Below are 118,662 nucleotides of genomic sequence, written 5' to 3' on the forward strand. Positions count from 1 at the left end.
CATGAATTAAACAAGGACTCCGTGACACATGCTAAGACAGACCGGGTTAAATACACAAGGAGAGACAAACGCTAATGGGAAATTGACAGAGTGTGATGATTGGTAACTAGTGACAGCTGGGTGCAATAATTAAGCAGAGAACGTGAGGAATGTGATTCATAAAGTGACAGACACCGTGGGGAAGGAGGACACCTAGTGGATTCCCAGTGAACACAACCCAGACACTGTGACAAACCGGCCCCCCAACTGAGCCTGGTTTCTCCCAAGGTTTTTTTCTCCATTCTGTCACCGATGGAGTTTTGGTTGCTCCATTTTGTCACCTCTGGCCTGCTTAGTTGAGGTAACTGAGCTGGATGATGACATCACTGAATTCAATGGTGATCTGCCTTTAACTGAACATTTAGTGTTTACTATTGTCATTTGCATTATTGACACACTAGTTTCCTATTTAATACTGTAAAGTTGCTTTGATACAATCTGTATTGTTAAAAGCACTATAAGATAAATAAAGTTGACGTGACTCGACTTGGCAGAGATTAACAAATCAAAATCTGGTCTGCAAATATTCCAGTGGAAGAATTTGAGCTATCTGGGGTGAACCTGGCAACGTGACATGACAGACGTGCTGTTTGTGTCCATCAGGGTTACGTTCAGCTTGTCTGATTCTGTCTGAATCATGTGATTCATAACAGGGTGAAGTGGATTGTGCAGGTCACTCCACAGGAGCACAAGATAGCTGCAGTGGAAAGGGTGCAGGGTCAGCCTTTGAGTGTTTGTGTATTTTTAGCCTGACCTGGCAACAGTCCAGCACATTCTCTCTGCTGGCTGGGGAGCAGATAGCAGGGATATACACACACTATTCTGAGGTGCAGTTGCTGAGCGCTTTCAGCCTGTTTTAATGAGAAGAATAATTTAATAGTTCATATTACATGCAAATGGACATATATACATCACAGTTACCACTTTTAATAAGGATGTTTTGATTAAAGGGTAAGATGGCATTTTTAAACTGTCATGCCCCACTTCAATATACTGTGGCAAACTCACTTTGGCCTTCTCTTCATCTGTGTGACCTCAGAACTATCAAAAGAAGCCAAAAGGCCAGGACAGCAGCAGTCACGACAGCCCAAAATTGTGTGCAGTGCAAACTCAGATGATACTTAACACCATAGAAAGGACAAGACTTTTCCAATGCAAAGAAAAAACTGGACAAAACTATATTTTTGTATATTTTAAAGGCATGGTTCACCCAAAAATGAAAATTCTGTCATCATTTACTCACCCTCAGGTTGTTTCTTTCTTCTGTTAAACATAAAAGAAGATATTTTGAAGAATATATGGCTCCCTCTAACTTACAAAGTATGGGTAACTATCAAGTCAATGAGTGCCAAAAACTGATTTTCTTTTTTATTATATTTTTTTGTTGCCCTCATTTTTCTAATTATCTTTGTGTTAAGCAGAAGAAAGTCAGTCATACAGGATTGGAACAGCATGAGGGTGAGAAAATGAAAACAGAATTTTAATTTTTTCTTCATCCATTTTTCACAATGGTTCATCATGATTCGATTTGCATACAGATTGCACATGCAAATACGTTTGCAATGGTTAGACATTATACATGTACAAAGACATAACATTTCTTAACGATGTGAGGGATTCTGGGATACAGGAATGGCAGGGTGAAAGGGAAGGGTCATGGTCTTTCCTGTAAATGTCATACACTCACGATGAGGGTGATTTGATCCCCTGCTTCATCTCGCTCTCGGTCTGGGACAGTTACTGTTAGAAGGTCAGAGTGGACAGATATGTTCAAATGAAATGTCTTTTATTTTTATTTTTTGCAGAGCAAGTACACCTGCAAAATGTGGAGTAATTGCATAGAGTTGTGAGCACAGTAAGTCTCTGATGTATGGTTTGCATTATTTAGGACTGAACCTGCAGACTTTGTGCTTGCACCAATATCATTAACAATGTGTACTATATGTGAAATTTCCTCCATGCCAACAGATGCATTTTAAAAGCCTATTGAAATTAATTAATACTTACTATTAATATTAATATTACTATTCATAGTAATAGTATTACAATAATACTATTAATAATTACTAAAGAGCTTACAGAACAAATGCCTAACCCTTTAATAAAAAAAAAAAATGAGTTTGATCGTATACACTGCTGCTTTCCAAAAGAAACAATAGAACAGTTTAAAATATGTTAAATGTAACATGCAAAAACTTTATTTTAGCTTGTTTCATTTGTTATTATTTAAGTGATGCAATTGTTTCATCCAAGTTTTCCCCAATATGACCTTGACATTATAAAGGGGCGTGGTAATTACAGCCTAAAGTCCAGGGGGCGTGGTCAACGCCGCCGCACCAGATATAAATTAACCTCGTGCTCGTATCAGCCCACTCACACCAAGTGTCAGGACGGACAGAGGCTTCTCACAAACGGTAAATTGCTATTCATAAATCTATCCTGTAGTGAGTTATTTTCTATGAGTAGTTTATAATTTACTTATAGATGGCCCTTATTGAAATTATAAATTAAGTGTTTAACTACATATGCATGGCAAATGTAAAGTGTTGGCGAGATAATTGTGTCAGTACTGCATGGGAGTCGTATGTTCAGGTCAATCACGACTTTACAAGAACTTTTAGGACTATGAAAGGGAAGTGCTTCATCATAAGGCGTAATAAACCTATAAAGTTACGTTTAACGGGACTCGATATTATATTAGTCACTCTGAGTCTCTAGATAACAGCCTTGCACGTTCACAACTTTAATTTTGTGCTTCGATCCGAAAAGGACTGACACAATAGTTAAATACTAATTGAAGGTTTTCTCTTCTTTTTCCCAGAGGACAAGACCAAATCAAGCATCATGGTTAAAGTTGGTATCAATGGGTAAGCAGCATTCACAAATACAAACGCGACAAAGTTAATCTCGAAAAATCAACCTTTATTGTAAGCAAACCTTTAATAAAAACTAGTCTATTTTTAGCTTATTTTATGGTTTAAGAATCTAAATCTGCTATTTGAAAGAATGATTAAAGTGTTTTTTTTTTTTTTTTTTAAATCTCTAAAAACCTTACTGACTGATGTTTTAGTGCACTTCATGCGAATATGGAACAATAAAGAGTCTCAATTAATTGTTCAGTTTCACATGATTAGTGCAAATTGTCACATGACCAGAGCAGTTTATTTCCTGTTTGCACCTTGAGAAGATGACCCATCGAAGCTCCAAAACTAAAGGATAGTAAAGTGTCTTTACAGAAATATGACAAGGTTTTTTTTTTGTTTTTTTTTGGTTCACCCATCTTTAGGGTGTCTAGTAGTATTATTCACATTTGGTTTTGTTGAATGTGGTCATAGAATCAGTAAACCTGTTGATAGTCACCATAGTGACTGGTGGGATAACCGTGAACTCAAGTATACATAAGTGCAATTGCTTGTGAAAGTGACAATAAAATGTTGCAATGACAAAATATTGCTATATATAGATAATGTTACAATGTTTTACTCAAAGCATTAATATAAATTTTTTTATAAAATGTTTTTACAAAAAAGTAACCATTTTGAAATGTGTGGGTGTTTTTTTTTTTTGTTTTTTTTTTTTTTTTGTTTAAACAAATGATTTGTCGTGTTTGCTTGGAGTCTGACATTCATGCCAATTTTATACAGTGGTCACAATGCCGTACCCAACAATCCGTTGAGGTCCCTCACTGTCGCGTCTGTCTCTTGCAATGGGAGATCCTCGGCACCAGCTGTGACCTTTCCAAAGCTTATAGACTTATGCAACTGGAAATGTGATCCTTAAGCGACATGTACAGGGCACATAGGCCTACAACATTCTTGCATGTGCACGTAGACCAATACGGCTATTATCAATGCTTGATCACTCTCTCTCACTAAATCCCCCCCCCCCCCCCCCGCTATCAATCAGTTGTAACCGTCGCTTACATCATACCATTGTCAGCATGGCATGTTTTTACCCTTTTACGGTTTATTGTAACAGTTTAGTAAACCCACAACAGTGGTCTGGTCTGGTGGTAATCTGCACTTTTATCATTCAAAGTGTTACACTACTAAGTGGCATACTTAATGTGGTGTACTGAAGTGTGTGTATATATGTATATGAAAACTATGCTTTTTACAGAATGTTATTTTAACAAATTAAAACCACTATCTTTAACTAGCTAAGAGGCAAAATATTAGAATAGAGCAAAGACCCCAAATGTAGTCTGAGGTAAGTGTTATCAGTACCAAGTTTATTAAATGCGCTTCTATAAATATAAAAAAAAATGAATGGAAGTTAAATTACACTCAGGAAAGTTGTTTACTGACAAACTTGGTCAAAAACTATTAAAGTAAAATATTGTAGGCTAATAGCCTATATTAAGATGTCAAGGATGTTTACAGAGGTTTAATGAAAAATTTTATTTCCTGAAACGAGTAGAAACCCTAGCTAGGTGACACTAACTACTCAGCACAGCCACCCCTCCCCATTCAATTTTAAAGCCCTTTCAATTAAAGTACTCACAAAAAGACCGGTTGTTAAATAAACATTGATTTCTTTAGAAAGTGGCTGGAATCGTTTGGTCATTTTATATTATATATAATTTTTTCATTCTCCATTGACTTTGCGCACACACAAAAAAAGCTGTCATTTCATGTACTCTCGGGGGGGCCCCCGGTGGCCCATGATGCTTAGTTGGCTCATGCCTTGTTCTAGTGTCCTGACATTTTGTCCTACCAGTAAGACTTTCCTACCAAGGTTTACTGGGTATGCGCACATCCGTATTGTGCCCTTTTTTCCCCTTTATTTTATTTAATTTTTTTTTTAAAAAAGATTGCACATTTACAAAATCTTTAAATGCATCTACACGTTAATAGCTAAAGTGTTTATGTATTTGTCAGTACATTTTCAACTGTATTCCAGACATGGTAATTATGAAGTTACAATTATTAGTATCGTGAAGAATTAAAAGGTAACCCCATTGGTCAACCAACCCCCCCTCCCTTTTTACCAGAATCATTATATCTACAGGACTTTCTACCTTTTGACCGGTTTCTCAATCTTGACAGACGTCATGCGAATGTTTTGAAATTCTTGTACCTTTACCTTATCAGTGCAAAGCAGTATGTACTGTGATCCCAGTTTCCTTTGGCCTGTTGATTTTAATAGGAAGCTGAAAAGAGTCCGGTCTCTTATGTCTTGTGAGCAGTGCTGGTGTTATAGACCCTAAAATAGCTCACAATGACAGCTAGAGGACTACAGAGTTTCTTTATCACAGTCTGGATGGCGGAGGTCAGACCTGATGGTGAAGCCCTGGCAAACGGTCTCTAATGCTTGGGTAGAATCACTGAACTGTGGGCTCCAGGGCTTTTATCTCTAGCAAATATTGAAAAGTTCAAAGTTTCAAAATGACGTTTCCTGTATTTGTTAAGACATAGTTGCTCACTGGTTATCTTTTGACCAGTAGGTCACAAGTAGGCCCAATCACAAGGCTCATGAGGACCCAAAGGTTTTGTGCTTATTCAGAAATGGGGCTTGTGCGCCATCTAGTGGACAGGAAGTGGAATTAAGAGCACTAGGCTCCTTTATACTGCAATATCAATACACTAACGTTTGGGTTGTTAATGAGCAACAATTACTCCAGCCCTTCAATGTCGCATGATCCTTCAGAAATCTGCTGAACCATTGTGCTGTGTAATAGTTTTTTTTTTTTTTTTTTTTTAATAAACAGATTTGGCCGCATTGGGCGTCTGGTGACCCGTGCTGCTTTCCAGTCCAAGAAAGTAGAGATCGTGGCCATCAATGACCCTTTCATTGACCTCAATTACATGGCAAGTTCCTAATTTTAGTTTCTTTCTGAGTGATGGAGTGCTCGGTTTCCTGAACTTAAGCAACTAAGATAAAGTTTAGGTTTTGTTTTCCTTCAAAATCTGATTTCCTGTTGTCTTTTCACAGGTTTACATGTTCAAGTATGACTCCACTCATGGAAAGTACAAAGGGGAGGTTAAGGCTGAAGGCGGCAAGTTGGTCATCGATGGTCATGCCATCACAGTCTTCAGCGAGTGAGTGCTGTCCCTACAAACACTGTTCACTGCTACACATGATGTGTTCTGATCTCCCCATCTGTATCCACACAGGAGGGATCCTGCCAACATTAAATGGGGTGATGCAGGTGCTGATTATGTTGTGGAGTCTACTGGTGTCTTCACCACCATTGAGAAGGCTTCTGTACGTAGTCAGTCATTACCTCAGACATGAACACTACGGTGTCTTTCCCGTGTTTGAACCTTTATCTCTCTCTCCTTCTAGGCTCACCTTAAGGGTGGTGCCAAGAGAGTCATCATCTCTGCACCCAGTGCAGATGCCCCTATGTTTGTCATGGGTGTCAACCATGAGAAGTACGAGAATTCCCTTAAAGTTGTCAGGTAAGGATGTGCATTTTTGTGAGACCAGAAGGAGCAGCCATTTAAAAGTAAAATAAATTTTAGGTTTAAATCGGAGCTAATTTTTTAGTGTAGTTAACTTGATTCCAATCAGAGTTAAGTTTTAAATACTTGTACAAAAGTTACATTTCTGTTACAAATACTTTAAACTTAAATGTAACTTAATTTTACACGTAAATGACTTGGCCACTTTCTTTTGTTTGTTGCTTTAATACACAGTTATTTTTTTTTTTTACTTTGTATGGTTATGCTGCACAGGTATGCAATCACGAATATTATCCTGTAGGGGGTGCACTAAAGCAAAGTTGAGCTCGAGCATGTTAAGCCCTGACATTTGTTACTTCTCCTCCTAAATAAAGTCTGAGCATTTCGTTAATGTTTCCTTTTTTGTGACCTGATTCCTCCTGTCTGTTTTCTAGCAATGCCTCCTGCACCACCAACTGCTTGGCTCCTTTGGCCAAGGTCATCAATGATAACTTTGTCATTGTTGAAGGTCTTATGGTAAGATTAAACTGCCTTTCTTATCTTGCTAAAGAGCCTTTTGACCCAACGTGATTGAAACCTAACATGTGTCCGTTTATTCTTTTCCACTTCTCCTTCTCAAGCTTTTTTTTTTATTTTTTTGAAATGCATCAGTTGATACAAATGGTTTTATAATCGTTCTCTGAATGTTAATGGTCTCCTCTTTCCCACTTCCAGAGCACGGTTCATGCCATCACAGCCACACAGAAGACCGTGGATGGGCCGTCTGGGAAACTGTGGAGGGATGGCCGCGGTGCCAGTCAGAACATCATCCCAGCCTCCACCGGGGCTGCCAAGGCTGTGGGCAAAGTCATTCCTGAGCTCAATGGGTCCGTAATGCACACTGAGCTGTTTTAAAAGAGCATCTTTGTTGGGTTCTTTTTAAAATCCACTTCCATGAAAGTGGTCCGCATGCTGTTTTAAAGGTCAGAGTTGATTGAACTCCAGTCTAAAGTGTTTTCAGGATGCACGGTGAAATTTACTCAAAAGTGGAATGTTCTGCTTGGGGGAACTTGAGTACTTGTTTTACTTTTGCTTCCCCTTTCTGCTATCTGAACACACTGATGCTTTTTGCTTCTCGTTTCAGCAAGCTTACTGGTATGGCCTTCCGTGTCCCCACACCCAATGTGTCCGTGGTGGATCTAACGGTCCGTCTTGAGAAACCTGTGAGTTTATTTCCAGGCCTGCATGAAGTGGATTCAGTTGAAAGAACGCTATTTTTTCCTATAGCAGGATTAATTTAATTGCGTCTACCAACACTGTGACTCAACTGTTGGCTTTTCATGTCCCTGTTGTGCTAACTGCAGGCCAGTTATGATGCAATCAAGAAAGTGGTCAAGGCTGCAGCTGATGGACCAATGAAAGGCATTCTGGGATATACAGAGGACCAGGTATGCACATCCAGTTGTCATTTGTGACCCATTGTCTTTCAGGAAATTGTTTTATAACTTCTTGCTGTGTGCAGGTGGTATCCAGTGACTTCAACGGGGATGTGCGTTCCTCCATCTTTGATGCTGGTGCTGGCATTGCCCTCAATGATCACTTTGTCAAGCTGGTCACATGGTAAGATCCTACCTAAAATTGTACATCAGAATCTGGTATAACTCCAGTAACTACATCTGAAATTAAAAGCAATGTAAGATTTGCAAAATGACTTGATAGTTCACTGCAGACTTTCCCCTCACTAATGTTTGTATAGATCAGGTGGACATCAGTCCTGGAGAGCTTCAGAGTTCAGCTGCAACCCTAATTAAATCCCACCTGCCTGTAGCTTTCTAAGAACTCTTCAGACCTGGATTGGCTTGTTCAGGTGTGTTTGATTTTAGGGTTGAAGTAAAACTCTGCAGAGCTGGGGCTCTCCAGGACTGATGCCGCCCCTGGTATAGATTGTAAGCCTGTATTATACGACTCTCTGAAATTTTGTGACCTGAACTCTCAAAACAATCCAAGGTCTTGTTTCCTGATAATGACCATCAGTAAATCACCACTCGTGACTTGAATCACACCGCGGACTCCTTTTATACAAGTGCTGCCACTTTGTTGATGTTATTGCAATGACCAGCTTGATCTATAGCTTCTTGATAAGTGGGGTTTATTTTATATATATTTTTTTTTATATAATATATATATCTTTTTTTTTTTTTTTATTAAATCTACATGCTCTTTCCAGTGTCACAACGGTGTCATCTAGACTCTGGAGCTTGCCATTTTTAAATGTGCAAAACCACAATATTTCCAACTTGACTTGAAGGGCACAAAGTTTGGTTTTGGATCCTCTTTGCTCGTGTAGTTTTAAGTGACTCGACTAATTTTCTTCTTTCCCGTAGGTATGACAATGAGTTTGGTTACAGCAACCGTGTATGTGACCTGATGGCACACATGGCCTCCAAGGAGTAAATGTGACCCCTTTTTTGTGGTTTTGATTACACAATCCACCGTTCTCCCATCTGGTTGGATTTTTGCACCACATGCTTGATTTGAAGACCAATGTTCTTTTTATATGAAAATGCTCTGTTCTGTTGTGTGAGGTTTAAAATGGATTTTGACTTCAAAGGCTTTTCTGTCTGCTAACAACCTGAGACTGAATAAAGTCCTCTGTTTGTGAGAAATGGAAAGTATGTGTTTGTCTTCTCTAGGTCTAGTGACTTATTTGGGTCAGTATATTCTTGTATTGTGATTCTAAAAAAAACTGGTTTCGGTCCTTCATTCTGATTGGTTGACAAACATACACCTTTGTTTACTTCAGTGTTGCTAGGCAACCACTGTTGGAACCACAACCGTTTCTGAGCGACTACATTGTTTAGAAGAATACGATCACTGCACTTTGTGCTCTTGTGATTCCTTATGTCTATAGAGTAACCGTTTAATAAGCCCTGTGAAGCTGTGGTTTACAGTCAACTTATAACTGCTAAAGGCGATCTAACCAAGACCCTTCGCTGTTATAAATTCACTGTAAACCATGGCTTCTTGAAGCTTATTTCTTTTAATAATCTTAAAGCAAACCATTTTTTTTCCCTATACAAAATGTAATCCCCTTATCAAAAGAAAGTGACTGTGAACAAAATGCAACTTTTGGCCATTAGCAATCCATATAAAGCACCTACTGCAATATTTCAGTCACTAATTTTTTAATTCTAAAATGTTTAGTTAACAAGGTGCCTTTTTTAAAATGGTGATTATTAAAAGATCAAATTCAGTACACCCCTTACGGAGCTGTAGCTCAACTGCTAGAGCATTGGATTCGAACCCCCAACCTTGAGCTTGCCACCACAAGGTAATAACTGTTAGGAGAAAATTGTTAGCTTGAATGCAATGGAAGTCACTTTGGCTAAAAGCGTTTGCTTAATGCATTAATTTTAGCCTGGAACATTAACACAATGCGCTAAATGATTGTTTTCTATGGGAAAATGTTTAAACTTATACAGGTGTGTCTCAAATTTAGAATGTTGTGGAAAAGTTAATTTCAGTAATTCAACTCAAATTGTGAAACTCGTGTATTAAATTCAATGCACACAGACTGAAGTAGTTTAAGTATTTTAGTTCTTTTAATTGATTTATTTTGGCTCCCATTTAACAAACCCACCAATTCACTATTTTATCAACTTAATGCAAACCTCATAAAAATAACTGGCAGTCAGGGGTCAGTCACTTGCCTGAATCAGTTTTTTTAACAGTCTAAGGAGAAAATAAGCTGCGAACGTTTGAAGCAAAAGTTTTTGAATTCCATTTAAGACATTCTACCAACGGTAAGAAATTTTTCTAGTACATAAACATTACTAACATAACTGTCTACTACAGTTTTTCTCATTTGTTAACACTATAATTGATTGATCTGACCCAATTTTCAAACCATTAATTCAGTTGTTGAAACAAAGACCAACTTAAAAGTTTAAACCTGGTTTCACACATGGACCATTTTGCTCCATTTTTTGACTTTTTTTTTTGTTTTGTTTTTTTTGCAGAACTACACAAAATGCCCTTATTTTGCACAGTTTTAACCATGTACTCATTCAGAAACACAATTACACAGCATAATTTGCATAACCGCATAAGTGAGAGATGACATGCGGTCGCAAAGTTACAGTTGGTAGAATTTCTAAAGCGGACTATCAAAAAGTGCAACCAAATATGATTAGGTTATCAGGGCAGTCTCTGTTAGACCTGGTCTGCTGGTAATGTTTATAAAAATTCCAAACCTCTTACTGTTGATTATACGATTGCTTAGCATGCCAGTGTACATAGTTATACAAGCTCTCTTAATGCCTGTATTTTAACTTGTGTATACAAAAGAAGAAATTGGTTCAGAAAAACCTTAGATCTGCAGAATTTCAGAATATGAAATCTGTATAGTTCTACTGGATATTTTTGGATTTGCTGTGCTCGGTATTTTGCTACTGCTCTAAACCTTATCCCCCATATTTTTCTCTCTTAATCTGTCGCATGCATTGATTTTTGGGGAAACAATGTATGTGGTATGGGTTTCAGGGCTTCGTTTCTGGCATTGGGTCTCTCATCACTACCTGCCTTATCTCCCTTGACCGCTGCTATAAGATCCATAGCTTTCGATACTGTAATTTTCCCTTTTTTTATCCACTGCATTTTTTTTATTTTTATTATATATTGCTAAAAAACGATTTTCAAGTACTTTAATGAAAAGAAAGGCTAGTACATTCCAGTCCTATGGAGCCATCAAGTAAGCTTTTAGATGTTTAGAAATGTATTTGTCTCAGGTCAGTGGATTGAGAGAAAGCATGCCTCTCTGTCTGTGGCTCTGGTGTGGATCTATAGATTATTCTGGGCCTCACTTCCTGTTATTGGCTTTGGTTGTTACCAGCTGCACCATAAACTGGTAATGAACCATAACCATTAGTAACACTTGTAAATGAGTCACTAACCTATTCCCCAAAGATTATTTGGTGTTTTGAGAGTGCATTCTCAAAGGGGGGCAAATATATAGCATTTACTTTCAAGCAGCTGTATGTTACTTTACCTACAAACCACTGGAACATCCACCCATCACAGAAATAAAAATGTGTTGATGTGTTCACTTAATGATAGAGTCTGTATTTACCTGATCACTTTGGTCACTTTGCTTTGGAGTTCCCACGTTCACTATCCTCATCAAGGTGAGAAACCGAGAGATTATCACTGATTCTGAAACACGTGAAGCTGAGACCTGATCATTTTGATTTATTCTGAGGATGATGGTAATGATAATTTCTTATTAATCCTAATGCTGACTGAAAAACTGTTTAAGGTGAATTGAAGTGTTGCTACACTGTTGTTTGATTTCATGTGCATTGTTCTGGACTGATATTAGCTTCAATCCCTTTATCCAATGTCACTCTGATGTTTCACCAAAGGAAGCACTTCACAATCACTTTTAACCAGGGATATCGTAAAGTCTCCAGAGTTATTACAACTTGATGTCATGGGAAAATGTAATCATTTTACGAGTTGATGATGAATTTGTACCATTTGATTAGTAGAAAAGCATATTTTGTAGAAAAAAGTAAGCATGAAGATCCACCTATAAACCTATCCCTCAATGCGGTATATATAGATTGTACAAAAATGGCATTCTACATTGAGATTCTACAAATCCATATGATTTTGCCACCGTTCGAAAAAATGTAAAATTGCCATGAGAGTGTATTGATTATTACTGGTCACAACTTTAAATAAAAATAAATGAATACACTCTAAAAACTGCTGGGTTGAAAACAACCCAATTTGGGTTATTTTGACAACCCAGCGCTGGGTCAAAAAGGGACGAACCCAGCGCTGGGTTATTTTAACCCAACCAGTTGGGTTGCCTTTTTTATAGTTTAAAATGACTATATTGCAGGGTTTAAAAAAACAGAGCGGGTGTTTTTTTATCAGTGTATTTCAGAAGGAAAACTACTGTATTTAGAAAATGTTCGATATCATTTCGAACGTGCTTGATAAGGCAGCGTTTGTGAGCTCAGTACCGCTCTGCAGCCGTTACCGGAGAAACCTACCTCTCCCACTCTTAGCGCCTCCTGCTGGCAGAAAATAAACTCGCAGAGTGCAGCCATGTGGGGAAACAATGCATTTCTACGTTAAAATTAACCCAAATTGAACTAGGCATTAAACCTACAAATGTTGTTCATTTTAAATATCACTTTTACACACAAATAATAATTACCAAAAGGAAAATATTTATTAAAAACAAGAGAAAAGTCAAAAAGTAACATGTTAGAAGAAATGCAGAAAAGGATGGCATTAACAGCTACAGAGTTCATAAACAAAGCATTGAACATTTGATGAATATAACTTAAGATCAAATTGGACTTTGTTCAATTGTATATATTGTATAAAAATATACGAAAACACATACAATAAATTTACAATTAGTTAGGTTTTTTTCCAACTATTCTGGCATGACAGTACACAAATAAATCACAACATTAACTTTGATATTATAACATTTAACAGACGCATGTGTGTGTGTGTGTGTGTGTGTGTGTGTGTGAAAGAATGTGAGCAGGTGTATGAATGACAGAGTGTAAACTCTTCTACTAAACAACATAGAAAAAGCATTTAACTTTTTTTTTTTAAACAAATTATACACTTACAGTTTGTTTCATAGTCCATGAATACAGATCATGCATCACAGTCAATTTTCATGATCTCTTTAGCATAACTGATGTAATCATGAAGAAACCCCATCAGCACAGCATGTGACATCTTCTACATCATCCAGGGCAGCGTCCTCCTTTAAAACCACTGCTGTTTAGGGGAAAGAAGATTCTCCTCTCTGACCAGGATTCATCCCAGTCACCGCCTGTTCTTCATCAGTGGCCTTAAGAGAAACACATTTGAAAAAATTAAACATTTAATTAAACTATCGATTTTCAGGTAGAGGTGTATTCACATCCGTAAGGATAGGTAAATAATCGGTTTTAAAGTTTCAACACTTTGTGTGGTTGTTTAATGTCTCTGTCTACCACAGCGCTCCAGGAGGCTATAATGGCAGCACTAGTGTGAGGACATGCGGTATTGTTTGAATAAATATTGCTTTCTGAAAGCTTCTTTACTGAAACATTAAAACAGTCATGACATTCACATACCTCACAATATTCACGTACATGGAGGGCTGCTCTTCAAACCGTTAGTTCACCAAATAATTAAAATGTTTATAATTTACTCTCCCCATGTTTTTCCAGACTCGTACAAACTCTGCTCATTTTTTGGAAAACATATGAATATATTTAATATTCTCTTTTTGTGTCCTTCATTGCTGGTCTGGGAGACCAGTATTTTATTTTGAACATACATGTTTGCTATCATATAATTTAAGATGTATTCATATATAAATATCAGAATTTACTTCTACAATAACTCTATATTTATGAAGCTTGAAAATACTGATTATCTAAACTATAAATGGATTAACAAATATTATGAGAAAACTAAAAATATATTAATTTATGTTGTAAAGACAGACAAAAGTCTTATAGGTTTGGAATGACTTGAGGGCAAGTAAATGATTTTTTGTGTGAACTTTACCTCTAAGAGTGAAGACCAAGAATAATGACTCTCCAAATCAGACAACTCCAAAGTTGGTTTGAGTTCTGCAATAAAAAACACAGACATCAATGGTTTTAATGAAATGAGCACGTAATCACACTGTTGTTGCATCAAAATGTGAAGTAAACTGGCAGGAGACAACAGAAAAATTTATTTTCTAAAAATAACTTGCATAAAATCTCAAAGGAATGATGCTCTCCCATGTCTCTTGCTTTTAACATCTACAAAAACAAAAAACAAACATTATTTTACTCTTAGTAAAACACAACAACAACTGATAACATGAAATTATGAAGTTTACTTGCCTTATACGATCTTTCCCTCTCCTCAGAAGAAGCTGAGAAAACCACCTCCTCACACAAGCAGACTTGTGTGTCCTTAACTCCAGTTAGTTTGAGTTCTGCAAAGAGGGGCATCAATGGTTTCAATAAAATATTAACATATACATACATACATACATAAATAAAATCACACTGTTTTTGCATCAAAATGTGAAGTTAACAAGCAGGACACAACAGAAACATTAATTTTCTAAAAACAAAAAAATAATAATAATTTAACTCACATCAGTCTCAAAAGAATGAAGTTATCTTGTCTCTGGATTTCAACATCTAAAAAAAACACACACATTATTTTAGTCTTAGTAAAAATAAAGATAACTTGATGTTATTCTGAAGTTTACTCTCCTTAAACCGTCTGTCCCTCTCTTCAGAAGAACACCTCCTCCTCATCCTCACACAGGTCTGTGACTCCTCACACAAACAGCTTCTGTGTCTTTAACTCTCAGCGCGAGGACAATGAAGACAGGAGCTGGACAAGTCTGAAATATTACATGTAAAACATACTTTTAACAGTTACCACTTCAACAGCCTCAAAATAATTATGCTAGTCTTTACTACACAATGCCGTTTCCTTTAGGAGACAAACATACATTCAGTTTAACCGCGAAAAAAAAAGACAAATTCACATGAGCGTAACCGTGACCATAACCGTCTGTTAACGCCTCAAAGAGAACAGATAATGTAAAATCTTATGTAAATATGACAAAATACATTCACAGACGTTATATTAAAAGTACATCATCCGTTCAGTAACGTTACATGAGGCAGTTAAGACCTCCGTGTCCGAGGCGAAAACCGCGTCCGTTTTTTTTATATATAACGTATATAACGTTAAGCTCCTTTGTTTCCGCCTTTCATAAAACCTTCCGCCTTTCATACAACCGGGTAAACAATAAAAGATAACTTTACATTTTGAATATTTAACGTTACTTACCATAGTCTTTCACTCGCTTCTCGCTTCTATCACGCTGAGAAAATGGCGGCTGCTCGCACTGGAGACGTACGATTTTGACGTGACGTGCGTGCTCTCCTTCACGTCCGCGTCCTCAACCCACCCCGCTGGGTTAAAAAAGAAAGTTATTTTCAACCCAAACTTGGGTTAAAACATCCCAAAGTCCTATCAAACGGCCTCAACCCAGCAGTTGGGTTGAAAAAACAACCCAGCGTTTTTTAGAGTGTACATAAATAATTTATACCAAAACAAATGTAACTAAAATCTAAATATTAAAATAATATAGAATTGATAAAAAAATGGACACATAAACAACTTTACAACTTGCCTGTTTTCAAGTTGAAATGGATCTATCTATCTATCTATCTATCTATCTATCTATCTATCTATCTATCTATCTATCTATCGTATCCATCTATCTATCTACTGTATCCATCTATCTATCTACTGTATATATCTATATTTGTGTTGAGGCAAATTGGAGCTAAACTCTGCAGGACTGAGTTTGGAGACCTCTGATCTATACTTGTATATTTTCGTTCATTTTATTTCGCTCTCTACATTTCTTCAACACTTTGGTCAACAAAGGTATTTTCCACACATTCAGGATATCGTGGAAGCGTCAGTCTCTCTTATATTCACAGCTGGAGAAGAAGAAGCACACCTACCAGTCAGTCGTCTGAGGAACGTGTGAAGAAAAGATTCGTCACGGAAGAGTAGAGGGAGGTCAGAGAGGGTCCTGTCAGGACAGTGCAGCAGTCCGGTGAGCAACCTTGGATACTGCAACCTTAGGACATCTTAGAACGAGAGGGAGGGAAGACGGTGGAAAGAGAGGTGAATTTAGAGAACCCACTTCTAACAGCTTGTTGACAGCATCAGCATAGTTCATAATGCAGTTAGTTAGCTCAAAATATCTGTTGTTTTAGTTAATAAACAGTGTTAACATTTTTTTATTCCATTAGTGTCATCCAGTGTGTGATTTTACACACTATTTTGCACCTATTAAGTCTCACACTTGTTAGGAATTTTTTTTTATATATTGAATATGTCCTTTGTATTTACATGACTTGATCCTGTGTATTTATTTATTTATTATTCTCTTGTGCATCTGAACAATTTATTGATTTACTTATTCCATTTATGAGGGCACCATCCAGTCCAAAGTATGTTAACATTATGTAGTGTTCGTGTGTCTGGTGGACCAGCTGCATTTTGGGGTTTTTAATTAAATACAATTAAAAAAATATGTTTAAATAATCCACAGATGTTTACTTCATCCCAATTACAAGCAATATAAATAGCATATATAGTTGATGTTTATTTCTTTACCTAGTTGCTGGGGCAGAAACACAAAACTCACACTTACACTCACACTCCCTCCCACACACACACACACACACACACACACACACACACACAAACCCATACTAATAGCAGACACAGACAGTAGGAGGACAGAGTACACCTCACCTAAAATAACCACACTTTTATTACCCGGTGGACCCAAACATCCTGTTTGTAGCCTAATATAAATGTGTAGGAGAGTGTAGACTGATTTGTTTTGTTTTGATATATGTTCTTCACACAAAATGAGCCAAGACCAATGAGAATGAGTTTGAAAAAATGAATTAATCGTATAATATTTCTATTGACAAAAAGTGAAAAGAGGTCCCACAGACCTAAACACCAGACAAGGGTTAAGTAACTATTTCTAAATGAATGTGAAATGTTAATAAAATTAAAAATGATGAAAATACAATGTTTATATAGTAGTTTCCAAGTAGAGCCAATACGTACAAGGACTAAGCTATTTGTTGCAGATGTATGACGTCAGCATTGCTTTGTTATTATGATCCATGAGGTAATGTATTTTTTTACCGTAAGAACCACTCTTAGACAAACACACAAGAGGAAAGGGCAAACGGAGAGCTGTTATTCGCCTTCGAACAGCGACTGATTATATATAAAGATAATTCTGCGCCAAGTCATCAACCAAACATTATTCTGCGGCTCTGGAATATTCCAGTAAACAGACACAAGCCGAGAGCTGCTGCTGATATTACGGTAGATTCGTGTCTGCACTGAAGCGCTGCAGAGAGACTCGCGTCTATTCAGGTTTTCAGGCGGGGGAGCCAGCCACAAGACATTCGTTTGGACCCATGTTAAACGTATTTCGCTGACGTTAGTTGTCATAATATTCTTTGCCTGTCTGAATAATGTTGCATGTTTTATAATTAGTCCATGTTTTGCTGCAGTGAGAGCCGCTTCATCTCCATCAGCGTCTAGCCCTCGTTACTTAGCATTTGTGGGCAAGCTGCGATACTCTTATCTCATTAGATAAGGCTTAAACGAGTTAAATGTGGACATCGCCGTGTCACTGGGTCGCTAAACACCACTGAGCTTTGAAATCAAGCAGTTAATTCTTTTAAGAGTCAGGCATAGCTGTGTTCATGCCCGATCTGCAGCGCTTCAGTTTTCCGTGCCGTAGCATGCATTCTCCTCTCCATCATCATTATCAGCAGCAGCACCAACAGCATCAGCATCCTGAAGGACCCGGTCATCCCGATTCTCCCTCCGGTTTGCTCCCTGAGGCTGCTGTCCTAGGAGCTCCTGACCCATCCTCGTTTTTCCTCGGGGAACAACCCAGCCCTTCTGGCGTCCCCCAAACCGCCCTTGACCTCACGGGATCCTCTTATCTGCACTTTAGTCCATCCCTCCACTGGTCCCAACCTCCTCCACCTACAGCAATGGCATTGAGGAACGACCTGGGATCCAATATAAGCGTCCTGAAGACCCTCAATCTGCGGTTCCGATGCTTTCTGGCTAAAGTGCATGAACTGGAGAGACGCAATAAGATACTGGAGTTACAGCTACAGCAGGCTTTAGACTGCAAAAACACAAGTGGAGGTGTGGAGGACGGAAAGACCAAAGAAGTTGGCGTGCAGACTGGGTTTATTGGGCATGTCGCTGTCCGGCCTGGGTCTTTGTCCTTTCAAAACACCAACAACTCTGCTAAACGACCCACTACATTGTTAATGCCTTCTCTGACAACTGTCCTCAAGCTTGAGCCCAATAAAGCTGACGATGAGACCACAACCGACCCAAACACCAATAAGAACCCAACCATTATGGTTAGTCTTTCAACACCCACCACCGAGCCCGCCTCGGCCAACACCAATAACTCCAACAATGCTCCGCATGTGAGCAGCGTTGGCACCGGGACGTCTCCCAACCTTCCCCCTCGCTTCCTCCCGGGGACCATCTGGTCCTACAATCACACCCGTAAACTGGGAAGCGGGTCAGAGACTCGGGTCACCAGTCCCGGAGTGTCGTGGGTCCACCCAGACGGCGTGGGGGTCCAGATAGACACCATCACCCCAGAGATCAGAGCACTTTACAACGTCCTGGCCAAAATCAAAAGGGAGCGGGATGAGTACAAGCGAAGGTGAATATGGAGAATATAGATGTGTTTTTGTGGCTAAATGTTTGTGAATGAGAAAGATGTTTCTGTGTTGGGTCCATATGACATTCTCTGCTTAAAAAAAAAAAACGTGCTGGCTTTAAATCATGATTGCTGCCAGTCTGAATGACCTCCTGAGATCTAGAAACTATTTTGTTTGTTCTTTCTTAATATATGATATAAATGTTCAAATTGTAGCTGACACTGATAAGCCGACAATTGTTATGGCTGAGCGCTGATAATTAAAACTAAATGAATAAATAATACACTAAAACTGCCCTTATGAATCAAAAATATTTTGCAGTATATTGGAAAATATCATGTAATATATTAGGCATATATTCTAATATATATATACATTTTTTCCAATATATTGCAATATATTGAAAGCGGCAATCATTTGTATATTTTGCAATATATTATATAATATATGTATCATCAATAATATTATTAAATGTATTCAAATATATAAAATATTAGAAAATAAAAAGGGAAAATAATATATTACAATATATCACAATATATTTTAAGAAATTTATTGGTAAATATATTTTCCTTTCGTAAGGGTGGTTTAACACTGAACACTGAAAATTCAGCGTTGCCATTACATTTTAAATATACATTTTAAATAATAAACAGTTATTGTGAATTGTAACAACATTTCACAATATTAATGTTTTTACTGTATTTTTGATCAAATAAATGCAGCCTTGGTGAACATAATAGACATTTTTCAAAAACAATGAAAAAAAAAATTGTCCGAACGTATTATACTAATTATTCCCAACGTTTGAGCAGTACTGTAAGTTCAAAAATAAGGAGTTGAACAACTAAACATTGAAAATCTGAGATGCATGTTTTAATTCAAACCTGGAAATGAAAAGATTGTGGGATAGATAGATAGATAGATAGATAGATAGATAGATAGATAGATAGATAGATAGATAGATAGATAGATAGATAGATAGATAGATAGATAGATTTTAATTTGTGATCAAAATGTATTAAATGAGAAAAATTCAAACGATTTTCACTATAGAGGAATCAGGCTGCATACTGTATATTGTCAAATCTCAATGGCAAAGCCTTATTTCTGGATCCCAGGAGGATAAGACACCTGCACGCTGGGTTATTTCAGTTCTGCTGCTGACTCGCTCTGACCTCTGATAACCCGTGCATCTGTCACGAACATCCCTGCTGTAATGCAGAGCAGACTGCAGACACAACCTCACATGAAGTGGTTACTTTTCAAACCTAAAAAGGCTCGACCCTGCAGGGGTTCAAGAAAACAACAAGTAATATTGGTCATGAAAGAGAGCGAGCTTTGGCTTTTGTGGGATAAAACCGACCATAAATCATATACTTCATCTGCTAGTAGTCATGTGCAGAGACATGAAGTATATATTTCAGTCCTTATTTCTCATGACTGCTTCAGTTATTTGAACAGACTATTGGATAAATGTGCAGGTGATATGAAGAGGTTTTTAGGATGGGTGGAGACTGGGCACTGTTACATATACCGAGGGATTTTAGTAGTTTCACAAAGCTAGAGGTGAACATGAGAAGCAAAAGCAAGGAAGATCATATGTACCGTAAATAGTCGATAGGAATCAGCTGGAGGGGAAATAACGGCCGTGTTTCTCATAAATGGTGGTGTTCAATCAATGTCACAGCTCTCTGTGTCCAGACCTGCAGCAGTGGGAGCTCCACAGTCCACCTGCTGTCAGACACGTACTGTATAGCAGCTTCATTTAGGGCTTGGACGGACTGTCGATTTGCAAACTCATTACAATCTGTTGACTCATCAGGACAGGTCAGAAACTGTTGAAAAGCAGAAAAGTCATTTTGGCTCTCTCTCTTAAACCCCTTTGCTCTCCAGAACAGATGTTATCTTGGGTTCAGCGTCTCGCCGTCTGACTGCTTCACCATTTGCTCTGGTTTCAGCTCTACTCAGACTTTCTTTTCTAGATGTATGTTTTGTTTTGGCTTTCTAATTTAGTAAGCGATCTTTTGCTGTCTGTGGCTTTTATCCTCGAAAGGGTTTTTCTATCTATGATATAGCAAAAAAAAACACAAAAAAAATCTTGTTAAAAATAATCAAAGCATGTTTCCCGAACTCTTTTTGAGCACAATGAAGAATGATATTGAATTAAAAAAAAAAAATTCTTCTTATGATCACCAATAATTCTGTGATTAAAAATACAGTAAATAATTTTATTGGAACATTGTGAAATAATATCATCATTTTAAATAACCGCCTATTTTTATATATTTTCAAATGTAATGTATTCCTCTGATGGCAAAGCTGAATATTCAGCAGCCAATACGTTTAATTAGTAAAATAAACTTCTTTAGCCTTTAGCCTGATTATTACGTAATATTTTTTTTGTAAAAACTGCGATACATTTTTCAGGATTCCATAGAAAATAGAAAAGTAAAAACAGTAATAAAAATGTCATAAGAACAATATTTATTTGACTTTTGTGACTTTATAAATGTCTTTAATTAGTTTTGCTGAATGATCGTATTCATTTTGAAATTTAGAATGCTAGTGTTTATGGCCAAAAGGATCTGGACACCCTTTTCTAAAAACCTAATGCTACACTGAAAATCAGCTTTGTTGTAACAGTTTTGTGAAATTATTTTCTGTCCCAAGAAAGCCTGGACACAAAGCAGTCCATAAAGAAATTGTTGTGACTGCAAACCAGGTCCCATCACTCAACGTCAGTGCCTGACCTCCCTGATGATATTTTCTTCTTAAATATTTAATTTCAAAAGGGTGTCAAGCACATTAATCCCCTTTGCTTCTAAAGATTTACACTAGATGTTAAAACAAGGATGCAGGGATTTGCTTCTAATCAGACCGGAGAGTAATGGGGCCTGGCTCACAGTCTGTGTCATATCCACAAATATGACAAAACAGTCAAAAACAGCAACATTTGCCAATGCATTATTTAATGAAACAGTTAATATAAAAAATGATGCAGAGGAACTTTTTATTTATTTATTTATTTCACTTAAAAAAGAAAAAACTATTATCAGAGCCGGTTTAAAACATTTGTCTCTTAAAGCTGGGATACTTGCAAGTCCTGACACATACTGTTCAGAAGTTTGGGGTGAGATTTATTTACTTATTTATTTATTGAGAAAGAAATTGATACTTTAATATACACATTAACTTGATCCAAATATGTTTGTAGCATTTACAAATGATTTCTATTTCAAATAAATGCTGTTCTCTTTCTATTTTTAAAAGTAATAGAACATTTTTTTTACAAAGGTTTACACCTATTTTTAACAGTAATATGAAAAACGGTTTCATCAAATCAGCATATCAGTACAATATAATACAATGATTTCTGAAGGATTGTGTGAAACTGAAGACTTTGCCATCACAGGAATAAATGACATAAAATATGTTAGAATCTAAAACAATCATTTTCATTCGGAATAATATTTCACAATATTACTGTTTTACTGAATTTTTGCTCAAATAAATATGGTTGAGCATAAAAGATTTCTTTCAAAAATATAATGCAAATCATACTGACCCTAAATAAAAAGCGCATTAGATTGGCATTAACATTTCTGAAATTAAACACACTTGCAATTTGTATAATTTGTCTCTATCTAAGATGCTCCATTACAGTCAGCCACAGCATCCAGCTGCAGTGATGGATGTTATATCTGCATTGCAGTACATGCATAAGGACTTAGAGAAGCAATCTCTCTCTCTCGCTCTTTCTCTCTCTCTGTTCTCTACTGGCTCCTGTTATCTGTCGCTCCCTCTGTAATTGTATGTTTGCACCTTGAATTGGCAGTAATGCATGGCCAAAAAACTAAACTAGCAGTCTTGTGAGGAAGTTTAATAAATGTAGAGGCTGCTGCAATGCTCTGAATGTTAAGTAGCTTTACATAAGGACAGGGCTTGTTTGGTTCCACGTCACTGCACTATACTACTCTACTAGACAATATTACTGTTGAACAGCCACACAGTAAATTACTGTAGGGCTGACTGGGCTGATGGAGCATTTAAAAGGACTGAATGGATGCAATCATTGCACTTAAGTTGAGCTAGCATACACACAAAAAACAACTACTCTCTAAGATTACACACACACACACACACACCGAATGTCAGTATTTTTTCCTGTAACAAGAGTAATACAGTAAATGTTTTGCATTTGTTTCTTCCCGCTTGACACAAGATCTTTCCTAGCAGCATTAAATTGTATTTATTTGATATGGATTTTGGTATTTAAAAGATTAGTTTGCACAAACAAGAAACTTTTGCCATCGTTTACTCACTTTCATGTCATTTATCATGTGGAACATGAAAGCAGACGTTTTGATGAATGTACTGGTTGCACTTTTGCAAACAATTACAGTGAATGGAGGCTGAAGCTTTTATGCTGAAAAAGAAAAATAAAAGGATGTAAAAAGAAGGAAGGCTTTAAATATTTTGAAGAAGTTGTGTTAGCCAGCTTTTTCTTTTCTTTTCTTTTTCTTTTTTTAGCATTGATATTATATGTTCCTGTTTTTGGGACACAAACAGGGATGGATTTTTACATTCCCTTACAAAAAATAAGTTAATCAAGCGTGTTTTTAGTATAGTTCTTTTAAACTAAAAATGGGAAAGTATGCTTTTAGTTTACTTTTTATGTACTTCTCAGAAATGAGCTTTATGTACTCCTCAGAGATTTACTTAACATGAAATTTAAGTATACTTGACTTATACTTACAAAAAGTATAAATATATTTGAGCTATACTCCTAGAATCCGTGTTTTAATTTTTTTTTTATTGTAGAGGGCACTAGTACACATCTTCTGCCTAGAATTTCCCGAAAAACACAAGTGAAAAAGAAAAAAGTAACAACAGATACTAACACATGTAATCTAACACGATCATCTGACATGAAACAGCATCAAAACTGTAAAGTTATGGAATAAAATATCGACTAAGAAGAGGTAATAATTTTTTGTTCAGAATTGTATTTCTTTCTTTATTTTTTTTTACTTTGCCACATTAAAAAAAAAAGAATGCATGACGCTAGAATAAACTGTTTTTGTTTTCAAGCAGATACCGTGTTCTTTCTTTGGATGTTTTGTATGTTGAGATATTCATACAACAAAATATATAACAATTCAAACCTAAATAGGGACATAGTAGTATACTTAAAGTATGATGTAGAGATCCCTTAAAGAAAACTTCTGAGTACACTTGCAGTATAAAACTACTAAACAGTTTACTGTTTACTGAGAGTATACTTCACAGTAGAGCTGTAGTCAAGTCCGGCTTTGTCGAGTCCAAGTCAAGTCCAAGTCCAGGACTAGTCGAGACCAAGTCAAGACCGAGTCCAAAGAGGTTCGAGTCCAAGTCAAGTCCAAGTCCAAAAGTTTCGAGTCCAAGTCCAAGACCGAGTCCAAATGAAAGAAAAAAGGGTCCTCTTCAAGACCACACACTAAACTACTGATAATGTTTGTGATGCGAGAGAAAGCATATCTCCTATTCTAAGAAAATCATTTTACATTATTATTTGTAATGATCAATAAGCATGTGCAAAGTAACAACTCTGTAGGACAGGGGTCTCCAAACTACATCCTGGATGGCCAATGTCCTGAAAAGTTTAGCTCCAAATGGCCTTAAAACACCTTGAAGATTAGTGTGTCTAGTAAGAGCTTGATTAGGTTCAAGTGTGTATAATTAGAGTTAAAGCTAACAGGGGCGTTAAACAAGATCCTGGGCCCTATGCATAGGCGATCCTGATGGGCCCCCATGCCCCCCACCCATGAAAATATCCAGGTAAAAAATATATATTTCAGATTCATACTTTTCAAGGGCCCTCTCTTCCTTTGGGGCCCTGGTAATGAGTACTGGTTTTAGCCCAGTCCGACCCTGGGAGCTAAACTTGGATAAACAAACAAAGTTTGGAACTGTAAGGTCAAATAATTTTTATGTACTTTATTTTTTGTTGACATTATATCTGTGGTCAAAAATGTATATGACTATGCCTAATTGGCACAGTGCACAGACACACGCAAAGCTCGGGATATGACAAATGCGCGCAGCAAGGCTAGAATGGATACGTTTGGCTCTACTGGACATGCGCACATAAATACAGCGAAATTTTTGTCCTACTGTGCTAGATCTTGCATAGACTAGTCGAGCTCTGTCGGAAACAATCGACTACTCCAGCATGCATTAACCATAATGAACACAAAGTGTTTGCAAGTACGACGTGAATTTTAGAATTACAATATTGCGTGGAGCTGTTACTATATGACCTTATCTATGTTGCATGTAAAAATAAAATATGTAATGTAATAATTAGGGTTGTGCCTGAAGCCGAATAGGCCTACCTTATTCGGAATGGCACGAATAATGGCTTAAAAAACGAATAACGCTCAAGGAATAATTCTGCCTGAATACTCGGCTGAAGCTGACACAGTCTGGTGTTTGCTAGATAACAGTTGAGCCAGGGCATCAGCGCCAGAAGTGAATGAATGTAAACTTTATGAATGAAAAGAGCGCAAATCAAACACCGCATTGTTGTCGCCTCTCTGTTTATCTCTCAGAAATCAGAGCGTTGCAAGAGGAATTTTACCTATAATAATACATCATAGATACACGTTATATTATTTGTATATATTTAAAAGGCGTATATTGAAAGCTTAGGCTACCATGATACGAATGAATGGAATAAGCACAGCGCGCTCACCAATCAAACAGCCGCGCTGCGCGTCTCAGTCTCTCAAAAACCAAATCAGTTCTCTCTCAAGAGTAGGCTAATAATCAGCTTCGATACGGATACATTGTCTACTTGTCCTACATGTTTGCATCTTTACCTTTTGCTGGTTTGCGCGGCACACACACATCTGTTTACCGAAGTTCATTAACATTAAGACTCGCTCAAAGTGTTCTGTAATGAAAATGTGCGCATTGAATGGATTCAGTCGTGTTCAAATGATCACTAAACGTTTGTCATGACATCTCTCTGCTTGCATGATAAATATTATTTTAGAAATTAATAATTATTTCAGTTTAACACGACATACTTGTTCAGTGATAAATACGAAAAAATATCTAAAAAGTCATAACAGTCTTATCAAGTAACTGTACGATGTTGTATCCGAATGCAGATAGGAAAAATTTTGTGATTGTTACAGATACAAATACTGGCTGTTACATGAAAATGTAAATATGTAATGTCATATATAAAGTTTTTAAAATTTACATATGTAATTGTTGCATAACGCTATACATTAATACGCGTTTATTGATAAAAAAAAAAGGCTATCTAGGTGTAGACGTGAATAAAACACAATCTAACAGGTAGAAAATTAAATTGGAAACATCTAAACTTTTCAGGTCGCAGTAAGTGCACCGCTGGTCATGCACATCCTTTCCCGGAACAATACTGAAAGCTAAGGCAAGATGGAGAAACAGATGATCATAGTTGTACAAGGATAGCCATTTTTTAAATGAATCTATTAGCAGAGCTACTGCAAGTGATTTTAAGTGAATTCCATTTATTCTTTGCTGAAACTTCTGCGTCATCATGGAGAGCGGGTCATGGTTTCCCAGCAACAGCAGACGCCACTGGAGCGCAAGCGCAGGCTACAGAGTGCTTTGGAAAAAAGGAGAGCGGCGCGCCTAGCGTTTTCAGTCGCGACATCATGCAAATGTGATTTTGTTTTGAAGGAGAAATTTTTTATTTTATTTTTTTGCTGGACTCGATCGAGACCAACTAGAAGACTTGGCGAGTCCAATGGCCAAGTCCGAGACAAGTCCGAGTGCAAATGCAACGAGTCCGAGACAAGTCCGAGACGACAGAAAAATGTCTCGAGTCCGGACTCGAGTCCAAGACCGGACTCGAGTACTACAGCCCTACTTCACAGTGTACAAAGTATTTAACTAGTAAACTATCAGTATACATATAAGTTCACTTTTAGTATAATTGCAGCACAAACTACAAACATCTACTAGTTAAACTACTTAAAAGTATACTTTTATATACTAGAAAGTGGGCCAAGGAGTACTGAAACAGTACACTTACAAGTACACTACTGGAACCCTGATATTTGTGTACTTGCTACATAAAGTATACTTAAAAATATACTTGAACTTTACTTAAATATACTTAGTAAAATAAACTTGAAGTATACTACTTTTTGGTAAGGGTAGACATTCTAGGAATGTGCTATTCTTACAAGTCCCAGGGGGCCCAAGTCCAATAAATGAATAGTTATTAATTCTATGGGATACCTACAATAGCAAAAGAACCAAAACTAAATAAGACATTACCAAGCAAATTAATCGAACAAACCATACGACCATTTTTCAGACAAAATTACGTTTTATTCTCTACGAACAGCACACTTTCTTCCTCCTGCTCTTTCTCATAAAAACACACACACATACAGTATGACTCACAGTCCATCGCACGCCCAGATCAAACACGTCCACAGAAATTAGTCATAAAGTTCATAAGATAAAGTAGATTTACAACTGAAAAGCTACATGACATTGATCAACATGGAGGTAAAAATGGCTATGTTCTTGAAGCAGTTACAGTTTCTCTCTAGTCACTAGTTTGCATATTAAAGGGATACTTCTCTCATAAAAAATTAAAGTTTTGTCATTAATCACTTAACCCCATGTCGTTCCAAACCAGTAAAAGCTTCCTTCGTCTTCAGAACACAATTTAATCTCTCCACATCACTCAAACTGCCTACGCTTGTGTCAGCCGCGCCACAAGGATGTGCTGTTTTCTTTCAAATCAATGCATAATACATATTGAAACAGCACATCCTTGTGGCGCGGCTGACACAGAAGTGCAAATGCAGTTTTGAGTGATGTGGAGAGACACAGAGGCTCAAGTCTTCATTAGTAGCTCTAAATCTAAAGTACGTTTTGTAATCAGTAACGGGATTCTGGCATAGAGAACACTGTAAAGATTTCCATGGATTAGAATAGGGAAGAGGGGCCCAAAAATGGATGTCATGTATGTATGTCATAACAAGAGGTAAATCTGGATACAAACAATAATGTTGGTTCTGATGTTCTGGTTTTCTGTTCTCAGATGGGAAGAAGAATACACCATGAGAATGGACATGGAACAGAGAATGAATGATCTACACGAGGTGAGGAACACCTTTTCAAGCCAAAAGATCACCTTCCTTTTTTTGCATTGGTTCAATCAAAATACATTAAAACAGTAACATTGTGAAATATTTTTATAGTTTAAAGCAACTTTTTCTATTTTAATACATTTTTAAATATAGTGTATTCCTATGGAAAAAGCAGAATTTTCAGCAGCCATTATTTCAGTTTTCCGTGTTACATGATCCTTCAGAAATTATTCTAATATGTTTTTTACTTTCAATTCTGATCAGTTGAAACATAAGAAACTCCAGGCGATTCATTTCAGCTTGAGACTTTTGGAATGTTTTACTTTTGGGATCAAAATTTAAATACGTTTTCAACAGATTTAAACTGTCAGTGTATAGACATTTAAAGGCAACAATTATAATAATCATATATACTAATATGTTTTATAAATATAATTTGTGTATGTGTGTAGGACCTACAGGAGAGTGAGGTGTGTCAGGATGAGTTGACTCTCCAGGTGAAACAGCTGAAAGCTGAACTCGTGCTCTTTAAAGGCCTCATGAGCAATGTGAGCAGCAAAACACTCTCAGTCCACTCAAACACAGTTAGGAAAATTATCATCTAAAATTATATCATTTACTCACCCCTCATGTCACCCCAACCATACTCCCTTTATAATAATACAATAAAACTATCATTTATTTAGTTAATTTTATGTGCTTAATTTATTTAATATGGACTTTACATCAAATATTGAATGTAAATTAAACAAAACTGTCCTTGCAGATAATTAATTAAATAAAAGGCCAATTAAGTGAAACTTGGGAGGACACTTTCATGTTTCTCAACAGACTTAACTACACTTCCAAAACAAATGCTCTTTGTAATAATGTCAAATTAAAAGATTTGAATTTATTATATTGTAATAATTTGTTTCATGTTATAAAGAACTAAACTTATACTGATGTGTACTTCTTGACTAAAATACTAAAGCACATTTAAAGTACTTGATTTTAACTTTACTTATAGTGTGTTATTTAGTATTATGTTTAAAATAGGATAGCTCACCCTATAATGACAATTCTGTCATCATTTACTCAGCCTCATGTTGTTTCAAACTGTGTGAGATTCTGTTGAAAACAAAAAAAGATATTCTGAACAATGTTGGTAACCAAAAAAAGGTTGATAACAGCCATTGACATCCATAGCATTTTTTCCCCCATACTGTAGAACCCCAACATAATTTTTGGCTGATCCATCTCTTTCATTTATTTTAAATGTACTAAATTACAACTTCATCATCTCAAATGTGTAATTGCAAATATATTTAAATAATTGACATACAAGTTTCGATAGAAATGACATTGAAATATATTTTAATATACCGTTAATACTTCTACAATCAAAATAATTTTGAAATTACATATAAAGATGTATTTAAAGTAGCTAAAAGCTAATTGCATTTAATATTAATTTTCCATTCATTTAGATGCATTTTTGATTTAATTGCTCTGAATGTAAATATAAACACAAGGTATTAGGTGTTAAAGCTGCGGTAGGGAACTTTTGACGCTCTAGTGGTTAATAAACAGAACTGCTTGCGTCTTGCGGAAGAACATTGTAGCCGGATCTACTTCTCTCTGTTTATGTCTATGAAGAATCACAAAGGTACTGGGTTACTCCCATACTCTAAAATAGTCTGAATATAAACACTTATTATAGGTGCACCCTAGTGATTCAGGACAAGCTAAAAACACGGTTTGGAAAATGGATTCATGGTGTACTCGCTTATTATATACATTTTTCTACATTTTGAACACAAACAAAGTTATGGACCACAGCTCTGATTGGTTGTTTATTACCGGGAGCGCATGACCTTCTGCAAATGGCAATAGGACCACTGGGAGGAGCCAGAGGAGCTTGATTTTTTTCACAGATTATCTGTCTCATATTCTACTGTCAGGACATCATGACAGGTTTAACAAATATGTAAAAAATATATTTTTACAAAAGTTCCCTACTGCAGCTTTAAGATCATATTGGTTGACTAGCACTAAGAGCAGCTCTAACCAGCAGAAACCAGCAAGGTGATTCATTCAATTTATGATGGTCTAAGCTTTGCATTACAGCCATTTGATTTAACTGCATTGCTCACGAAGAGTTCAAATCAACAAATCACACACACTCAGGGGTTTGTTTCCGGCTAGCTCATAAACAACAGGGTGTTTCATAGCAGCTACACTCATATCACTCACGTTTTTTGAGAGCAGACACAGTCATTGTCACATTTTCTGAAGAAATGAATGAGCTTTGTGCCTTTGTTCACATAAATGCTCACACACAAGTGCATGCACCGAGTACACTTAGAATTTCCCACCTCCATATTTTCCACTATTAGCACTTTATTTAAATCTTTTGAATGTGATTCATGGAAATGTATTATCTGAAAATGAAACATTACCATCCTATGTATCAATACCTTTCCCAGAAATGACATATCAGAGTACAAAGAGTTTAAAATAGCTTGTTTTGTGAATGAGTTTAATACATACATGTTGTTCGCCGTAAATGCAAGGAACGATACAGACATCAAAGTTTGCCTCATTGTGAGCCACAATAGAAATGCCACTATGGTTTCAGTTTCATATAAGTTTAAACTCCAGCATCTTGAATATTAAATAGATTACCTAGAAATGTGTTGTTATTAGTTATCTAATTATTCTTGTTTCAAATGACACACAAATACCCACGCAAATACAGAACCTGTCGGAGCTGGACAGTAAGATCCAGGAAAAGGCCATGAAAGTGGACATGGACATCTGCAGACGCATTGACATCACAGCTCGCCTGTGTGATGTCGCCCAACAAAGAAGCTGTGAAGATCCAATCAAGATCTTTAAGGTATTCACACACTCCCACATCTGCACTTCCTCATTTTTCTGTTACTCAGACATTACAGTTATACTATTTTAATCTCTACTGTTGATATGTGCTGGTGAAATTTATTGGTGCTTTGTAATAAAAATAATAACAAATCAAAAATTCTTACAAGATGATAAAATTGCTTAAGGATCAAAATTTCATTAAATATGAAAGAGGCTTTGAGAATGCAAAATTACTATTATATTCAGAAACCACTGTGAATGATGCAACAGTACAAAGTCTGCAGCTTTTGGTAAATGGTCTTCCCTTTTTTGATAAACTTTTAAATAATATGTAAATCAAACTGCTTTAAACTTTACTATATATCATGGCACATTATTTCTAACAAAAATGAAATAATTTACAAAATTAGTAAATTAGTAGACATACTGTTTATCATAAGTAGACTGTTTGAGAAAGAAAAATACTTTTTGCAAGTATAGATATTGAACTTTTTTTGCCCACTTGCTGTTTCATTGTGGGCTGATTTTAACTAGTTTTGTATACAAAATTCTTAATTCTTAATTTTCGACATTTTCCCACAATATTTCTGGAATACAAAATTACATTATAAATATTTTAATTATTTGACAGTTTTATGATTATTAAAACAATAATAAATCAAAAGAATCCCTCAGACACTTACTTTTTTGTAATACTGCTCTATATTGGTGCAATATGTTACTATGTTATCACCTAGCTCTAATCTGCTAAATATTAGGTATAGAAATATTAAGATATTATCAAAGGCGGATGGTGAACCAGTCTAGCCTGGCTAAAAGCAGGCTAATCTATTAACTACTATGTCTTTTTAGGCAAGAACCAGACATGGGTGTCATGTAGGCTAATAAAATATGTTTAATGTGATTGAATTTGTGTTTAATGTGATTGCAATTTAATTACAATATTAGAAATTTATAATTATATAACGTTTCCTTCCCATGGTTATTCAAACGGGGTATAAATTCTGTACAGAAATTACATTAACATTAAATTTGTCCTAAATTCTGTCCTAAAAACAAAACAATTGTTATAATCACTGAAGCTGTCTACACGGCGAAATTAATCTCTTACTTACATTGTACGTACATTTTCACTTTGTTGTTTATGATGAGAGAATTTGCGGAATTCAGTCATTGAACGTGCGTGCATTCAACAAAGCTGATGAGTTTCAGCGATGACTCATCTGAACGCCTCTGATTGGCCATTGCATTCCTAAGCTCAACAGAATCATGTTTAATTGGTTATAATGCGCAACACTAGGGGTGCTCCGATCACGATCGGTGCGTGATTTCACAAAGAGCAGCTGTTACTACACAGAGCCGTTGTTAACTGAGAAGATGCACCAAAAAACGCTGAAAATAAAGTGGATTTGCACATCTTCTCAGTTAACAACGGCTCTGTGTAGTAACAGCTGCTCTTTGTGAAATCACGCACCTGATGGAAGTAACCGCTGATTAGAGAAACGGCTTTACTGACAAGATGCGCATTAACGATCGGCCGATCGTGATCGGAGCACCCTTACGCAACACTGTAAAACACCTAAAATGAAATACGGTGCAACATGAGCATGTTAATTTAATGCCACAGTCAACACTTTCTATTCATTAACACTTTGTTAGCAACAGACATATTCTATTTAGTTTGTTTGTTCAGGGGCATTTTTGTCCAATTTAGTGGCATTTAGTGCCGTGGCCAACCTTACACATGTTCTGCCTATGGATATTATAAACATTTACAATTTGATATTCTATAAAGCTGGTTAGAACGAATGTATACTGTGAAAAGCGCAATAAAAATACATTTGACTTGACCTGTTTTCAGCACAAAATCTAACTATTTTGTGCTTAGTACAAGAGCAATTTAATGCCTGATGATTCTCAAGTAAATGTGTAGTTTTCAGTTTCAATCTTATTACTGGAAAACAAACCAAAATGATTTTCTGCACTGAATATCATCTATAATCTTGTAATCTTGCACCCTTGTAATTCATATGACATACCAGCCCCCACCCCCATGTCACTGACTCAGCTACTGTGAGTTTCTGCTGATGCCAGCTGTAGTGTCTGAGACAGAGAACTGATGTCTATTGCATTATGGGTAGAAGAGCGGAGCAGTCTAACCTAAAAATCTTTTTGAATGTTTGTTTCAGTACTATGTTGTGTCAGATATGTTAAGGTTATGAAATGCCCTCACCTTTTTTCTTTCTCTTGCCATCTCAGGTTCCCAGCCCTCAGAATGCCATCACCTCTCGTGCCCGCAAACAAGCCTCACAACCTGCCAACGGCAGCGAGACAGATGAGCCAGTCAGCACTTCTGAGAGTGATGGAGGTGGTGTGCGAGAGGATGAAGTGTGCACCCCTTCAACCCTCCAGATCAATGAAGAAATGCAGAGAATGTTGACCCAACTGTGAGCGATTAAAAATGCTTTGCACTGTTTGGTCAGACCTGTGGTTCCTAACTGTTCTTTTTACAGTCTATTGTAGTAACTTAACCATGTCTTTGCCAGGCGTGAGTGTGAGTTTGAGGATGACTGTGACTCTCTGGCTTGGGAAGAGACAGAGGAGACGCTTCTTCTATGGGAGGATTTCCCAGGATGCACTTTAACAACAGACACCAGTCAGGGGGAGGTTAGTGCACTGCATTCTAGATTCAGTCTGGTCTATATGTGGTTGATATTTGTGGTTGAAATACAGTTCTTGTAATTCTTACTACTTCCACTTCCATATACAAGAGACATGCCCATGCACATACAGTATAAGCTGAAGTCTATAAACACACATATCCTCACCCTCATTTAGTAAACATGTTTTTGTACATATGAAAATTTACCCATGATTAATAGCCTTTTAAAATATTCAATGGTTCATATAATAAAATGTATTTTTCAAACTTTTTTAATGAACATTTTCCAGTTCTAAAAATTAAACAGGCTGTTTTGCTACAGTAACTTTAACACTTTTATGCAAATGACCTCTGTTATGCTTGGCAAGCTTTGGCAATTCTGCAATTGACCTTGATGTCAGTTGTCACTGCGTGGGAGAGAGTGCTGCCAAGGTATGTAAATTGGTTCACTGCTTGCAGCTTCTGTCCCTTCACTTTAATGGTGGGCTCCTGGTGTTGGGCTTTCAGAGCTGGCTCGTGCATCACTTTGGTTTTCTTTGAGTTAATAAGGAGGCTGAAGTTGTCGCATGCTGCTATGAATTTGTCCATGCTGGCTTGCATTTCCTGCTCTGATCCAGCATACAGGGCAGAGTCTTCAGCAAAAAGCAGGTCTAGCAGTCTCCTTTATGTTGGTGACACCCTGGAGTCTTCGCAGGTTGAGCAGTTTCCCATCTGTCCCATATCTCAGGCTAACTCCCAAAGAACTGTTCTGAAAGGCATCTGAAAGCATGGATGAAAACATCATGGTGAACAGGGTCGGTGCCAACACACATTCTTGCTTGATGCCATTTGAGATGGGAAAACCTCTGAAGCCTTTCTGTTGTCCAGAACATGAGCCATCATGCCATTGTGAACCTGACATCATCAGAATGAATCTGTCAGGGCACCCAAATTTTAACATAATGCGCCACAGAACTTCGTGACTGAAATTGTCAAAAGCCTTGGTGAGATCCACGAAGATGATGCACAGTTCATGATTCTGCTCTTGACACTTCTTCTGGAGCTGTCAGGCTGCGAAGATCATGTCCACCGTGCTCCTTAGGGAAGCTGCACTGTGTCTTGGGTAATAGACCCTGTTCCAGGTGGTCAGTCAGGTGATTCAGCAACAATCGTGCAAGGATCTTGGCTGCGATGGACAGCGGTGATATTCCTCTATGATAATTGCAGACTTGTCGATTTCCTTTCCTATTATAGAGGTGTACAGTGAGCGAGTGAGTGAGCTGAGTGAGTTTGTCGACAAGCACTGCACCACCAGCCTTATAGACTTCCACTGGGATTGTGTCAGATCCTGGGGCCTTGCCACTGGACATCTGGCTAATGGCCTGCAAGGTTTCAGTCTCTGATGGTGGGACATCCAGGCTGTAGTTGATATCCACCTGGGACATTCTGCCTCATCATTAATGGAAGATGAGCGGTTCAGTATGGATTGGAAGTGCTCAGCCCAGCACTGTAGAATCAGTCTTCTCAGTAATGACAGTTACACTGAGTCCAGTATAGGGGAGATCCCTGAGGGCTGAGGTCCATACAAAGATCTGAAGGCTTCATGGAACAGTTTGGCATCATTTCTGTCAGCAAACTTCTGGATTTCATCTGCTTTGGATCTCAACCAGGAGTCCTGCATCTTGTGAAGCTTTCTCTGTATGGTCCTGCAAGTGTTAATGAAGGCATTTTTCTTAACTGTTGACGATGGGTCGTTTTTATGAGCATGGTGAAGGCGGTACTTTTCAGCAAGTAGGGCTTTGATCTCTTCATCGTTTTTGTCAAACCAGTCCCGCTGTTTCCTGTGTGAGGGCCAAGAACCTTTAGTGCGGAATGCACAATATCTCAGAAGCCTTCCAATTCATTCTCAGCAGTTCCCTTTAATTGCAGCTCTGAGAGTTGGTTGTCAAGATCTTCTACTAGTGAAGCTGCTGTGTTGGGATTCTTCAGTTTGCTGATATTGATCTTTTTAATCACAGCATTGTTTCCTTGTGGACGTCTCTTTAGCTTGATGTAAAGGCTTAATTTTGAGATGATGAGTCTGTGGTCAGTCCAACAATGAACACTCGGCATGGCCTTGGTCACCCTTACATACTGTCTGTCTTTCCTCTGCACGATGACATTATCAATAAAATGTCAGTGATTGGAGCGTGCGTGCATCCAGGATGTCTTTTTGTGAGTGTACAGGCGGAAGATGGTATTGGTGATGATCAGATAATGAGTCAGACATGTCTTCAGTAGAAGTAGGCCATTGCTGTTACATTTGCTGATTCCATTTTTGCCATTCCAGGCAGAGTAATCGGACCCTAATCTCAGTCGCCAAGTAGAATCCATTTCACGGATGAGAGTAGTGCATCGAGATCTTCATAAAACGTGTTCTTTACTTCATTCGAATTCGTCATTGTGGGTGTGCACTGATCGGTGTGTCATGCTTTCCACTCGGTAGTGGAAGATGCAGTGTCATGAGTCGGTTGTTCACACCATTAGGAAGACTGGTAAGTTTGCAGACAAGATCATTCTTAACCGCAAAGTCAACTCCAGATTCACAATGTTCATCACTGCTGCATCCACACCAGAAGAATGTGTAACCTGCTCCTGTTTCTGTGAACTGACCATTCGTTGGCTAGGCAAGTTTCACACAGGGCCAGATTATCAATGTTAAATCTTGCGAGTTCTCTTGCAACCAGGTCTGTTCTTGTTTCTGGTCGAACTGCTGAGGGTTTGTCTTGAAGCTTGTGTACGTTCCATGTGCCAATATTGAGTGGTGTCACCTTACGTTTTGTTTTGAAGTTTTGTGGTATGCTGGCCTGGTTTCTGTGAAGCAAACAATGTTTATACTACAGAGGTGAGCAGTGTGGTCCTAAAGGGAGCTGCTCAGTCACTTGAATCCAACCGAATCCAGCTGGTGCTTGGGTCAGCAAGAAGACGACCATTAGACCTGAGCGTGTGCAGGTCCGCGGCTACAGCTTCCAGTGAATCCATACCTTCTGCTTCATTGCTCGCCGATCGCCACAGAACTTTAAGGTTTACAGGAGTTGGAGGATGTCAAGATGTCAAGACTAGCAAGTTGATTTGGGTTAAAGTGAAGGAGAAGTACACATAGTCAGCCTCACTCTCTTTTCCCAGAATCCATCTTGCTCCAGTCGCAGGACTAAAGTCGAGACATTTGGAGATGGGCTGGGTGCAGTGGTTGACCAGGGTGTCTTTCATGTCTTGCCGTTCTCTTTGCATACCACAACGCTCGCAGAAACCACCTTCATGACCATTGGTCCTATTTTGATAGGCCTCATCCACTCTGTCCGCCGGAGTCTGTCTTCACATGTTTGGGACATACCAGCTCCTATCTCGCCAAAGGTCTATGACCCAGCGGCTACCCTCAACCTGGTTTGGCCAGCCTGTCTGAGCTGCTGGGGGGTGGTTCGACATTAAACATTACTGACATTAGTTAATGCGATGTTGGCTGGAAGTGTGTTGCATCTCATGGCAAGCTCAAAGGATTCAAAGTGTTTAGAGTTTTCCATCATCGGGGTCATTAATCTTTTATTTTTTCACTTTGGTAAAAATCTCTTCTGCTGGTGAGTGCTTATGGTTCGGTATGAGATAATGTGTTTGTGGGCTTTCTCTCCCTCTCCCTCTCTCTCTCTCTATCTGTCTGAACAGGAGGAGTGCCTGGAAAAGGTGATTACGGACACAGAATGTATTTTTCAGAACAGGGAGAAGGAATATCAGGAGACTATAGACCAGATAGAGGTAAAAAGTTTACATTAACCACCATTTTACTTTACATTCATGCTTTATTCATTCTGATGATTCTGATTTGTCAATTGCAATACTATGTTAAGCAAGATAATCTACAGTCAGCTGATCATTATCTCAAAATAAACCCTTCTGGGGTTTCGGAAAAACACCCTGACAGGATTCGGCTGCATACATCGAGGCATTCTTGTTTTAGAAAAGCAACCGTTATATTGCAAAGAAAGAAATTGCAGTATTTTTCACCTCATGTGGGATAACAGTTAATTGTATAAACATTGAAAAAAATTAAAGATGCAGCTACAGTAGTAAATCATATATTTTATGAGTAAATATGACTGTTTCATTTCATTCTAACTGGCTGTTAAGTGGAAAGTGAATAAATGTACATATGAATGTAAATATAGAGGCCAGTCAGCCCAGTCTTATGCAGTCTGTTCCTCTGTAGTTGGAACTGGCCACAGCAAAGTCAGACATGAACCGTCATCTGCATGAGTACATGGAGATGTGCAGTATGAAGAGAGGACTGGATGTGCAGATGGAAACCTGCAGGAGACTCATCACTCAAAGTGGAAACAAGTATGCAAATATTAATATTCACAAACATGGGCTTTTGACACTTAAATCTGTTAACTTGGTTATTCGTAACCCTGCTTTATATGGTTGCACTCCTGATTTTGAGATTTCACACTGTACCTTTATAAACCACAGATTTGTTTTTTCTCCTTGAATCTCTTCTTACCATACAGTGAATCCACTTCTCCTGGACCTGGAGGTGGTACAGATGCAAACGGAGAAGCAGACAGAGATAAAACCGAGTAAGGAGGAAGATAATGATACCATCAGATCTGAAGAAGGTGTTTGCAAGAAGAAGAAAAAGTGCCCCTCATCTGTTCATGGCACCCATCATCAGCCCGTCTCATGTTTTCTGTCCAGTCACTGCCTCTAGTGGTGGTAAATGGAATAAAATTGTGTGTTTTCAGTGTACTGTGACATTTTTCCCCTGTGGTTGTGCAGAGCAGCTTGACTGTTTTCACACCTACATCCTTTTAAAAGATGAGAGTCCTGTCAACATTGTTAGCTTTTATCTGATTTCACCGAGCCCATCCACTGGCGGGTATCGATCATGTTTTCCGATCTGGTCCCCAAATGTCTGAGTCATCATATTTTCAGCACTGAATACAATGACTTTTGTTTTCATATGTCTGGCAGAGAATCACTGACAATGTTTTGCAAAGTTTCCATTTCCTAGAGACTTCAAGGGGACATTTGCTAACTTCTCGTTGCCACATGTAACGTTACGTGCCACTGCAAGCCGTGGGTCAGTAGGTGTGTTGTGCTTCCTGTCTGAGCTGTTGTAAATACTCGGCTGTTAATGCAAGTGAAGGGTGGAGGTAAGTGTAGCCTGCACTTCCCCCATCTCTGTGCTCAAATTCACACTAAACATATGATATTTCATGTTAACGGTATTGTGCTGATGCCAGGCTGTTTCGAGTCTCGCTGTATGCGCTCTTAGAATAATGAACTCTTTGACGTCCTCTCTTGCAGGTGGAAAACATGAGTGATAGGTGAGGTCAGATGAGCGAGATTTGAGATTGTTTTGGCTCAGAGTAGATGTCAGAGCGTTACGCATGTAAAATTTTATGTTATTTCCTTTCAACTTTTCCCCTCATTTTTCGTCTTTGACATCAGCGATATTGAGTCTTTTCCTCAGCTGGTAGAGATATATTTCAGAAAATTTTAGTTCATGAAAATGCTGTATATATAACGCTGCTGTAGCTGTGAGACCTGCTTCAGTCCATAAAATATCTAGCATTTCAAAGGTCTTTCTATTTCAGATAGTAAAACCCTTCTGGTATAGTTCTGGCATTTTTCTGTTTCGTATCCTCTTAGCTAAGACCTTGCTGCGGGTTGATGCAAAGATCTGTCTGTTTGTCTGACCAGTTGTTTTCAATGGAAACTTTCTTGTAATCCAGAGTAAGTGATAAGGGGATGTGAGTGAAGTCCTTTAGAGCAAATTATTTTCATACTTTAACAGTGGATCCTTGATCCTTGGGAGTTTTTGAGAGCATCCTATCTTGTTACAGTAGACAGCTCTTCCAGTGATCCTTTAGAAAGTGAGATCCTGATAGGTTAAACTCATTAACTAATGATCTTACTAAAGACCCCATGAAATATTTGACAAACTAATATTATTGTTAGTATTATTTGTATGTTAATCCTTTTCTGCCTGACAGTTTAAAAAAGAAAATTGTGACTTTGTTTCTTGTAATTGAGAGTTAATATCTCAACGTTGCAACTTTATTTCACATAATGGTGTAACGTGGAGGTGTGACAACGGAGTTGAGGATCCAAGTATAGGTTTTATTTACAAGAGTGGTCAAAACATAACCGACAAGCTTCGGCGGCTGTGAAGCTTGGTCTATCACAGATCAATACACCTTCCAATCTGGTGATTGCTACTCCAGTTATCAAGCCTGTACATGTAAAAGCAGCAACAGCAGATACTATCCACATCATGGCTGCCATTCCAGAGTCTCATCCCATCATGGCTGATGTTCCAGAGGCTCGTGCCGTCATGGCCACCTTTCTTGAGTATTCCATTCAAACTCTATCTGCCATGGTGGTCATCTGCTCCACTTGGGTATCTTCGGTCCCGTCTTCTCTTCTGTAGTGGTCCTCGGCTCTGTCCTGTCTTCCTCTGCCAGCTGTGTTTAGCCCTAGTTCCTGTGTTTTCCACGTTCCTTGTTTTCTTGCCTTGTTTTTTTAAAAGTGGACTGTTATCTTGTTTCTGATTGTTTGCTGCCTGCCCTGACCATTGTTTGTTTCTTGGATTACTCTTTCATCTGCCCTAGATTATACCTGTTTGCTGTTGATTGACCCTGCCTGTTTTCACCACTCTTGCAATAAAGCCTGCATTTGGATCCTCAACTGCATTGTCATGCTCCCCACGTTACAGATGGCTAGGTTATATCTCACAATTGTGACTTAGTTTGTCTTAATTAAAATTTTTCGTCTCATAGTTGTGACTTTACTTCACATATTTGCAGCTCTATATCCTACATTTGCAGCTTTATGTCTCAAAATTGGAACTTTAATTTGAACTCTTTGACGTCCTCTCTTGCAGGTGGAAAACATGAGTGTTGAGTGAGGTCAGATGAGTGAGATTGGAGATTGTTATGGCTCAGAGTAGATGTCAGAGCGTTACGCTTATTTCCTTTCAACTTTTCCCCTCATTTTTCGTCTTTGACATCAGCGATATTGAGTCTTTTGAAATTGTGACTTAATTTCTCACAATTATGAGATTGTTTCTTTAAATTTTGACATCTCACAGTTTTAACTTTGTTTCCTATAATTGCAACTTTATGTTTAATTACATTGTTTCTTTAAATTTTGACTTCTTATCTCACAATTATAACATCTTTCGATTTTGACGGATAACTTACAGTTTTGACAAAATATTGCTTATATTTTGTGGCAATTCTGATACCAATTAGAAGCACTGCAAACAACTGAGCCATTGTTCATTTACATAATTGTTTTATTATTTTAGTTGATTTTTTTATATTGTTTCGCAGCACTGTGCTGAATTATGTGTGTAAGACTATGTATGTATGTGTATATGAATGGAGTGAGCACTCCAGGTTTCTGCAATGAGTAACTGGTTCTTTTCTACAGCAAGTTACTTATTGCTTGTTGCTATAAGACCTTAAAACAAAGGTCTTTTACTTTTGACTTCATATCTCACAATTACAACTTTTTTATTTCGATTTTGACATATCTGACAATTTTAACTTTTTCTGTAATTTCAACTTTCTGTCTCACTTAATTTCTAGTACTAGTTCTAGTGACTTCATTATTTGACATTTTGTCTCATGATTTTGAAATTATATCTCACAATTGTGGATTTTCATAATTATGATGTCACGTCTCATAATTGCAACTTTGTTTCTCATAATTGCAACTTTATATTTTATATTAAGATTTGTTGACTATTGCTTAATATTGAGTGTGAGATCTTGATGGGTTTGGTGTATTGGATTAGACCCACTGGAGATCTAACAACCCCATGAAATATTTTAATGAACAAACTGTCTTTTCTATCCTCCTAAAAGGGTGAGATCCCAAAGGGTTAGATTCACTGGAGAATGATCTTTCAGTCATTTTCTTGAGCAATGTATTATGCAAATGAATGTGTAATCTGATTCTAGGCTTAGGTTCTCAAGAACCTCACATGATTCTTAATAATCTTCTCTTCTTTTGGAAGAGCACTCTCTAATTCTAATCAAACGCCCACAGGGACTAATACTGTAGTTCCAGAACAAACCGACTTCTTTTTCACTTTGTTGGTCATTCATATCTGTAGTCAAATATGTAGTCTGCATGTAAACCACAGCTTGGATTAAAGAATAGAGACTAAAACTCTTTGACAGAGACATTTTGAGTGCCAAATGTGAAATAAAACAATCAGGAAAGACACTTCACACAGTGAAAAGAAAAACCTCATGCTTTTGAAAACATAGTGCTGTACATCCAGCATGTAAATTTCCGCTGTAGAAAATCAAAGAGTGAAAGCTTTAATGAACATATTTCAGTACGTATCACTTTCTATGCTCAGCCGGAACAGAATTTAATCATTGAAACAGTATGTTATGTACCATCCTCTGGTTGTTTTTCTTTTTATCTTGTTCTTTTTTTTTGCATACTGACTGGTGAACAACACTGTGTGTCTGCCTTAGGTTTTTCCCTCTTACCACTGTGAAGTTCTGATGGGGTTTTGCTGATTTATTGTGATTTTATTTCTGTCAGCAAGTTATTTCATTTAAAAATGATGTTCTATGAGTACGTAAAAAAAAAAAATTGTTTGAAAAAAGAAAAGAAAAAAAAAGTCCCAGACAAATAAAAGGATGAGCTTGATGATAAAGTAAAATCTTACAATTAGATTTTGAGGAAAGGCTTGTCTGTCTGTGAACTAAATAATGCTTCGCATATGTTTTCTTGCACTTCTGCTACCAAGAAGCACTGTAAACATTGTTCATTCACAGAATTATTTTATTATGATTTTTGTTTTAGTTTATTTTTTTAGATTGTTTCGCAGCACTGTGCTAAACTATGTGTGTAGGACTATGTATGCATGTGTATATGTATGGAGTGAGCACTCCAGGTTTCTGCAATGAGTAACTGGTTATTTTCTACAGCAAGTTACTTATTGCTTGTTGCTATAAGACCTTAAAACAAAAGTCTTTTATGAACAATTCAATAACCACAAATCTGGTCTTGTATGAAAAGGACAATAGACAGTCAGGAAAATGATTCATTGGAACTGACTGAATTTTTGGATATTCCAAATTAGCAGCGGCTATAAACTATGTATAAACTCCACACAATATCTTAACCAAAATCACAAAAAAAGTGCTTTAAAAGAATGCTTATTGGCAATAACTGTATGAATGCAACGATACTGTAACCTAGAAGAGACAAAGGGAGAGTTGTGTACGCTCCAATGCTGGCTATGCAAGCAAGTCCTGAACCTTAACAAGAGAAATACAACATTTGAAAAGATCGCTTGGGACGTCTGAATGATTTCATTCATAGCATCTCCGTGTCATACTGTAACATCTCACAGGAATGAATCTTGCTTCTACTATGGAATTGTATGTATGTTTCTGTTTTAGGGACATCTACGGGTTCTCTTTAAATTTGCACATGTGCCACTGGTTGTGGATAATCAGATGCTGTCCAGTGAATGTTTTGCTCCAAGGACCCACCCGGGGAGGAAAAGGACCCCGACTGCAGCAATGGCACATGTGTATTGTGATTTAAAGGGGACTATATGTATATATAAATATGTGTATGTAACCAAAGGCAGAACAGGAATTGCTCGCTTCACTGAAAGTGTACAAAAAGACCGGAGCGTTAAAATGATTTCAGAATAAAGGTTACTGCTGACCTCACACATTGCGAGGAGTGGAGTTTTTGTGTCATGATGTATGTGTGTGTGTGTGTTTTTTTTTTTTTTTCTTCTTCATTCTATAGGTAATTTTTTCCTCTTAAGTAACTGCTGTTCTGTCTGACTGTTACGCACTCGTTTTCTTAATAAGGTAATACTGGAAAAAAAGGGCCAAAAGAAATGGTATAAACTGAAAAGACATTTTTAAATCAAAACCACAGACATTTTCTTGTGAGTTGACCTTTACTCTTCATCTGCTTCATGGCGGTGGTTTTCGGTCTGAGAATGCAACACTAAAAAGGTGATTGTTGGATATAAAACTATTCTATTTTTAATGTGCACGTTTGCACGGAGCTGCACACAAAAAGAAAATCACTTTTTCAAGTTCATTTCCTTTTGTGTGCAGCTCCATAAAAACATGTTTGCAAGCATATGAGTGTGTTCATATATTTATATTTTCATGAGGCATCCCAAAACTACTCCATTTTTGAAATACACTCACATTATGAATGTATATTGCTTTAAATAAACCAGTAATAATGAAACGCCAATGAAACCGTGACAGCAACACAGTGAAGCTATTGCTTGCTTTCTCTCTCTCTCTCTCTCTCTCTCTCTCCACAACAGTAAGCAGGTGAAGGGCAGTGTCAGAAAGAGAGGGAGGGGAATGACAGGAAGACACAGCAGGTAAGGAAACAATGAGATGAAGTGATCAGAACAGAAAACAGACTGGCAGAAGACAGAAAAAGAGTTTGAAAGCATTTGATGACGTTTTGGATTCGACTAATTCTGAGGTACCAACTATTTTCAATTACATTGCAGTTATTGTTAGGTAACAATTGTAATTTTTTTCACTTGCTTCGTTTTTCAAAAATGTCGATCTTTCTTCTAAGGTTTTGACCACACTTTAAAATGACTTAAAGTAAACGAGACAGTCACATGATTTTTTGCATCAGATCCACAAATCTACTTCCCCAATGATTTTTTTGAATAATGCAATATTATTTTATTAGACATGAACATGTGAATATCGAAGTGAAACTTTAATCTGTGCTAAATCACACTTCTTTATTTGAAAGTTGCAATGGTTTGTTCACAAGTTCTCTAGTGACCGATGGAGGGTGTGTGATATGTTGTCTGTGTTGATCACTCTTTGTCTGATAAAGTTGTATCATTTACAGATGCTCGTGACAGTGATATCTGTACTCATGGTGATGCTGACAGGTCACCTGATATATGGGCTCCCCATGGTAAATTATGTTTTAATATGTACGGTACATATTGCTAACATCCTAGTTGCTAAGCCGCTTTGAGGTGAAGACTTGTACTATGTTGCATGCTCTGTGTTCACGTGAATCAGTTCATCTGAATTGTGAAACGAATTAGCGCAGAACCGCACTTCAGTGTGCATCTTAAACTCTGTGTCACTCTATTGGATGCATCCAGTACTAATGATCTTGTGTGTTGTCGTTTGTATTGAGCAGGACGGAAAAAAGAGAAATTCTAGAGCCGCTCCAGAAGAGCTGTGTGATGCAGGTGAGAAAGCCTTTCGGGGCGATATTTTTCAAGGTCCCTTGTCTCTTGCATCAATTTCTCTGAATTCCTTGCCTGTTTTGCGGAGTGTGTGAGTGTACCTTTCTGTCACAACACTTCCCAGTATTGCATATGTGGTCTGAGCAAGAAATCGCCCGAGACATCAGTGGTTATTTATTAGGTTTTTCTTCATCTTTCTTTCTTCTTCCTTACCCTCTCTTTTTTTTCTCTCTCTCTCGTGATGGGAAATGGTATGTTCTGACACAGAAGCATAAACCACTTCCTTCATTAGAATGCCACTGCCTGTTTGAGCTACTTTGTAACGTCCTGTTTTTGATGCTATTTCTCATCTCTCCCCTTAAGAGACCTCAGTCAGCAAGTCTGCATAAAAGTGTGTGTGTGCACGTACGTGAGTGTGTCTGTGTGCTAGCACCCACATCCGCCTTTAAAAATTCAGCATGTGCCCTTTGAGCTCAACGTCTTTGCACAGTCAAATACAAATTTAGTTATTACACCTTTATATGTTACGATAGTCATTTTAGTATCTATGCTGTGCAATGCATTCATTAATTTTTTTCAAGATACTAAAGGGACATGATGAAGGTATAAAAAAAGAGATGGGAGGAGATTTCAGTGTTTTTGCATCCTCTCACAAAGCATTTGCACTCCCCAGAGAAACTTTTGCGTTCACTTGCAAAACCTTTGTTATGGAAATGATTTGAGGTGGGAGGGAAAGCTATATTGCTATATTTCAGATTCTCAGGGCAACACAATAGTTTTGCCAGAGAATGAGCTGTTGATTTAAAATGTTCAATTAGTGCAATTCATTATTAAAAAATTTTAATAAATAAATCACAATAGCAAGTAAAACCATCTTATTTTTCAACTAAGAAGTAAGCTATTTATTAGCCACTATAGGTAAATAACTAAAAGAATAATGATAAACTGTAAAACTATTTGCATTACATCTTTGTGTGTTTATAATTATTAAAAAAAAATAGAATCACTTATCTAATGTAACATTATTGCTGATTATGTTTGTTTAATAGGTGGCGTTGACGCCCAATTAATGTGGTGTAGCTAATGTGAGATTACAATGACAACGTCTGGTGTCAATATGTCAAAGCTGCAGACATTCAGCCTCAGATGCATGCCATCAAATCCATTGATGTGGTAAATGAAAACCGTTCAATCAACACGAAACCCATATCTTTTTTGCCAGCATAGTCTGAAGATGAACGGTCTAGGATAAGTATGGTTTCGAATCAAATTAAAATGGTGTACAGAAAAGTTATAATTGGTTTATACTGTAGGCCTTTTGCCTATACCAAGTTTGTAACATTTGTGAAAATATAGCATTTTTGTCAAATTAAGTTTCCTGTTATCCGAGAACGGTTTGACTAATCAACTTTGCATAAGTTTTTGTTGGCATGGTCTGAAAATGGTTTAAATGGTTAAGTTGAGTTGTAGGTTTTTTTTGGACAATTCAAAATGGCGAAAAAATGTTCATGATGGAAAAATGTGTGCAACTTAAAGTTAAAGACTCCAAATTAATTGTGATTAATGTCCATATTGTTCTCTATTAGTGTGCCAAATTTCATTTAATAACTAGTGGCTGTTACCCAAAGCTTTGAACACGACAAGCTTTGTAAAAAATGGCTACACCTACTTTTCCGTTAAAAATAATGTACATATAAGAAAAGCACACCTCACTAAACCCAACTAGCAGGTGGAGGTAATTCACACAAATGGTCTCAAAATTTTCAATTTTTTAAGTGCATGCTTGTAGGCCTAATTTAAATTAATAAATTTGTTCTCTTTTTTGGGGGGGAGATTGTGGACAAAAGCCCAAAATCTGAAGCAAATTGGTAATTGTTCATGTGAGTGATAATCGCATAGTGTGAATGATCAAAAACACGATCCGAGATAAGTGCCAAAGCCCAAGTGACCTCACTCCTTGTCACTCGCCTCCTCGTGTTGCAAAATACAGGTCAGGGGAAATCAGGGGTAGGAGTTGTAGTCTTGCATCATTCCCTGCATGCCTTTTTGTACACAAGAGATTCTTCCTGGTGAAATATTGTGTAATGTGTGACCCCCAGTCGCTGATCCATTGTATAATGTACAAACCACAGCAACTTTATGATACCCAAAATAGTATGAAAGAAACATTGTTCCGACAAATGGAAACTTTTGAATACACAGTGTCATGAATTCACGGCACTCACACAAATGAGAGATGTAATGGACCAACAAGTGAATGTCCTCTGCCTTAGACAGACTCGACTGACTCTAAGATGTAGCGGTGTGAACTTTAGTCCAGTGATAGGCTTTAAGTCATTAACATCTTTCTTGTTAGTTTGAATTCATTTGACCTTACTGTTCTTTTTTTGTCCTCTGCATTTCCACCTCCTCTTTTTCCTCTCTATCTTCCTGACTGTTCTTCATCTCTTAGGATTTTTCAATTCAGGGTCTGGTTGTGTTAAGTGCGACTCCGGTTTCTTCACCAGCCAGAAAAACAGAGAAACCAGTTGCCACCGCTGCTTCCAGAACTGCAGACCTGGTATGAAGCACATTACACCTAATTAACCCATAACAGTATAAACAGGATGAAAGGAGAATAGAAACAGGAAGTATGTCAAAACGTTTTGAAAACAAATGTGTTTGTTAGATTTATACATGATGGTGGTGGAAGAGTGTACGCTAACATCAGATGTGAAGTGTCGCTGTCGGGAGGGTTACACTTGTACCAAGATCGATCCTTACAATGGCTACTGTAGGGAGTGTAAACCTGTCCCCACCCCAATCCCGTCCTCCACCCATGCTGACGTCCCTTCATCCACTACATCCACCACGTCATCAACAGAGAGAGCTGAGATCGGGCTGGGTAAGCATTGTTGTTTTCAACCACATGATGTGTGTACACTCGTATTCTTAGCAGTATTTTGGATTAGCTACCATCTAAGGAAGGGTAGCATGTTTGAAGCAAGGTTGAAATATGGGCTGGGCAAATGGGAATGTTTCCCAGAGCCTCTGATTTACAGATATGTCATCTCATACAGTACAGTGCAAACTGATCACAAGGGCCCTTGATTAATTTTTACACATATTATCTAATATTACCAAGATACATTTGTATATTTTTGTTTTAACCAATCCTATTATGCTTACTCGCTTTTTCAACGTTAGTGTAATGTTACTGTTTGAGGATAAAAAAGATTAGCAAATTTCAAGCTTAAAGTCCACTCAAAAGGGAGATATTCTCTTTAAAGGGGAGCTGTAATGCTATTTCATGCATTCTGACTTATTTACACTGCTAAAGATTTGGATTCTCATGCTAAACATGGCCAAAGTTTCAGAAAAAAACACCAGTTGTATGTATGACAGAGTATTTCTGTGCCAAATACATTCCTTCTTGGGTTTGTACAAGTTTCAGATTTTTTTTTTTTGGTTTATTTGTTTGTTTGTTTGTATTTTGAGTTTTGCCCTTCATGACATCATATAAGGCGGATTTCCTTATATGGGCGCTTCTCCCGGAAGAGTGTGAAAATCAACATTGTCACCAAAAAAGTGTGTTTCTGGATGTGAGGGAAAAATAACCTCGTTCAGCTTCCCAAAGAACCCAATTTTAAGGGAATTAAGTCGATGTGACAGCTTGCTAATTTACACCCTTGTATTTATTTAACAGGTGAGCGTAGTGTTGGGGTGTGGCTTTCATGTGGATTAATTTCTGTAATATTATCCCTCATCATCCTTATGCTGTTCCTCCGGCTATGCAGAAAGAAAGAGAAGGAATGTTTCAAGCGTTGTGAGTAACACAATACACAGACATATGAACGCAAACACATTTCTTCTCAGAGGTTATGTGGGTTAATCTTACCTCTCACCCTTCTCTTCTCTTCATTAGTTGTCAGGAAGTGCTCGTTGGGTAATTTAGAGGTAAGTATCGAGTTAATGCACATTTCTGTAGTATGTGAACGTGTCATGAATCATCTGACTCACAGTCCTTCATTTTCTTCAGATGGACAGTGAGAGTACATCTCCTACCAGCCAAACAGATGAGCAGCCCCATGCCCAGGAGATGATGTCACATGGCAGCACACCCACCAATCACAACAACGACTGCTCGTTTCATCAGCCAATCAGCTCAGAGCAGGCTGTTCCTCCAGCCGGCAATTTAGGTACTATAAAGAGCAGCTTTTTGTGATTTTCTTCTTTTATTAAAAGAATTGTGATGCTCATTTATCCAGATCTACTCATTTGTTTAACAATATAACCTAAATATACATCTTTATGGCATGAAGTGAGGGGCATAAACGAAAAATAAATAAATAAATGTGCAATAAATGAATTAACATTAAAATTATTCAATTCTTGAAAAGTAAACATGTGAAATCATGTCATGTGGCCAGACTTATATGCAGTAAAAACAAACAAACAAACAGGAAATGACATCATAGAGATAACTACTGCAGACTGTTATGGTCAGTAAATTGCTTAAATTGCTTTTGAATTTATTGAAAGGATTGCCCCTTGAGATGTTACATCTCAAGGGGGTCCTATAAATACAAAAACATAATATTACAACATAAATAAAATACTTCTAACTTGATGTTGATGCAGTTGCACCATATGACATTTGTATGAATTCTTAAAAATACAATAATAAATTACATTTTATATAAGAATTAAATAACCAGACATATAAAATTATAAAATATTAATAAAATATATATATATATATATTATTATAATGTGTGTGTGTGCTTACATACATGATATATATATTTATATATGTATATATATATATATATATATATATATATATATATATCCAAAGAAGCCTGTTTCCACAACTGAATCAAAATTAAAAAAGTTTACATCACACAGTTCAGAATTTCTTTCTCAGAATAGACATATAAACTTGCAATTTGACCATATGCACAGAGCTCTATTAAGAACTTCCAAATAAAGACGAGCCAGCTCGTAATCTTCCGGTGAAGCTCATTTTATATGACCTATATATAGGTAGAGACTCTCACAGAAACCTCTCCTTCCTCATTCTTATCAGAAACTGAGAAAACAAAATAAATGAAACACCATAAATAATGATAGCAGAATTATCATAGAGTTTCATGTTATTTTGATATACATGATTTTATACCCAAAGTCTGGTAATCCCAGTAAAGTGCCCAAACACGTAACTGTACATTTAAAAGCTGACAAAAAAACACTATCGTATCTGTTTAGGCAGACTAAGCTCTTAAACGTCATCGTAATGGTATTCTCAATAATCAGTATCTTACCTTATAGCTATGAACACATTTTTAAATCTTATACAATTTTAAAGCCTTTGTTATTTCTCATCTTGATGGAGTAAAATTTGATTTATTAAAAGTTCTCATGGTGAAAAATAAAAACTTTTAAAGATGAAAATGAAATTATAACCAGGAGACAGCAGCAGAGGCTCACTCATTGGCTTTTGATTTATTATAAATTAAATACTATAGCAAATTTAGTATTTTATTGTACTGAAGTATAATGCTGTGTTCCAGGCAGGTTTTTGAGCCCTTTAAATCACGACTTCAAACCATGACTCACGACTTTGTAGTATTCCAGGCAAGTTACTCCAAACTGCCTGAGAGCAAGGAGTTGTGATATCTAGATTATTAATTTTAATCCAACGCTATATTGTCCTAACATCTTTTTCTCACCTTGTACCACTTGCATAAACACTGCATCTGTAGGCAATATTATCTATAGGAGATGCCATTGTTGTTTCGCGGGGCTATGTGACGTCTGAGTGCAGAACTGGGAGTACATCAATCTAGTACGAGTTCACGGATGGGAAGTCACGGGTTTGATTGGCGTTATGGGGCACTTTCACGGGTAGAAGGTTTGAAAAACACGGGTTACGGGTTGCCTGGAACATCAAGTATAGCAAGTGCAGGAAGTCACAAAGTCATTTGCAATTAAAAAAATACAAATAATTATAAATAAGGCCGGACAACAGCCTATAAAGCTGGATTATTTAAATACCTATATAGTCAAATACAAAGTAAGTTGGTATGACAATTAAATAATGCATTCAATACTTTGAAATGTTTAGATTAAATTTAATAACTACATTGTTTAAGTTTTATCCAACACAGATTTGCTGCTGTAGTTTGGTTATTTAATGCACAGCTCTGTATAGACATCGGCTCATCAGATGACTCATTCCATTGCCACTGTCTATCATGACTCGCTGCACGATTTAACTGATTCACTCGCGTAAATTTAACATTCGCGTTTGTCATTCCTGAAACTGTATACGTGGACGTTTGGTCCTCTTAGACAAACAAAACTTTTCTTCAAATTGTGAATGGATTATGTAGAGAAACAAAGGGAGCACCCCTTAAGGCGCAGTACAGTTCACCGGAAATGACTGAGCCTGCTTATCTAAAACCAGGAAGTAACCTACATGTGGTCAATTGTGAGAAAAAAAGTCAGAATCTTGAGATTTAAACTCGCAATTGTAAGAACATATATTTTTCTCCCTCGAAATTGGACTCACTAACTCTTAAAACGTTTAAATCTCACAATCAGAATTGCGATTCAAAATTGCGTGGTATAAACTTGTTGTGAGAAAAAGAAAAGTCTGAATTGCGAGTTTATATGACGCAATTCTGAGAAAAATGTCCGAAATACGAGTTGTAAACTCGCAATTGTGACAAAAAAAGTTGGAATTGTTCAGATAAAAAGTCACAATTACCTTGTTTTATTTTTTATTCTGTGGCTTCCATGGGCTTCCATGCATGGCACCCCTCACATATACACAAAAAGAAAACCTAGCAAACATGCAAATAGTATGAATATTCAACATTCTCACTTTCTCCTAGGCCCTCTTCACATCTACGGCCCCCAGACAGTTTTCGTCAGCCTGCTCAATCAATTTGGATGGGATGGCGGCGAGAAAAAAGCACATGAACTCCGAGAAGAATCACTAAACAACATCAACGTGTCCTGCCCTCAGTCTCCCCCCGTCCATCTGTCTGAGGAGGAAAGGAGCAGAGAGAACGATTTTATCTTCTTCCCATCTCAGGAGCAAGGGAAAGAGTGCCACATGTCTAAAGAAGAGGCGCTGTGAGGGCTGATGGATTATTGGTGTCCGTTCTTCCTCCGTGCTGTTCAGCTGCTGTGTGGTTTGTTTTAACTGTTATTTCGTGAGTACCCAGTATTAAAACTCTAACCGTGGCAGGGGATTTTTGTCTAGAGAGCAACAGGCTGCGTTAGGGGAAGACCTGGATATGTGACTAACAGTATGGACTGCATACATGTGCGTATGAGCATGACAGTTGATGTCAGCTTTGCAGTATTATCCATAACCTTCTGATACTGCAGTGGGATGCTGATGTTGACTGCATGAAGAGTCGATACTAGCTTATGATGGTTAAACGGACTCAGGGACAATGCTTGAAAGTGTTTGAAAGCAAGGAGCAGCTCTAAAACATTCACACATGTTGAGATATTTATTTTATGTAAAGTTTATTCAAGTCACAAAACATTTGTATTTATTTGTAACTCTTATTAATCGCAGTTAATCATGCAGGTTATCAGTGTTCGATCGTATCATATCCTTGGATAATGTTGTCAGTGTTCTTCCTCATTTCTTTGGTGGCATGATGGATTGTACCTTCAAAAAGCCCTGACATTTAGATGGTGGTCTGGAAATGTCAACATCATTTCTTCATTCAGAAGTGTATAAGCACATGCGGCAGCAATCGTTTGATCATGTATTATGTTTTATATTCACTGTAATATACATTTTTTTTATGCTTGATATTAATTGTAAAGTGCAATAAAATCAATAAAAGTTTATTTTTTTTATATGTTTCCCTGAGTACTTCACTGCAAGATAGCAAATACAAATCCAACTACAATTTTCTATTTTAGCAACCAGGTAGCTGACAAAAAAAAATACTTCTTATAAGTGACATGCTATATATCTTAGATTTGGAAACACTGTGTTCATTCTGTGATCATATTATACATGCAGCTTCTTCATAATATTTTTTGAGGCATATTTTTAGTCATTAAAAAAAATAGTGAAAAACTTCAAACTTTACATTCATATACATTTTAACATAAAATCTTGATTTGAAAAAGTCCATGGGCTTCTTGTGCAAAAACCACCCAATTATAAATACAAACAAGTGTGCAGAGAATAAAACCTTCATTTGTTGAAAAAGATTAGCTCTGTGTTCAGTGTCTCCTTGTGTGCGGTGGTAACTCAAATCTCTCTCTATCTCAGCATTTCTCACGAAGGACAGTCATTCTCACAGAACCTTCATATGGGCCACCTGATGAGTGCACATTTTCTCTTGTGTAAATGGCAGCAGCAGGTTTGTATTAGAGTAAATACTCAATCCATAGACGAATCAGCGGTCTTCTTCCTGCTCTTTTCTCAGACATCCTCCAGTTTTTCAGTCTTTCCACAAACCTCCTGCACTGGCATTGGTACCTCCTCTTCCTCTGTGCACTGACTGGAACCAAGGCTGCTCTTGTCGGAGGAGCAGAGACCTGATGACCCAGTACAATACACATTATTAGACACGTATTCCTGTTATGCAGTACAATTTCATTCCATGTCTTAATATATTGGGGGAAATATTAAACTCACAATTTTCAAATATGAGAATCACATTAATTAGTTTCCTTATCATACTGTTATAATTAGGTGATCATAGAGGTGAATCGAAAATAATAATTTCATAAAAAAATGTAAGTCTATTAACTAGGTGCTCTGTACTTCGAACGTGTCTAGCTTTATTATTGTTTTGATCACTTAAAACAGTTTTAATTGATGACATGTATAGGTTTTCCTGTTATTGTCACTGCTTTCCAATCATTATTATATTATATTATATTATATTATATTATATTATATTATATTATATTATATTATATTATATTATATTATATTATATTATATTAAAACTATTTTTTTTTTATTAGTTGGGGTTAGGTTTTATAGGTTTTAGAATTATTATATTATATTATATTATTAAACATTTTTGCATTTAATTTACTTTAATTATATATATATGTACATATATATATATATATATATATATATATATATATATATATTTTTTTTTTTTTTTTTTTTTTTTTTTTTTTTTTGTAGAAATACTTTTTAATTATAATTTATTTATTATTTGGGGTTAGGTTTTATAGGTTTTAGAATTATTATATTATATTATATTATTTAAAATTTTTGCATTTAATTTACTTTTAATTTATATATATATATATATATATATATATATATATATATATATATATATATATATGTATATATATTTTTTTTTTTTTTTTTTTTGTAGAAATACTTTTTAATTATAATTTATTTATTATTTGGGGTTAGGTTTTATAGGTTTTAGAATTATTATATTATATTATATTATATTATATTATATTATATTATATTATATTATATTATATTATATTATATTATATTATATTATATTATTACGAAAATGATTGGGGTTAAATCAGATTTCAGTATTAAAGTTTATATTTAATTTAATTCAGTTAAAAAATGTCTGAGTGACCAAAACATAACTTGTACTGCCGTTCTAGATTCGACAGGTAGGTATATTAAAACTATTCATGCAATGTAGTGTCCGTATATCAAGCACTCATGCAAGTGTATAAAGAGCAGTTCCAAGGATTTCTTTATGAATTAAAAGATTGATTTGTTGTTTATAGTGGCACTGACCGATTGATGTCGACATGATCCGTCCACATGGTCGTGCATGTCTGCTGATGAGAAGGAAACAGGTGAGCAGAGCGCACACACACACACACGCAAAACACAGACTCACCGAGATCCACACATTATCTGGAAGAGGTTGATAGAAAGGGAGCAAATAGATGGGGAAAAGGAGAGAGAAAGAGTAAACAGGTCAATAGAGAATACACCTGATATACTCTGTGTGTGTGATAGTCTGTTTGCCTTCAACAGTGACTATTTTACCACACTGATGACAGCGTGTCAGGGTTCAGGCACTCACCATGGGTGGGCGATATTGTTTTAGTAGAAGGAGGAGTAGTAACAGTAGTTGTCTGAATTTTCTCACACGACTCGCATTTGCTGTCACTGCATCTGTAGCCGTCTTCACATGTGCAGTTTGCATCGCTTGTCACCGTACAGTCCTTCATATACTTCATATCTGCAAGAGTTAAAGAGGTTATGTAGAACTGTACGAGTTTATCAGTGTTTCTTCAACTTGTATTCAGAAAGGTCACATCATATTGATCATAAGAGACCACCAAGGCATTTCTAATGTTACAAAAGACTTCAGTTTCATATAAATGCTCACCATCTTACAACAGAAAGGAAAAGCTGAAATCTCTTAATTCGAGAATGAATAAAGCGTCTAAGACACCAATGTGCATGCACTCATTTGTGCGTACAGTCATTTCAACAAGACGCAAGTGTCAAAATAAAACAGCGAGCTCGAACACAGGTTTTTTTTTTCTTTCTGCTGACTCACAATTAACTCATGCCACCTCAGGATATTCACTTTTCATTTCTGCTCATCGCTTTTTATCACAAGATTCTTTAGCCTGGTTATTTAGTCTGGTTACTAATATCAAATATTAGTTTCTCTTATATGTCTCCTTTTCTTCCCAAACGACCATTTTTTCTACTTGTTATCTCATTGTCGTATTCAATCTTTGGCATCTGCATATCAAAATATCTCAGACATCTAAGTAGGCAGTTGTTTCCGTTTCAAAGAACAACTTCCACCACTCAGGTGCTTTTTCCCCCAATGCTACACGTGTATTTTCAAGGTTTGATGTCCTATATCATGTTTGTTACCAGCGACTCAGACGTTCTTCAGACCCCCACCTACCTCCATACTAAAAACCCACCTAGATCTGCTGAAGGGGAAGCCCCTGCTTTGTTTTACTGTCATGTTTGGTATTTCTAGTTCATGACTCTTCATACCGATTCATCTAAACATTCAAAACATAGCCGGACATATCATTCTAAGAACCTACAACCTGTTTTGTGATCATAAAGAAACTGAGTAGACATACTTTCCCTGGTGCACGTCGTGCAATGTTTGCACCATTGGTAATTGATATTATAGTCGTCCGTGAAGTAGCCATTTCCACATGGCTCGCACACAGTTTCAGTTTTTCCTTCACATTTCTTCATCATAAGCTCCCCTGTATAAACACACACAAAAGCAGGGAAACATGCATGGAATGAGACATTAGTGATGCTGACTGTACAGACAAAATTATGACATTTAAGAACATGGCATTCAATGCTGACTGGTTCGAAAGTCTACCAGGTTGAGTTTAGGGAACAAGTCATCCTCATCCGAGAAACTTGATGTGTCATTCTAAGACCTTAGGTAAATGTCAATCAACCATACTATAGCTGAACCCTGAACAATTCTTACATAATGCAACCGGTTTTGAGATGTTGAAAGATTACATCCTGACTTTTTCAAAAAGCCGAACAACGTTTAAGCAGCAGATTCTTTTGCTTCGGTGCACTTCATGTTAATTATCAAATCTTAACTGAAGAACGGCTTAGTTCTTTTAACTCTGACTCAACTCTGTTCTCAGTGATGAGGCAGCTGATTTCGTTTACCTGGTTTACATTTTTTGCAGCACCGGTTGCCGTCCAAATACTCTGTTCTTTCATCGCACTGCAGTGACTGGACGAGAGGAAGGACATGTGATGAGAGCAGGAGGACACTGAGCAAGGCAAGCATCTTCCTGGAAGAGAAAAAAAGAAGCATGTGAAGATTCAGAATGACACATGACACCTGGAATGACTTGAAATGCGTTAGCAGAGAATGTAAAGAGTCATACAAATCATGAATATATTACTTGGCCTTACTGTTAAATGTTTAATGCAATAATTACTGATAAATATGATTGTTTTTTTTTTATTTATATCGCTTTTGTCACACTTTTGTCAAAATGATCCATTATATATATATATATATATATATATATATATATATATATATATATATATATATATATATAATTTGTTTCAGAATAAAAGTGATTTTAAATATATAACTTATTAAAAAAGTAATATATACGTATATGTGTGTTTCTGTTTGTGTGTGTGTTTATGAAAACTGAATATTTTTTGATAATTTTATAAACACACACACACACACACACACACACACACATATATATTACTTTTATTCTGAAACAAATACAGTTTTGTTGAAACAAGCAATAAGTCAATAACGTTATGTTGCCATTTCTCATCTCTATACTCTGTACGAATAAGTGAATGAAAATAAGACATTGTGTCAATGATTATACAATGATCTTTTGAGCATAGTTACAACAAGCACCAGACAGATCCGGTCCCTCACATGCTTAATTCAGCTTGACCTAGTTATGTGCGTTTTGGTAGTTGTATGTAGTTGTTTTTCAATCTGAACTTTTAATTGACATTGATCAAAACATTTGTATCCTTAAAATAAGATCATAGATTTGCTGCAACATCACATAGTACATCATCGTTTTTTACCATCCCTGTTAAATCACACATGCTTTAAATAAGCACCAAGAGAGCAAAGTCTGTAGAAGACAGTGAATGAAGACTTACCTTGAAAGTGTGTACAAGCCAGTAGACAGCGAGAAAAAGACGAGCGATGTGAGTTAGGCGGGCCCCTCTGAAACTTTGAAGATGAGGGGACAACTCTCCAGCATTAAATCTTTATCAGAAACTTCAGATGACTCATCTATAAACTAACGTTATATATCACTCTTCTTAGGACCACCAACAGCAGCTGCATGTGCTTTAAGTTTATTCTTCTCCTGAGCCTCTTTTTCCTCTAGCCCAAACGTCCCATTAAAGGTTTTCTATCTAGTTTTAACTTGGTTCCAACTTAGTTTTAACTAGTTCCAAAACAAACTGTCTCTTTCTCTCCATCTCCCTTTGAAACGAATATGTACGCAGACGAACACTCTAGATGAAAAGGGTCTTGTGTCTCATTCTGAGTAAAAGCATGAGTAAAAAACACTAGCTCTTCTGCAGCTACTCATTCTGAGATTATGATATTAGTATATTAGAGAAATGAGCTTAGTAGTGAGGCCAGTAGTTGAATAACGCCCAATCACACAGAATCCATGAAGCTCAACATATCATCCTGAGTTTAGATTAAAATGTCTGGTTAGCATACCAGTACATTATGCCTGACAGCTGCCATAACGGTTTTTATTTTGGGTTTATTTTCCAAAACATCTTTATCAACCGTCATCTAATCTTAATTTGCTAATTCTTTCTCCCCAACTTTTACACTTATGAGCTGTCAGCTCAGTTTTATTCAGTGGAACTGATACCACTATGAGAAGAGTCATGTCCTTCTTGTAGTTTGTAGATTAGACATGCAACCACGGCACACGTGCACACACCAAGAGCAATTAGTGTTTACAGTAAAAGGAGGGCTCACCACAACACCGCTCGAACTGCTAAGATATAAGAAATGTGACATCAACTCCTGCAGATAACATCACCTGCTGACAGGCATGCAGCTTTACAGAACTCTAACCTTCACGTAAAAAAGTTCTCCCCTTATGAGTGAGACCCCTCTTCAAAAAGATCCTATTAGATCAATCATAATTTCTGTTATGTCACATACCTTTTACTGGTGTGGTGTGCTTTGCATTCAAGTATGTTTCCTCTAAATATTTTCACACTTTTCCTTATAAGTGACAGTTGAAATTGTCACAGGTGTTAAGGGCCAGAGATGGGAGGTGCTCACTCTTGGGTTAAATTTCTGGTAAGTTGACATATCTGCAGGGCCATGTCCATGGCCTTCCTTACTGTAGTTGGGCCAACAAACTAACTATAAGCTTTCAAGAAGGTGTCTCCAATCAGATGGTCAACTTCATTATGATTCTGTAAGATGGCTTCCACAGTCAAAAGTTTGCAGCTTCAGACAGAATTCTCAGCAATACAAATTTAACAAACAAAAAGAAAAGCAGGTAACATACTCCAACAGAAACAAACAAAGTCTGTAACATGAGTCTTATGATTACAATGTCGAAGGCCGGTGAGGATAATCGCTTGACCTGTATGGTTAAAGCAGGAAATGAGGGTGTTATAGCAGGATCTAAAGTGTTTTGCTGCAATAAGCTTGTTACAGTTTTATTGCAGGTAGTATAACTTTCCAGAACCAGTGGTTCATCACCAGGGGCCTCATTTTCAAACTGTAAATTGCAGTGGAATTTAGTGTACGCATACTCTAAGATCTAATCTGTGTGTTGACAAAAATCCACAGCAACGTTCATATTTATAAAAATGTTTTTTTTTTGACATGGAAAAATACTTAGTGCCACGTCAGGGTCTGAGCAGGCATACAGTACTGCAGCTATTTGAACATCTTAGCTACAATAATAATAAAAGTGGTGTACATGCAAGCTCCAAATTCATCATAAATAACAAAGATGCAGTGTAAGAGATTAATTGCGCAAGATTAAGCTGACCTTTTCAGTAGCCTAATGTTGTTCTTTACTCTCTTTCTGTAGACAGTTTATTCCATGTTGTTGTTTTTTCTTAATTTATAATAGAACTTGTGAAGTATTCAATTGATAATGCATAAAATAGAAAAAATTGCATAAACGACTGTTTTGCTTGTGTAGTTAATAAGAATAGGCCTATGTCATGCAGTAAAAGTTTTAATATATTCTATTCAATAACATTCTTAACTGTTTTATTTATAACATCTGCTGATTTGCTTCTGTGAAAATGAATAGAGACATCAGCCTTAAACTTTGTTTTTGCCATTTACATCAGTTCCCTATCAAAAGCTACTCTCAATGCTACGTTGAATAATGCTTATGAGAACATTCATTGTTCGACAGGTTGTGAAGAATTGTCAGTTGGCTTCAACTCAGCATTTAACACCATCATTCCCTCCAAGCTGACCACAAAACTTGGAGACCTGGACATTAACACCTCCCTTAACTGGATTATGGACTTTCTGACCAGAAGACTTTACCTTACCACACCTGCTCATTAATGGGATGGTTGTTGAACATGTCTCCAGCTTCAAGTTCCTGGGAATCACCATCTCGGAGGACCTGTCCTGCACCATAAACACCTCCAGCCTGGTCAAGAAGGCTCACCAGCACCTCTTCTTCCACAGGACACTAAAGAAGAACCAACTGTCTTCAGCCATCCTGGTGAACTTCTACCAGTGTGCGATCAAGAGCATCATGACCAGTTGCATCATATGCATCATATGTTCATAGTCTCTGCCTATAGTGTACATACACTTGACATAATCCATTTGTATAGTATGTTCATAGTACACCTATCTGTATATCATGCTGATAGTATTTAAAATCTGTAAATTATGTCCATAATACTTATCTGTATACTGCTACTGCTACTATGGCCGTTCATGTCAAGTACGACGAACTGCTTCTCGTGTTGAGCATCTCTCTTCCAGAAATGAATTGTAGGCCTCCTGAGAGTCCCTGCGGCCATTGTCAATTGCTGTGCACCAGTTGGGTCTGTCATTTGCAAGTGCCTCTCACTTGTCCAAGTTAATGGAAAAGGCCTAAAGATCCCTTTTAATGACGTCTTTAAAATGTAGATGGGGGCGACCATGTTTGTGGGGGGCATTTGCCAGCTCGCCATATAGCAAGATTTTTGGGAGGCAGGTGTCTTTCATTCGACAAATATGCCCAGTCCAGCGGAGGTGGCATCTACAAAGAATGGTGTACAGGTCACTGAAACCAGTTCTCTCAAGTATGACAGAGTTTGGCACATGGTCCTTCCAGTATACACCCAGTATGGATTGAAGGCAGCGAAAATGGAAGGCGTTGAGGCGATGTTCGTGCCTCCTGTATGTTTGTCCATGTCTCACTTGCATATAAGTTGCTAAGTACACATGCATGGCATGGACTTTGAGGAGCAATGAGAGGTACTTGTGCCAGACACACTTGCTCCATTTTCCAAACATTGATGATGCCCTCCTTATGGGCATTTCAAGCTTTGCGTCAAGGTTATTGTTGTTTGATACGGTGGAACCCAGGTAGGTGAATTTGTCTACCACAGATAGACATGTGTTATAAATGTATACTGTAGGGTTCAGGGTTGCAGGTTGGGCAAGGATAACTGTCTTTTTAAGACTAATCTGCAAACCAAACTCTAGACATCCAGCGGCAAAAGATGAGCAGAGTAATTGTAGAGCTGCCTCTGAGTGGGCAACAAAGGCAGCATCATCAGCATAAAGCAGCTCACGTACCAGAACATGGCGTACTTTAGTCTTCACCCGCAGTCTGGCCAGATTAAACAGTTTTCCTGAGTTGCGGGTGTGTAGAAGAATACCTGAGTCATCAGGGAAGGCACCGCTACTACTACTGCTGTCCATGTCGAGCTCACAGCATGTTGGAATCTCTAAGGACATCTGGTAGGGCAGAGAAGAAAATTCCGAAGAGGGTAGGAGCAAGGACACAACCCTGCTTTACCCCACACCTTATCTGGAACTCTTCAGAGCGAGTGATTTCAGACTGTACGATTGCCTTCATGCCCCCCAAGAAACTCAGTGACCACCTTCAGTAGCTTTGGAGGGCAGCCAAGTCTTTGTAGGATAAGGAAAAGTCCAGATCGACCAACGTAGTCAAAGGCCTTGGTCAAGTCTACAAACACTAAGAACAGAGGTTTATGCTATTCAATACACTTTTCCTGTAGTTGTCGAACACAGAACACCATGTCTGCTATGGAGCGGCCAGCACGAAACCCACTCTGGCTTTCGGGGAGGATACGGTCAGCAAGGATTTGTAGATGTGGTAGAATAGTGCAAGAAAATATCTTGCCAGCAAGACTGAGCAGAGATATTCCTAATTAAGTTGCTACAGTCTGCACGGTCCCCCTTGTTCTTATAGATGGTGATGATGTTGGAATCTCTAAGGACATCTGGTGATGATGTAGGACAGAGGCATCATCACCTGCCTTATAAGCCTCAGGGGGAGGCCGTTAGCCCCGGGATACTTGTTATTTTCAGTGCTTTAATTGCAAATTTGACATCCTCAATGGTGATATCTGCATCCAGGTCAGACATAGGGGGAGTTCAGGAACAGCAGCAGTTATTGCCAGTGTGTTGGCTGTGACAGGCTGAGCATAGAGAAGGCTGTAGTGCTCTGCCCATCTCGCCAATTGAGATTCCAAATCAGTCAGAAGTTCACCTAATAGGGAACAGAGTGGAGAGGATTTTTTAGGTACTGGGCCCAAGGCTTCTTTCAGACCTTCAAAGACTCCTCGGATGTTTCCAATGGATGCACTTGACTCAATACGGTCACACAGTGTGCTCCAGTAAGTCTGCATGGCTATGCGAGTGACCCGTTGGACATTGCTGCATGCCTGCTTCAATGCTGCCTTATTTGAGCGAGTGTTATGCTGCAGATGAGACAGTCTGACTGAACCTTTCGAATCAATTGCAGGTAGGAGCAGGCTGGCATGGGTTTTGAACCAGTCAGGTTGGGATCTGGATCGCTTTCCAAAGATGGAGAATGCAGCCTTTGTGGTAACAGAGTGGAAGTGCTGCCAAGCAGCCGTGATGTCTGCATGAGGAGGTGAGGAATCAAAGCTGGAAGCAAGTAATTCTTGGAACAGAGGCCTCCAAGTACTCGAAGATGGACGAAAAATTTCTGTCAGGTGGTTGAGGGGAGGGGCCTCAGCAACAGTCTCTCCCCTTCTTTGGCGACCTCCACAACAAGGTAACTTGTTCATGAGTAAGACCTATTTGTTCCATGTCTTTGTGCCATCGACGTGAATTTAAACGACCACCATGGAGAGCTTCCCCTGGGAGCTCATCATCTTTAAAGAAACCTATGCTCCCCACCAAACCTTGTAGACTGACATCTTCACTGGTGGGGAAAGCTTTCCAGGCAGTGGGTCAGGCTGGTGCTGCCCTGCACACCATGGCGGTAGCTGACCTGCTGAATGACTTGAACACAGGCGGGACCATCAATGAGAGGAGTTTTTAGAACTTTCTTTAGGCCACAGATTTGTCCCTCCAGGCGACTATGCAGACAGCATGTGCCATCGGCCATTCAGTGGAAGCTACGGTCTACATGGAGAGACACCTGTAGCTTAAACTCACAGGCATCAAGGAGAGGGACCGGGGTTTCCTTCTTGATGTCCCCGTCTCACCTTCCGGCATATTTGACGACTATGTCAACACAGTCCTCAGTGGTTTACAAGAGGCGAAGCACTATGAAGACACTTTTGAGAGGTTTCTCCCCTGCTTTTCAAGCGTCAGGACTGTCGCTGGGGAGGGGCATATAAGGTTTCAACAGACAGTAGAGGTTCCTTCCTGGCAGCCTCAGGTTTTTTTTTCTGGTTACCAACAAAAATTTTAGATCTTCCTGGGTTGAACCGCTACCTCAGAACATACACTTTCAAAATGTTGATATTCAGGATGGTTGTGTCTCAGATCCAATCTGGCGATTGGTTTGTGACAATCAATCTCAAGGACATGTACTTCCACATAGAGATCTTGCCACAACACAGGAAGTTCCTGAGGTTTGCTTTCAGGGGCGAAGCTTACTAGTATCAGGTTCTTCTGTTCAGCCTAGCCTTGTCACCTCCCACATTCACAAATTGCATGGATGCAGCTTTGGCTCCTCTATGACTCCAGGACGACTGGCTGATTTTGGTTCAGTCTCTGGAGCTAGCACTTCGGCATTGGGATGTCGTCCTAGCTCATCTCGAATCTCTGGTGTTGAGACTCAATGCCAAGAAAAGTGTTGTCTCTCCTGCTCAGAGGACAACTTATTTGGGGATTGAATGGAATTTGATCACGATGCAAGCACAGCTGTCTCCTACACACATCAAATCAATTCTAAGCACCATAAATAACATCAATCTAAGCCAAAAAGTTACAGTTAATAACTTTCAAAGGGTTATAGGTCTCATGGCAGCTGCATCAATTGTAATACCTTATTGCCTACTGCACATGAGACGTTTCAGTTGTAGCTCAGAGCCATTTCATCCAAGGGCCAATCCCCAGAGGCAAATAAGGGTTACCCACCAGGGGCTTCATACCCTTGCTTTGTGGTTCAGACCCCGGTTTCTGACTTTCCAAGTACTAGGGCTCCCTTCACTTGAAAAAGTTATAAGCCAAGTAGTTGAGGCCACCCACTAGAGTCACAGTCCCTTTATGGGACTTAGCATAGTGCTCGAAGGTCTGGTTGACATCCCTTTTGAACCACTAGAGTCAGCACCTGTCAGGTTTCTGAACCAAAAGATTGATATTCTAATGGCTATTACTTATCTGAAAAGAATTGATGATTTGCAGGCTCTGTCAGTCTCGCCATCCTGCCTAGACTTTGTCCCTGGGCTGGTCAAAGCTATTTTGCATAATCACCCAAATTATCTTTTGAAATTTCCATTCTCAACCATACATCGGGTCGTTCTTGAAGCCTTCTGCCCTCCCCCGTTCCCCAACACCAGAGCAGAAAAGACTTCACTTACTGTGTCAAGTACATGCTCTTTAGATTTACATCCACTGCGCCAGCCAGTGGCATAAGTCAGAGCAGCTTTTCACATGCTATGAGGGCTGCAACCGGAGGGCGGCTGCCACTAAGCAAACTATGGCACATTGGGTGAGGAATGCTACTGCCCTAGCCTACGAGGCACGTGGTCAAGTTTCGCCTTCGGTTATAACAAGAAGTGTTCCCTTGCAGCAAGTGTGTGATGCGGCAGGCTGGTCCTCTCCGCACACATTTGTTAGATTCTATAGTTTGGATGTCCATGCTACTCAGGGCTCACAGGTCCTTGAATCAACATCCCAGAGTCATGTCTGAGATCCTGTCAATGCTTGTGCGCACACACTACACAATCTTGGGGGGTCCAGACACTTCCAGTATGGTGCTGTTGGTTTTTCTCATTCCCATAAGCATAATTGAATGCAGCATCAAGACTAGCTTTTGATAGGGAACTTCTCGGGTTACATAACTGTAACCCTGTTCCCTGGAAAAGCAGGAACAAGATGCTGCATAACAATGCTGAAAAAGACAAGATAAAGACCTCAGACAAAGGTGAACCGGAGGATGTGTCCTTTTCACATGTATTTTATAACCTCTCAGGTGCGTGTAATCAATGACGTCACCTACCAAGGTTATTTAAGCCAATTCATGGCGTTTGACACACATTCTTCACAACCAGCCAAACAAAGAATGTATTCATAAGCGTTATATTTGAATAAAATACAGTACATATTTTAGTGTCAGTACATTAATTTCACATTTGAGTAGCATTAGTAAACTGTGTAAATATAAATAAATGCCAAATCACAATAATCGAGTAATAATTAATTGTATTATGATATGAAACATATGTTGTTATTTTCTTCTTTGTGCTAGTCATTCTCATAGAACGTTGGATATTTGGCGTGTGCTTTTAAATGGTAATGATATTAATTAGGAGGTGTTTACAAGGTGGAGATCTGACACCAGTCAGCTGCACACAATTTCAAGATTATTTCCTATGTATAAATATCACATCTGGAAGCGAGGCGTATGCATGTGTTTTTGTGTGCATGTAACGATCGTGACCCAGTAAGACACAAGGCGAGAGTGATCCAAATGCAGGTGTGTTTATTGAGGGGTAATCCACAGAATAATCCAACAAAGCTGGGTCAAAACCAGAAAAACATCCAAAATAAAACAGACAGGAAAGGAAAGGAAAGGAAAGGGAACAGGTAGACGAGGAATCTCGGAGGACGAGAAGACTGGGATCACAAAAGGTACGGACTCCATAAAGACAAACAGGAAAAGACGGGTAAATATAGGGAGGCTAATGACTAATAAGTGAAGACACCTGGTGCAATTAACCGGAGTGCAATTACTGTGATGAAGGGACAAGGCTAGTGGGAATTGTAGTGCCTATGGTGAAGTGCCTAAGGGGAAGTGAGCCCACTAGTGGACACCCAGGGAAACCGAGACTAGACAGTGTGACAGTGCACCGTTTGTTTTCTCTGAATCACGCTTACCCACTTTTGAGAAATGATCTTTAAACAAATTTAGGACGGTTTATATGCAACATTTTTAAAATGAGGCCCAAGGAATTTCACAGTTGAATGTTATTATGTGAAAAAAGTATTTACCATCAATAAACAACCTTGTACCTCACAATAGGTCTGTTTTTAAATGTTGATACATTTTCATTAAAAATCAATTCCCCAATGTAGAAAATTAATGGGATTTTTCTTCTGGAACCTGACTGTTGAACTCAGTGGCATAAGCCAAAGATATTACCCTCTGCATCCTACTCTGCTGACATCTGGAACAAATATCTTGCTTGAGCATTACATTTAGATCTGATTGGCTGTGTAATGTGGCACCAAACCATGTTGGTGTAATATCGGCCCTGTTAGTCAAGCTAATGAAACAGCAGCATCTTGCTGGTTGAGCAGGCTGTGGTTTATAAATTTAGTAAGGCCTGGAATCAGTTGTGCTATTTATGCACTCATGGACAGAGGTGTGATCTCACCTTCCACAGCCACAACATTCACCAGAATTTTAGTACAGTTAATTTAAATATATTTCCATTCAATATACAGGTGGAAGGAAAATACCTAACAATTGTGCCCAACAACAACTGAACTGTCCCAGGAAAACTAAACTTGTTATCCAGGGATAACATACCTCGGAATGTCGCCACTGACCAATCAGAATCAAGTATTCCACAGAGCCGTGAAATATATGTGTGTGTGTGTGTGTGTGCGCGCGTGTGTGTATATATATATAAATATATATATATAGAGAGAGAGAGAGAGAGAGAGGCCTATAGAAATCAAGATTGTTAGCTTTCTGTGTTAGTGTATTTTCAACTACCATCAGACTGAAAATTTAAAATAACTAAATAAAAAAATATGTGCTTAGCATACAATGTGAATTAAATAATACCCAGCAAACTATGTTTTTTGTTTTTGTTATGAATTGGTTTTGGCACTATGCTAAAGAGCAATCCGTGGGCATTTTTTACAATCTCCATGGTTACATTGCAGGTCACAGGGGAAATGGAGAAATGGAGGATGTGGTTTTAGAGGTGAGGAAGTATTTTTTTTTTTTTGCCTCAATATGCAGCTTAGTAAATACATTCTGTCTGAGATAAACAAAAAAAGTATTTAACCAGTTTTTAAATCTATTTATTAGGTCATATTGTACCTGGAGAAAAATGAAGACAAAACATGATATTGTAACAATGATAACAGAGCTATATTTCCCCCCCACAATTTCATAATTTCTTGCAATGCAATGCAAAAAAAAAAAAAAAAAATATTAAGTCTGAAAAATATTAAATGAAAATTATCTTACTCACACTCAGATGATGAACTCATATGATGAAGAACTATTATTCTTTACATGCATTGCATTAATGAACTGTATCGATTCCATGCATTGATGAATGAATGAATGAATGATTGAATGAATCATTTACATAGCACTTTATTGTGTATTGCTATACACCCAAAGTGCTTTACAATCATATGAGGGTGGTCTCTCCTCAACCACTACCAGGAAGTCAAGCCTCCAAAGGGAGGGGAGGTGGGTGGCGAATGTGCAAAAATAAAAATTACCACACCATGATAAAAGTGGTGCATATAATGGTGCATATAATCAGTTTTCTGAAGTCATATGATGGATTTGTGTGTAGACTGTAGATGTGCTTTGTCTTTGGGTAGCTGGTGTTGGGTGCAAGTCAGGGGCAAAAGTCATGTAAGTAGAGATGTCTGATTTGTGAAGAATGATTTGAGTCCGATCTTTTCAAAGAATCTGATGATTCTATTTACAAAAAACTTTCTGAATGATTCAATCTGATCTTGTTCTAAGTTCAGATCATTCCCTCAGATATGTAGTTGCAAGTTGCAACCATTAACCAGAATATTCTTCAAATTGTCTTATTTCAAGAAATAAGAAAGTCATGACATAAGTGCGTTTAGGCTCAATTATGATTTATTTATTTATTTTTACTCTAGTTTGACTTTCTGATAGAGCTATGTGTATTAACCAACGTTCAACAAAAGACATTTTACTGCACAGTAAAACATTGTTCAAGGACGTTTTGTGTCCTATCACTGTGTAAATACGTTACTGTTCTTTTCTCAAAGTTGCAACAGAAGCTTTAGGGTACTTTCGGTTTCATCCAGCCTCTAGAATTCCTTCATGAGAACTGTCACGCGAGGAGGAGCGGACTGTGTGACGCATAACACTTCCAGTCAAGACTACCCTTCTCCTCCGAGGAAATGCACGGTAGCGGTTCTTCACCAATCTCACATTAAAAAAAAAAAAAAAAACGTTTTTTTTTATATATTTTATTTTTTAGCTCAACTGGTGATGACGAAAAGTTTCTGGGAGAGTAGGAAAGGACCGTGTTGGATCGCCATGAGTAGAGGTAAGGTCGCGCGCTGTGACTGCTCCACACGGAACTCGATTGTTATCTCTACTTGTGGCACTTGAGTGTGGGTGTCGAGATTGTGTCGTGGCTTTGAAACGAATGGAAATGCTAAAGCGTCACCCCATTTGTCTTCTTTCCCAGCGTATATGTCTGTGGGGGTCTCAGCTGGCATCAACAATAAAAACTGTATTTTAGATGTTACTGTGTGTGGTTTTGGGCTGATTGTTAGTTTCTCATTTAGGCACTATTTCGCAACAGGTTACTGTAAGAATATTCTGCTTGATATACAAGGACAAGGAGTTCATGAAAACTGTTGTTGTTTTTTAATGACTATATAATGCTGGCTAAATTAATAATTGGAAAATGATTAACCCTTACTTGCTCATCTGTCCTCCGGCGACCCGCCGCGATGTCCGGTCAGAGAGTTTGGGGAAGTGAGAAGTGCTGCTTTAGCGCCACCTTACAACGGCCATGAGGAAATGCAAGCTGTGCGCTTATGTTTTGCTGGTAAGATATGAGCCATAATTTTGCCCCAGCTGTCCATCTAAAATACTTTCTTAAAAGGTTGTGTTGGTATGTTTCATTGTTGATGATTAAAGGGGTGTTTTAATTGATCAATTACTCGGCGACTTTATCTGTGCATAGAATGAACAGTTGGGTTCCATAAATTAAACAACAACACACAAATCTTTTAGGACAGACATGCATGGAGATTTTGTAAGTTATGGTGAGCATAAGCCATGAATCAGTGTAATTTCATTCAAATAAATAAATGTAATAATGAAGGACTTCCTTACCCATAATTCTGAAGAAATATCCACCAATCACAGAAGTTACTCATTTATAGCGTTATAGTTCATTCCTCCAAAGAATTTATGTGAAGCATTTTTTTTTTTTATATTGTGGAATACAGTATTGTACTGTGCACTCACACATAATAAAAATGGCATGCTATTCAAAAGAATAGTCACAGTCATTCTCCTTTCCTTTTTGTAACCTAAATGATCCTTTGTTCCCCACAGGTTCTAATCAGCCAGTCAAATACAATTGCATATTTTGCACGTGGACAAGAAACTGTGAAAAATGATTGTTCTGATAGTGAATACTGGAATGAGAAAGGATTCTGCTGTAATAAATGTCATCCAGGTAAAGCAAATTTAAATACAGGCTTTATAGATGTACATTGCTTATAGATGTAAATTGTGTACTTTTGAATAAGAACATTCATAATATAATGAAGCAAAGTTGTTAACATTTAAAATAGTTACCCATGGATAAAAACCTATGGTTAGCAACAGGGTGTTTTTTTGTGTGTGTTTTGTTTTGTTTTGTTTTGTTTTTTCAAAGAAAACTTTTGTTCAGCTTTCATAGATGGTTCTTTCTTGTCCTTTGTCCTTTTTGTTTTCCACTCCAGGGTTTAAATTGAAAGCATCATGTCCTGGACTAAACATGAGGTCTGAATGTGAGATATGTGAGGATGGAACCTATCTAGATAGCTCAAACTATCATGAAAACTGCTTCAGATGCAAGGAGTGCAAAAAACGTAATGCCATTTTATTACTTACATTTTCATATTTCTTGTTTTTGAAGAGATAATTACCCCAAAAAATGACAATTCTGTCATCATTTACATAACTGTTACATAATTTCAAATCTGTGTGACTTTCTTTCTTCTGCGGAACACAGTTTTGAAGAGTGTTTTTGTCCAAACAATATTGACAAAAAAAACACTAATATATATATATATATATATATATATATATATATATATATATATATATATATATATATATATATATATATATATATATATATTGTTTTGTGTTCCACAAAAGACAAACATTTTGGAAGAACATGAGGGTGAGTAAATGATGACAATTTTCATTTTTAGATGAAATTATCCCTTTAATATGTAAATTATTATTAAAAACTTCACACAGCCAATTCATTTGATTCTTGCCCAGGTTACATGTGTCTTTCTTGTTTTAATCACAGCCCATTCCAAAGAAATATCGCCATGTACACGCATAAGCGATCGGGTGTGTGGGTGTGAGTCTGGATACTACTATAAGAAACTAGATGCCCTGACATGGGTTTGTAAGGAGTGTAAGAAGTGTGGACCTGGGCAGCATACAATTGTGCAATGTAAGTTCCTTGAGCTTAAACAGGTCATATGATGCTTTTTTAAAGATCATTATTTTGTTTATTTGGTGTAAAGAATATGTTGACGTGCGTGCTATTATGTAAAAAAAAAAAAAAACATTATTTTTCCAATTCTGTACATTATTTTAGTTCCTCTCTGCCTCGCCTCTCATAAATGCATAATTTTCTACAAAGTCCATCCCTCCGACAAGCGCAGTCTGCTCTGATTGGCCAATTGACCCAGTGTATTGTGATTGGCCGATCACCGCAAGCACTCGTCAGAAATTTAACACCCCTTTCCATAATCGTGAGCGTCTTCTTTTAAAATAAATGTAAAGACAGTTAATAATGTCCTTAGTTTAACCATCAGTTCAAGCCCGAAAGGGGAACAGAGTCACGTGACAGACACAGTGATGAAGCTTGTGTTTGCAGTACACAAGCCACAGACGGTTAAGACATCTGACTCCACTGTGATGTGAATGACCGGTTTCTCTCTCTCTTTCACACATGCGTGTGCTCACACACACACACAACATGCAAAACTCAGCATTTAAACAGTCAATAGCAAATACTTAAACTAATAACAAAGTAGGTGATTCAGAAGTGCTAGATTGTCATAGCAAAGTCAGAATAACCTCATAAAACGGTCATGAATAAAACGTGTTGCTGTTCTGTTGCAAGTAATCTTAAAGATCTCTAATGCTCTTTTGTCCTCGCCTAGAAACACAGCATCTCCTTTACATGGCTACTTCAACACTAATTCTTTCTTTGCATGGACATTTGGGCGGCATTGCGCAAATATTTCCACATCGTGATGCAGACTTGTGTTTGAACGAGCCGTTTTAGGGGGGCGTGGCAGAGTCTTAACTTTGATAAAGAATATCTCTTTAGTCTTTGCAACTTCAGGGATCTTATCTATGCACAATCAGCTTGTAACACTCCAAAGAGAAATGAAAACTTGAAATAAAGCTTCCTAATTAATTATAATTGTATTTAAATTTTTTTACATAGATTGTAGCAAACCCTTGGTTAATGTTTTCACTTTTGACAGGTTCTGGTGATCAGAATGCACAGTGTGAATGCAAAGAAAACCATTACCAAGTGGGAAAAAACATCTGTGAGCCGTGTGCTAAGTAAGTCAGTACTTCAATACTCTCATTATGGTGTGGCACCTGTTCAGAGGTTAAGATGATGAATTGAACTTATTCATCTTTTGATTACAAAAGTCTACAAGTACAGACTTTCTTCCTTGGAAGGAATTTATGTCTGCTGTCCTAAAAAGTTTGTTATACTTAAAATACTTACATCCAAGCTTAAAGTACACAGCCAAATGCAGTACATAAGCACATTTCTCAATGCAAATGCATTTAACTACAAAAGCTCAGTTTTGTGCGTTATTGTGTTTTGAAATGCGTTTAACCAGTATTAATAACTAAGTGCAATTACACATCTTGGATATTACAGTCATTTAAAATTTTTGATTAATCCTAAATAATTTTATTTTGAATTTTATTTTTGTTATTTTAGACATTTCAGACAATATAATCATCATGTGTGTTCTTTATGTCTTATAGATGTCAGGAGGAGTGTCCAGACGTGTGCAAAACCACCACACCTCGTAACCCTGTTAAGTCCACCAGCCCAATTAATTCTTCAGGTGAGTACTGATCTGTGAAATTTCCCCTGAGGAGGCAGTGCCTCTTCATAAAATTGGATGAGAAAACTATGCAAATATTACAAAATATGAAATTAAAAAGAAAACTACATTTTTTTTTTAAGTAGCACTACAACATTGGTTGTCTCTCCTAAGCCTATTGAGTTTTAGACTTAAAAGCATGTGGTGGGTTAGGTAAGGGACACATTTTGAATGAATGGTAAGTCACGTAAGGTTCATGCAATAAAGCCCGCCTCCTGTTTTTGTATGTGTTACGCATTCGCTAATCAGTCTGAATGAACAAACTGGTGTCATTAATGGGAAGCCTAATTAAAATGTAAGTAAACCGACTCAGATATCACCCATTCATCACGTCAAAATAAAACTTGAGATGTCCTGAGAACATGATCGGTGGGGTTTTTTTCTGTGAGCAATTAGCTTGGTGAAATTACTTATTTACCGAGCTTTGATGACTAATGATCCGAAAAGTGAACTATTAATAAGAACAGCTGAATAGTTATTATTTTGGAATGAATGTAAAAAAAAATGCTTAAAACACTTGCTTGATGAGATTTCTACTTGGTTTTAATAAACAGAACATTACTTACATTGTTAATGTATAAATAGAAAATAGAATCGTATTTGGTTTCTTTCTTTCATTCTTTCTTTTTGATTGTGTAAATAATATTTAACCAGGAAAATGAGTAACTGGACAAGAATTTACTGTTATTTCAAAAAACACGTCTCTGTATCTAAATATGTGTGCCCTTCAGAGACTGAGAAAATATAACACAGCTGTTGATGTCTGTTGGCCTTCCTAATATTGAGGATGCCAGACAGGCAACTATTGCCAAACTATGGCTTTAGAGTGTTTCAGGCTTTTTAGAAAGCGTGAGTAATCTTGGGAAGTCCCCTCTCAAGTTCTTGTGAATTTGTCTTGCCATGACTAAGCAAAATGTATCTGTAAAAACATAATGTGTCTTCAAGCAAAAAAAAAAAAAATATATATATATATATATATTAATGAGTGATTTTAATTTCTCGTCACATTGATGTTTCAGGCACATTACAACAAATACTGGTCCCCGTTTGTGCATGTATCACGGTTCTAGCACTGGGAGTGCTCGTGTTATACGAGCCAATCAGACTTTGGAAGAAAAAGAGGCAAGCTTTGTCATCGGAGAAATCATTAACTGCTCTCGAAGATGAGGTAAAATACTTGATTGTCCTATGACAAACAATGGCAAGGACACCACAACCATTCTTCTTCACAATGCAAGTGATTCATATTTGATGCTAAACACATAATTACCGTTGCTCTGTTTTCACAGAAGATGATTCATGTTTTATGATAAATACTAATAAACTTATACTGTATTTCTGTCACATGATAAAATAAAGACAAAAAATAATACTAATACTTAATAGCTCGAATGTCTTCATAAATAAATGCTAAACTGGTGCTGTATTGACTGTTTTCCGTTTCACACACACACATATATATATATAATTTTTTTTTTTTTTTTTTATGTAATTCATTCCTGTGATGGTGAATTTTCAGCAGCCATTAACAAGTCTTCAGTGTCACATGATCCTTCAGAAATTATGTAATATGCTGATTATTGTCATTATTGAAAACACTTGTGCTCCTTAATACTATTTTTTAATATCTTTTGTGAATTAAAGACCTAAAGATATATAATTACTAAAATAAATGTTACAATGATTCTTATTGCATAGACTCTTGCAGGACCTTTGTGGAAGCCATGCGTTTCCTCAAGGTCGTGTAATGATCATGTGATGTGTTATATCCTATTTGACTGGTGTTGTTTTGATTATTGTGTTGTGTATTTCTGCATGTTATTAAGTAATTAATAAATATATGTAATGTTCTTCACAGAAATTGATTATTAGAGTGGAACCAAACAGAATATGTGAGAGTGTTTCTTTCGCAAACCAGCCGTGTAAGACAGAACAAAGTGGAAAACTCCCAGACTGCGTCCCAAGAGAGATCAAAAGTATATCTGAGTTTATTTGTTTCGAAACCTAAATCATTGGAGGCTTAAGTAATGATGCTAAAAGATGATTCACGTCTGTTGTCTGTCTCTCACCATTTCTTCCTCTGACTTTTGCTTGTGTAGTTCATGAATTCTTCTATTTTGTGCTGGACGAGGTGCCGATTGGACGATTTAAAGAACTTGTACGTCGACTCGGTGTTTCTGAGCAGAACATTGACAGGGCAGAACAAGACCACCGGAACTGCAAAGATGCCCACTACCAGATGCTGAAGGTTTGGAGTGACAGTGGCAGAGGAGGAGGGAGCAATGTTTTGCCATTTCACCGCATCCAAATGTTCGTATGCACTCTGAGGGACATGTGTTTGGTTAACTGTGCAGACAACATCGAGAACATGTTCCTTTCACAGGACACAAGTGCTTCATGCTGAAACTGCTGAAAGAGAATGAAGAAGAGGGCATTAATAGAGAACTTAACCTTTCACCAATTTCCATTGGATTCCTTTAAGAGTGGAACTGGGTCTACAGCTGCATTTTTGTCGTTTTATTTTATGTCATGTTTCCGGTTGTTTGAAGATTTCACACTAATTATTTTTTATTTTTTTGCATGCATATGTTCTGTGTTATATGTTTGAATGTTATCCAGACTTTTGTTAGTGAATGTATCTGAATGAGAGTGGTGGGGGTGGTTGGGGTTTGGGTTGTAATTTTTACATATATGTAATGGATATAAAATAATCATGCATATTATCTCCCAGATCAGTTCTCCTTAGGGCCGTTACATAGTCAACGCGAGAAACGTGAGCAAGCGACACGAGCGACGCGAGCGACGCGCTCCCTTTCATAGTCTAAACAGTGACGGGCGATGCGTGTATGCAATACACCTCTCACACAACAGGGGGTAGTAGAGTCGGGTGATATTAGTAGAGTCGGGTCGCATGATATTCAGATCACAATGGCAACTGAAGAGGAGTGTGGATCGTATAAATGTGGATGAATACGTATAAGTTTGCATAATTTTTCCTCTTCGCCCGGTATTCAAACCATAGACAGTCCTTCTTCTTCTGTAAACACAATATACTTGAATTAATGTACAATACTTGCAATGTCGCCCCCACCGACAATGCATAGTATTGCGTGCATCGGCGCGTCGCGTATCAAAAACTAGGACGACACATTTGGCTACGCACCGACGCATAATGGCGGCTGAAGCGTAACGATGCGTAGCCTCGGGGACGCGTATGCGTACAGATGCGTTGACTATGAAACGGCCCTTATAGCACACATATCTTAATAGCATGTCCAGGTTACACACAGACACTATTTTCTGTTTAATAGGGTCAGTACATAGGTGTAAAGGTTTTATACTCTACAAACTGTATTTTATATCCCCCTTACCCTAACCTTCACTCAAATGTTTTTTCACAAAACTTCATTGTTGTATGATTTATAAGCTTGCTTGATTCCTCATGTTCCTCAAATTTACTGGTATAACTGTCCTTGCAACATAATGTAATACCAGGTGTCACACTATTGTTCCAAATTTTGGGAAAGGTTAGGTTTTTGTTCTGTTAGTTATTGTTGTTGTTTTTGTTTAGTTTAGTTTTTCTTCACCAAGACTATTACAGTCAAAACTACAGTCCAAATAATGTTCTGTAATTTTTAGCAGACATTTTTTTTTTTTTTTTGGGGCGAGGGGTTGCTCTTGATAGGTTTTGTGAGAGGCCTTATTTACCCAATTATGAGGTCTGTATAGATGAATGTAATGCTGATAGCAAAGGTATTTACATGTACAAAACAAAAACCTTAATTTCATTTGTATTTGAGGGGTGATTTGTATAATTGCATTATTCCACAGGTTAATATGGTGCTTCCACTGGAAACTAGCATTAAAATTCAATGAAAATGCAAATTATAAAGCTGATTTGACCCCATATTATTCTTATTCTTTTTTTAATTTTTTTTTTTTTATTATTACTTGAAAAAAATTTTTTTTTGCCTCAAACCTAAAAAAGGCAAGAGTAGAAAAATGATCAGCAAAAAAAAAAATCCTTACATGTCAACTTTTTATATCATATGGTCTCAACTAAATCATATTCAAAGGAATTTTTGTAATATTTGTTATATTTAGAGTTTTATGAGTTCCCTCCCAGGATACGTTGCACTTTTAGGGTATAAAAACAGCTTAAGTAATCAATAATTCTATGATTTATTTGATGCAAACAAATATACAGTATAATCTTCAAAATATGCTGCATGTATGACATATCTTGTGTCCTTAATTTAAGGCACAGACATTTCTTGTATTTTTACATTTCTGAACGATCTCGTCTTCATTCTCATTCCCCTTGAGGTCCATGATTCTGCACGGTTCAGCTCCATCAATTAGCAATGTTTGCAACCTTTGATGCAATTTATAATCTCCATCCACCCCCAACACCTCATGAGAGATTTTTATCAAGGGGCTCCCCCTTGTATTTAGTGTGATTTCTGTGATTACTGAGTATTTTCTGTGATTTCTATACCATCTACATTTTCTGAATTGGTGTACATGTTGGCTTTAGGTCAAACTGACAAAACAAGCACAGAAACTTTTAACCAAATCATGTGACCCCCAAACTCCAAACAACCTCAACTACTGTATGATTATAATGAGAGTAATGGATTAAAAATTATTTCCTGGTGCCTCCTACAAAAGACTAAAGAATATGTATCCTGTGGTACAAGTTGCCTGTTTAAGACTTAATGAAAATGACTGTGAATAACCCAGAAACACAGAAAAAAGGTTGTAGAAGCAGAAAATGAATTGCAGAAAAGTAACACATTGATTGAAATATTTATAAGTAGGCCTGAAGTGGTATTTTCTTGTATATATATTGCCCATTCTACAAATTATGCTTATATTTTTAATTCATGTGTAATTTGATTTTCATTTGAAGTCATTCCCATGTTAGATGAAACCTGGAAGTACATACTTTGATGAAAAGCCTCACAAGCACTAAATATATACAGGTGCTGGCCATATAATTACAATATCATCAAAAATGTTATTTATTTCACTAATTCCACTAATTCAAAAAGAGAAAGTTGTATATTATATTCATTCATTACACACAGACTGATATATTTCAAATGTATTTATTTTAATTTTGATGATTATAACGGACAACTAAGGAAAATCCCAAATTCAGTATCTCAGAAAATTAGAATATTACTTAAGTCCAATACAAAAAAAGGATTTTTAGAAATCTTGGCCAACTGAAAAGTATGAGCATGTACAGCACTCAATACTTATTTGGGGCTACTTTTGGCTGAATTACTGCAGCAGCCGTGGCATGGACTCAATCAATCTGTGGCACTGCTCAGGTGTTATGAGAGCCCAGGTTGCTCTGATAGAGGCCTTCAGCTCTTCTGCATGTTTGGGTCTGGCATATCACATCTTCCTCTTCACAATAGATTTTCTATGGGGTTAAGGTCAGGGGAGTTTGCTGGCCAATTAAGAACAGGGATACCATGGTCCTTAAACCAGGTACTGGTAGCTTTGGTACTGTGTGCAGGTGCCAAGTCCTGTTGGAAAATGATATCTGCATCTCCATAAAGTTGGTCAGCAGCAGGAAGCATGAAGTGCTCTAAAACTTCCTGGTATACAGCTGTGTTGACCTTGGACCTCAGAAAACACAGTGGACCAACAGCAGCAGATGACATGGGACCCCAAACCATCACTGACTGTGAAAACTTTACACTGGACCTCGAGCAACGTGGATTGTGTGCCTCTCCTCTCCTCCTCCAGACTCTGGGACCCTGATTTCCAAAGGAAATGCAAAATTTACTTTCATCAGAGAACATAACTGTGGACCACTCAGCAGCAGTCCAGTCATTTTTGAAGCGAGACGCTTCTGACGCTGTCTGTTGTTCAAGAGTGGTTTGACACAAGGATGCGACAGCTGAAACCCATGTCTTGCATATGTCTGTGAGTAGAGGTTCTTGAAGCACTGACTCCAGCTGCAGTCCACTCTTTGCGAATCTCCCCCACATTTTTGAATGGGTTTTGTTTCGCAGTCCTCTCCAGGGTGCAGTTATCCCTATTGCTTGTACACTTTCTTCTACCACATCCTTTCCTTCCCTTCACCCCTCTATTAATGTGCTTGGACACAGAGCTCTGTGAACAGCCAGCCTCTTTTGCAATGACCTTTTGTGTCTTGCCCTCCTTGTGCAAGGTGTCAGTGGTCATCTTTTGGACAACTGTCAAGTCAGTGGTCTTCCCCATGATTGTGTAGCCTACAGAACTAGACTGAGAGATCATTTAAAGGCCTTTGCAGGTGTTTTGAGTTAATTAACTGATTAGAGTGTGGGTCCAGCTGTCTTCAATATTGAACCTTTTCACAATATTCTAATTTTATGAGATACTGAATTTAAGATTTTCCTTAGTTGTCAGTTATAAACATCAAAATTAAAAGAAATAAACATTTGAAATATATCAGTCTCTGTGTAATGAAGTAATATAATATACAAGCTTCACTTTTTGAATAGAAATAAATCATAATAAACTTTTTGATGATATTCTAATTATATGACCAGCACCTGTAAGTGTTTTGTTAGTAGACCATTAACCACTAGACAAGCACCACCCAGCTGTATTTCCTTTGAAGGAGCTTGTGTAATAATGTCCTGGTGTGTGACGGTAAAAATATTGCTCAATGTTGCTTACAGCATTCCTTTCCACTGAATTTATTTCTGTCTGATATTTCTCAGACACGCTCTCTCTTCCTTTTTTTCATCATATGAGCTGCACATTTTCACAGCTTGACTGGAACCATGCACCCTGTACTATAGACATCAGTTATTTTGCCAGATGATCAAAAATCAGATTTACACTTTAAATCTACAGCCAAATCTTGGTACCTGAATATTACCATGGCATTATGTTGATGGCTTTTTCTTGTGTAAGCACCTTCCAAAATCTCCCAGCATTTAATTTCCTGATTGGAGACCAAATAACATCTTTCTTCCCTATTTTGTTTGTGTGTGTGTATGTGTGTGTGTGTGTGTGTGTGTGCGTGTGTGTCTGTGTACATGCTTGTCTTTGTGGGACTAAACCACAAACCTATCATCCCGGTCTAAACAATTACAACCTTACATGTTGTTGTGTACCCATGATCAACAGCTGGTTGGTTGTCAGTCACAGCAGAAATCACTAATGGTCCAATCAGGTTAATCTTCTCGGGGTGCAGCCATGCCTGCGATCTAAGTCTGAAGAATCTGGTCTCGCTTGCTTAACCTGTTACTGAAGGAAAGGTTAAAGAAAAATGATATAGAAAGAGACTGACAACTCTGAAAGACAGATACAGGAAGACAGGAGGGAGAAAAAGACAACTTAAAGATGTCTGACTGAGGAAAATGGACTCGGTTAAATCCAGGTATCTATTAACTGAGAGTCACTGTGAGTGTGTGTGTGTGTGTGTGTGTGTGGTAAAGGAGATTGTCTAAAATACATCTAACTAATTAAAGAACTGAGACTGCACTGTAAATCTACTTTCACTTCAGACTTTGTGTAAATGGGATGTGAATCTACTATTATATCACCAATGGTGAATTTGTTTTTCGAAATTATGTGTTATGACTTACATGTTTATATATATATATATTTCATGTGATGCCTGTATTTGTAAGTATATGTGCATGTATGTGGCCATGTGTGTGTGTGTGTTTGTTTGTTTGTTCAGGGTATTTTACCCTGAATCGATGGCTGGTGATAAAGTTGACAAGGTGAGCCTGAGTAGAACTGGTGTATTGCCAGAAGTGATGTCAAACGTGGGAGGATTTTTAGATCTTTCCCTGAACATGTGTTTGTGAGTCTCCTGAAACACACAGCCGTGAGTTTCATACATGACTGGTCAAATATGGTTCACTTGATTTACAGTGAATTGTATGACTCACAGTTAGCGTGCAAGGATATGTGTTTATAAGCTTCAGCTTGTCTGAGCACGGACATGTCTCTTGTATATGGAATCCTGGAATGTGATGTGTGAGTGTGTGTGTTTAAATATAATGTAGGCTATTTACCACTAGATATACTTACGTTTTAACCGACAAATCTATCCCCTGAAGTAAGCTAAACCTTTCTTTAGGGATAAAAATAACACTATTAAATGTACATTTTTTGAGAAATAAACGAACAAGTCATCTTATAATTTACAATGAAAAACTCTCATTCCCAGAATTATCTGTGTGATGCTTCACATTTGATGGTTCTTCATTAAAATAATTATTCTGATTATGCTTTATATATATATATATATATATATATATATATATATATATATATATATATATATATATATATATATATATATATATATATATACCTTTATATATGTATATATAAAATATACGATAAAAACAAATAGTAAATATCTAAAATATATGTTAATAATTCAAATAATATTTGTGTAATATTAATATACAAATTTAACAGTAAAATTGTAAATATGCCATATTAATTTAATATTTCTACACTTTATAATAGTAGCCTACTTTTATTAATAAAAATTAAGGTTTTAACAATGATAGATGATATATATATATATATATATATATATATATATATATATATATATATATATATATATATATATATATATATTTGCGTGAGGGTTCATATTGGGGCGGGGGTTGGGGGGGGGGACATCATTAGCTCAATATAAAAACAAGAGACGTCAGTGGAAATAATAGAAAACCCACCATGATAGAAAAACAAGCTCGTGTGTGGCATGCTGGGTAAGGTCATGTGATGTGAGATGTTTCGAGACTTAAAGGTCACATCAGTGGGCTTCACAAGCTTGGTATCAGTTCCTTCCAGTAGTGGTTTACAGCTTTTTGTGGGTTATAAATGGTTATGCAATATGCACATCACAGTGAGAAATGAAGAACTACTTTTTTTGTTTGTTTTACTTTTTTAATTACTCAATGCTGTTACTAATTTTCATTCTACTTTTCCTGTGTTGGCCTTTGATCTTATTCACGTGTTAGACTATTAATCGTCATACTGCAATCTTATCTGTGTCTATCAGTAATCCGTCAAAAGGACCGGAAGTGATCAATGTCATGGTCCCAGAGGAAACTGCCCTCGGTGACAAGAGTGACGGACAGCGGGAGGAAATGAAGGAGGCAGACACAGACACTCCTGATGGAGCAGTTGCAGTACCATCAGTCGCTCAGCGGAGGGCACGACAGAAACACAGATACAACACCGTCGGCTACCAGGTACCGAACTCGTTACATGATCGATCATGCCTGCATTATGCAGATGCTTTCATCTAAACTTTTAATGCATTGTAGATGCAAAAAATCACTACGGTTCTGATATCATAATAAGGAAAAAAAGTCCTAGTAAAAAGATGAAATTCTTCAAAAAGGACTCATAATGTTTATTAGCAAAAATCTTTTTTCATATATGGCGCAAACAGCAAAGTCAAGGGGAGCGACGAAAGTGCTGATAAAATAAAAAAAAGATTATGATGTCAGGACTCCTAAAAACAACGAATGTCGTGGTCAGTAAGTCTCATAAAATATTAGTCTATTCATACATGATTAGGTCAGTTCAAGTTATGTAAAATATTTCATGGAGCTCCAAATTAAAAAAAAAAATAGATAAATGAATAGATTTATTTATTATCAGTATTGTTAAATAGTCAATAAAAACACAGATATGCACTGCACTCATACAGAACTTTTAAAAAATTTGGTCAATCAGGATTTCTGTCAATTCGGCCTGTCACATTTAACAATTTTGTATTGTCAGAAAAAGAAGCAGAGGGCAGCTGTGGACTTTTCTACAGTGAGCAAGGGAACATCTGCCGGGGTGAAGAGCAGGGGTGCATTAAAGCAGGTGCTTTTTAGCCAAGGAGTGTCTGACAAAAATAGCACATTTGAGGTAATTCATTTTTTTTTTTTTTTTGCCTGAACAAGGTATAGGCCTAGTTCATACTTCATAGGTGCATAGGTTGCATAAACAACTGATTACATGACTTTTATTCCCATCTCTGTCTCAGGACCGATCGGGTGCTGTACAGGGGCAGGTGGACGCACTGAAACAGGTTCTGGACTCTTTCAGCATCCCTGCGGACCTGAGGTGGACATGGGGGGAGGGAGGTACTGAGAGAGCCCTGGAAAAGAGCTGGACAGACATAGTGCACTCTCATCAGGTAACAGAGAGAAATAGGAGCCATCAAATACTCTCCTAACTTCCAAAATATGACATATTTCTACTGAGCCCCTGAACGGGACAATGCTTTTCAGTTCTTTCGCGTTCTCGCCAATACATCTGCATGGCTGTTTGTTACTTGGTGGATAATTCGTATGAATTTGTAAGATATATTTTTTTGTAGCATACTTTTAAATGATCTGCTTATGCCACACTGACTGGCCTATCATGTCCTATTAAAATTGTAACATCTATAAAAACATTTTATAACATTTATAAAAGTTAAAAAAATAACATCATATGATTTAATATGAAATCATCACCTTGTAAAAACATTTACTTTTTACATTCCTTAATGGTTGCAAAGCATGTTGGGTGATTAGTGACATCTGCTTCAAGCATAACACAGAATCATGCTCAATAAGAAGGTGTACTAATTTATTTGAAAGCAAAAAAAAAAAAATCAGTCAGAACTGAGAAGACAGCAGAAATGATGTTGTATGTTGTATGACCCTTTCTATTTCTCTCCGTCTCTGTTTGTAGTCTATGTCTAGACCCGAGCGGCACCAGCAGGAGGCGCTGTGGGAGCTTCTGAATACTGAGCTCACCTACATCAACAAACTCACTATTGCCAAAGAAGTATGTCATAACGTTACCGTTTTTTAACATTATACAATAACTTGAATAATAATATCAGTATGCTGTGCAAATCTTCCTTAACACATTGCTCCTCACTCCTTTGTATTTTCATTCATGCATTTTAAATGTATTATTTAATAAATCATGCATGTAACAAGCTATGGCTAATGCACGCTCTCATTTCTGCACAGCTCGTTTTGGCAGCCCTGTCACACTGTCACAGATATGGATTTCTTCAGGAAGTATGTTCATCTTGTTTCGTCTTACACATGTTTACGTGGAACCCTTTTTCTTCTGAACTGATCTAGAGTTACATACTCAGCATATCTAAATGGCAGGCAGACGGACTGCACAGCTGTTAATGATGGCAGTTCACTTTCATCTGTCTGAGATCACTCATTCTGTTCAGTGTATGATCTAGAGCATTACTGGTGATGTCACAAATGGAAACACTCTGTATGTGGACAAGATGGAAAATGATTTTGTTCCGCTGTAGAGCGTGTGGGCGACACAACCTATATCAATTAATCTTTTTCCATTACTGTCTGTACTTTCTTTCTTTCTTTCTTTTTCAGGTAAGCCCCACAATGCTCTTTTCCAATCTTCCTTCTATCCTTGATGCACATCGACTTTTTTGGCATGAAGTGATGTATCCAATGTTACAAGAGGTCCGTCTCACTGGAAGGCCTTTTGACCCTCTCAGACTTGAGGCAGGATGTTTGCAGGTATGATACAACGACTGTATTCAATTATACAGTGGCATGCAAAAGTTTGGGAACCCCTTGCCCAATCTGTAAAATAACAGAGATGTCCTGTCCTGAGTAAGATATTGTACATAAAAGATGTCTACATTTACTCCACAGGTCAAAAAAAATAAAAAATAGCTAAAACTAATAAAATAACCTCATTCAAAAGTTTGGGAATCCTGTGTGTGGTTACCTGGATGATATCTACGACAGGTTTTTTTTTTTTGTGATGGTTTTTCATGAGTCCCTTGTTTGTTCTGAACAGTTAAACTGAGAACAGTTCTTCAGAAAAATCTTTAAGGTCCTGCAGATTCTTCAGTTTTCCAGCATCTTTTGCATATTTGAACCCTTTCCAGCAGTGATTGTATGATTTTTAGATCCATGAGGACAATTGAGGGATTCAAACACAACTATATTAAGAAAGGTTCAAATGTTCAATGCTACTTTAGAAGGAAACACAATGTATTAAGAGCCTTTTGGAATTTAAAGATTAAGGTACTTAATTTGTGTTCAGGGAAACATACAATTATCTTCTGTTGCTTCCGAAAGGCAGTACTAAATGGGAATATATATATATATTTTAGCAAAATAAGAAAAATTTGGACATCTTCATACTTTTCAAAAGTTTTCATCCCCGGCTCTTAATTTATGGTGTTTCCTTCTGGAGCATCAGTGATAGTTGAACCTTATTTAATAGTTGTGTTTGAGTCCCTCAGTTGTCCTCAGTGTGAAAAGTGTATCTCAAAATCATACAATCACTGCTGGAAAGGGTTCAAATATGCAAAATAAGATGGAAAACTGAAGAATCTGCAGGACCTTAAAGATTTTTCTGAAGAACAGTGCTCGGTTTAACTGTTCAGAACAAACAAGGGACTCATGTACAACCATCACAAAACAGAAAGACAGTCGTGGATCATCCAGATAACAGCACACAGTATTACGAACCAAGGGTTCCCAAACTTTTGAATGGGGTTATTTTAAAAATTTCAGCATTTTTTTTTGTCTTGTGGGCTAAATTTTAACATATTTTATGTACAATATCTTACTCAAAGCAGTACTTAATAATACAAAAAAAATATCATGCAATTTGTATGGTCTCTCTTATTTTGTTACAATTATTCATATTTTCACAGATTCTGCAAGGGGCTCACAAACTTTTTCATGCCACTGTAAGCAATAAAGTTAAAAACAGATCCACTTTTTTTATTCCTAACGCCCCCTTACCTCATTTTTCATCTGTTCTAGTTTCCTGACCATTTTCCTGCATACTTTGAATACTGTTTGGAAGAAGAGAGGAATGTGGAGTTTACACGGAGACAGCTTAACACTAACCCACAATTTTACACTTATCTTACGGTACTGCAAATCATATTTATATGTTAAAAACAGGGAATTATGCCATTAGAAAAAAGTTCAAGTTAAGAAACAGTATCAAACGAGTTTTTGAGAGAGAAAAAAAAGCAATATTTGTGAACAATTTTGCCAATGTTCACTCAGAACTGAGCTCAGATCAATGGGGAAGTACTCGGGAATTGTGGGGAATCCTCTTCAGGTCAAAACACAACACGAAGGTTAACCGATCTTAATGTGCAGAACATGTTTGAAAAGGTTTTAAACTCCGAAAGGAAACAGCTTGTTAGATTATGAAAAAAAAAACAATAACAAAAACAAACAGAGGCTAAATTAAGGCTGGAAATAAATGTCCAAAATAGACATAAAAATGGGTAGCGGGGTGTGAATTTGTTTTTCCACATTTCTGATGAAATGTTTACCACAATAAGTTCCCCAGTCTATGTTTTTTTGCATCAGTGGACACTATGCAAAGTAAGCAGGGTGGAAATGACTATGAGATTTGCTTGTCTTTGTGGTTTGACTGTAGTGGTAGGTTATGGGGGTGGGCTGTTTCCTCAAGGGTACAGAGTTGAAACAACTGCACATTAAGCTCCGAAATTGCTTAATTCAATTTATATTTAATTGACTAGCTGTACAGTAAAATGAAACTCAACATACCTGTATAGAATGTCATTTTTTAAATCAACGTGCTAACGTGTGATCATTTAATGTGATCGTTTAAGCAAAAAACAGTGTCATCAGATAATGAGTTGAAGTGCACAATTCAAACAACAGATTGTATAGATTACAGCACGAGAATGTAAACAGCACGATTACGCCTAAGTAAGATTACGATCGAATGTGTTGCATGAATATAGGTGCATGCATGATTTTCCTGATTGTCTTAGTGTAATGTGTTCTGCAGTGGGTGGAGAATCATCCTCAGTGTGGGCGAATGAGACTGGGTGATATGCAGGCCAAACCACACCAGAGGATCACCAAGTACCCTCTTTTGCTGAAAGCTGTTCAAAAGAACACAGAAGACCTCCCCACCAAAAACGCACTTGAAAGAATGGTGAGACTGTGACACAGTGGTGATGAATTAAGTCATACACTGTACATTTCATTTCAAACAAATACTACATGCATTATGAAAGCAACATAAGTTATTAAATAAAAAAAAGATCATTGGCATTTATGCTAAAGTAAAAAGACTTTATGATATTATATGGGAAATATAACTTTATTTAAATGTTTAAATATTGAACAATTACTTTTTATTGATATTTAATTAGATTAATTTTCAGGATCTGAAGCATGATCGTAACAATATATAAAGTGCACGTGTTAATGCAGTTCATGCACAAAACATTTGTGCTGCTGTCAATAAAGCAATTAAAACTGTAATTATGAATGGAACAGAAGAAAAATAAAGGCACTTTCACTAGCTTGTCTTGACTTTTCTCATATTTTTTTAGCTTGACACAATCCTTTCATTGTATGTGATTTCCAAACCTTTAGTTGCATTGCCTTTGTTATCGTCTTTGTAATCTCTCTGCCTCTTGTATAGGAACTGCATGCACAGTCTTTATTCTATCATTGAAGTTAAAGATAAAGATCTGCACTCTCTCTCGCTCACCGTCTGTTTTCCTCCTGCAGTTGAACGCTGTCAATAATTTTCTGGAATCGATCAATAATTATATGCAACTGAGAGACGATACCCTGGCCCTTTCTGCCGCTGCTCAAAGAATAGAGGGATACAAGATAGAAGGTCTGAGTGAAGAAGTAGACAAGGTAAACAAAGAAAAATATCTTGAATAAATAAACTATACATGCTTTGCTTATATATATATATAAGTCTAACAGAAAGATTTCAACAACAGTATGTTCGTGACTTCTGCTGCTTTGATTTGATGAGCCCGGTGAAGGGGGTGGGGCCAAATGTCATACGGAAGCAATTAATGGAAGAAACTTTGAAAGTCAAAGTAAGAAAAGACACCAAGGCAAGTAAAAAAAAATAAAAATAAAAAAGACAAACAAGGTGAATGATTTTTGTACTGACCTCAGGATTTCAGCATTTATTTCTGGTTGTGTTAGGAGTTTGTGGTCCTTCTCTTCACTGATGTATTACTGATGACCAAAATGCAGAAGAAATCAGACAAGCTGAAGGTAGTTCGCCCCCCTCTGCCTCTGGAGAGATTATACTGCATTGAGCTCAAAGATGGATGTGAGTGTGACCACTAACTCCTACAATTAACCATTTTAACAAGTTTTAAACTAGGCACACATCATTATGAAAGGGCAGTTATACCTTTTTATACATCACATGCATCATATGCACCACACTGTAAGGAAAGAAAATCTGTAGAGAACATTCAGATCATTTTCTGCCAGGACATTATTTAGTTAAGTCTAAGAACATTTATCAACCCTAAAACACAGCAATGCAATGTGTAGTCTATAATACTATCACTAAGATCAGTTGCTTTACAGTATATGAACATATTTTTACTGAATTGTCTTAGAGTGCTTACCATGGGCCTATACAATGGGGTCCAAATCTGAGACCTGAAAATCTAGGTTCAAAGTTTTTTTTTTATTAGGAAATGAGCATAGTTTAGCATAAACAAGTTCTAGAATTATAAATGATTTTAAAAACTAAGTATTTAGGAATTTCCCCCTTTTTAGGTCACTAAATAAATAAGCAAATCTGTGGCGTTGATCCTTCGAACTCCTACAAAAGGTCATGTTATTATTTTCATTGTTAGATTATGCTGGTTTTACCTCGACTTTATGTAGCTCGAGTGTTGCTGTCACTAACCAAGCAAAACAAAAGTATGGCATTCATTTTAATATTTTAATGCAACTTTTTACTCAAATTGTTGTGTTAATAAAATAATCTGTAATAATAAATAAATAGCATTGGTTGATGCCCTATACTGTGTATTATCATATATTAATGCACCAGTTTGATCAGTATAAGTCAATGGGAATTATATGCATAGTATGTTATTTGTATGCTTCAAAAAAATTGTAAATCAGGATGTTTTAATAATGTAATGTAACAAAGGGAGTCTTAGAAAACAATGGTAGAATTCAATTCCAGTCTTTTAAATAAATTGATAATCATGAAGGTTCAAGAAACAATAGCACAAGACAGAACTACAACAGACACAGAATGCATTACACACAGCCTGTCGGTTTCAAAATGCACATTGATTTTCCAAGTGGAAAAATCATTCAAATAGTTCTGTTTTGCGTCATCTAGAATATTATTCTTAGCATGTCAGGGCTTAGCATGTTACTTGATAATCTGGTTTCTGATTGGGCTTTATGAGAATGGCTCCACCTGGGTGTGTCAAATACCTGCTCACACAAGTCCTAGTACATGGTCACAAAAGAGAATTCAATTGAGAATTCAAACAAGCAAATTGCCTGAGTTTGTATGTACTATGGTGCACATTATAACCTCAATAGAACTTAAGTAGAACAGAGAAGTTTTTTTTATTACTTATTTATTTTATGATACTAGATGACCTCTCATACTGGGTCTGCTTCTCCCCTCTGTCTGGTAGATTCGTTTATGCTGGTGGAGGTTGGTGATCTAGGCTGTGCTGTCAGTGTGAACTTCCTGTCCACACCCAGTCCAGACAGCTGCGCGTCATGGGTGTCTGCTCTGCGTGAGACTCAGGTACTTACATTCCTCTTGCAGCAAACACACACAACAACAGTGTGACACGGTTTACAAGCCAAACCCTCAAGAAATGTAATTGTTTTTTTTTTGTTTATTTTTTAAATGAATACTTTGTACCTTCTACCTTTGGAACTTTTTATGACAGCATCTGAAATTATTAAAATATGAAGTCATTTTTTTCCTTATGACCTAACTAGGAAAATGTTGACTGTTGATCTTAGGAGCTGCTGCCACTCAGTAAGGGCCTAGAAGGTTGCACCTCACAAACATTACAATTTGTTGAATTTGAGAAAATGTAATGATATTACTTACTTTTATTTACTCCATGCTTTAAAAAGTAACTAATGAAGTTAAAGTGACCCTGTTATGGCTTATGAAAGGTTCATATTTTGGTCTGGGGAGTGTAAGGGTGGTTTCCCGACAGTGGTTCAGGCTAAAGGATCGCCAAATGACTAAAGAAACGTTATCAGCACGTTGGCATAAATGGTAAATTTCTAGTCTATTACCACCCACTGCCACTTATACAAATGAATGGAAATAAGCACAGTTAGAATAGCTAAATATGTGGGAGAGCGTTGCTATTGAATAACTTTATTCTATTGCAATGGGTAGCACTTCAATGTTAATGTTGAAACAAGATTAGTTAATACATGATTAATAATTGATTTGTTATGGTTACACTTGAATCGGTTACCAAAATAGATTAAGGATGGTAAAACATAAACCGTTAATTGTACCCAGCATGTATGTAAAATATTACCTCCTGAGAGAGAAAGAGAGAGAGGAAGAAAAAAAGAGGGAGAGAGGGCAAAGCCCCCAGAAGAGAGTGCCAGCAAAGAGAAAGAGCCAGAGCAACAGTTACAGTCTTCTTTTTTCTCTTCCTTGACCATGTGACCTAAAACAAATGTGAGACATTCAAAGTCAAGTCAAGTCACCTTTATTTATATAGCGCTTTTAACAAAATACATTGTCAAAGCACTGAACAACATTCATTAGGAAAACAGTGTGTCAATAATGCAAAATGGCAGTAAAAGACAGTTCATCATTGAATTCAGTGATGTCATCTCTGTTCAGTTTAAATATTGTCTGTGCATTTATTTGCAATCAAGTTAATGATATCGCTGTAAGATGAAGTGACCCCAACTAAGTAAGCCAGAGGCAACGGCGGCAAGGAACCAAAACTCCATCGGTGACAGAATGGAGAAAAAAACCTTGGGAGAAACCAGGCTCAGTTGGGGGGCCAGTACTCCTCTCACCAGACGAAACCAGTAGTTCAATTCCAGGCTGCAGCAAAGTCAGATTGTGCAGAAGAATCATCTGTTTCCTGTGGTTTTGTCTTGGTGGTCTTCTGAGACAAGGTCTTTACAGGGGATCTGTATCTGGGGCTCTAGTTGTCCTGGTCTCCGCTGTCTTTCAGGGATGTAAAGGTCCTTTCTAGGTGCTGATCCACCATCTGGTCTGGATACGTACTGGATCCGGGTGACTGCAGTGACCCTCTGATCTGGATACAGATGGATCTGGTGGCTACGGTGACCTCGGAATAAGAGAGAAACAGACTAATATTAGCGTAGATGCCATTCTTCTAATGATGTAGCAAGTACATAGGGTGTTATGGGAAGTGTTCCCGGTTCCGGTTTACCTAATTAATGAAGCCTAAAAATCCTTTAACGGATTTGGATATTAAAAGCATATTAGTATGTTATGTGTAAGCCAGGTTAAATAGATGGGTCTTTAATCTAGATTTAAAATGCAAGAGTGTGTCTGCCTCCTGAACAATGTTAGGTAGGTTATTCCAGAGTTTAGGAGCCAAATAGGAAAAGGATCTGCCGCCCGCAGTTGATTTTGATATTCTAGGTATGAAAGTGACGTGACATTCAGCCAAGTATGGTGACCCATACTCAGAATTTGTGCTCTGCATTTAACCCATCCGAAGTGCAGACACACACACTGTGAACACACACCCAGAGCAGTGGGCAGCCATTTGTGCTGCGGCCTCCGGGGAGCAGTTGGGGGTTCGATAGCTTGCTCAAGGGCACCTAAATCGTGATATTGAAGGTGGAGAGAGCACTGTACATGCACTCCCCCCACCCACAATTCCTGCCGGCCTGAGGCTCGAACTCACAACCCTTCGATTGGGAGTCCGACTCTCTAACCATTAGGCCACGACTTATCAAATTGCACATTGAGTTTTGAGAACGTAGCGGACCTAGAGGATTATAATGTAAAATAAGCTCATTCAAATACTGAGGTGTTAAACCATTCAGGGCTTTTTGAGTAATAAACAATATTTTAAAATCTATACAATGTTTGATAGGGAGCCAGTGCAGTGTTGACAGGACCAAGCTAATATGGTCAGACTTCCTGGTTCTATTAAGAACTCTTGCTGCTGCATTTTGGACTAGCTGTAGTTTGTTTGCTAAGCGTGGAGAACAACCACCCAATAAAGCATTACAATAACCTTGAGGTCATAAATGCATGGATTAACATTTCTGCATTTGACATTGAAAGCATAGGCCGTAATTTAGATATATCTTTAAGATGGAAAAATGTAGTTTTACAAATGCTAGAAACGTGGCTTTCTAAAGAAAGATTGCTATCAAATAGCACACCTAGGTTCCTAACTGATGATGAAGAATTGACAGAGCAGCCATCAAGTCTTAGACAGTGTTCTAGGTTATTACATGCAGAGTAGGTTCTATAATTAACACCTCTGTTTTTTTTCAGAATTTAGCAATAAGAAGTTACTCGTCATGCAGTTTCGTCATCCATTCCATTAGTTTTTCAAATTGGTGTGTTTCACCGGGCCGCAAAGAGATATAGAGCTGAGTATCATCAGCATAACAGTGAAAGCTAACACCATGTTTCTTGATGATATCTCCCAAGGGTAACATATAAAGCATGAAGACTAGCGGCCCTAGTGCTGAGCCTTGAGGTACTCCATACTGCACTTGTGATCGATATGATACCTCTTCATTAACTGCTACGAACTGATGGCGTTCATATAAGTACGATTTAAACCATGCTAATGCACTTCCATTAATGCCAACAAAGTGTTCAAGTCTATGCAAAAGAATGTTGTGGTCAATTGTGTCAAACGCAGCACTAAGATCCAACAGAACTAATAGAGAGATACAACCACGATCAGATGATAAGAGCAGGTAATTTGTAACTTTAAGGAGACCAGTCTCAGTTCTATGATATGGTCTAAATCCTGACTGGAAATCCTCAAATATACAATTTTTCTCTAAGAAGGAATATAATTGTGAGGATACCACCTTTTCTAGTATCTTGGACAGAAATGGGAGATTCGAGATTGGTCTATAATTAACTAGTTCTTTGGGGTCAAGTTGTGTTTTTTTGATGAGAGGCTTAATAACAGCCAGTTTGAAGGTTTTGGGGACATATCCTAATGACAATGAGGAATTTATAATAGTCAGAAGAGGATTTATGACTTCTGGAAGCACCTTTTTTGGTTTAGATGATTTAACAAGTTTATACAATTCTTCCTCTCCTATAGTAGAGAATGAGTGGAACTGTTCCTCAGGGGGTCTATAGTGCACTATAGTCTGATGTGATACTGTAGCTGACGTCTGAATGGTTACAATTTTATCTCTAATATTATCGATTTTAGAAGTAAAGCAGTTCATAAAGTCATTACTGCTGTGATGTTGAGAAATGTCAACACTTGTTGAGGCTTTATTTTTCGTTAATTTAGCCACTGTATTGAATAAATACCTGGGGTTACATTTGTTTTCTTCTAAAAGAGAAGAACAACGGATCTAGCAGTGTTTAATGCTTTTCTGTTGGATAGGTTACTTTCCCACCAAGCAATACGAAATACATCTAGTTTTGTTTTCCTCCAGCTGTGCTCCATTTTTCGGGCTGCTCTATGTAGGGTGCGAGTATGCTCATTATACCATGGTGTCATACTGGTTTCCTTAACTTTCCTTAAAGGGGGGGTGAAATGCTCGTTTTAACTCAATATCCTGTTAATCTTGAGTACCTATAGAGTAGTACTGCATCCTTCATAACTCCAAAAAGTCTTTAGTTTTATTATATTCATAAGAGAAAGATAGTCTGTACCGATTTTTCCCGGAAAAACACGACCGGCTGGAGGCGTGACGTGTGGGCGGAGCTAAAGAATCATGAGCGCCAGTGAGCGTTTGGAAGCTGTGACACCGTGAGGACAAAACCAACCAAAACAAACCATGGCAAACAGTCAGATTCAGCGTATATTTATGATCCAGAATCAGATCCAGAGGCTGAAATTTAACAAGAGCAGCATCAGCAACAACGTCTCTATGTGGTATGTACTGAAACTGTATATATTTGCTTAGCGGTTTTGGAAAATGACTGTTCCACTTTGTCGTCTTTTTTTTTTTTAAGCTGTACATGTGGAAAGTGCAGTTTGATGACAACATCGCATGTTGTTTACTTGATGTGCTTACGCGCCGATAGCTAAGTTAACAACACAGAGATATTTGAAGCAGTTTTACTCATGCAGTTTGCAGAGTTGTCTTGCCCTGGCAATCAAAAACACACTCCTTTTGTGACATTTCGCGACGCTCTCGCTCTGATCAGTGGATGTCTCGTCTCTGCTCTGCTATACGGGAGCACGCGCTCTTCCGGCAGACGTGCCCTTAGGACCCATATAAGGAAATTCCGCTCCATCTAACGTCACACAGAGCCATACTCTAAAAAAAACTTTCCGAAACTTGTTTTGGAACAGAAATACTCCTTCAAACGTACAACTTAATTTTTTAAACTTTGTCCATGTTTAGCATGGGAATCCAACTCTTTAACAGTGTAAAAAACTCAGTATGCATGAAATAGCATTTCACCACCCCCCCCCCTATAAGCGTAAAGGAGCAACTGTATTTAAAAAGCTAGAAAAGAGAGAGTCCATAGTTTTTGTTACATCATCAAGTTTTGGATATGCTAAGGAATATGGAAACATCAGGAAGATAAATTAAAAAGCAGTCTTTTTTTGTGGTAGAAGTGATGGTTCTTCCATACTTGTAACAAGAAGTAGAATTTACAATTTTGGCTATATGAAGTTTGCACCGAACTAAATAATGATCTGAGATATCATCACTTGGCTGCATAATTTCAACACTATCAACATCAATTCCATGTGACAGTATTAAATCTAGAGTATGATTTCGCCAATGAGTAGGTCCTGAAACACGTTGTCTAACACCAATAGAGTTCAGAATGTCTATAAATGCTGATCACAATGCATCTTTTTCATTATCAACATGGATAATTATAATCACCAACTATTAAAACTTTATCTGCAGCCAGAACTAACTCGGATGTAAAATCACCAAACTCTTTAATAAAGTCTGTATGGTGACCTGGTGGCCTGTATACAGTAGCCAGTACAAAAATAACGGGATTCATCATTAACATTTGTTTCTCTGGATAATGTTATATGAAGCACCGTTACTTCAAACGAGTTATACTTGAAGCTTGCTCTCTGAGAAATCCTGAAAACGTTGTTATAAATTGAAGCAACACCTCCCCCTTTGCCTTTTAGACGTGGCTCATGTTTATAACAGTAATCTTGGGGGGTGGACTCATTTAAGATAATGTAATCATCAGGTTTTGGCCAGGTTTCTGTCAAACAGAGAACATCTAGATTATGATCATTGATCATATTATTTACAAAAAGTGTTTTCGTAGAAAGGGATCTGATATTCAATAAGCCAAGCTTTTTCATTTGTTTATCTGTATTGCATCTATTTTTTATTTGTTGAACCTCAGTTAAATTGTTAATCTTAATTTGGTTTGGACGTTTTTTTTATTTTCTAGTTCGGGGAACAGACAAAGTCTCTATATCTAGGTGAAAGAGTCTCTATGTGCTGAGAATTAGCTGACCTCTGTGACGGGAGGCAGCTAGCAGACGGTCGGTTTAGCCAGTCTGTCTGCTTCCTGACCTGGACCCCAGATAGTCAAGAATAAACTCTAAGACTTTTTGCCATATTTCTAGAGAGAAGAGCGGTGCCACCCCAGAAGGTATGAAGACCATCTCTTTTCAACAGGTCAGGTCTGCCCCAAAAATTCGTCCAAATGTCTATGAAACCTATGTTATTCTGCGGGCACCACTTAGACATCCAGCCATTGAGTGATGACAATCTGCTATGCATCTCGTCACCAATCAGCAGATTACAGTTTCACTCACTGTACAAAAGGTGTGACAAACAGCATAATTAGAATTTGGAAGTTTCCATATTAAACTAATTGCTAATAACCTGCTAGACCACTAGCAAGTTAAGTCAGTAGCTGGAGGCCTTGCATGAACAATGCAATCAACTCACTGAGTCTGCAAATGTGCATTGATATCTGCCTTTAGAAAGTGGTTTCCTATCTTTCTGGAGGTCTACCCCAACCCAGTGGCCAACATGTTTCCTCTGTATGGCCTAATTTGTGACAGGAACTACAAAACCCCATCTTTGCCCCAAGGTTGTTTGAGGATTTTCGTCACTCTCTAATGCTTCCTTTTGACCATGTGTTGTGGTACATGATTCTGCGCTATTACAGTGCTGCATCACCTTAAGAACTGACAACAGCACACTTTCTGGAGCAGTGGCACATCCTTCCTCTGAACAAATCATTCCAGAATCATCACAGCAAGTCATTTCCTCTAAAAAGTGAACATGCTTTTTAGTCCAACCGCTGTTAAGTGTTTTGGGAGAAATGTATTCATGTGCCTTAAGCTTAGCACTGAGATCTGCAATGATGTCCTTATGATTTTTACACTTCTGGTCAGCTATTAAGTTATTTAGCTGCAACTGAAGATCTTGAATCTTAGCTTCTGACTTCTGTGCCTCTGTCTTTTTAGAATGCAGTTCTTCACATTTAGCATCTATACTTAAAGTTCGACACATTGTTAACTCACTTAGACTTATATAATGCATGTAGTTTAAAGCCTCAATTATTTCACCTTGTTTAGATTTCCTTTGATGTTTACCCATTATGTTCCAAATTTGTGCAAAAATTAAGTTTGTGAGCAGAATACTGTATCAGAAAGTCAAATATAGTTTGTAATTATAAACTGGTTCTTTTTCCGGATTACAGGCGGCCTTAGAGACTTTGAGGAAAAATGAGACAAACAAAACACTGAAGACAACAAGTACGACAGAGTTTGGAGAATCAGATTCCATTCAGGACGAACTGGCTAAAAACGTCTCAGAGGATCCTGATGGCCAATCAGTATCTGACAGATCTGATAGTGATACTGAGTCAGCTGAGTCATTGAGGCTATATGCTTTACCTAGGCCCCAGTCTGACCCAGAACTGTTGATGGATGTAGAGCAAAGTAAAGTTCAGCAGCTGGCAGAGGACAGGAACTCTCCACTGATTGGTCAGTGGAACGATCAGAGCCAATCAGCTCATGAAGACGTTGCGCCAAAGACGGAAGAAGGGAGAGACAAGAATTTTAGTAGGCAGTTGGAAGAGAAAGAGGCCCCATTTAAAAACATTTCAGAAAGGAGAGTTACATGGAATCGTAGACGACGATCATCTGCAAATGACATTACACAACACGACCAGTCAAATGGAACACACTCATTGTTTCCTGGTGGAGATGTGGAGAAAAATGGCACTTCTAGCCAATTCCTGCCAAACAAACCAATTGCAGAAACATGTGAACCAATGCATCAGGATTCAGATGATGACTCTCAAGAAATCAGGACGAACTCTTTGTATAGTCAGTCAGATGACGATGGGTTCCTCACAGAATCAGGGAGGTTCTCCAGGAAACTGAAGTCTCCTCGCATTCAGAGGAGACGTGCAAATCATTTGCAACCATCTGTTCTCTCACATAGTCCCAGGACATCCGACGCTTGCGTTAAACCCCAGGATTCCCACCGAGTGCTAAAGCTGGGATCTCTTAAAAACAACCATGGGGCGTTATGGAATGTTCCTGAAAAAAGGTGGTCACCAGACCCTGAGACGCACTTTGAATCTGAGCAGACTCATGATGGAAGCTTTCGAAAGAAACCAATCAAACTAAAGCCACAGAGAAGTGCCTCCATCCCAAAGATCAGCTCACCTCAGAGTCCCCTGCTGCCTTCTCACAGACGCAGCCCCTCGCCCCCTCCAGGCCCGGACCCCCAGTTTCACCCTTCTCCACTCCAGGACGTGCTGCAGAGGGCGAAGGACCGGGAAAAAGTACGTGGACTGGGAAGAAGAGAGGGAAAGATTAAAAATTCTCCTACTGTCTCCGCCTGTCCGTCACCGTCGGTCAGTGAAGGAGAGAGAGAGGCAGAAAGAGAGGATGCTGCAGTACCTGGTGTGATATCTGCACATGGATGGAGAGAGGGGAATGTGGATGGAAGTGAGGATGAGATGAAAGAGAGGTGAGTCGACACGTCGTCACTGTTACTAAATGAGTCATTGCTGAAATGTGATCTGAAAGCACAATTTGAATACAGTTTTTGACAGGGTTGTATCATGAAGAATCATATCTTTCTTGATCTTCTGAGATAAAAGAGTTTGTTGAAAACATCAGATGGCGTCATGCAACCATTTCTTTGGGCAACCGGTTTCTGTTGCGGCTGCTTATTCTAAAAATTCAACAAATTCATTGCAAATACCAAACTAACATATGTTGTTATGGTTTTAACTGCATAGATATAGATTTTGAATTTTAATAGTTAGTAATTTAGTGTTGAATGGAAAAAGAGTCATGTAAGTGGAAAGTTCAGTTTATTACAGATTGTTCAGGTACATGGCTCACAAAGGTTAAAAGTAGATCATATTTTTTTTCCCATTAAACTAATATGTTAATGATAATAGATTTTGTTGTCATTTATTTAACATTGGATAATATACAATATAATTTATAAAGGAAGCACAGCATCAATATGATAATATGATATGCACAGATAAATGTGTGTGTGTGTGTATATGTATATATATATATATATATATATATATATATATACAGATTAAATAGGAAACTCAATTACGAAATAATTTGCATGTGTTAAATTATGTGTAATTAAATGTAATTTATGTAATGTAATTAAATGTGTGCATAAATATGAAATATGTCCTGACCTCCATAAAATCTTACAGCATGTGTTTCAAGTTTTAAAACACCACTTTGAAAGTGTATTTGTGTCTGTAATTTTTTTTTTTTTTTACTTAAAATTTAAGTAGTCTTTCTTTTTAAATTAACCCTAAAAATAACCTTAACTGCCCAGTGGAAAATCATTTTCATTTGAAGTATATTTGTTCCATGTGTGAGATATGACTGTAGAGAGGCTTCACTTGACAGTTTCATGTGCGTTATTTCTTCTCTCTGCCCACACACACAATTCATCTGTGTACTGTTACATAAAATTCTCTCTAAATTATTACATTAGAACCTTCCCAGAATATTCTACAACAGCATTGTCCTAAAATTATACAGCATATAAGCACTTCTTCTCTCTGCTTCTCTGGTACTGCATTATAGACAAGTTAGTTCTTCATTGGGACCATTAGGAGTCAGGCTTTCCCCTGAAAAATAATGACATGCAATATTTTACATGCGTTGCATTACATTTAGTCATTTATTAGAAACTTTTATCCAAAGTGACTTGCAAATGAGGACAATGGAAGCAATCAAAATCAACAAAAAAGTTTAACACAGTACATATAGCAAGTTTTTTTTTATTATAATAAATAGAAAATAGGTTGAATAGAAAAAGAATGGAGCAAGTTTTTTAAAGAAAACAATCAGTTAGTAAATGAATAGAGTGCAAGTCTAAAAGGGTTAATTTTTTTATATATGTAAAGAATAGAATTAGAGTAGAAAGCACTAGAGTTAGAGGGTCAAATAAAGATGGAAGAAATTTGTTTTTAGGCAATTCTTGAAGATGCCTCTTTGGAATTTTTCAAAGTAATAGTACATTGACTCATTAAAAGCTTTGTAATGCTCAGAACAGATGAGAAGATAATGTACATTCAGTCTTCTTAGAAACACGTGAATTTAATGACATTTTAATGGCATTTCTTATTATCTGAATGTATCTTAAGCTTCACATTCATTGTTTTCAATTAGAGGTCTGTGAACTCCTGAGGGTCTCTTAAGGGTGTCTGTGAAAAAAATCAAATAAAATAAAAAATCTTGATAATTCTATTTTTGAACAAACATTACTTCATGATCACCACTTATAATGTGTTAATTTCTTCAATTAAAAGGCCTTTAAAGATAAAAACAGCATAACTTTATTAACTTTTTGTTGTTGTAAAATTACATATTTATTCACAAATAATTTTAAAGGAACATCGAAATTTTTAAGGAGAAAGACTGAAATAATATTTTCTTGTAAACACTGTTGTTTTATTTACAACTTTGAAAAATATTTTTTTAGAGTGTAGGGAAGAAATGACAATAACCTTTAATTTTTTTATTTTATTTTTACCCATAAACCCCTGTTTTCTCCCTTGAAGCAATAATGTCCTAGAGGGCATCAGCGTGGACTGGCCAGGCTGGTGTTTTGATGATGAAGAGGTTTTTGACTTTGAGGACTTTGACAATGAAGACTGGCTTAACAAGAAACTGACCACAAATGCGCCCCAGAGAAAGACGAAACCATCAGAGAGGCAAGATGAAATAGAATGTAGTGAAGTGTAGTCTATTAGGTGTGTAGAGTTGTGTGAAAAGTGTTTGGAGAAATGTAATATATATATAGTTCTGGGCATTGTTTAATTATTATGTAGCAGGACTATTATAGTCAAATATATTTGATAGATACATTTGAGAGTTTTTTTTATTAACATTGTGTCTATTATTATTATTATGTTTATTGCTATGTATTTGTGTACAGAAAGTTTACTCTGTATTAAGAAACCTTTTTTATAACTTGTATTTTCTGTGCATAAGAAATCTAAATAATTAAATTAAGACATGAGAACTTGTTTAAATGTTTTCGATTTATTGTTTTATATACATAGATTTTACATTCATATTTGAAAATATATTTGCACCAAAATGAGTTTTTACAAAATATATACATTTATATGCTAGTGATATATTTACAGGATAAATGGACTGCTACAATTGTCTGCATTTAAAACACCCACATCCACGTAGGCATCTGCCACACACACACACACGTTTACACACACACTGGCTTCGGATCTCCAACGCAAGCTTCAGCCATTTTTGCCCCACTCCTCGCTCTCCGCTCTCGTTCAGTGGCAGCCTGATGGACGATGGTTTCCATCGCAGGGTAAAGATGGATCATCTTCTTCTGTAAGGAGGAATAAATGGGATGAATACGAGAGATGAGCTACAAATAACTCACTGTTGCAGCATTGAAATAAACTTCGATAGACTAAAAAAAAATATAAAAAACTGAAACGTACCCGGCGATAGTTTCTGTACATCTGGAACAAAATCAGGAATACCACCAAGAACAAAAATCCTAATCCCATCACCATAGCAGTTTTGTTGCCAGAGCTTGAATTTTCACTCTTTACAGCACCTGTAGAAATGATCAAAACGGAGAATCAGTGAAAATGTAGTGCTTCTTAACTCCTGATTCTACAAATGTTCTGGAAAAAAACAGAACAGTTTTTTTTTTTTTACAATTGTTTACAGCATGCTAATTTAATTTATTGGTATGCAAATGCTCATGCAAATAGAATTTCCTTTACTGTAATATAACCGCTCTACTTACCCATGACATGCATTTGATAAGTCACGTTCCCCAGAACTCCTTGATTCCTGTAGTAGCGACACATCCATTCACCAGCATCTTTCTCAGTCACCTCTTGAATCCTGTAGGTCTTAGTCTTCTGAACAGAGGTCAGCGTTTGAGTGTTGTTTGGTCCGTAAGTCACGCGGAGCCATTCATAAGACGTGATCTGGCTGGAGTTGCTGAGATGGCAGGTCAGAGTCACGGGTCCATTACCGCTGGACGACGAGGATCTCAAAACTAAACATTCGAATTTGGAGAGGAATTCAGCAAATTCAGAATCCCACAAAACAGAAATTGACCATATTCTGATGATTAAAGGCAGATCTTTATGTGAAAATAGGCCTTAAAGTCAGCTGACAAAAAGATAAACCACGCAGTATTCTGAGTGTTCTAGTGATATATTATTCCACTCACCTTGAGTTACAACTAGCTCCATCCTTCTTTGTACTTTAATCCTCCCTCTGTTCAATCCCTTCATCATTCCTGAGCATGTATACATCCCTTCATCTCCATCCTGCACTCTCTGTATAGTAGCTGATGCTGAGGGCCCATCAGACTCTTTGAAAGATGCAGGGAGAGGAAGACTAGAGTCTGATGTTGTGGGGCTTCTCTTCCACGCCACAGTGTACAGGATCAGACCATCAGTAAAGACACAGGGCAAGGAGACGGAAGAACCCACAGCGGCGTACACCACTGAAGAGTCATCCTGAGGGGTGGCGATTCCTGGAAAACCAATGGATATGGTGGATGAGCGACTCCTGCCAATGTCATTTTGAAGAGGAAGCTGGTATTTAAACAATTCTCACCTTTGACCTGTAGGGACGTGGTTGCCTCAACTACCACACCATTGTATGTAGCCTGACAGGTCCAGTTTCCCGCATCTCTCTGAGACACACTGGAGAGGCTGGTTCTACTCGTGAACATGCCATTATGTTTCCAGTTAATTGTGACAAACTGTGTCCGGGGACTGACATCGCATTTCAAGTCTGTTCTTGTGCCTTCAACCACCATGGCAGAAGAAAACGACGCTGTGAAGAAAGAGAAAATATTACAGATGAGGCTTCCAGAAGACAGCCTATGGCTTAACAAAGAATAAAGAAGTGACCAATTCTTGGTTATTACCTCTTACAACTCTGAGACTGATGACCTTCACCATCCGAGTCTTTCCCTCAACTTCACAGACGTACCTCCCTCCATCTTCAATTGTCGTCTCAGTAATGTGAAGGCTGTAATCTGCCTTTCCGAAGTTGGGGATGGGGCAGTTAGCACGTGGTGGGTTTCTAACCGGACGAAACTCTAACCCGCTCTTATCTCGTCGCCAAACCGTCTTCAGTACACTAGGATATTGAGAAAGAGAGCAAGCTATTAAAATGCTGATGCTGCTATAATTGACTGGATAATTGTGTTTATGGATGGATGAAGTGATCTTACTCTCCAACCATCCTGCTCCAGTAGACAGCAGTCGGATGTGAGATGGCAGAAGTCTCGTCTACACATGGCAGCACTGCTACAGAGCCCTGAGCTACAAACACTTCACGGTCCTGGCACTGACCTCCTGCAGAACACAGAAAGATTGTACATGTAAATCTACAAGAAGACAGAATTTAAAATGAGGTGAGAGAGATATAACAAGATTTGATTCTTTCATGGTACTCTAAAATGAAACACTCACCTTCAAAAACCAGCGCTAACCCCAGAACCATCAGAACATGTGTCTTATTCATGTTTAGCACTTCCAAGCAGATGTTCTTTTTCTTTTATGTTTTAGTTGCTTACCCCAAAAACCCTTGTGCATTTAGTCCCGTCTCTCAGTTAACGTCTGCCGTCTCTGGTCTTTGTTCTTGAATATATAGTGTTGTGGGTGGTTAAGTGGGTTGCCGTGTGGGAGGCAGGAGTTGCTCGCTGTAGGTAGTTCCTCTTGTTCGCTTCTTCTCAACATCACATGACTTCTGAAGATGCATATAGTGAAACTGTTGATGTGCAGTCTGACTGACGTACTTAGGAAAAAGTTTGAGAGAAAGAGAGACACCGAGAGAGTAACAGAATGAGGGAGAGGCAACACTTGAGGTTTTAATTCTCCCACGGATTCACCAGGTCTATCTCGAATTTTCTTTCACCACGTGAAAAACTTTTATCTGAAAGTATGTCAAACTTCAAAAGGAATGGAAACAAATTTGTTGATATAAAGCAAACAAAAAAAAGCAGTTTGGAAAATGTACACAAGCAAGAATGTCTCTATAAATAATTAGGGTACTACACTTTATTTTATATATGCAAACACTGTAAAAAAATTATTGTGATTTTAACAGTAAAAGACTGTAAAAATGCTTCAGTAAAAACCTGTTAACAATAAGTTTCCATACTACATACGGTGAATAAATGTAATTACATTTAATGTAATTTTACAGTAAAATACTGCTAATGGTTAATGGTTTTTGAAAATGAAAAAGTCACTGCATAATTTACAGCGAAAAACCATAAATTCACACTCCCAGAATTCCCTGCATGACACTTCATATTTGATGTTTTTGTTGTTGAAATAACGTTTCTCTTTTCTTATCAGTTTAGTACATTGGGGTTTATTCCTACATGTAATGTTGTTAAATTAATGTTTATTGCATTATTTCAGTATCATGTGAGTCACCAATATGGGGTTTAGTGTTTGTTTGAATGACACTGTGTGCACCTTCAATATATAAATATTGCCCTCCTCGGCTCGTAGAAAAGCTGTTTGTGATGAGCTTCGGTTCATCGTGTGACTCTCTCATCACACAGTTTTTGGTAGTTATCAGTGCATTACTATGGTTCAAAACAGATATTAATTAACACTTCAATATGTTGGTTTATTAACATTACATCAGTTAATGAAATATGGTATTTTATAGTGAATGTAGTTAAGCCTGTAAAACCTGAAATGTTACGACCATATTTTTTTGTGAAGTTCTGGTAACCACAGCTGCTGGTATTTAACCGTAAATGTCACAATTTTTTTTTACAATGTACGTAATTGAATTTATCTGCATAGCGCTTTGCACAATACATTCTGCCTTGAAGCAGCTTTACAGAAAATGCATGCACTGTAAGAAAACAGATAATATCCTGGCTGATAATGACTAGTACATTTTCTAGTACTTATTTACAGACATTTCTTTTAACCCTAAGACACCACAAAATGCAATGTGGAATTCAAAATATGGCTAGAAACTCTAAAAAATCTAAACTAAAAATTCATTCACATTGACACATTAGGCTGTTGTTTTTACATACTTTTTTTAGACTATGTATGTATCATTAATAGTAACGGTATTTTATTTTTTTATCTTTTACACATTGACACAAAGGACTAGTTTTACATATAATCTTATATATATATATTATTCTATATAATATTTTATATATATGTAGCTAATGATGCAAACACATCCACAAAAACCTATGTGTGTGCATGTGTGTGTATGTATATATGTATTGTATTTATTTATTTAGTTATTGCAATACTGAGCAATATTAAACAACAATGTATAATGACCAGTGGGTAAGAAACACAGATGGCATGTGTAATTTGAACCTGCACCATAGCATCATTGTTTGTTTATGTGGTTGTGTAAGTGCTGCTTTCTGGTATGTCAGCCTAGTATCAGACCTGAGCTTCGGAATGCACTCGATTCAGCCGTTGATATGCGGATGTGCAATCAGCATATTCTAAAACAGCACCACTTCCAGTAAAGGCTGTAAGAGACTGTGTGCGAGTGACATGAATATGGGGGTTGGAGTTGTTTTGATGAAGAAAAGATCTTGTGGCTGACTCAATCGCTCCCCTCCCATTTTTGCTTTGTTTTTCACTCCTCCTATCTGCCCCAAGCCAGTTCAAGAAATAGTATGTTTTGTAGTTTTTAGTATGTAGTGTTCAACTCTAATAATCTGAATCATTTAAACATCAAATTTCCTTCTTGTTTATAAAGTGACCCAATGATCTAAGCGTGTACACTATTGGATTTGTGAAGTTTTCACTGGTGTTCTAGTAAAGCAACAACAGTTGTTAATCATCACATTAATTACATGTATGTTATATTAACATTTGTAAACCATAAAGTGTCCAAATACAGTTTTGAAACATTCCTAATTTCTTAATATTTACCTATAAAATGTATGATTTTTAAAATTTAGATTTTTTTTCTGAGGTCACGGTCTCAGTTCGGCGATGTTAAAACTTTTAGCCAAGTGGAAACAGTACGCTGGCGACTGAATATGCAAATATGTAAATCCATGGAAAAAGTGGCAGGTAGGTATGCCTTCATGAGGTAAAGTATGGGAGGAAAACCACAGATCTTGAGACTCTTTCATTCTTAGATTCTCATCATTTCCTTCCTTTGTGTGTCTTGTGAGTTCTCATGCCCATTAGGCCCCCGTTTCACACAAAAACATCCAAATATCAAGCATGGTCGACGTGAACCACTGCTATCTGGGACATGTTGTGGTTACATACAGCACACAGATATCAGCGTTGACTTTCATGCTCTCCGTCTCTTCGGATCAGAGGGGGTGATATGAGAGTGTGATGGGGTCTTTCCTATTTACTGTATGTAGCTGATACAGCTGATTTGAATAACAAGAGAACTGGGGAAGACCTATCTGAGCCCCTGAGGTGGAAAAAAGAGACTGTCAAGAGTGGGAATATTATATGCATGCAGATAGCAGCGAGAATGGAACATATTAACACTGATAATGCATGATGGAGGGATTATGACAAAGATATTACATATTCCTTCCCCACTGGCCCCATCAGTCATTTTCCCAGAAGCAGAGACACCAACGTTCTCCAGAGTCTCACTCTCAATCCTTCGCTCTCTTGAACATGGACATCCTGATTTAAAATGTTATTTAGAAATGTTGTCTCTTAGTATCGTAGTTTTTCATTTTGAAACCATAAAATAATTTCAATTTTGCCTAAAAATTTAAATATATTTAAGTACAATATTTATATATACTGGTCATTTTGTGCCAGGACATTATACATTAACACATTTTTTTAACCCTAAAACACAACACAGCGCAATTTGTATTTAAAATAATAATTTAATAAAAGGTAAAACAAACATATGAAAAATCCCTCTTGTTAATAAATTCAAGTTTATGGGAAGATTCTTAAGAAGAAAAAGAAAGGTTGCGAATGTTAATAGAAAAAAAAAAGTGGAAGTGTGACTATTTACAAGATGTCTATTACATATTTGGGGATTATATATGAATGATTTCAAAATGTAATGTTAGATTTTAATTATATTAAATATTTAAGAGTGCATTCGGAATCAAATGGGTATTGTAGAGGCCTTATATGCATATTCATATTCATAAAAACCCACTGACATTTTATTCAGAATGCCATAAAAAGTGTGGTTCATAAGAATTTGTTCTTTACTGTATTACAACCTCCTCTTTGTGGCCAAAGTTCCATGAAAACCAACAGTGGATTAAATGAGCTCATGGTTTCATTCAACACTTTTTTTCAATCGCACACTTCATTTCTCTATAGAACCGTCAAAACGGAAGTTTATAGAATAGATGAATAGATAATCATCACATGCAAAGTATTCGAGACTCTGATCATCTGTCTGTCAGCAGATTTGTCTGCCACTTACCGTTTCTTACGTCATAGCATAGATCTGCTTCATCTAGAAAGTTTTGTCCTTATATAGATGAGCCCAAAATGTGTTTTAAATTCAATGGACTTGAATGTGATATCTTAAATGGCTTTACAGTGTTGAGAACCTGCTATTCACAAGGGCTTTAGATTACATAATTTCAAAATATTTAGAGGTAAAGTTTGAAATTACCAAGGTGGAAATTCAGAAATTAATATTCATTGTTGGTTATCATGACACCATCACATGTGGCTGAAACTGCTCCAATCTTCCTGCTGAAATGTCTCATTTGTCCTCTTTGTACTGGAAATAACAACCACAAATTTGCAGATCAAAGGCAGTCTGCTTCTGAAAAATGTTTACTCCCCAATAAAAAAAACTCCTTTGAATACTGGCCAAGCCAGTATTGTTTCCACATACTGCCACTCAGTTAAGTTGCACCCTTTTTCTTCTATATTTGCATGGTCATCCTACAAATTACTTGATTTTTCTTTGCATTTTAAATGAGGGAAGTACATTTTCTATTGCTTTCTCTCTCAAAAACAGATAAATAAATGAACTGATTTAGAACTGAATTAGTTCTGTACTCCAAACTGTAATTCATTTAAACTACAGAGGTTTAAAAACAACCAATCCTGAATTTCATCACATGCATTTATTTTCTAGATGGCAAGCTAACATGTCATTGCAATATTGACAGGAATGCCATACAGCATGACAGACCAGCCTTAAAACTCATGAACAGATCCTTACTTGACAAGACATTTATTGTCTTATATAGTCTGTAACATTTTTACTTATATTAACTTTGCCAAGGACAAACTACCAAAATATGCTGCAAAATGTTAAGTGATTAGAAAAGCACCAAACCCATCTGTTAATATTTCAAATACTTGATGAATTTGAATCTTTGAGCTAAATCACATAATTGCACATATTTTGTTCTAACAGACTGCTTAGAGCTTGTTTTGTGCAAATGTACGTGCACAAGCTAGAATGGAAAATTCAAAGTTCAGTCAAGGTCTGTGCGCATTTCCTCTGACATTAACTTTTTAACTTGACAATTATAATTCTAAGTGATCTCTGAGGTAATTCTGAAACTGTATTGGAAACCATGTGCATACGCACATGTACCTGCAGTTGTCAACAAAACATTTCATCATTAGGTTTGCTTTTTCCACCTGATGTGGTTAAGTCACAGTCATTTTGTTGCATGTAGGGTGTCAACTTCAGTTAACAGTTAAAAAAAAAAAAAAACACAGAAAAAAGTCAGAAGCTGCAAAATACTTTAGGCATTTTTAAACAGAGCATAAAATGAGATGAAGCAACTCCAAAAGACTGTATCTGGAATATTAAGCAATCTTTATTTGCATTACAACAAAATGACAGATCTTTAGTTTTTGTATCCTCGGCTGGCTCTGCGACCACGGGCACGCTCGAACTTCCTGCCTTTGGAGCGCACGTAGGGCCTAGAGGACAGAGAAACATGCTGTGAGTTAAAGGGTTCATCAAAATTATCAACTTCCATCAAACAATTTACCAAGGCTTAAAATTTGTGCATTTTGTTTCCATACTTGGTATGGCTGTGGGGGGTTCCAGTAGCTTTCCCAAAATGTCTGTACACCTCTCTAGCCTTACGGGGTCCTGCGAACAAACAAGACAAGTGCATTAACACTGAGCTAAACTCAAAACATCTAAACAGAAACCAACTCATTAAGGACAACTGAACTGAATCTGTACTGAAGTTACATCCTTGCTTTATGCTCACATACCTGACAACAGAACGGTGCCATGTCCTCTAGGTGTAGTAAGTGCCAGCTGGTCAAAGGTCATGATCTGCCCACCAGCCTTCAAGATCCTGCTGCGAGCACGGTCGGTCAACCTCAGGGCGCACACCTGAGAGAAGAGAAATGATCATAAAGACATTCAGACAACCTCAGACCGTGCACTCATCGTCAGGTGAAGTACAACCAATATTCTGCAGCTGTTAAAATGCCAAGGCACCCAACAGAGACTGCACAAAAACAACTAGTCACCAAAACACAGTTGAATGGCAGCACTTTTTGTACAAGATTGCTAACTGCATCATTAACCTGGTAATACAAGGCAAATCTAAACTGTGAAATTCACAATCAGTGTACATTCATTTATCCAGAAAAATTGCTTATATAATTCATACTAATTTTTCCTTTGTTGCATTCTCATATTTTATACTACGGTTATATACTTTCTATGCATGCCAATACTAGTAACCATTCAAAAACTGAGAAGTAACATTTCAGCATCATATATTAATATACTTACTATACGCTTAATATATTTATACATGTGTAATTATACAGTTACTATAATTTATGCATTTTATACTGAAGCAAAATGTGTCTTCATTCCCTAAAAAAGTGATTTAGTGAAAAAGAAAGCCTTTTAATTTACTGAAATTATGACTACACATTATAAGGGAAAAATATAATTATGGCATTTCTAATAAAAAAATAAAAACGCAATTAAATAATAATAAAAAAAAACTATTACAGGTTCGCTGTGCTTGTTTGTAGGGCTGCAGAAATTGGCCAAAACTTTGTGGTTATATATCAAGGGCTATAAAAATAAAAATATAATACTTATTACTAAACAAAAAAATTAATTAAATTCAAGAAAAATTATCATCATTTTAAATTCTACATTTTCAACCATTTTGTTGATAACTGCTTTCCATAACAAGTGTGGAAAGATGAGGTGTATTCTGTCTTCCCAAATGCACATTAAAAACAATGTCATCGTGCATATATGCTGAGATACTGCTGTATCAAATGCCTTTCTACTTCCATCGGTGTTCTGCATGAATGCATCAGACTGGACAAAACATGACTGAACGTGCACTGGGTCATGTTTGCATGAACTAGGGCAAGCTGAACTATGAAACAATTTGTATGAGTTATTTCTCATGGAAACATCAGCAAAAATAAATCTGCATGGCTCCTTAGTCATAAATTCCTTAGACAAGCCATAAATTAATATTTAATTTTATAATAAGAAAATTTAATATACATTAAAATATATATATATTTAATGACAGGAAAATGCACATGCTAGCAGTTTAAATGTGTTTATTTCTGAGCTGCATTGTGTGTCAAAACGATATGTAATTTAAATAAGAAATCAGTTAATGCATCCTCTTATTTACATAAAGCAAGAATTTGTCCCAGGTACCTGGTTCCATTTTTTTAATTTACATCATACATTTTAAAATTATATTGCATTTCTATTGCAATAATAAACCATTTCAAATGCTCTTTTTGTTCTTAATGTATCCCGATCACTGTAGTAGAGTGGTGATGAAATATTATTGAAGCATTGTTCATTAAAATGCATGCAGATTACCACAAAGCACAACTGTTACTGAATGATGCTTGGCAGTGGTTAAAATACACTGACCAATTGACTTTTGGATTTATCCCCTCTAACAATCTCAGAGATGTGAAATTAAAGGTCAATTAAACTAACACACGACCTTGGGGTTTATCAAGAGGTAATTTGGTCGGAAATTTTCACTCTGTGGTGGTAGAAAAACAGACATTCTGGACTAAAACGGCAGTAAAATCACCGACCAGTCCCTGCAAATGTTGAAAACACCCCACACGCCCATAAAAAAAAAAAAAAATCAAATTAGAATTATAATCTCAATTATAATGCTAAAATACACAAACTAAAGTCATTTTCACCTTTCAGTTCTTGAAACCGCAATATTATTTATGGCTAATAAAGTATATACTGACACTCCCAACTTGTACAAAAAAAAATAAGCCTTTTAATGCCAGAAGAAAATAATTAATTTCTTTAAAAAAAACGAGGGCACATTTAACTTGCTTTTTTGGACCAAAGTCTGAAAACACTAGGTTCAATCAAACAGTTCAGCATCTCATGAAAAATAAAATACAAATCATATGAATGCATGTGCAGAATCGGAAACAAAACGCACGTGCGGGCAGACGGAGCTCGAACTCAAAGCGTATATGACATGAATTACACTTTCGATGTCAGATCTTACCTTTAGTTTAGGGATTTTCTGAATCCTAACATCATCAGTAATAGTTCCCACAACAACAGCAGTCAGGTTTTCACGGCCTGGATGCTTCATCTTACGGACCTAGAGGCAAAAAAGAAAAAAGGTAGCAAAGTTTGCATTAGACAAAAAAAAAAAAAAAACTTGCTCAATTGAGATCAGTCTTTGCAAACAAAGCATGTTCACTTGCTTTCTAAAGTGATAAAGCTTAACACACAACAGGGCAAACGTAAATGAGATCTGCATATATAGGATTAAGACTGGGGTCCATCTCACCAGTCGGGACAAGGCCATAGGGGGACGGTTGGTCTTGCTCATGAAGAGCCTCCTCAGAATGACTTTGTTGAAGGGAGCATCAGAACGGCGAGACAGGAATCTGTACAACTACAAAACCACAACACCAAAACTGCACTGGTGAAAAAACAACGCAACAGACAACTTATACAATCAGCCATAGAAACGTTAGAGTTCTTACCTTGACCAAGAGCCTCAGGTATATATCCTGACTTTTGGGCTCCTTCCTGTGAACCTTACGGTCCTTGTTGTGTCTGATGTCAACTCCCTATTGGACCCAACACAATAATCAATCACACACACGCCGATACAAATAATCATATACAACAGTGGAGCTGGTGTCAGATGTTAGCACCTTCTCAATAGATCACACTAACAAAGAACTAGCCATAGGGACACATTTGTGCAATAATAGCTAGAATAACTACAAAACCATAGAGAAATGAAAGCATATTCACAGCACTCATATTAACACATGTCTGAGATATAGTTAACTCATGTAGAGAAGTGCAAACTGCTAGCAACAACAGGGTTAGCTTAGCCAGCACGAGTTTACACGAGCACTCTTCCTTCCGTACAGGCAATTAATTGAAATGTCAGCAAATGTTTTATGGATATCTGGGAAACTTATACACAGTCTTAGTGACACATGGTCGTTAACCATCTGCATATATTTCAACTCACAACACATGAACAGGAAGCTCAGCTCCGCGGAGCGATGCGCGTTAGCCGACATTTACTTGTTCATTTCACACGCCATCCAAAACAATACACATATTTGTTCACTCGCAACGCATCGAGATGCTTCTAAACATCATATGCGGCAGAATTGGAAGAGATATAGCTGAAGATGGAGGTAGATTTCGGACACCGGTACGTTCTGTGAGAAATCAAGCTACCTACCATATTGGACTCAGAGTGAAAAGGGAAAAGGAAAGCTCGCGAGAGAACGAGTAGCGAGATTACGGAACGCGATAAGTCATGTGACTGCAAAGACGACTCCGGGTTGGTTGATGCTTCCTGTCACTAAACAATCTGCGCTGGCCTTGCACACCATATATATATATTATTATGTCTGTGACACCGCATACACAGAGCTCTCAGAACACACCTAAACTATATTAAGTGCACTTTTTTTGTTAAAAAAAAGTCATTCTAAAATGCGTTTAACCAAACAAATAAATGAACATGAATTGGGGCATATACTCAGCAGAGCGGTATGTCGTAGCTATATAAAGTTTAAAAAGAGGGTGATTGCAAGGTAGGCTATACATCTTTAATGTTTTCTAGGGAAATTAAATTTTCAGGGTTTTTTTTATTTTTATTTTTTTCTCAGCAAACCTTAATGACTGGTAGGCTAACGTAAAATAACCACAAAGACAAAAACAAATTTTTTTTACTTTTAAGCAGCTGAAATAAACCTGACTTTTGAAAGATAAGCCACAGTGTTTTCTTAAATATTTATATATATAAGAAAATATATTATTTATTATTATTTATGTCCCTGATAAATAAATACATGCAATAATAATACAGTCACTATAGCTAGGACCATGCCACTAACAAGCTATGAAACTGGGGAAGAGTAGAAAGAGGATGAAGGGGTCGAGGGAATGGGATGATGGTCAGGTTGATCAGGGCATCTTGAATTGATGGCTCAGGGAGACTCAGGGTGGGGGTACCGTCTCTAGTATATATTTAGGCCAGACAATGAGGGCCCCCTGATACAACCTGATAGAAATGTAATGTGGGATAAGGTTGGCTGAATGGATGAGAAAGGGAGGGAAGGGTGGGTTCGAGAGACTAGCAGAGCGGTATGAGGTGGCTCGGTATATATGGAGGTTTTGGAAGTCAGGTGATTGTTTGAGGCGTGGCTCTGCTCCAGAACTAGTTAACTAGTTAACATCAATTAACTCCATATTGTAGTTTAAATTGTAGTTCCCCATCATATAACCAATTACTGATGTTTTTTGTTGTTGTTGTTGTTGTTGTTGTTGTTTTTTTTTTTTTTTTTTTTTTTTTTTTTTGGACTCTCAGATTGAGAATGAAATGAAAATTCCTTTTCTGAACTCTGCTTTTAGATCATTTTGTGAAAGATTCATCTGTGTATTGACCACATATCAAAATCCAACCAGCAACCGATGCATAGGACCAAGTCCACACTCTTCATTTCTCTTTTTTTTTCTTCTTTTTTTTTTTAAATCAGTTCTACTCAAATTTTCACAATTTGGAAGTAAATATATTTAGCTACCACCATTTCTTTACAAGTTAAATGTACCTAAAAGAATGAGCCTGAATGGGGTAAGAAATCATGTTTGTTTTATTACGTAGTAATTGGAATCATTTAAATAATAAACATTTTCACAAATCGTGGTTTACCCACACCAATAGAATGTCAAGAGTCAAGAAATGTTTTTTTTTTTCGAACCACATAAAATTAAACTTCAGCCAGCTGTAATGCATCCATTATGTTTAATATGCATTGTTGCATATGTTGATTTAAGAAAGTGTTTTGGTTAAATTCAAAGTCAAGCAGCTGCAGAATAAAGCCTAAATCAGGAAGTCACCCTTCAGTTGCTTGAAATGACAGAAGAAGAAAGTCCAGCCAAGAGAAACTCCTCCGAGCCATCAGCGGGATCAGCAAGAAATTCTAAGCCTGAGACATAAATATAATTAGGAAGAAAATCAGGAAATTTCTTACAAACAACAGATGCATGAACAAAAATGGATGGACTACCAGAGTCTACCAGAGAGAGAGAGAGAGAGAGAATAGTAAATCAATGTGTCAGAATGGATCCTGAACCTTTAATATTTACATTTATGTTAAATAGTTCCTGTGTTCCTTGTGTTTACCTTAGAAGAGGTCCAGAATGTATTTCTCCAGTCTTCAAGGGGATGCTCTGCACCTTCCAAAGTGTTCAGCCCTTTAGAAGTGTAATGAATGCTTTAGTAAAAAGTTTTGAACTATGGATTCATTCACAGCACAGATTTATATTTATCCATTGATTTCCTTCAATTAGGCCTATATAAGTGGAAGCTGAAGCATGATGAAAAACCACTGGTTCTCACCAGTGCAAAAAGCACTTATTGTCATAGGGACTGAAAACAGCTGGTCCAGAAACACTTTAAGCGACACTCTTCTCATCTCTCCTCTTGGAAACATCCTCTCCCGTCCCCGTAGCCAATGGTAATTGAAGTTGGCATGGAAACAGAACCCAAACAGTGATGCCCGATCATAGGCACAGCCGATGCTGTCAAGCTATAGAGTATGTTGTATTGGATCTGATGGTTTATTTCCTTGTCATTCAATGTCCCTGTCATTCAGTTGCACTGCGGAAGCATCTGTCAAACAAATTCCTCGTTTGTGAAAACATACTTGGCAATAAAGCTCATTCTGATTCCGATTTATTCTATTTAAACGTAGTGGGCGAGATGTGATTTGAAATTGTTTTTATTTACTGAGGTATAGGACACTGGTCCATGTGTAAAGATGTTGTGCAGTGCAAGTCCGTGAATGAACGTACCAAAGTTGGGTGAACTTCATCAGATTTCCCCTTTTCAGGGAGCAGAGAGCAATGAACACTGTGTAGGGACTATGTCAGTTGGAACAGTTAATGCACGGAGCTCAGTTCTAATGAGCTGATTATCTGAATCAGGTGTGTTAACAAAGAGACGTGCAAAATATGCAGAGCTGGAGGGCGCAAGAACTGTAATTGGGAACTGCTGGTGTACAGTAGAGCTTGTTGTTTGTCGTTTCTCCGATCTCAAATGCAGACATGGTTTTATGTTTAAGCGGCGCAATGCAACGCATAATAACACAGTATAAGTCATAATTATCCGTAATTATATCCCCACTGGATGCAACAAATGGCTAGTTTGTAATGGGTTTTATTGTTTTTGTCTTGTCTCGCCATTGTTCTGTCCAGGACATGCATCACAGTATGGTGAGGAGACAGCAGCAGCCCTATACTCCTCTTATGATCAGCGGGACCCCTGTGGAGAGGGTGAGCAGCTTCAAGCACCTTGGTGTAAACATCTCCGAGGACCTGACTTGGACTACTCACATTCAAACACAGGTTAATAAAGCCAGGCAAAGACTGTACCATCTGCGACAGCTGAGGAAATTCAGGGTCTCACCAGCAATCCTGAAAACTTTCTATACAGGGGCTATAGAAAGTGTATTGACTCAGTGTATCTCAGTGTGGTATGGGAACAGCTCCAGTCAAGACTGCGAAGCCCTGAAGAGAGTTGTGCACTTAGCTGAGCGCATCTCCGGGTCTGCTTTCCCCTCTCTGCAGGACATCTACCTCAAACGCTGCAAAAGCAGAGCTGTTAAAATTATCAAAGACTCCACCCACCCCAGTAACCATTTTTTCACTTTGCTGCAATCTGGTAAGCGCTTCCGTAGCCTGATGGCAAAAACCGAGAGACTCAGGAGGAGTTTCTTACCCCAGGCCATCAGGCTCCTAAACTCAAAACCAGCCTCTTAAAATCTTCAAGTCTCCACTTAATGTTCACTTTATCAGTAAGATCTTCATCATTCACTGACTCACATAGACACACTGACAGTGTCAACCTGTTTGCATATTTGTCTCTTGTACATTCCTGTTTATCTTAATATTTAAGACTACAGTATAATCCACATATGCACATTGTACATCCCTGTGTATCTTAATATTTAAGACTACAGTTTACTTTCATGCACATTATTTCGCGTTCTATATTTAATTCTACAATATACATATTTTTAAATATTTCATTCTTATATTTTGATTGTTTACTTTTATTTCATTCTTACATAGCTATATTTATGTATATTTTCATCAGTGTTATTTTCTTTAATAATTGCACTGTCCATGGAGCGGACCTGACTCACATTTCACTGCTGGTTATATATGCTATATATAATTGTGTATGTGATGAATAAAAATCTTGAATCTTGAATCTTGGTGAGGGGCGTAACATTTCCTTTACACACTTGAGGTATTCAGCCAATCACAATGCACTGTATAGCTAGCCAGCCAGAGCACAACTCGCTTTTTAGACCGATGAGCTTTGTAAAAAAAATTGTTTCAAAAGGCAGGGCATAGAGGAGAAACAATAATGTACATTATGTGGAAAATAATTAGTTTTTCGAACCTTAAACCGCATAAACACTTTTCATTGCACCAAATAATGTTCTTTTTATCAGCATCATATAACCCCTTTAAAATTAAATATAAACTAATTTAAAATGTGAATAAATAAGAAAACAACCCTGGTCTTGGTATTTCTTAAACTTTTATGTTCTAGGTGTTCATCTTTAAAACCTTTTTTTCTACTTTTTTAATTAAGAAGGTATTTTGTGATGCATGCTATTATTATGCTTTTTTCTATAAACCTGCAATTTTGTAAAAATTATGCGGATGTGAAAATATTGTTTAATTTTGTTTATAAATGAATGCAATCAGACATGATACATCGTTTCAGATGTGTCATTCTCATGACTTTTCAACAACAACAAAAAGTATCTTACAAACAGTTTTGGAACATCAAGATGGTAAGTAAATTATGACAAAAAAATGTATTTTTGGGGAGAATCATCCCCTTGTAGAGCTATACCTTTACTCTAATTTCAAATATAAATGCTATATGTGGATTAAGAATATTTCATTTTAATTTGGAGTCATAAATTAAGCATGCACAGCTTTAAAAAAAAAAAAAAAAAAAAAAAAAAGATATATATATATATATATATATATATATATATATATATATATATATATATATATATATATATATATATATATATATATATATATATATATATTTATATATATAATATGTTCCTGCTTTGAATCATGTCCTCTGGACCTCGTTCCATTATGTTGAACACCCCCATAGATATGGAAAAATAAAAAAAAATCTGAGGGCTGAAATGTGAAGGCAATTTGTCTGTGGCAACCAGTAGAGCTCTCAGACAGGAGAATGTGTTAATGAGGATCAGAGATTAAAGAGATCAATTAAAGCCACGTTAAGCGCTTAACTGGTGCGCTGTGTTTGCTAACACATAACAAGAGCTGTTTTTGACAATGCTTAAAGAGACACGCGGCCCGAACCAGTTGATTTCTAGGTAATTGCTTCTCTTTTCATCACACTGCACTTCTCTGTCCTCTTTAATGTTGCTGTCTTGCCATCTTTTATCTAAGCAGACAAAGAATCACTCGTTCTGTTGCATCACCAATGAATCAAATGCCCTCCCCTCGCTCATTCTCTCAGTCTCTCTCGCTTTCTTGGTCAGTCAGGGTATGACCTGTGCAAAGTGGAGTCTTACCGAGTAACAGAAGGTAAGCTGGGCTTTCACATTAAGATTTGGTTACCATCAGGTTTAAGAGATTTAAACTTTATTTTAATGCGGTGTTGAAGTAGTTCTGCTCTTTCAGATTTGGGGACTAAATGATTGCAAAACAAAATGTTAAAATACTGAGCCTTTTTTTTAGAAAAACAGAATCTGATGATGAATACGATCTCCTTTTATCTCTCTCATGCTCATATTTTATGCTCACTGTATTTCCAAAGCTATGCGTCCATCCAGTATTTTGACCTTTGAACCGGGGTTGGAGTCTGGAGTGCCATGGGGCCGTGATCTTTTCACTTTTGTGACCTCAGCAGCTGGTCACATGATGAGGACTTTGCAAAGACCACGTAAAAACAAGCCATCGAAACGACAAGTCAATCATCGCAGGTTTCTGCACAACATGATACAGAGGTATACTGTTTATATTCATATACTACCATTCAAATGTTTAGGATAATACATTAAAAGAAAAACATTTTAAGCTTATGCTCACTGAGGCTAAACTTGTATTTGATTAAATGTTGTTTAATATTTGAATTTTTTTTTTCAGTATTCTTTGAAAACCGAAGGCTAAAAAGAACAGCATATTTAAAACTGTCTAAACACTTGAAAGTGGGCTTTCTGAACAAAATTATTAATTTCTTTAGAAAAAAAAGAGCAAGAACATCAAGATTTGAATTGTGTATTTTTAGAATGTTATTTTTAACATTTTAAATAATATTTTAATAATTGCGTAATTATTAAGAAAATATATTTTATAATTATTATTCCATCTGACTCTACACAGGAAATTTGCTGAAATAGAGGCAGCGAACCATCAGCTGGCGTCTGCTTTATTTTCAACGGATAAACCCTCAAATGATCTCAGACCCAGAATATCTCACATTGTAACAGAGGTCGCAGACCAGTCACCCAAACGGTCAAAAAAAGGTACGAGAGATTACTTTTTTATTTTCAATACTTGATGTTCTGGTTTGGTACAAATTTGATGACTCTTTGTTCTGTTTTCTAAGCTGTTGAAACTTGTATTAATGCTGACAAAACCGGAGCGCTTCCTGAACAACAAGAGGATGTGTGTGACCTCTGGACACTCGACAGTCTTTTGGAGACCCATGTGGCTGATAAAAGTTTCTCACAGTGCAAGTTCTCCAGTCGTAAAGAAGCAAATCCCAGACCTGAGAAAGTATTGAAAAACAACCCTGGAAGCTCATTGGAGAAGGACTCCGGCTTCAGCTCGGAAACACAACCAGCATCTACCGATTTAGAAAGCTTGACACAAATGCCCAACAGTCTTCTAGAGGACAGCATGTCCTCTTGGTTTGGATCCACCGAAAGAACATATCTGAAACAACGTCTCACCAAAAATATGAAGTTGCTCCCCACAGAGGTTGATGTTCCAGACCTGTGCCCCCTTTCTCCGGTGATTTCACTGTTGTCTTTGGATTCATGCGATTTGGAGGCTCAGATGCTCATAGATGCTGAGCACCGTGTCCAAACACAAGATGGCACCATCGTAGAGAGTCTCCAGATGGATATGGTGGATGACCTACTGGATTGTTCTGGTAATCATGGAGATCTGCTTCCCCATAATGAAGATCCTAAATGTAAAATGGCGGATTGGATGGATCAGAGTGAAGAAGACGGACGATGTTTACTGGAAACATGTGTGTTTCCAAGCTCTCTGGATTCAGGTTATGGTCTTGGGACCAGCAACTCCATGTCCAATTTGGGCCAAACCAGTCATGAATTTTTTGCTAATGTTCTCTGCAGTCAAGAGCCACATAGACTTGATCACGATCAAGTAAACTATACCTTGAACCACAATAACATTCTAGAAGACCGTTTTGATCAGATTGAACCTTGGATGAAGATAAATGGAAAAGAGGATGGTTGCTTAAATACAGATTTTTATGCCATGGATGGTAATATTTCAAGCCAGCTCATCTTCCCAGGATTTAAGAGTCAGTTGGACCAATCCAAAAAGTTTCTTTATGACATTTGGGAACAACCACCTCAAGAAAGCCCATGTAAGGCCTATACAAGTCCAGTGACAG

The 118,662-nt window shown here is 37.2% G+C and overlaps 8 protein-coding genes across 9 annotated transcripts; 5 read left to right on the top strand and 3 right to left on the bottom strand.

Annotated features, from left to right (window-relative positions):
• Positions 1 to 2,352: 2,352 nt before the first annotated feature.
• Positions 2,353 to 9,097, top strand: LOC113060149 (glyceraldehyde-3-phosphate dehydrogenase). The gene is made up of 12 exons (XM_026229016.1): positions 2,353 to 2,453; positions 2,861 to 2,906; positions 5,750 to 5,849; positions 5,974 to 6,080; positions 6,156 to 6,246; positions 6,328 to 6,443; positions 6,881 to 6,962; positions 7,161 to 7,312; positions 7,570 to 7,648; positions 7,790 to 7,873; positions 7,948 to 8,045; positions 8,810 to 9,097. The coding sequence occupies exons 2-12, from the start codon at positions 2,884 to 2,886 to the stop codon at positions 8,877 to 8,879; spliced, it is 1,002 nt and encodes a 333-aa protein (XP_026084801.1). The 5' UTR covers positions 2,353 to 2,453; positions 2,861 to 2,883; the 3' UTR covers positions 8,880 to 9,097.
• An 8,109-nt stretch (positions 9,098 to 17,206) lies between these two features.
• LOC113060150 (intermediate filament family orphan 1) lies at positions 17,207 to 43,168 on the top strand. The gene is made up of 9 exons (XM_026229017.1): positions 17,207 to 18,774; positions 27,873 to 27,933; positions 28,374 to 28,469; positions 30,662 to 30,802; positions 33,046 to 33,233; positions 33,333 to 33,453; positions 37,127 to 37,216; positions 37,668 to 37,798; positions 37,969 to 43,168. Exons 1-9 carry the CDS (start codon positions 17,780 to 17,782, stop codon positions 38,039 to 38,041), a joined length of 1,896 nt encoding a protein of 631 aa, XP_026084802.1. The 5' UTR covers positions 17,207 to 17,779; the 3' UTR covers positions 38,042 to 43,168.
• Positions 43,169 to 43,777: 609 nt separating this feature from the next.
• On the top strand, positions 43,778 to 52,704 carry LOC113060153 (uncharacterized). Its single transcript, XM_026229021.1, has 9 exons — positions 43,778 to 43,963; positions 44,351 to 44,419; positions 44,654 to 44,705; positions 47,155 to 47,262; positions 47,371 to 47,586; positions 48,388 to 48,507; positions 48,607 to 48,638; positions 48,721 to 48,880; positions 51,581 to 52,704. The coding sequence occupies exons 2-9, from the start codon at positions 44,351 to 44,353 to the stop codon at positions 51,826 to 51,828; spliced, it is 1,005 nt and encodes a 334-aa protein (XP_026084806.1). The 5' UTR covers positions 43,778 to 43,963; the 3' UTR covers positions 51,829 to 52,704.
• A 267-nt stretch (positions 52,705 to 52,971) lies between these two features.
• On the bottom strand, positions 52,972 to 68,600 carry LOC113060154 (tumor necrosis factor receptor superfamily member 4-like). The gene is made up of 6 exons (XM_026229023.1): positions 68,530 to 68,600; positions 56,356 to 56,483; positions 55,791 to 55,922; positions 54,758 to 54,916; positions 54,463 to 54,585; positions 52,972 to 53,261 (listed from the first exon to the last, which is right to left on the bottom strand). The coding sequence occupies exons 1-6, from the start codon at positions 68,535 to 68,537 to the stop codon at positions 53,146 to 53,148; spliced, it is 666 nt and encodes a 221-aa protein (XP_026084808.1). The 5' UTR covers positions 68,538 to 68,600; the 3' UTR covers positions 52,972 to 53,145.
• On the top strand, positions 67,332 to 75,896 carry LOC113060152 (tumor necrosis factor receptor superfamily member 1A-like). Of its 2 annotated transcripts, none has more exons than XM_026229019.1 (12): positions 67,332 to 67,472; positions 67,865 to 68,006; positions 68,080 to 68,148; positions 68,573 to 68,658; positions 69,174 to 69,297; positions 69,566 to 69,694; positions 70,147 to 70,296; positions 71,345 to 71,426; positions 71,868 to 71,950; positions 73,009 to 73,157; positions 73,848 to 73,965; positions 74,089 to 75,896. In XM_026229019.1, the coding sequence occupies exons 4-12, from the start codon at positions 68,623 to 68,625 to the stop codon at positions 74,391 to 74,393; spliced, it is 1,176 nt and encodes a 391-aa protein (XP_026084804.1). In that variant the 5' UTR covers positions 67,332 to 67,472; positions 67,865 to 68,006; positions 68,080 to 68,148; positions 68,573 to 68,622; the 3' UTR covers positions 74,394 to 75,896. The 2 variants fall into 2 exon arrangements, with proteins under 2 accessions (XP_026084804.1, XP_026084805.1); XM_026229020.1 differs by having other exon boundaries at positions 67,904 to 68,006.
• Positions 75,897 to 79,174: 3,278 nt separating this feature from the next.
• On the top strand, positions 79,175 to 99,500 carry LOC113060155 (uncharacterized). The gene is made up of 15 exons (XM_026229024.1): positions 79,175 to 79,379; positions 81,033 to 81,225; positions 81,764 to 81,895; positions 82,014 to 82,166; positions 82,709 to 82,804; positions 82,996 to 83,046; positions 83,380 to 83,529; positions 84,796 to 84,906; positions 85,808 to 85,957; positions 86,542 to 86,676; positions 86,766 to 86,885; positions 86,980 to 87,109; positions 88,458 to 88,573; positions 95,657 to 96,939; positions 99,023 to 99,500. Exons 1-15 carry the CDS (start codon positions 79,360 to 79,362, stop codon positions 99,204 to 99,206), a joined length of 3,024 nt encoding a protein of 1,007 aa, XP_026084809.1. The 5' UTR covers positions 79,175 to 79,359; the 3' UTR covers positions 99,207 to 99,500.
• Positions 99,473 to 102,171, bottom strand: LOC113060156 (lymphocyte activation gene 3 protein). The gene is made up of 8 exons (XM_026229025.1): positions 101,948 to 102,171; positions 101,707 to 101,830; positions 101,398 to 101,612; positions 101,082 to 101,303; positions 100,690 to 100,998; positions 100,255 to 100,512; positions 99,941 to 100,059; positions 99,473 to 99,825 (listed from the first exon to the last, which is right to left on the bottom strand). The coding sequence occupies exons 1-8, from the start codon at positions 101,997 to 101,999 to the stop codon at positions 99,691 to 99,693; spliced, it is 1,434 nt and encodes a 477-aa protein (XP_026084810.1). The 5' UTR covers positions 102,000 to 102,171; the 3' UTR covers positions 99,473 to 99,690.
• A 5,083-nt stretch (positions 102,172 to 107,254) lies between these two features.
• LOC113060157 (60S ribosomal protein L18-like) lies at positions 107,255 to 110,604 on the bottom strand. Its single transcript, XM_026229026.1, has 6 exons — positions 110,453 to 110,604; positions 110,254 to 110,361; positions 109,963 to 110,061; positions 107,687 to 107,810; positions 107,489 to 107,558; positions 107,255 to 107,383 (listed from the first exon to the last, which is right to left on the bottom strand). The coding sequence occupies exons 2-6, from the start codon at positions 110,293 to 110,295 to the stop codon at positions 107,308 to 107,310; spliced, it is 411 nt and encodes a 136-aa protein (XP_026084811.1). The 5' UTR covers positions 110,296 to 110,361; positions 110,453 to 110,604; the 3' UTR covers positions 107,255 to 107,307.
• Between the last annotated feature and the right edge of the window lie 8,058 nt (positions 110,605 to 118,662).

Source organism: Carassius auratus, chromosome 41 (genome assembly GCF_003368295.1).
Source record: "Carassius auratus strain Wakin chromosome 41, ASM336829v1, whole genome shotgun sequence".
NCBI lineage: Eukaryota > Metazoa > Chordata > Actinopteri > Cypriniformes > Cyprinidae > Carassius > Carassius auratus.

What these genes read in the sequence shown, in the direction of transcription:
- LOC113060149 (XM_026229016.1), top strand. Translation starts at nt 2,884, where the DNA reads ATGGTTAAAGTTGGTATCAATGG. An exon ending in GCCATCACAGTCTTCAGCGA is followed by an intron (nt 6,081 to 6,155) that starts GTGAGTGCTGTC and finishes GTATCCACACAG; the next exon opens with GAGGGATCCTGCCAACATTA. An exon ending in TCATTGTTGAAGGTCTTATG is followed by an intron (nt 6,963 to 7,160) that starts GTAAGATTAAAC and finishes TCCCACTTCCAG; the next exon opens with AGCACGGTTCATGCCATCAC.
- LOC113060150 (XM_026229017.1), top strand. Translation starts at nt 17,780, where the DNA reads ATGCCCGATCTGCAGCGCTTCAGTTTTCCGTGCCGTAGCATGCATTCT. An exon ending in CGGGATGAGTACAAGCGAAG is followed by an intron (nt 18,775 to 27,872) that starts GTGAATATGGAG and finishes TTCTGTTCTCAG; the next exon opens with ATGGGAAGAAGAATACACCA. An exon ending in CAGAGAATGTTGACCCAACT is followed by an intron (nt 33,234 to 33,332) that starts GTGAGCGATTAA and finishes TGTCTTTGCCAG; the next exon opens with GCGTGAGTGTGAGTTTGAGG.
- LOC113060153 (XM_026229021.1), top strand. Translation starts at nt 44,351, where the DNA reads ATGCTCGTGACAGTGATATCTGTACTCATGGTGATGCTGACAGGTCAC. An exon ending in CTTCCAGAACTGCAGACCTG is followed by an intron (nt 47,263 to 47,370) that starts GTATGAAGCACA and finishes TGTGTTTGTTAG; the next exon opens with ATTTATACATGATGGTGGTG. An exon ending in GCTCGTTGGGTAATTTAGAG is followed by an intron (nt 48,639 to 48,720) that starts GTAAGTATCGAG and finishes CATTTTCTTCAG; the next exon opens with ATGGACAGTGAGAGTACATC.
- LOC113060154 (XM_026229023.1), bottom strand. An exon ending in CACGACGTGCACCAGGGAAA is followed by an intron (nt 54,917 to 55,790) that starts GTATGTCTACTC and finishes TAACTCTTGCAG; the next exon opens with ATATGAAGTATATGAAGGAC. An exon ending in AACAATATCGCCCACCCATG is followed by an intron (nt 54,586 to 54,757) that starts GTGAGTGCCTGA and finishes AACCTCTTCCAG; the next exon opens with ATAATGTGTGGATCTCGGTG.
- LOC113060152 (XM_026229019.1), top strand. Translation starts at nt 68,623, where the DNA reads ATGAGGAAATGCAAGCTGTGCGCTTATGTTTTGCTG. An exon ending in TGTGCGCTTATGTTTTGCTG is followed by an intron (nt 68,659 to 69,173) that starts GTAAGATATGAG and finishes TGTTCCCCACAG; the next exon opens with GTTCTAATCAGCCAGTCAAA. An exon ending in CAGCCCAATTAATTCTTCAG is followed by an intron (nt 71,951 to 73,008) that starts GTGAGTACTGAT and finishes TTGATGTTTCAG; the next exon opens with GCACATTACAACAAATACTG.
- LOC113060155 (XM_026229024.1), top strand. Translation starts at nt 79,360, where the DNA reads ATGGACTCGGTTAAATCCAG. An exon ending in ACAACACCGTCGGCTACCAG is followed by an intron (nt 81,226 to 81,763) that starts GTACCGAACTCG and finishes TTGTATTGTCAG; the next exon opens with AAAAAGAAGCAGAGGGCAGC. An exon ending in GATATGGATTTCTTCAGGAA is followed by an intron (nt 83,047 to 83,379) that starts GTATGTTCATCT and finishes TTTCTTTTTCAG; the next exon opens with GTAAGCCCCACAATGCTCTT.
- LOC113060156 (XM_026229025.1), bottom strand. Translation starts at nt 101,999, where the DNA reads ATGAATAAGACACATGTTCTGATGGTTCTGGGGTTAGCGCTGGTTTTT. An exon ending in GGAGCTAGTTGTAACTCAAG is followed by an intron (nt 100,513 to 100,689) that starts GTGAGTGGAATA and finishes TCGAATGTTTAG; the next exon opens with TTTTGAGATCCTCGTCGTCC. An exon ending in TTATCAAATGCATGTCATGG is followed by an intron (nt 100,060 to 100,254) that starts GTAAGTAGAGCG and finishes TCATTTCTACAG; the next exon opens with GTGCTGTAAAGAGTGAAAAT.
- LOC113060157 (XM_026229026.1), bottom strand. Translation starts at nt 110,295, where the DNA reads ATGAGCAAGACCAACCGTCCCCCTATGGCCTTGTCCCGACTG. An exon ending in TGGCACCGTTCTGTTGTCAG is followed by an intron (nt 107,559 to 107,686) that starts GTATGTGAGCAT and finishes GTTTGTTCGCAG; the next exon opens with GACCCCGTAAGGCTAGAGAG. An exon ending in ACCCCCCACAGCCATACCAA is followed by an intron (nt 107,384 to 107,488) that starts GTATGGAAACAA and finishes TCTGTCCTCTAG; the next exon opens with GCCCTACGTGCGCTCCAAAG.